At 38.6% G+C, this 136,603-nt stretch overlaps 6 protein-coding genes across 10 annotated transcripts; 3 read left to right on the plus strand and 3 right to left on the minus strand.

Moving 5' to 3' along the window:
- Nucleotides 1-314: 314 nt before the first annotated feature.
- Nucleotides 315-18,205, minus strand: cwc22 (CWC22 spliceosome associated protein homolog). Its single transcript, XM_044131943.1, has 20 exons — nt 18,138-18,205; nt 16,903-16,959; nt 16,616-16,821; nt 16,052-16,419; nt 14,865-15,119; nt 14,535-14,663; nt 14,196-14,364; nt 13,026-13,079; nt 12,777-12,912; nt 11,522-11,728; nt 11,371-11,433; nt 11,189-11,284; nt 10,556-10,637; nt 9,195-9,255; nt 4,425-4,502; nt 3,230-3,382; nt 2,999-3,126; nt 2,588-2,689; nt 2,286-2,455; nt 315-988 (listed from the first exon to the last, which is right to left on the minus strand). Exons 2-20 carry the CDS (start codon nt 16,955-16,957, stop codon nt 516-518), a joined length of 2,985 nt encoding a protein of 994 aa, XP_043987878.1. The 5' UTR covers nt 16,958-16,959; nt 18,138-18,205; the 3' UTR covers nt 315-515.
- Nucleotides 18,206-19,605: 1,400 nt separating this feature from the next.
- Nucleotides 19,606-60,223, minus strand: itprid2 (ITPR interacting domain containing 2). 2 transcript variants are annotated; one of them, XM_044131332.1, is made up of 22 exons: nt 60,068-60,223; nt 49,021-49,138; nt 48,497-48,643; nt 47,302-47,344; nt 46,022-46,071; nt 45,656-45,706; nt 41,098-41,137; nt 40,886-40,981; nt 39,817-39,964; nt 39,621-39,681; nt 32,380-32,487; nt 31,693-32,074; nt 28,586-28,793; nt 28,095-28,146; nt 27,459-27,541; nt 23,164-24,729; nt 22,913-22,972; nt 22,651-22,775; nt 22,435-22,549; nt 22,254-22,319; nt 21,832-22,152; nt 19,606-21,715 (listed from the first exon to the last, which is right to left on the minus strand). In XM_044131332.1, the coding sequence occupies exons 2-22, from the start codon at nt 49,085-49,087 to the stop codon at nt 21,608-21,610; spliced, it is 3,897 nt and encodes a 1,298-aa protein (XP_043987267.1). In that variant the 5' UTR covers nt 49,088-49,138; nt 60,068-60,223; the 3' UTR covers nt 19,606-21,607. The 2 variants fall into 2 exon arrangements, with proteins under 2 accessions (XP_043987267.1, XP_043987266.1); XM_044131331.1 differs by having other exon boundaries at nt 32,371-32,487.
- Nucleotides 60,224-64,786: 4,563 nt separating this feature from the next.
- On the plus strand, nt 64,787-69,909 carry neurod1 (neuronal differentiation 1). The gene is made up of 4 exons (XM_044132102.1): nt 64,787-64,889; nt 66,279-66,550; nt 67,678-67,907; nt 68,828-69,909. The coding sequence occupies exons 2-4, from the start codon at nt 66,291-66,293 to the stop codon at nt 69,385-69,387; spliced, it is 1,050 nt and encodes a 349-aa protein (XP_043988037.1). The 5' UTR covers nt 64,787-64,889; nt 66,279-66,290; the 3' UTR covers nt 69,388-69,909.
- A 2,624-nt stretch (nt 69,910-72,533) lies between these two features.
- Nucleotides 72,534-101,756, plus strand: cerkl (ceramide kinase-like). 4 transcript variants are annotated; one of them, XM_044131413.1, is made up of 14 exons: nt 72,534-72,803; nt 75,050-75,159; nt 79,872-80,102; nt 88,396-88,527; nt 89,286-89,349; nt 91,878-92,008; nt 92,082-92,159; nt 95,834-96,011; nt 96,207-96,272; nt 97,259-97,296; nt 97,408-97,513; nt 97,594-97,690; nt 99,926-100,122; nt 101,349-101,756. In XM_044131413.1, the coding sequence occupies exons 1-14, from the start codon at nt 72,646-72,648 to the stop codon at nt 101,425-101,427; spliced, it is 1,665 nt and encodes a 554-aa protein (XP_043987348.1). In that variant the 5' UTR covers nt 72,534-72,645; the 3' UTR covers nt 101,428-101,756. The 4 variants fall into 4 exon arrangements, with proteins under 4 accessions (XP_043987348.1, XP_043987350.1, XP_043987349.1 ...); XM_044131415.1 differs by having other exon boundaries at nt 97,411-97,513; XM_044131414.1 differs by having other exon boundaries at nt 92,085-92,159.
- Nucleotides 101,757-102,417: 661 nt separating this feature from the next.
- Nucleotides 102,418-132,780, minus strand: itga4 (integrin alpha 4). Its single transcript, XM_044131412.1, has 29 exons — nt 132,456-132,780; nt 130,125-130,317; nt 127,806-127,921; nt 127,187-127,287; nt 125,766-125,898; nt 125,333-125,400; nt 124,799-124,931; nt 122,293-122,378; nt 122,070-122,135; nt 121,856-121,996; nt 121,613-121,721; nt 112,259-112,353; nt 111,523-111,613; nt 111,400-111,445; nt 111,159-111,313; nt 110,839-110,993; nt 110,566-110,718; nt 109,843-109,919; nt 108,995-109,133; nt 108,609-108,710; nt 107,148-107,224; nt 106,916-107,005; nt 106,703-106,790; nt 105,531-105,638; nt 105,246-105,371; nt 104,346-104,471; nt 103,807-103,902; nt 103,543-103,662; nt 102,418-103,403 (listed from the first exon to the last, which is right to left on the minus strand). The coding sequence occupies exons 2-29, from the start codon at nt 130,289-130,291 to the stop codon at nt 103,305-103,307; spliced, it is 3,063 nt and encodes a 1,020-aa protein (XP_043987347.1). The 5' UTR covers nt 130,292-130,317; nt 132,456-132,780; the 3' UTR covers nt 102,418-103,304.
- On the plus strand, nt 118,033-120,764 carry LOC122839633 (uncharacterized protein K02A2.6-like). Its single transcript, XM_044131417.1, has 2 exons — nt 118,033-119,636; nt 119,728-120,764. The coding sequence occupies exon 1, from the start codon at nt 118,147-118,149 to the stop codon at nt 119,077-119,079; it is 933 nt and encodes a 310-aa protein (XP_043987352.1). The 5' UTR covers nt 118,033-118,146; the 3' UTR covers nt 119,080-119,636; nt 119,728-120,764.
- Nucleotides 132,781-136,603: the final 3,823 nt, after the last annotated feature.

The following is a 136,603-nucleotide window of genomic DNA, read 5'->3' on the forward strand; positions in this document are numbered from 1 at the left end:
TTTTACACGGCTTGAAAATTGACATATTTCCATCTTACTGCGGTTAATGTGAGGAATGGCCATTTTGAAACGCACAGTCTGCCTCACAAGTTGTTACTGGGGGTCGTGAGTCAGAGTTGTTCCCAGGTTCCCAATGAGAAATTCAAATCTGAGAATATTCCAGTTGACTTTTCAGACTGGGAAGTTGGAATTTCCCAGTTCTGAGTGCAACTGGGACGCAGCATCAGTCCCGTCAGCCCTAGACTGAACGGATCAATCCTAACGGTGAGAACAAATGTATCTCCAATTAAGAGTCAAAGAAATTTGAAACAAAATTAATCAAAAACATCTACAGCAACTTTAATGTATTTTTTCCTGATTTAATAAACATCAAAAATCAACAATAGAAAACAGGCTGAGGGGGAAACAGAATGATGGGTCAGAGTTTATGACAGTATAAAGTCAGCAGGAGGTAAAGAAGGATGACAGGAGAGGAGGGAAGCTTCCCCTCATCTGTCAGTCATCAGTCCATCACTTCATCTCCTCCTCCTCTCCTCCCTCTCTCTGTTCCTGTCTCTGTTTTCTTTATTCCTATCTCTATCCCTCTCTCTGTCTCCCTCCCTCTCTCTCTTGTCTTCATACTCCCTCTCTCTCCCTCGCCCACTGTCTCTGTCTCTCCCTCTGTCCCCTTCTCTTCCTCTGTGTCTTTCACCGTCATCATCTCTTTGTCTGTCCGCTTTTCGTCTCTGGCCCTCCTCCTCCTGCCGCTCCTCTTCCTCCGACCTGTCTTCACGCCTTCGTCCCCGGGCGTCCCCGCGTGCGCGCTCGTCCAATTCACGCTCGCGCTCCCTCCTGTCCTTCTTCGCCTGCTTCTCGACGTCGTCGTCGCTCCTGCCTCCTTTTTGCCTCTTGTCCACTTTCTCCTCTTTATTCTTCTTGTCCTTTCCTTTCTTCTTCTTCTCTTCCACGCGTCCCTTTCTCCTCTTCTTCTTGCGTTTGCTGTCAAAATCTGGAAGACAAAACGAGGAGAGGAATTATAACAGATTCTACCCAAGAATAAAAAGTTTAATGTGTAAATTATCATTTGGTAAGAAACAGGCAAATGATGTAATGTTATTCTAAGAACAGACTCCAATTAAATTTGTTGCTCCACACATGCATAACAACTGCAGCTTTACTGCTACTGAACAACGTCTATGGCTACATATTGGACCTGACCAGCAGGATTTTATGTCTGCAGGTTCTCAACCCATCCTCTTTCCATAGAATCAGCTCTAAAAGTTTCTCTGTAGTCTGTTTAACCCAGAGGGTTTTTTTTAATGCGTTTTGCAGTCATGCAGGGAAGAGAAACTAATGACTCAGAAAACAAGTTCTTGGCTCCACTGTCTTTTACAGCAGAAATGAAGCAGGGAAATATAAGAGCTGAAGACTACAGACGATGCACCAGCCTGAAGAACAATAATTGTCAAAAAAAAAAAAAAAGTTTAGAAAGTTAGATCAATAAAGAAAAATGTTACTTTAGTCAAATATCTGTACAAAGATAACAAATGAACTGTTTAAATGCAATGTTTTCACTAACAGAAGAGGAAGAATCTACAGAAACCAGTAAGATCTTCACATCTGCATTAAATGCTAAATTCTATTAATAAACTTTTTATTTGTTGATGAAATTGTAGCTCCAGGCTCATTTTTGAATAATGTGAATACGTAAAACTCTGGTAGAGACTTCATATTTTACCAATCCAATTTTCTTTCATTTAGAGAGCCTTGAAAAACAACTTATACCTCCTGAAAACATTAACTTTTGCACACTTCTTTTTACTTGAGTGGGATTTTATGAGTCAGTGACACATAACTGTGCAGGAGAAATACAAGAGGAGTAAAAGTATTTAAATTTTGGTTTAAATTTGTGTTGCTTCCCGTCAAATACATCCACTATCATATTTTGCCATGCAGGTATGTTAAGATTAAGTAGGAATGTTGCACTTTTCCATTTTCCAGAAACAGATCCAACAGTGCTCCATTAAAACAAAGCTTACTTGTAAAATAAATTTGGTTAAGACTCACTTTGTGTTAAGACTGTCAAATAAATCTATTGTAGTAAAAATACTTTACGTTTGTGGTCCTGACATAACAAATATGCAGCATTTTATGAGGTATGAATTACTTTTCAGGCTCTGAGGAGTCGTCTTTATACTTTATGTAACCGCTGATTTTTACCAAACCGTAGGAACCGTTAAATGCGGGTTTGGAGGGGCGATGCCGGCAGAAATCAACATCTGGAAACAAACTCCAGCCTGACGTACCTGAGCTGCTGCTGCTGGATGAGGAGTCAGAATCTGATTCGCTGGAGGAATCGGAGGAGGAAGAGTCTGACGAGGACGACGACGAGGACGAGGAGTCAGACGATTCGACTTCCTGGTTTTGAGTCATGATCATCTTTGGTGCGTTCTTCAGGTGTTCTCTCAACTCGTCGCTGAGAAAGAAAGTTTGCACAAGATTTAGTCGCTGACGGCAAAAATTATGCGAAACGATTAACGATCCCACGCACAGATAAAGCGACGCGTCAGACATGAGAACCTGGCCTCGGCGGGTTTATGTAACTTACGTCAAGCCTCCCAGTCCAATGGAGGTGAAGAAGTTGATGGCAAAGCGAGTGTTTCTGGGGTTATCACGAGGAAAAAGACCCTCAAAGAAGGTTTGCAGGGTTCTGCAAAACAAACATTAGAACATAAGCTATAAATTCTTATAATATATTTTATGGAGCAGAAAAATTAAAACAGTCATAAATTGCAAAGGTATTCATGCTGTATCTTATTACTCTCAGGTTTCTGAAACTGACCAACATCCGCCCTTAAAAGCTGAACTATTTATTAAAACAATGAGGCATATATTGTCAGTTTAATCTGTTTATCTCTACAATTGGACAGAAACTATGTTCTGTCCAGAAACTATGTTCTGTCCAATTGAACTATTAAGACCTGTGCGTGAGTGAGTTTGTGCATGTGTGTGTTCGTACGGGTCTTTGAGCCGCTGGTTGAGTTTTGGGAGGCCCATGTAGGCGCAGAGCTCCTGAAACAGGATTTTCACAAAAATCCTGCTAGATGACGTTGTGGTCTCCTCACTCATTCGGATACACTCCAACACCTGATCAGCATTCATTTAAAGCAAAAAGAAAATGTCACTGCTGGTTCACTCAGACCAAGATGGACCTTCTGATGTGTGATGAAACCGGACTGTGTGTCCTTACACTCCACGGCACGGAGTCTGTGTAGAGCAGGTGAGCGAACAGTCGGGCTACGTTCCTCAGTTTGTTGGTCTCCAGTCGGTGGATTGTGTCGTACTGCTCAGCAAATATGGCCTCGAAGCTCTCCATGTACTCCTTCTTCAGCAGACAGAACCTCTGAAAATATACGGACAATACACAAACACACACAGCTTAATAAATTTCAAGGCTCTAATTTTTTTTAATGCAAACATAATTGAGTTACATGCGTCTTAACCAGAAATAATTACACAACAGTTTCCCAAAGAAAGTGTGAAGTTAGCATGTTAGCTATCAATGCTAATGTCAATAGTATAGCTAAGAATGGCCTACAAGCTGCTAGTTTAGCAGACTGTGTAAACTAGCGTGCTATTCATAGCATGTTAGCCAACAGCTGCAAATTACGTAGCTTAGGTAAATATATTACCAAAATTGTTCTCCCTTTTTTTTTTGTTCTTGGAAGAAAATAGCAGGAAGAATAAGGAAAAATAAAAATAACCTAATTTTATCATGACAGAACACTTTTCCAATGTTCCAAGTTATTAGTAGAACCGATATTGGCACATGATATGTTATAAGAATACCAGCTAACGGTGCATACTTTTAATTGTCTAACTACTTTTAGCATATAATAGACTTGCATTCATTTTCACAATACATCATAGTTAGTCGTTTTCCTTAAGCTACTTCATTCAAAACTGTGCATGTCAATGGATTTAACCTTCTAGGCTCTTTCAACTGTTCTCTTATGTGCCAAAGAATATGCAGACCGTTCACCTTCAGAAGAAAGTGTCTGCTTTCACTTCGGCTTCTTACACCTCTGTTTTAACCTTCAGATTTATCGCCTGTAATTTATTAATTACACGATTAATTTAATTCCTGTACTCCATCACTTTAACGCATTTTTTCACTAATATTCTTCAAGTGCTTCTGCTTTAGCTCGGCTCATAGCGCTTATTGCTTTTTGTTATAATCCGCACATATTGGTAAACAGTATTTTAACCAGATTTACAAAATAAATGCAAATTATTCCAGCTTATTGTATTATACAAGCATAATTTCTCCATAAAATGAACTTAATGAAACAACCAAAAAATGGCTAGAGTTTCGATCAAACTACTCAACACCTTTAACCACTTTAAGTGTATTAATATCAGAGTGTGGTGATCGTGCATCTCACCCCTGCAAGCAGACCGAAGAACTTCTCGTAGGTCCTCTGCTGTGCACAGCAGTCCAGGATCATGTTACACAACTCTTTCTGTTCACACAAACACAAAAAACATCGTCGATACGAGAAAATATGTTTGCGTTACGCCTGCACAGTCAAAATAGAGTTTCACTTCAAAATGAACAAGTACTGTAAAAGTCTGATCACAGCAAATTCAACAAGAACAATTGCTGAAGTCAGTTTTACTTTAGATGAAAGAATCAGGAGGTTTTCATTGGATTTCAAGAAACATACAAGTTTATCTCATAAAACATTTTATGATTTTAAGAATCGTGCAGGGAATACGTTTCATTTTTTAAAGAAACTAAGAATGAAATTCAGCAACAATGCTTGATCTTTGCCTAATAATTTACATCCTGGTTAAGTGCTCTGACATCCGTTGAGTTTCATAAATTTTTCTCCCCATCTCAATGTTGGTTCCCCAAATTATTACGGCTTGCTCCGAAAGCCGTGCGATCCAAAAAGAATGTAAAAAAATAACTCGACTCAAAATGTTCTTGATTTATTTTGACAGACCAAAACAAAGTAGTTAACTGTGAAGAACTTTTTACTTTACCCTTAACGGTCCATAATAGTTAGTGAATGAAATTATAAAAACTTTTAGAAAGTACTGTAAGTGCTCAAACTCCAGTCCTCAAAGCCGATGATATCCTACAACGTTTAGATGCGTCCCTTGCCCTACATACTTGTATAAATGGCTGAAATGCCTCACCAGCATGCAGTCAAGCTCTACAGAGCTCTGCTAATGAGCTAATATTGGAGCCAGGTGTGCTGAAGCAGAAAGACATCTGAAAGTTGCGGGACATTGGCCCTTGAGGACTGGAGTTCGAGGCCCCTGGCTTAAGGTGCAGGAACTGCAGAAACATGGTTTCCGTAGACAATCTGCTTTATAAATTGCCATTAACTGATCAAACAGATGTGGTTTTATTGCTTTACTGCTGAAATGTTCTGGAACGAAGGTCGACCGATTTGTCTTGGTTTTATATATATATATATGTAAGCTAGATTCTGATCTTTAGCTTCTTAAATCTTCTAAAGTCAAAGCAAAGAAAGAGAGAGAGAGAGAGAGAATTTATGCAGCAATGTCAACTAGACAAAGCAGTTATGCCGTAATTTTCACAAGCGTATTAACCAGCTGGCTGGCGGTGATATGATTCCGTGATAATAGCCTTGTCATCGGCAACATCTGTCCCACGCATAGTTATGTCGGCCAAAGGTTGACTCCCCACTTCTGAGCGCTGCTGCAAGGATAGCTGCATGAGTTTAGTCCTGTGAATCTAAAGCAGGTAGTTAAATGTGTAATTAAAACTCTGCTGAGAGCTGGCAAAACGCCGCCTGACTGGAGCAAGTCCTACGCGTCACACCAGGATTCATCAGCTGCCTATTTGTGCCGAGTGGCTTAAAGGAGACGCGTTGATTTTTCTTGACTTTGATGTGACAGCTTCAATGGCAGCGTGGTCCTGGCGCAGTAAACACTTGAGCGGGCACGGCGGCGTGAGGCATCAGGAGCGGGTAGTGGCGTGTCGGTGGACAAGCGTCTTCGAAAGTGTGTGTCGCAGCTGTTGTGAGTGATTCAGCCTTGATGATGAGTGACAAGGCCGACAGCTCCAGATAAACACACGCCGTTTATGTCTGAATGTTTGTGCGGAAAGTCACTGCAGAGCACAGCAGGTGTTTGCTCTTGTTCAAACACATTCTGCATAAAACAAAGTTTGAGATAGTAAAGATGCACTTGAGGGGGCGGCTGTCGGAGAAGAGGATGAAAAACCACACAGCATGATGTTCATTCCTCTCTGCTCTCAGCAAACAATCAATCTAGGGTTTGGAACATGCAGAATTAACCAATTCAAGACAGGATTTGAACGTAAAAGTGCTAAATATACAGCATGTCATTTATCCTGTTGATTATTGTGTAAGGTGAACACAATTTCTGCTCTGAAATGTTCACCTTGGCCACAAAGACTTTGTCCAGCTGTCCCAGAGGAGAGACCATTCCTGCCTTCAAGTTGAGGCGCACTGATAACACCGAGTTACAAAAGAATATTTCCTGGAAGTTCTCTATGACTTTTCAGCTGAATTAGGACTATTTCCACAGCTGAATCCAAAAATAACTTCCATTTTTCTCAATTGGGTCAGATTTGTATTCTAATTTGATTTAGAGAAATCCAATCTTCTGACTAAGTTGATGACATTGTTGTCACATTGTCAGTTCATTTTCATTAATATTTGTCACACAAAAAAGGCTTAGGAGAAAAAAATTTTTTTTTTACATTAATTAAATGATGCAAACTTGGATGGGTAATAAACACTGATAAGGGTAAATTAAAATAAATGAATTAGTTTATTTGGTAGGGACAGACATACAGCGACATAGACATACTGAAAGAAAACAGCAGTCCCATGTTTACGTCACAGTGCAATAGCAAAAGCTAATTCGCAGCACTTGTCCCTAGATGGGTACGTGTGAATTGAACGTTACGTCTTCGTTGTGTAAAATTCTCCGTCTCTTTTCTCCTTCACAGTCCGACATCAATTAAAGCTGAGACAGCTGTTTAGTTTTTGACAGTTTTTGAGAAAGATCTGCAATAAACTCCCAATTGCTAGCAAAATTAGTTGATTTTGCATGAATTTTCATGCAAAATCAAGAAATCAGACCCTAAATTACATAATGTAGCAGTAGATAGATAAAAACTGCATTGATTTAACTGATAATATAATATTTAATCACACTTAGTGTTTAGTTTAGAATCCAGAGGGCCACATAAAAAGCTATGGCGGCTCGAATTTGGCCCACGGACGTCGAGTTTGACACATGTGCTTTAAAATAAATCCAACTGTCTAGAAAAAAAAGATAGCGTTTATGTCTAAAGCCCAGTAAGCAATCAAATTTATCCTCACAATTATACAGACAGACACACACAGCTGACCGGCAACTATAAACATCTGAACACAATCATTATCATTACACTAATGTGACCCGAGGACCACACACAGATGAAGCTGCAGACACAAAGGATGGCAAGTCATGTGACTGAGGAGTCAGTTAAAATGTTAATCCTTTTTTTGGGGGAGTTTTAACAACTGGTCACAAAAGGAGGTCAAACTATAAGCTGAAGAAGCTCCATAAAATACAGTTGTGTAGCATAGAGAGGCATTTAGCTGTGATAAAAATATATGTGATAAATTTGTCTGCGTATATGTCGATCAGAAGGATGGCAGATTTCACACTGCATTGAGTGAAAATAATGTAAGGTGGATTTTTAATAAAACTTGAATCATTTTTTTTATGCTAAAACTAAAAAAGTATTTAGAATGTGATAAAAGAATATTCAAAATAACCTGTAACCAATTACAGAACATGGCTTTGGAGTTGAGTACTTAAAAGACTGAAGCCTCAGACAGTAAGATGTCAAACAGCGAAGTGGCATCATTCATCCTCCAAGTCTGCTGAGGTGAAGAGAATGTCAAGTAATAAAGGGAAGCAAGGAGACAGAGAGTGACATCATAATGTTGCTATGATATTTAGCAGCTCTCTGAGCAACTGTTTTGACAGGAGGGTGAAAGAAACGATCAAATAAAGCCCAGTCCCGTTTCTTCAGTTAAACTAATGCTGATTGGTTGACAGCTAAAGCAGAGAGAAACCAATTTAGCTTCATTTCTAGGATGTCAAACCCCTGTACAAAACCTCTTGACACAAATAATAGGCATAATTACCAACAATTAAGCAGGATAGACGAAGGGCAACCAGCTCTGATTACCACAAGCCAGTGTGTCTTGCTAGATTTAGATTGATCCCCGCTCCAACTTTGGCAATGTTACATCCTTCAGCATGTCATGAAGTTCAACGCAAACCTGGTAATAAGTCATCTATTTGATTTAGCTGAGCCTCTTGAGGGCATGAATTGGCCCTTGAGACAAATGCTTGGGTGCAACAAAAAGAACGGAGCATGTGCGCGTCGGCAATGTCACAATGCCTTTTAGTGAACATAAAAACACGAAACCCTTTTGGGAATATCTTTGCTGCCTGTCAGGTTCAACATTAATAAAAGAAAAAGGAGGAAGACAATTGATATAGATTTTACACTCGAGCGGAGAGCGAGGCCAAAAACATCCCCATCTTTGAACCCATACTCGAAAGTTTCTTTTTCTCACTCTTACTTTTATTTTCATGAGGGCGGTCCCTGGCTTACAGTGATTGGTTCCTAGGTTACAGTGTTTTACAGCGTGTTTATACAGGGGAGGGGAAAAACAAAATACCCAGCGGCAAAACACACAGTCCATCAACCATCTGTTCTAGACATTGAAGTGTCCCTCTCAGTATGCAGCTGATTCCTCAAGCGTGGGTCCCATGACCCAAAGGTTAACGACTCTTACTTCCTCTAGTTAGTCAGCCAGTGGTCACTCTGGCTCCAGGCTGCTTCTAATTTGACACACTTCACTGAAAGGCACACACATTTTAAGAGCGGACATACGTAGATTCTCACAGTCCTAAGTATTTATATTTGTAATTAACATAAAAACCTAGCAGTGCCCGATCAAAGGATGAGCTGCATGCCGCAACTATCAGTTTTCTATTTGTATAACGATTTTAAGAACAAACTACCAATGACTAAGGACTGCTTTGTGTTTGTCTTTCACATAAATCCAGAGAAGATTTTGAAAGGTGTGTGAGGCGGGTATTATTACTGATCAGTCCAAGCCTTTCTCTGTTCATAAACTTACTGTTTGTGTGTCAGGAAAGTCCATCTTGATCAGTTTGTGAGCGCATTCCTCAAAGTCCAAGCTGCAAAAATAACAAACATATAAACCAAACTGCAAATGTGTCAATAAAGAACCTCCATAGCTATTTCATCTTTATCTCATTATAACCTGTCACATCTTCTTTGGGGAAACCATGGCAACTGGAACAGATATACATCAATAAATATCCCCACCTCTGTGAGGACAGTTATTAAGGAGATGACATTCACTGTGACCAAAACACCAATCATTACAGAAGCGTGTCTGGAAGCAAGAACACTCCTAAAATCTCTATTTTCAGTCATCTTTTATTAAAACCGTCTCTCACAAAAACAGCCTCACTCTCTCTCAGCCTTAAATAACCGTCCAACTCAATCAAATATAGCAGGAGCTGTGAGTAACTGCCAACACCCAGAGACAAAACTGAGTCATCAACTGTGCCAATGTGCGTCTCTGAGGCAGAGTTAGGTGTGTGTGTGTGTGTGTGTGTGTGTAGTCGTTTAGCTATTCTGTTCAGGACATTCTCTGGCGTATTTATCAACGTTCTGAAGACAGGTGGGACTTATGGAGGCCAAAGCCTAATGCAGTGGACCCCCCCCTGTTTTTGTAGGGTTAGGTTTAAATGCAGTTACTAAACTGAATGGACGTCGATACAAAGGGCTGGGCGATTTTAACTAAAAATGAAATCATTGATGTTTTTCATACCAGATCACATTTTCTATCAGAAATGAGTGGCTTCTATTTCAATCAACCCTTCTGTGAGTTGTATAACTTTGTATTAGGGCTTGGCTATGATAACTTTTGTTTAATTATGAGAATATAGTCATAATATTACCAAAAAATTAACATCTTAAAATTATGATGAAAACAAAAAAGTAATTTTACTGTAAAAAAAGAAAAAAAAAAGAAGCTTTGATAGTTAATTTTTTGTGTTGGGTGTTCTCATAAAATTATAACCTCATCCTCCTAATATCTTTCTTAGATATGATTTATTCTGGTAGTATTTATTGATTTATTCTCGTATTATTTTGACTTTGTTCTCATATGACTATTCTCGTTTTATCATGACTGCAATATTTGTGTAATATTATGACTTTATTCTCGTAAAAAAAAAAAAAAAAGAAGAAGTTTGCCTTATCTTTATATTCTGTCGTTGAATTGACATGAATTCAAGTAAATAGAATCTGTAAAAAAACTTTGGGCATGATATATATATATATATATATATATATATATATCCAGATTTTACAAATCTAACATTTTCAAAGACCAAAAATTTGACTAATTGATAAAATATATCTAACGCCCAGCTGTTAAAGAAATATGAAGTTGTGTGTGTGTACCTGGACTGAATAGCGAGGTAAATGGTTCTTCTGAAAGCGACAAGGTTGACTTCTGTCTTGTCAAAGATGGTGACCTTCTCATCTGGGAGAGAGGGAAAGAGCAGTTTGACTAGCTGGTAAATGTTTCTTACCCAATGCTTATCAGAATATTGCAAAGATCATAAAAATAAAACTAATTCACACACTTATGTTATAAACATCCCAAATGTAATCAAATTTACATTTCTGATCAGCTAATAACTCGTCATTGGTTGAGATCAAAAAGCTTCTTATGATAAGGACCAGAGGGAGTTTTTTTCCCCCCCAATAAACCAGATAAAATTATTTTTTTAGAGCAACAGTCACAAAAAGCTACAAAGTCTTTTTTTTCCTGATTGGATACAAAAACCACTGAATCTTACTTTTTTATTTTATTTTATACACAAACGTTGAAGCCATGTCATCATTAAAATTTATTTTAAAACCCATTTTACTTTTAATGTGGAGTTTAAAACTGCAGATGCTTAAATCCTAAACCCAAAAATATAACAATGACTAGTACAAAATAATTTAAAACACTTATCTATATCATGTCAACATTGTTAGAATAACCTTTAATTAAAACAGGCAGCGACTTCTCTTCGTTAATCTTACCTTCTCCCGCTTCCTCGTTCTCATCTTCCTCCTCCTCTTCATCGTCGCTGCCATCTCCCTCCTCTCCTGAGTCGCTGCTGCCTTCATCCAGGATATCTGACAGAAGGCCACAGCCGATTGGTCAAACTGTGGCAGAGGCCACCGTGAACTGGACTGCGCCTCAAAGTGAAGGACGTTCTCACCTCTCTTGATGGTTTTGTATTTCTCCTCGTTCTCTAGGAAGTCTGGGTCCAACTTGAACACGTCTACATGAACACACAAACACCGATAATGTTTTTACACACACACACACATCTAGACGAAGCTACGCCTGCCTCTTTCTCTTCATCTTACTGAGGATATCCTCTGGGTTGTACTCGTCATCCAGCGGCAGCATGTGGGTGAACTGGTCGTCCTCGTCCACCAGGTCCAGGCCTTCAGGGATGACGGGATGATCTTTGAAACCATCCTTCCTGATGGCAAACATCACCTCGATCATGTACTGGACCCTTTTGTCAATGGACGATTCATGGAGGACATTCCTGAGACGCTCGAATATGGCTGCAAAAAAGAAAGAAATACATTTTTTGTTTAAACATTCAGCAGGTTTTAAGATGAAAACTCTGTAATTGAAAGCAGAAATGCTCAATAGATGGACAGATAACAGGAATCCTAAACATTTTTCCATGAAAAAGTTCCATATTTTTCCCAGACTTCCAAGTCGTTTAAGTTCACATTAAAACGTAAGATAATCAAGTGCCTATAAATTTAGGGGAAATATTCCTACAACTTACTGGCCTTAAACAATTAATCTGCAAAAACATGAAGCTAGGAGGAAGGAGGATCAAAAGGAGAGAAAGAAAGGAAATGGATAAGGAAGGATGGAGGCAAGCCTGAAAGAACACAACAAAGAGGGATTTTTAAAGAAAAGAAGGACACAAAGAAGGAATTATTGAAAGAAGGACGGAGAAAAAAAGGACGACACAAATATGGAAGATGAAAAGGATACAAGAATGGAAAAAACAAGGCACAAAAATATAGACAGCAGGGAAAAGACAGGAGAAATGAAAAAAGGAAGGAAGGAAAGATATAAGAAGTAAAAGGTATGGATGAATGAACATTTGAAAAAAACAAAGAAATGGGAGGACACAGCTTTCAGAGAACAGGAGAGATAAAGAAAAAAGAGTTTAGAAACAGAAACATTTCCCAATCTGCTTTTAGCCATTGATGACAGATTTTAGATCTGAAAAGTGATGAAAAAAAAATAATTCCTGACTTTTCCAGGCCTTGCCATAATGGGAAAACAAATGGACTGAGGATATAAGGATGGATGGACAAATGGACCAATTATTGAATGGATGTTGAACAAAAGAATAGATGGGAGATAATAAAACAGAAGGACGGATGGATCAATTATTAATGGATGGATAGACGGAGTCTGGAAATGCAAATATTTCCAGACTATTTTCTTTTTACTTATCCAGACCTGGAACACGCCTGAATCAGGCTGCATGTTATTCTGCACTGCGTTGGAACCCTGGTATATCTAAACCTGTGTTGACCCATTTATGCAGATGATACAATGTCAATAGCTGCTGATGGAGTGTACCATTGATTCCACGGGGTGAGACCTCGGTCAGTTTGAGTCCACAATCCTTGAGGAAAGAGATGGCCACCTCCACGCTGTCGTCAGTCGGACGCTCCAGCAGCAGAGTGAGCATCTCCAAACACAAAACCTCGTGGGCCTGAGGGAGGAGCGGAGTGAGATGCAACACAAACTCTCACACACAAACAAACGACCTCATTGGGACGTCGGGCGTCGACTCTAACTGCACGGGAAGGAGAAATCGGGACCTACCACGTTCTGGTTGATGAGATGAGCCACGAACTTTGAGGCCGTCAGGCACTGTTGCTGTAAGAAGACGCTTTAATGAACAAGTTTTCCCAAAACCAATAGACATTGAAAAGCATTAAGTTAGACGGTGAGAGCGAAAAGCGTTCCTCTGCTGAATTATCTCCTTTAAAAAGCGAACAGATTGTACAAACTTCGACAGCAGCACATGAAAACACATCCTAGGTTATGTTTAAAGCTTCCTCCTCTCATTTAGCTCCAGATCCTTCTCTGATCAGTAATTTGGACTCGCATCGCCTCCACCTGTTCATGTTGGAAAACTTCCACCTCTGGGAACAAAGGTGAATCCGTCACATTCAAATTGCTCATTCATTCGAAAAACACTTCTATGAAAGGACACGCTTGCTATTTTTAGGACTCTGAATGAATTCACATTTAAACTAGACTAGAATTGACTAGAACATTACCGAGAAGGGTCACAAGTAGGACTGTAAATGACAATGATTTTAATTAACGATTAATCGATCAACTGCATTAAAAAATTGGCACATTCTGCAGGTTTTTCATTTAATCAATTAAGCCTTTTTTGCACAATATTACAAATATGTTAAAAATGTCAATGCCTGAAATGCAATAAGATAGCATCCCTATAGTGCATGCTTGACCATTAGTAGGTAAAGGAAAAAAATACTATCTACTAATCAGTTAATAATTTTTTTAATTAATACTGTAAGACAGTAAAAGGTACTTAATATGAGATTGTTTTTCTCAGATTTTGAACCAGGTGAAGCTAATACAGCCAATCGGTTCTGGTTAGAACAGATTTGAAGACAAAGGGCATTTTTTTCCATCTTCAATACGAAAAAATATATATATACTGTATATATAGTGCAGTTTTGGTTTAATATCTGCAAAGAAAGATATTAAACTAAATTACTATTTTTAGAGTCTGTATACCCCAGGTAACTAAATCGATTAATCACAATTAATTCAATTAATCCTTTCAGTCCTACATGGATCACAAGTAGGAGAAGCCACTGAACATCATCACGACATTAAGCATGCCATTTAAAAACCCAAAATTTCCAAAGAAGTTTATTACTTCACCACAGAAGATAAAAAAAATGCCAGAAATGTAATTGGTTGTTAGTCCTTGAAGCCTGACTGACGGGGTACCTTGAGGTTGCGGCGGTAGCTCCTCCTGAAGCTTAAGATGAGGCGTTTAAGGATCAGCTCGCCAATCTGTGGGAACTTTGAGTTGATGATGGCCACGACGGAAGCGTACACATGAGTGAAGATGGGAGAAGCTGCTTGGGCCTGCAGCACTGACCGAGCCAGAAGGCCCCTAGCAGACAGACGGAGGACCAGTCGAAAAGTTACAAATGGGCAGCATACAAACGACAAACCTCTTTCTGCTTGTTATTACAATATCAGCTGTCCTACATCTAGGAAATATTTTGAAAATTGAAAAATAAACCAGAATTTGCATTAGTGTACGGTTAAATAATTGCTTACCTTCCCCTGACAATGTTTTCCTGCAGCAGCTCCTGGATGATGTTCACAATGTTGGACACGTTGACTTTGTTGATCAGACCGTTGATGGACTTCTTCAGAGCCTCCCAGCTCATCCTCTGATAGGCCAGGCTGTGAAAAAGGGCGAGGCATCAGTGATTATGCAATGTCAACGGGTAGAGATAATTGATGTCAGTAGCATTGTGCCGTTCAACGTGATTCAACAAACTTTGAAACAAAAGTACCAGAAGACAAACAGTAAAAGAGGTTTGTAGTTTTTTTTTAAGACTAATCAATGATCAGGAGGTGAAAGAGGAATAAACCCAATCTTACCTGCTCTTGTCTGTGATTTGCTGTTGCATCATGCGCAGTTTGGCCGGCGGGATGTAAGCGCCGCCGGTCCTCGTCAGGATCGGGTCCAGCTCCTCCTTTTTCTTTTTGACCGGCGGCTCTTCGCCGGCAGCTGGCTCCTTGTCTGCTGGAGGGGAGCCAGAGCGGCCCCGCCTCCGGCGCTCTGAATCTTCATCTCTGTTGGCTCGCCGATCAAAACGTCTGTCCCTGTCGTCGCGCCGGTCGTCGTAGCGATCTCTGTACACAGAAGAAAGGAGAAGTTTTTAGGTTATTTATAAAGGCAGAGACGCAAACCGGACCCATACCCGAGGCTTTTGAAATGTTCTTTTTGCAAATTTCAGAGGAACATAGCACACTACTGGAGCATGTTTCTCACCAGAAATGGTAAGCTTCACTTAGACTGACTGGTTTTCTGGAAGAGAACGAGTTTTAGGAAGTTTAGCTGTCTTTATCTGTTGCCAAAACACATTTCAATGTTTGACTCAATCATCTGGTTGTTGATCTGAGATGAAGTTGAAAATGTTAGAAGTGGTCATCCTCCTCCTTTCTAGCTGCTGAGCCACTGGCATTGAAGCAAATGCTCAGCATGATGCTGCCATCACCGAGACACGTGGTACAGTGCACTTAGGTTTCAAAGTCTCACCTTGATCTTCAGGTTAAGGTTTGACCTTTATACATTCCCAGGTTAATATTAAAACTACCAAAAAACAGGACAGCTACAACAGAGACATCAAAGCCTAAAAAATTACCTTCATTACAATGACGTGTGTCCGTAAACCTTTGACTAGGACTGGTAAAATATATGCTACAAGCATCAACAAATTACAGATTCTGGTTTTAAATTATTTACAATAAGACATATTTGCCAGTTTATTTACTTAGATCAGATTTAAATGTCACATAGTGTCAATATTGTAATAAGTTAATTACACACATAATTTAAGATTTTAAGCATGTCATCATGACACAATCTCATAAAAATTAGACTTTCTGTTTGGCCAAAGAGCCATATGTTTGACTTAAACCACATATAAAAACTTTTTTGATGAATAATCAACTTTGGCAAAATCCTATTAACAAAACATAAAACTACTTATCTCTGTTACAAGATAATGTGGAAATGTTTTTGAGATTAAGTCTGACTGGTACTCTGTGTCTCTGTGCCTTACCGAGGGTAGCGTCTCCTATCGAAGCGGTCTCTGTTCCGGTCTCTTTCTCTGGATCTTGAACGATCCCGTCCTCTTGACCTGGATCTGTCTCGCCCCTTAGATCTGGATCTTTCCCGTCCTCTTGATCTAGACCGTGATCTTCCACGTTCTCTGGATCTGGACTTGGACCTGGACCTTCTTCGTTCCCTGGATCTGGATCTATCCTCTCGGCTGGATCTGGATCCCGACCTTTCACGTCCCTTTGACTTCAATCCGTCTCTCTCTCTGGATTTGGATCGGTTGTTTTCTTTGGACTCAGATCCGTCTTCTTCCATGGACCGTTTACTCTCTCTAGATGAGGATCTGTCACTCTCTTTGGACCTGGCTCTCTGGAAGAACAGCAGAAGAGTAAATCGACATTTAAGTATCATTTCTTCTAACCTCCAACCTACAAATCAGGACAACAGGACGAAATTAAATTATCCTGGGAACATCAGACAAACAGAATATCAAGCTGCCTTAGAAGAAAATGTGTCTTTGAACTTTAGTTTTCTAGCTCAAACTCAAAGGTGAAAGTCATCTTACTGGTAACTGTGCCACACTGCTCCTAATCTTCACCAGAGCACTTTGATGTTCATCATCATCACTGCTGCTGCCGTCTGAGCTGCTTGCGGAGGAGTTCTTGGATTTGTTACTGCCTTCTGGAGAGGATTCCTTCTTAGAGCTTCTCTCCCTTGCATTAGTTGGCTGAGGCCCCTGTGCTCCTGGACTAGACTCATCATCTGAAGATCCTACAGACACAGAGAAAGAGCAACACATTTTTTAAATATAGAAACTACTAGAAATAAAGGAGACTACGAAGTAGATGTTACCATTTCTCTCTGTTTGTTTAGGACTGGAGTTTTCACTTCTGACTGGAGAATCCATCCCTCTAGAAATAATAATAAAACAAAGGAACAAATTAAGTAAACACAAAGATTCTGATGAGAACAGCACCTTCTGAAAATCAGTGACTTCATGTTTTGGTTTACAGCAACACCTGTCATAATAAGCAATTACCAGTACTCAAATAATCACGTGATGAATTAAAAGGAGCTCAAAAGTTTCCATTTTGATGATAAATAATTTTTAAAGGGCAATTTTGAGACATCATAATACATTTTTGTTGATAGTTTCGTTTTTTTTTTATATTATTTCCGTTTTATTTAATTTTTTGTTGCCCTTTGTATTGGATATTTAAAATATCTTCTGGTTCCACTGCTAAGTGTTCTTTGCGAAATTAAAGTGTATTGGCTTCTGAGAGGGAAAATAATTCACGCTATTATGCCATTATCGATTTATTACTTGACAGTTTAGAAGTTTTGGAATAATTTAAGGGGAAAACAGCCCACTTCTTTGCAGAACTGGACACTTGACAGGTACAGCCCATAAGCTCCATTTTTAGATCTTTTTGTTGTTTTTGAGCGACTCAGAACTGGTTTGATCTGTATAATTTCCCTCCTAAGTAATCAAGGTACACGGCAGCCAAAGATCTAACTAATAGCTGGACACTCAAAAACAGTGGAGTTAATCTGCTTAGACACACGGAAACATTCAGGTGACAGTGAAAAACACTGATCACTGACATTTGTTATATTTAATTTATCATATCACGTAGTTTGGTTTCGCATTTATTTTTTATCTTATTAAAATTACCATTTAAGAAATACATTAAACTACTCATAATTCCAGCATTTTATTTATTAATTTTTTTGCCATGCTAAGAGAATTTGCCTAAGCTGAAGAACAAGGCCAGAAAGGAGACCGGAAATTCCCTAAATACGCTTATACACATATGTAATTTGTGAACTAGGGTTACTGTTAGTGACCTACTTAAACAACAACAACATCAGTGACTAAATAAATAATCACGGAAGACGGGAATTGTTTAATCCACATGTGTATTTGTGTGAGCTAATGCTAGCTTCTACGCTAATTCTACCTTATTTGTAAAACAAGCTAAAGTAGCGCTAGCATAAACGTCCGCGGCTGAAACTTGTTTATCCTCTGTCTCTAGTTAAGCACTAATATTTTACTTAAAGTTTAAAGCCTCTAAATGATGTCTTACCGTTGCCGTTTTGATACTTATTTAAATCACTGTCGTTTTGTGGCGGAAAACGTTGCGCTGTGAACAGCAACCTTTTCCGGGTTAAAAAGTGCTTCCGGATTTCACAATAAAGGTTTCCAAGAATCATGAAATATTCTTGGAAATGCGGCGAGGTGTCCTTGAAATATTGAGTCACTTAAAGCAAATTGTGGAAAAGGAATTAAAAAGAAAGAAATGTGAAAAAATATAAATTTAAGAGTTGATGTGTTAAAAAACTATAAATGTCAGACAACGATAAACTGAGTAATGAGTGTAAAATGAGATAATTGTCTCAAAGGAAAAATTTAGTATTTGTTTTATTAAAATACGTCATTTTGAGAAATCCATACTCCTTAGTAATAAATTTGAAAAAAATCACAGCAATCAAATCTCATATGCATGGACTATTGCAGTTGAGGGAGCAATTAACCAAATGGGGTTTTTTTTGTCGTTATTGGTTTTTTTTACAGTGGAAGGAAGCTGGAGTACCCAAGGATTCATATTGGAGAACATACAGAGATCCCTGGAGAGATTGAAATCTCAGTCTTCGGTATTTTTACCTTATAAGTTAAAATACTTAATTATAATGTTCAATTGAAAATAGGTAGAAAACCTTAAAAATCATTCACACATTACGATCTTTACAGATGAACTATTGCCTCAACTTTCTACTGGGAACATAAAATTTTAAACTGGCTATTACAAGATGTTGCAGCTTTTAATATCACTCAGTTTTCAGAAAATCAGTTTAGATTTGATAAAGTTTTAGATCAAATATGTTTTATTGCATAAAGCCTTTACAGAGCTGAGCCTACATTCCACAGTTTTAGCATAAAATCTTTTTTCTGCCAGTGCATCCTATTTCTCACAGGGTGACATTCACATTTGTAACTTTCATAAGGCAATATGGCCTCAAAAGCATGAACGTGTGACCATTTCTATACATATATCAAATTAAGTTTTTCAAAACGTGTACACTGGATCATAGCCTTTAACATGCTGTTGTGTACCCAACAAAAGGACAATTGTTGTTCCTATTAAAACATTTGATAAGTCCTAAAATTCATCAATTATTTATTACATGTGATTAACCGGTTTGAATTCTTCTTAGATTTTAACAAGTTGCTTGATAAAATTTAATTTGGTTAAATACTTCTGCTCATTTTAACAGTTAAAGTCGTTTCAAGATTTCTGCTTCACTTCTGTTTTTCAGTTAATTGGAGTAATTTAAGCAAATTACAGCAACCACAATGCAGTTTTGGACAAAGATGCACATTTTCTAGTTTTACTTGCTATAATTTACAGGGTCTATTTAAGACTCATTTTCTGCATAAATAAAACACCACACTATAGATGTAAGTTGACATGTCCTACAAATAGTTTTGTTAATAAAAACTTATTAAATTTATTAACACAGTAAAGTAAAATGTAAAATGAAAGCACTCACATGTTTGTACTGAAAATAAATACATCTTTATTATTATCTCTACAGTGACCCCTCCCTACATCAGACTTAGGACACAATACAAAATGCACATTATTATCATCATCATCATTAGTAGAATTGGACAGAAATTCATAACCACCAACATTCAGACAGTAAAGTGTGATTAAGAGTGGATTCTTGATCTAAATGTAATAAACAGTGTTTCTCCAGCAGATTTGTGATTGTGAACATGACTGCAGGCAGAAAAAGTTGGAGCGTTCACATTCCTGGAAGAACATGCGTTAAGGTCCCATGATGATAACACCTGAGCCAGCTTAATATGCTGTAGAACCATTGTAAATGTGACTGAGAACTCAGTTTTGAAATAGTAAGCTAGTTTTAAGCTTCGGTTTAAAGTTTACACAAATTCTACAAACTCAGCTCTCAGCAAATAAATGTGATCTTGCGCACAGATTTGTACAGCTATTGTCCAAATAAGATGTGGGGGAAAAAATTTAAATAAAATTAGAGGCCTCACAGCTGACAGTTCCCTCAGCCAATCACATTAAATTTACACATGTACAGACCGACTTTCTTAATTTACTGACTGATCAAAAACCCATGAGGCCTCTGAAATGTTTGCAATGATCCAACAAAAACTTAAAAAATTAAACAAAGAAAAACCTCAAAACATATTCAACGTGTTCACATTATTGCACGCATTTTTCATCCAACTGAACCAACATGCTAACGCAGCAAAAGCTGAAGAAGGCTCTTCCATCCGAGCAGTCGACACAGTCATCCTCATCACTTCAACCTACCAAAACCTCTGACCTTTAACTCTCAGCACCTCCTGGCAACGCACGCAGACCACTTTCTTCCTCCCGCAAACCATGGGCTTCAAACTGTCAAACTGAGCATCTTTCAGGAAATGTAATGCAGGTTAATGTTGATTTTTCTTTTTTGATGGTCCAGAAAAAACGTCGGAATCAAAATGGAATGTTTATTTTCTGTTCATCAGTTCATAGATGTATCCCATTTCATCTTGTGAGCATAAACTGGCTGAAGCAACAGTGTGTTGTATAAGATGACTTAAAGGCAGCGACTGATGAGGGTGATGGTGATGAGGATGATTATGCATCAAATTTCTCAATAAAACTGTTTTTCCTAAGGTGAAATGTGCATGAATGAGTGGGGGGGGGATACAAAAACGCTCACAGAGAGTATGAACAAAAGGCTGAACAAAAATACAAAAAGAAAGACTAAACAAAGCAAACTTTCACAAAAAATGTCCATTAAGACAATTTAAGAAGATGTGAAGAGATGTTAGAGATGGTAAAGACTCAATTCATGGCGAATGAAATCACAGCTCGTGTTCTCCTTTAGGTTATTCAACATCTGTCTGAATAATTTCTGCCTCTACCTCGACAGAAATTTCAGTAAGATCCGATTTATTTTCCAACTGCTGTTTTATTTGGTGGTAAATAAACATAAATATGACTGTAGAGACTGGATATGGAATCTAAGGCGCTAATGATTAATCCTGAAAAAAACAAAAAGGTTGAGAAAAAAAACATGTTAAAGTTAAATTTATATTAAACTGTTTGGCTAGAGGCACAGATATAGGATACAGATCTTTAAAATGGATGCAACTGAAAGCAAACGGGAAGTATTGTGTTGCTATTATTGTAGAAGATGCTGTTCGTAGTGGTGATTCTAGATGCAGTACTCATGGTAATAGTGGCAGTAGTGGTAGCTGAATTGTCAGGGAAGTTGACGACAGCTTTTTTTATACATAAAGAAAAAGAGGTGAGAAGTTGAGAAATTTTCACTGATGCTCCAAGAAAGTGGAAGCCTCCCCCATCTGCAGCAGGGTTTTTCATAGATGGCTCATCAGTGTTACCAACATACAGTGTCACAAGCACATAGTGTTGCACAGTGTTACTCGGGTGTACAGTGTAAAAGACAGGCAGTGGTTTTTGTTCAGGTCCTGGTTAGTAAGGCTGGCGGGTGGCGTTCCGCAGGGCTACATGGGCTGTTGCTGGGCAGAAAAGGTTGAGCCCTGTGGAGACGCAGCAGCTAGCAGCTCGTTGTAGATCTCCCGTCGGACCTCCTGGGCCACGCTCTCTCGGATCTTGAAGAAAAAAAAAGATGCAGAAATGGTGAAACGGTGGAACTGCCATCCAAGAAAAACTCCAATCGTTCCAAGTTATTACTTTTAGAAAACAGGTAACAAAAGTGCGCTCTTACCTCTCTAATAAGGTGTTGAAAGTTGTCGGGTCTAAATTTTTCGGCCTCTCCTTCCCTCTCCGGCGTCTCGTGTTCTTCTCCTTTTTCACTCTCTACCTCTTCACCGTCTCTCTGACCCTCCTCGGTGTGTGTGTTAGGTCGAGCAGGCGGGGCAGGGGTTATTTTGATTGATGCACGATACACTCCTCGACTCTGCTTGCCATCATCTCCCTCCCTTCTGACCGGACTGGGCGAGCGGGTGGAGGGGACGCTGGAGGGGGCGTGGCCACCGTAGCACAGCTCTGATTGGAGGAAGAGCTGCTCTCTGAGGAGGTCGGATACCTGGACAGACAGGAAATTAGAAAGAAAAGGCAGAATAGTCAGTCAAGCACAAAATGTTTTCGTCTTCATATCAGGGATTGAGAGTTATTTTGTGTGCTAACCGGGTCCATGGCTCTCAGTGCAGAGGCGGTGGAAAGGCTGTCAATGCTGCCCTCTCTATGAAGACCCTGAGAAAAACAAGATATCCATGTGATGATCGTGGATGAGAATAAACAAACCAACTCAGGCCCAGTTTAGAATGTGTGACATATATTTATTAAACGCCTGTACACATGTTCTTACTCTGAGGTTTGAGTGCGGTGTCAGCTCCATCAGTCTGTCCTCCAGCTGCTGCTCCAGCTCCTGGAGTTCCTCTCTGACCTGTGACCTCAGGGACTGAAGCTGCTCTGCCTCCATCCTGCAAAACAAGCAAAAGAAAAACAAAGCAACAAAAACAACACACAGTCATGAACAGAAGGAAAGAACCAGGTTACTTCCGTGTTTGTTTCTGAGCGTCACCTGTCAGCGGGACTCAGGTGCTTGTAAACAACAGCCTGCTGCCGCATGATCGACAGCTCGAGGTCCATCATCTGATTGCGGAACGCGTTTAGACTGCGCCTCTTCTGCTGGAACTCTGCCACAGACTGAAAGCAAAGATTCACCGTTTAAAGTTTTCTTATTGCTTTCATGTAATTGACAATTCTTGCCTTGAATGAGCTAATTCACAGAAAGATATTTATTTTCCTTTTTATTTTTTTAAGAAAAAGAGACAAAAATATACCTGCTGGCTGGTTGCACCTGCTCTGAGCTCACCAAACAAATCAGGAGAACTGATCCGGCTCTGGAGGATGAAATAAAGTTAATGAGAAAAAAGCAACAAGCTAATATGATATGTTAAAGCAAGAGGAGAGAAAGCTACAATTGGTAAATGAATGACCCATGGCTGTAATGTGACACTAGTGTACCTTTAAAATTAGGAACAGGAACTAACTTATTCTTTAGACAAGCAGTCAATGACTGAGGAGGACCAACCTGACCGAGACTCTGAACCGTTCCCCTGATCTCGTGCAGAACCTTCCTCAGCTGCATCTCGGTGCTGGACAGGCATCGTCCTGAACCTGGGGCTGCAGAAGGAGGGAGCCCGGGGGGAAGGTGTGTGTAGCCATGTGTACCGTAGTAAGGGGAACCAAACTGGTGCGCTGGAGGAGCAGCAGGGAAAGGTAGTGGATGATGGAATGAGTATTCTGGTAGATGCATCTGAGGAGTTCCAGGATGTAAGCAACCCAGATCAAAGTGCGGAGCTGAGGAGGAATAAGGCTGATGCAAGTTGATGAGGCTGCCATGTGGTGGGACTGGGGGAGTTGCTGGCTGGTGCAGACTGGTTAGACTAGAATAGTGATGCACTGGAGGACTGTGATGATTAAAACCATACGGAGGACTGGTGTAGTGGTAAGGAGGATAAGGGTAAGTAGCAGGACTGGGGAAAAAGTTGGGTTCTGAGCCCAGCATTGGAGCATTGTGTCTTGGGAACATCATGCGCCCAGAACCAGCACTTTGCTGGCTTTGGTTGGTGTTCAGCTGGAAGGGGTTGAGCTCATGATTGCTGGATGACAGATCGGGAACACTCTGGGTGGTCCAAGAATGGCCCTGGTCCGGGGAGCCATTAGGGGGAGGACTGGAGCTTTGCAAAGAATAAGACGATCGCATCAGATGGTGAGGGATGGGTTTAGGAGGAATGGCGTGCGGTGGGATTTCTTTAGAGCCAGGGTTTATGATCAAAGTGGACACACAGTTGCTTTGCTCCTCTTCCTCTTTCTCCTCATATTCCTTTTGCTCTCCATCCTCCTGAACATATTTAATGGAGTACCTGGGTGGAGTACAGAATGCTTGGCCTTGACCGAACTGGATCCTGACAGAGGACACGACTTTAGAAGGTGAGAGGAGGGACAAAGGTAAGGAGGACGATCTTTGCATGGGGATCAAACCACGTCTACCTACTGTTCCTCTGGGGGGTTGGGACGGATTGTCGATCTGGATGCTCTTGTGCTGGCCCAACATCCTGAGCTGATTCTGTTTGGCTCTATTCAGTGCTCTGAGAACCGGAGACGTTGGTGTGGAGAAAACAGAATCAGTCTTTTCCTCGGCTCTCTCTGTGGCTCTTTCTGCACTGATCAGAGTCAGGGGCTCAGTGTGCTGTGGTTCTTCTTCTGAAGTAAGCCGATTCTCAGTGTTTTCCACCACTGGTTGTGCTTCTTGCTCATAAGCAGGCGTACTCTGGGTTTGATCTGGTTGTGGTTCTGTGTCAGGATCAGTTCTGTCCTTAATATCCAGTTGCTCCCCTTCCCCTGCAAGTCTGCTCATGGGAAGTTGGTGAACTGAGTACCGTGGAACCTGCTCCAAACTCTCTTCATGCACCGCCTCTTCCATGGAAGTACCACTCTGTTCAGCCTTGAAAGGAGTGGAGGACCCTGGCTCCTCCTCTCTGCCACCCAGAAGCTCAAACGCAGGATGGTCAAGTGGTTGAGGTGTGGCTACGTCTTGTGATGGGTGTGAGGTCACAGTGGTCTCACTGTCGCAGCTGTCACAACTCTCCTGCACCTAGTTAGGAATACATAAAATTCATATTTTAGACATCTGCTCAAAGAGGTACTTCAATCCCAGTACAATACCGTTCAACAGTATGTCAACATAACAGAATTTTTTTTTTTTGTATTGCTAGACTGAAGTTTTACCCTCACATTTCTACAATTTGACATAGAAAAAAGTAGCTATTTGTCTTTGTTTATGTTCATTATTCTTGACTGCAAAGAGAAACTCTACTGATTTTGTGTTCAAGAATGTCTTTTAATCAATCTGTTCCTGTGTGTCGACAGTAATTACTGAGTTACTAGTCTCTGGTCAAGGCCCAGTCTATCTCATAAATCATTCACCCGCCTCTAGAAAAAGACCAGGTTAAACCCTCTGTCCTTAGTAACTATAAATCCATAAATACATTTATTTATTTATAAATAAATAGCAATTTATTTATAAGATTTTAGAGAAGAGTGAGGCAAAGCAGGCAAATTCTTTAAATAGAAATATCCTTTTTGATCGATTTTGTTTTGGTTTTTATACAGCTTACTGAAGCTAAAACATCTCTTCTCAGCAACTCAAGTGATACTGATTCAAATGTCCTGTCGCATGACTTGATCAGATCATCTTCTATAGTCTCAGGCATCGGTGTGCCAGGATCCAGTTTAGAGTTGTTCATGAGTGTCTGACTTATTAGTTTCTGGAGCCATTTCCAATTTAAATATGTTCAAGTCTGCTCCATCAAAGCATTCCTATCATGGGGTTCGTGCTTTTTTTGGTGTAGAGACTCAGTCACTTGGACATTTTAGCACCCTTTAAAGACATTTCTTATTACTACAAAGGAAATGTTGTTTAAAAATTATGTTGCATTTATTACATTAGGTCATTAAACTATGATAATTGCATGGTTCAGAATTTAAGACCTACAGATTGGGTTCCACTGTGCCAAAGTTAGGGCAAAATTATGTGTTTATTTAATTAAGGTTTGACAGAGAGAGGAGGGAGAAGATACGAAGCAAAGGTCCTGAGGTCAAGAGTCGAACACTCGATGGCTGCATTGAGGACTTCTAGCCTCTACATGTGGGACCCCTGCTTTATTTTTATGCCCCAAGACTTGATTTTTGCACATTTTTATGCTCCTGCCAGAGCAAAACACAACATACTGTCAAACTTCTGACTAAGTTGTCCAGGGCCAACTGGCTGCGCCACAAAGCAAGACAAAAAAAACAAAACAACAAATAAAACAAAAGCTTTCCACCACAATAGGTCCAGTACTTTGAAACTCTATAGCAGGGTGATGCAAGTACAGAATAATAGAGATCATGAAGTGAGTTAATGCCAGTCGTTTAAATATTTTGAAACTGTATTGATTGTTTCATCGACAAGTTAACACTTTTTTTCAATAAGCAATTTTAGCTTGCATAATGAATAGCAAATGATGTCGTGTGAAGGTTCAAATGATACAAGACTTTTTTTACTTGCATTTTACCACAAACTGGATGGACTGCAGCTGTCAGCCGTCAGCTTTGCTCTCAACATGTCAAGACAAGCATTCAGGCACATATGCAGCAAAGAATTAAAAGCTTACTGCTTTCTGAGTGAAACTGGATTAACAAGCATCAACTTGGGGCTCACAGTAGTGTTGCAGATTTTGAACAAAATCTTCACACTCATATGACTTGATGAAATGTTGCAGGGAGTTTTTTTCCCCTTATACATACAGAAATGCATATTAAAAAATCCTCGAACCTTGTTTGTATGTACAGTTCCTTGCCAATAAATTCACACGCTTTGAACCCTGTCATATTTTCTCACCTTATAACGACTCAGTGGATTTCACACCAACAAAAAGTAGCATATAACTGAAGTTCTTCCACCTGAACTGTGGATCTCTGCAGCTCCTCCAGTGTTAACATTAATCTCTTAGCTGCTTCTCTGATTATTGCTCCCCTGGCCTGACGCGGAAAGGCATGTCTAGATAGATTCGCAGCCATGCCAAACTATTTTTATTTTCAGTCACTCAGATATTGTTTACAACCTGCTTTAAACTTCTTTAAATTTTTTCTCCGTCTGCCCTGTTCCTCGATCCTGAGGCCTTCACACAACAGCGGAGCTCAAACTGAAAAAACTACAATAAGATAAACTCATTTAGAAGCACCAGAAAAAAGAGGGCTAAAAAAAACGCACACCATCCTTCCTGAAAATTGAAAAATATACCTTTAAATATTATTAAAAACCATTAATTATTTTACATCCAATTCAAAACTACATGTGACGTGTTGATCTACAGATTAAATCTCCAATCAAATGAAAAAAAAAAGAGGTAATTGTGTCTGAATTTTTGCAAAATGCAAAAATATGCCTTTGTTTGGCACTGCATTTGATTGTATGTATTAACTTTAAGCTGATTAGACTAGCTACCCCACTTGTTCAGCATATAAGCAATCTCTTACTGCAGCTCTATGATATAGAGCACAAGTGTCAAACTCCAGTCCTGGAGGGCCGGTGCCCTGCAACTTTTAGCTGTGCCTCTGCTGCACCACACCTGAATAGAATAATTAAGTCATTAGCAAGGATCTGGAGAACTGATTTACACAAGCAGGAGGTAATTAAACCATTTCATTCCAGAGTTTTGTACCGGTGGCACATCTAAAAACTGCAGGACACACTGGCCCTTGAGGACTGGAGTTTGACACCCCTGATATAGAGGTACAGAGTGAAGTGAAGAATAAAGTCCAAATAAAAGTTAAACCAACCTTAAGGTAGCTGCTGGAATCACCAGAAGGCTCCTCAGCAAAGCCACTGCTGTCAGACTGTTGACTAACGGTCCTTGACATGTCTAAGAAAAAAAGGGAAAACATATTATTTCTGTTGTACTCTAACCTGCAGGTGGCAGGGTAGAGCTATGAATAATGAAAGCGGTGCAGAGACACTAAAACACAGGACAATCTGTCCTTGAAAGCATCTGAAGGAAACAGGAAACAGGAAAACATTCATAATATTGCAGTTTATTGGAAAAATGCTAATTCATCAAGCTTTATACGTAGGTTCTCAAGGCCAGAATTTGCTACATTCACAAACATGGCATTTTAAATAACAGATTTATATTGTTGGGCTTTTAAGATATGGTTATCTTCTTTTGACAGTCAATTTTAGATTAAAACTAATAAAAAACAGGTTAAAAGGGAATGTTTTATATTAATCAATTCAGGCAAAAACTAGTGCTAACGTATGTTTTAAATATAAGGCTCCAAGTAACAAGCATTAAAAATATTAAACATTCAAAATACCAATTATTCTAAACGTTTTATACAAAAAGAAAAGTATCATAGCGAGAAAAAAAAAGAGACAAACTAATTATGGAAGCCCAAAATGAATGTACTAGAACCAACCTGTGATTCTGGATGTTCTGCATGGCAGGGCTTCATCGTCATTAGTCTGAATCTAAACAGGCAAGGGACATTTGAAAGCAAGATAAACAATAAAGAACGTTTTAATTACTGATCAAATACAGACATACACTGACTCAACATGCTTGCACATATTGTGTCATTCTTCTCTGATCAGAAACAGATTTAATCAGCTGATTTTTCTTCTACAACTGGACAGTAATTATCTCAGTCCCAGTGCAGATCTAAAGCCCCCGCTTTCACTTTAGCTCAGTTGTTGTTGTGTAAGCAGGCAATTTTGCCTTTATTTGCATTCATTTGCCTGGGAGAGCAGCTTCGGAAGGCTGAGTTGAGTTACCACAGGGAAAGCTGATGAAAATAAGATGGTCTGGTAAAAGGCCTAAGTGATGTCATTGGGCCACCTGTGCGTGGGAAGAGGTTATCCTATGAATGATAAAAAAAAACAGTATAAGGAAGGCAGGAAATCCCCATACCTCTTCCATGTCGAAAGAGTCTGCGTTCTCTGTGCGAAGCTGGGCGAGTAAAGGTGGGGTGAGCATGGAGAGAGCTTTCTCAGGGGTGGAGGTGAGGTCAGTCTCATCTTTGGCCACCTGATCACCTTCCTCCTCTGTTTTCTGATGGGTTGTGTGAAGGTCAGCTGAATCTGGCTGGTGTTCTGGCCCAGTGCTGCTCTGTTCAGGACTGATAGGTGGATGAATGTTAGCAGAAACAACAGCAGTGGTGCCCTGAGCTACTTTTATGCTCAATTTAAGTGTCACTTTAAAAACATTGCTCACAAAATGTTAGGGATATCTGGCTTTCAGGTACAAGCCAGCCCCTTGTTGCTTTGCGCAGAAAATCTGGACTCGGCTATTGAGAAACAATCCTGGAGCCGTAGACTCTGTTGAAGTGGTATCTATTCAATGTGCCAGCTTGACACTATGAAGCTTACCAAAAATTGCCTGCGCTGTGAACAATCATCCTCTGCTGCAACAAGAGACATGCCGAGCTGAAGTAGACAGCTGTTAATATTAAATGAATGTTTGGAAGTAACTGACTGAACAGCTTCGTTCACTTCCTCCGCTGCCATCGCTAAAACTACAGGCAGATTACAATTCTAAAACCGCTCAAAAAAACCAAACCCATCGTTCATAACTTCTCTTGTTCATTGATTGGCTTGTTTGAAATTCTACTGGAGAAATCCACTTCAGTGGGAGAAAGCCCAGAGGGAGCAGTGAAGCGAGATCAGAATCAAGCAGAATTATGTATTAAGACAACATCCAGGGTAGCTTTTGAGTGAAAACTGTGGGAAACATAAAAAGTACACACTACAATATGTCATGATAGAAGAGTAATCATAGAGGTAACATCATTAAAGTTTCCATAATGTGTTATGTGGCCAACTTTAGTTCTGGAGAACGTGCGGGCCACTCCATTCGAGGTACCCCAGTCTCCAGCAGCGGTTCCCTCATTATGTAACCTTGATGACCTGAAGCATTCTTGCCCATTAAGATAAAATTAGGCCTGGGTTATTCATGCAGGGACACATTGACTGGTTAAATGATTTTATTGAGGTAGTATTGGCTTATCACTGTTCCTGTCACAAAGTGTAGGTGTTAAGACAGAAAAAGCCCCAGACACCTGTACAAGGGTATTTTCCATTTAGCCATAAATGGAAAATCAGCTGTGACTCAGTGGTGTAAATCAGGGGTGCCCAAAGTCGGTCCTCAAGGGCCAGCATCCTGCATGTTTTAGTTCTCTCCCTGCTGGTAAAAACAACCTTTTCAGCATGTCAATGTTCTTCTTAAGCCTTCTAACGAGCCATCATTTGATCCAGGTGCGTTAAAATAATAGCATGGCCCTCGAGGACCGACTTTGGACGCCACTGGTGTAGATAAATATGACTAGCTGGGTCAGACTGCCAGTTTTACAGCTGGCAGATAAACCAGCCATTAAACTGGCTGGTTTATCTGCCTCACTCCCGTACAACAACAAGGAAACTACAGCAGAGAGTAAGATGTAAGTGCATATTGTTCAGAATAATGTTCAGACAATATATATTGATAATAAGGTGCATAAGTTGAGTATTTAAATGGGACACCCACCACCTAGGCAATGCAATGGATTATGCTATGCATCAGTGATGGTGTAAGAAATAACTACATATTAGCCACATTAAGGCACTGTGGTCCTCTTGTTTGACATCGATCTAAAGTATAAGACTAAGATCTGAAATGTTCAAAGAACATTTTCCAGCCTGGAATTGAACCTCTATCACCTGCTCTAATGTTCCCAATAAATATCTGGAGAGGAATCAGTCGACTGCCCACACTGAAACACCATCACCGCCACCAAAGGCTTGTCTGGTGACAAGACTGGTTGATGAATAGTGTCTCCAGCATTATTGGCGGCCATCATTTCAGCTCAAAGTCAATAGGCTTTCAGAGAAAAGCACTAGGATCCTCTGGTTCCTTGTCCAGCGTAAATGCTGGCCATGCAGGATTTTGCTGCCTGCTGGTTTGGTTAGGTGCCCCTGCAGGGCGCGTGGACCACATTGATGTACGGTTTCAAATGGTTTGATGCGACACTTGAGTGCCTCTCACCTCCTTCGAAGGTGACATTCATCATCTGGCTAAACAAGGCACTGTTATCAATAAAGCAGTCATCGGTGTGGGATGTGAACTTCTATGCCTTTCTGTGACTCTTCTAGTCTCCCTGAATCTGTTGACACTGAGCTCAGTGACCTCTTCCGTCTGAGAACATCCTGTTTGACGCCACACAAAGGTGAGGTGCTATTGATGCATTGTCAGGTGTCGTCTTGGTCTTATGATGTGAAAATGTGAACAACAATAATGAGGAGGACTCTTTAAATCTCGATTCCATTTGAATCCGGAAATTTAGTCGATTCATAAATCAAGCACATGCTGTGAATTTTGCCTTAAAGCTCATTGTTAGGGAACAGCAAGTTGTGCAAGAAGTGTTGAATCCCTGAACAGCTGGAAACATTTAGAAAAGGTCACATTAAGTTCACCTGTGAAGGTTATAGATCATTCCTAGATTTCAGCCAAAAGCCAAATATTCCAAGATTTTATGAATACTGTATCTTCTTCTAAAATTAAAAAAATTAAAATAGCATCGGAAAATAGATGGATTCTTGATTGTAGACATAAAGCAATTCATCTACTTTGGGGTATTCTCCTGTCCTTCCAGGGTACCTTAAGTCTTAAATTGAATATCACATTGATCAGCCAATCCTATTTTGATTCTTGATCAGTAGTCGTTTTTGTCACAGGTGTGACGTATTCTAGCTGGTCTAACGCAGATTATCACTGGAGACGGAGCTGTCAAAGTCATTTCTGTCAGGAGGACATCAACTCTCCGAGGATTATCTTTTTCAGAAAGATCAAATGATAAAAAGAAGTGTGTTTGGGAATTTTAAAAAAGTACAGTGATTTCCAGACTGTTGACCACGACTGACTTTACTTTGAGCATGTACTAAATCTTCACACTTCGAGGCATCTTTTAAAATTTCAACAGAATTTAAAAGGCATTTTTTCCCCCCTCATTCTCTTTTATAGAATATATAGGAAGCATGGCCTACCTGCTCTCCATGAGCCGATCAGCCTCGCCGCCTCCATTGGTCTCCTCCGTCACAGTAGCTAAGGGGAAATTATCTTTCCTGCGCATGTGTTTCTGGCTGACCATCTCCACCTGCTGGTCAGAGGAGCTGGTGCGGTCGTGATCCGTACCGCTACTAGTGTGGTCGTTGACGCGTGCAGGATCGGGGGAAGCCGTGTGTCCGTTCAGCTGTGCGCGCTTGTTTGGCGAGACCCCCTCTGGAGACTCTGCGGTTGATCCGAGCAAGTTCTGTTTGCTCATTTTCTTTATGAGTTTGGCCATGTTCCTAGCCGAGTTAGTCCTCTTCAGAGTAGATGGATCTTTGCCGGCACTTTCTTGTTGCTTTCCTTTTTCTCCTTCTCCACCTGAGAGAGATACATCACAATGGCATTAATAATAAGAAGAATAAAAATAATAATGTCAGCTTTGTTTTATAATTTATTTTGTCAAGTGAAAAGTACGTAGCTCTATTTAACTGACAGTCGCAATGCGTTATTTTCCCCTTAAATTATGAACTTATTCTTTGTACCCTTTATTATTTATATACAAGTCAAACTTTTATCAAAAAAAAGTGCACTGTGAATGCCAAATATTGAATAGACAGTTATTTGGCAGTATGGTGTTTTTTTGGACAAGTGAAGAAAAACCAAAGTGATGTTACATGGCTCACTTTGGTCCTTGCTGGTGAATTTGTTCACAGGTTGTCCAGAAACCTGACTGTAGAGCTGGAAGAACTCATTGGCAACCGTCGTCAAGACCTCAATCTGACGGAAACGACCTGAAACAGAGCAAAACAAAGCAAGATTATACCGATTGCTTATTGATTATACCTTTAAAGACAAGGTAGAATCAGAACAAAAGAAATTAAGCTGAAAATGTAAAAAAAAAAAAAAAAAAAAGCAGATGCCAATGGCTACTGATTTGGTTAATCTGGCCAACTCTTAGGTCTAGAGTTAAACTGCAGCAGAACATGGTGGTTTGTTTCCTTTAGGACGTGGGTACATGTTGACATACGTGTCACTTCCACATGTGCCTGCTGCTTTCTCACGGTGCCAATTCTCCATGATACCACATAAGAAATATGTTCCACTGCTTAACTTGTGAACCCAGCAGCAATGTACAAATGACCTGGGAGCTTGTTTTACACTGGCCGACTAGAATAAAGAGGTCTAAAGCTTGCAAAAACATTCTTCTCACCACAAAAGCCCCTGCAGCAGCCGGGACTGAGCACAAGGAGCATTTTTAAATGACTTCAGACTGATGGTAGAAACCACTAATCAAACTCTCTGCAGCCTCAGCATGAAAACGTTTCCACTCCTTGCTGTTAAAGTTTTGGAAAGAGCATTACAGCCTTGGTTTTGTCTTACTTACAGACCAACGAGAGGTGCAACTAAGCATATTTTGCTGTTGTGGCCCATGCGCCTCAAGGTTGTGCATGTGAGCCACATTTCAGCTCAGGATATTAGTAAGGATGGTTGATGTGAGTTATTGATGCTGTAGGCTATAAACTACAGAAGCCTGTGCAGAAAGTCAGAGACCAGCGGTTTTAGGAAACTGCAAAGCAACAACTGAGACGAAAAGTTAAAAACAACTTTACTGCTGCTCAGTTATTTGGTGCAGATCCAAAACAAGCATGTGCATTTGATTTTTGGTCGATGAGATGATGGAAGAAGAGATATTTTCATAACTTTGGGATTTATAGGATTATCGAAACCTCAGTAGCAAACATTGGATTACCTATAGAAGTGGGCGATATGGAGTGAAGGTTTTATCACAATATTTCATGGTTTTATTGTAATAGGAATACTACTTTTTTTTTTAGGTAATTGAAAGAAACCTACTCACTAGTAATATGCTAATATGCAACATTAAATATTGACCAATTCAATAATAAAACTCCTAGCTGCTATCCTAGCCATAAGTCCGGTCTTGTGTATTATTTCACGAGACCGGAACAAAGAGTCAAATGAGTAATTCAAGATTACATCATGATACCTCCTGGAGGCAGATTATTATATATTGTAAACGTATGCCTTCCTATTGGTCTATTTTTACACATTCCACAAGTGAGAGTTTTGAGATTCGGTGACAACAGCAGATGTGCAAAAGGCTCAGGGTGGAATTAAAGACAGACGTCAGAGCCGCTTCCCTCTCCTTCCTCCTCCCAGGGTTGTGCAAGTTGCACCGTCAGTGTCAGCTCTAACAGGATAATGACTTGCATGCTTTCCTGCCTTCCTTCCCCCTCCTCCGCTTCACAGCCAATACTTGTCAGTCGGTTATGAAACACGGACTTCTGTCTTCTGTCGCCCTCTGAAACGTTGCGACACTTCGGTGTCGTCACCTGGAAGGAAGGAGTGCTCTTGCACATTCTGACTTCAAAGTCCAAATCAAAAACATTCCTTATTGTCGGCGTGTAGCTTTTACCCGATACTGCAATTGTAATGCCCTGATGCCTTAAAGTTTGAAGTGTGACATGCCTTTGTGTTGAGCCCCCTTTAGCCAATACTTTGTAGGGGAAAAAAAAGGCACTCAGACAAATGCTGAGGTCCATTATTTTAAAATGATGAACACACATGTGCTGAAAATGCCAATAAAAAGTAAGTGAGGACAAAAAAAAAAAAAAGAATGCTTTATCTAACTCTCTACACCATATCCCAGTCACAGCTTGTTTGGAGAAAGTGAACCTCGATCTAAAGTAAACTCCAGGACCTTCCATAATAAATAAACAACTTTTTGTAATATAGGTAAAACATATCAATATTGTAACATATCAATATTTTAGATGTAGCTATGTGAAATAAAATGTTTTATTTTTTAGGGTTTCTAATTTTTTTTGTTGATTTTGTCAGGTATTTTTAGATTCTCTAGGGATGTTGTTAGACTTTACTTTTTTTTAAAAAAAGACTTTGCAGATGTTTTAGATTTTGCAGTTTTGTGTAGTTGGATTTATATAGGTATATATATTGCAGGATATATTTCATTTTTTATGTATTTATTCAATACAAAATGGCATATTTTATTTCTCATTGTGACATTGAAAACTAAATGCTTTTGTTTGAATAATTTTCTACAAATGGCAACATCCCAGGCAAGAAAATGTATTCGTGCTTTTTTAGCACGTTTCATGCTTTTCTCTCGCTTAAAAACTAAAAATCAAATGGAGGTTCTTTAAAAATGACCACAAATGTCCTGCAGCAGATATTTATCAAAAAAATTTTAAGTTGTCTTTGCACAAAAGGTTTGTTAGCTCCATCTAACCCTCGAAATCTGATTATTTTCCAACACTACAAGACTCACAGACAACCCAAATGAACTCACCAAGTGACCTGGTAATCCACTTAACTTCAGCAGAATGGTCTTTTTACATTAATTACAGTTCCAGTAGGGAGTTAAAGGTTTAAAAAAAAACAACAAAAAAACTAATATATATATATAAAAAAACAAAAAAATTCTCTTGAGAGGAGATCAAGTTGTTAAAATTTTTTATATTTTATGAGAAGTTGATAGACCAACCTGGGAATAAAAGGAGCCTGGACTTCAAAAACTGGGACACAAATAAGATCCAATATCTTTTGCTACATATGACAGCCTGACTGGAATATATTTTCACCAGACTCGACGATTAATATTCCTACTTTGAATCCGTTTCTCTGGTACTCAAAAAGCCTGTTATTGACATGTCACAGTAATATCGCTCACATGAACAGCTGGTTTTGTGTGATAATAGTAATATAGCGCGTTTCCTTCTGACTGCTGACTCTGCATTAATGCTCATTCTGGGGAATTTTTCACAGGAAATGAGGGATAAGCCACAAAGACACGTACTCCGTCTTTTTTCTCTCTTCATCCTGGGGGGATTTTTTTTTTCAAATGGTGAGAACAGGGCTTACATAACAAACAACAACACACACGTCTGTGTGTGCGTTTGGGATCCAGGGAACCGATGGAAGAGTAAGAGAATGCTTCCAGAAACTACACACAGATCTCAGAGAAGCAGTTCGGTGCACAAACAGTAAATTAAAACACCAAGCTGCACTTATTACATGCAGGAGACACTACATGTGAACAGGAGGGGCAACGTAGAGGTGCACCGATAAATTGGCCCCAATTTCCTTAGATGTGGGTGATCGGCGGTTACTTGCATGAAAAAATCTACCACTCTTTTCTACTTCCACAAAGGTCAGAAAAAAAACAGTCACTGTCCCTTTTCTGCTCTGTCGTGAGAGATCCTGATTGACAGACTTTCCCACCAGGTCACATCTGCTGTTAACAATTGTCACTCCGTTGTTGTCAACCTAGCAACTTTTACAACAACTACAACAAAAAAATAGTTATCTGTCAAAATCAAAATCAGCAAGTCGGGCTTTTTAACGATCGGTACATCCTTCATCCAAACTACTGTCATTAAAGGGGACAAGACACAGTGCAGCATCCTCAGCAACAACAATGCTGAAAACTACAGAAAATGCTCCATATTAATTTCTTATAATGGCTGCACATTTCGAGAAGAATACAAAGAGATCACAGAAAAATCCCTGAACTTGAGGCTAAATCTTTTTGAACTTTCTGCAGAAGCCAGCTGTACTGCAATACCAACATTAGTTTGTCCATAAACAAGTTGAGACGGTATCATGTACGTACCTCTATGTCAAAGTGTGGGAACTTGTGTTGATTAGCCAGAGGCAATAAAACTGTAGTTTGCTCTGTAAAAATAAATAGGATCCAAAACATGAGCCTCAGCGATTTCTCTGCACTCTGCTTTGTTTGGATCATAAACCATAAAATATGTGAATGTCTGGGAATGCGTGGGCATATCCTGTGCTTGCACCAAAGAAGATGCAGACACGTCTGTATCCTTGCAGTCAAACAAAGAGTGCCTGTGTCATAAACTTGTAGAAATAAGTAGAAATCATCAGAGCCCTGAATGCCTAAGGTCAGTGCGTGAGAGCCGGACATCAGTATGTAGTCTGATAACATGATAATGTTCTAAATATAAAGCTTTCTTGAACAATAACTTATCAGTTTCCAAACACACCGCAGTGCTATTTCTGGCTGAATAGACGAGTCCAATGGCTCAGGGCAACGAAATGAAAAAAACAAAACAAAACAAAGCAAAGCGTCATTTCATTTTCATTCAGCACTGCATATCTGAAATGCAATCATGCCATAGATTGCATCTCCACTGAAGCAGGTCTCAAAATACAGCTTTCTGCACATTAAAAAAAATTCTAGTTGCTATTTTTAATGTAACTAAATATACACTGAGGGATCTACGCAGAGTTTTCATTTCCCATCAAACAAGCAGTCAAATGTTTGTGAGCATCTTCCTCTTCCGCTCCGTCCTGAACAGGTCTTTAAAAAACGGTGCAGTCATTCAATAACTTAATTCTGGGACTTATGACTGGCTCCATTCACTCTTCTGTCATTTGCTACATTAAGTAAACATGCTTTGTTATTTGTCAGCCATGACAATCAGAGAACTTGATGAAAAATAACCATACAAAAATTGCCAAACCCATTCTGCTCTACCAGTTTGTTTGCTCGACAGTGAGGATTGAGTGACCTTTGACCAACTGGACAAATGTGTACCCTGGAAGGTCTGTTTATAAGTGATACCACAGGCCACTGATAAAAAGAGAAAGCTTTCTGAGCCAGCTTAACAACCTATCATCACACTGATAAGTCAGATTCATGTTCCTAAGACGTCTAAGGTTGTTGAGTGATTTAGCACCAGTGTGTCAAAAGATCATCGAATAAATGTGTCAGAGTGGTTCTATCAGACAAGACGGTGCTGCATCAGCTCCTAACAGCTGACCAGTTGCTTTGCAAGCTAATAAAATATCTACCTTTTCAAGCAAATTTGCATGAGCCAACAACAACAAAAAGAAATTCTGAGGTCAAACAGGAAAAAATAATAGATTAATATGCAGGACTTTATAATGCTGTATGGCAAATGGCTGTGAGTTAAAAGCTGAAGACTAATAAGAGCAAGCCAGACCACAGCCATTTTTGGCAGATTGTGTTGCTCTTCACAGATGCACCTCACAGCTGGAGAGGTTGAGCTGGGATTTGTTTTCACAGCTGGAAATACTCCAGTGAGATGCATAGTTCACGTGCTCGGTGGGCAGGACATTACGCTCAAAGTCAGAGACGGTGGTGTCGATTCTCAACCATCCAGGACAGGAAAATCCTATGGGCTCCAATAAAAGGCAACTGGACTTTTTATCTTTTTCCTTGAAAATAAGAAAACAAGTTCAACTGCCAGGCTTGTAATCCTTTAAAAAAATAACTTTGTCTGCTGGACAAATGTCTTCCCCATTAATATTTCAGTAGTAAAAACTCTCCTTTAATGTTCCAATTTTCTGAGGAACCTTTTCGAAATGCTCAAATAAATTACAATTTTGATGTCATTCTATTTTATTAAGATGCACCTGTATATTTATTCATTTTCGTTCATTATGGGATACAGCTTTCTTTTACAACATGTGCTGCTGAAAGGTTAGGAGCAAGCTTAAGTCCAGCTGCTTCCTTTTTCACATCTGGGCACCTTTATTTTAGGATGCTAAAAGTTATAGACAGCAAAGCATCCAAATATTAAATATCAGAGAGACGATGCATAAAACTCATTTGACCAAAATCTTCTCTCTTTAGAAGCCTTGATAGCATTAGCTCAAGCAAGGCTACACCTGAGTTTTTTTGTGGGCCCAATTCAATACCCATGCTGAGGCACTAGGCTGGATAAGCAACAACATATTTCCAAAGAAGATCATTCTGGCTATGGCTAAAGCAACACTTGGCTGGAGATTTTAAAGAGTCTGGCAAAAATATACCAAAAACAAATTAGCTCATGTTTTCTCTCACAATGTTTACCATTTTCTTTATATGTAATTAACTTCTTCAGCTCACATTTGAACTTAAACGGAAACCAATTCAGCACAAATCCAGAAAGATATGATCCACAAAATGGCTTCTTTGTTTAGGTTTCACAAAAAAACGACAGTGGGTGAGTACAAAGCAGGCTTCTGGGTCATCATTTCCAATCATCTCTGGGCATCCTGTCCAGCCAGATGGTTCACAAACAGAGTTAAAAAAATACCAGCAAAAACTCTGTCAATGAGGTGCAAACAGAGCAGAAAAATCACGGATATATTTTGCAAAACATCCGTGTTCATGTTCAAAGGGCTTCAAAGAAAACATGCAGGACTTATGAAAAAATTCGCAGCTACAAAAACAAAAGAAAAAAAAAATCCCACTTTTTACTGCACTCATAACAATAAGGTGCTAAATTTCATGATGTTCTTGCTTACCTGAAACTAACCAGAACCAAGAAATATAAACTGCTCCAACTATGTTCTAGTTACCAAAGCAATTCAAATCTCCCCAAACATGAAGACTGATACAGACTCTTGTTTTGACACAAGACAAATGTTCTTGCCAAGTGTTTTTTTTTTAAGGCACTAGACTGTAAAACTGTCGAGACGAAGAGGATCAGCTGTGTGGGTGTGTGTGTGTGTGTGTGTGCGCTCATTTGGGGAGCAAATACCTCCAGGTAGACTAAACTTTAAAAACAAAAAGAGGCCAGGATGTTAGGGGAGCAGGTCTGTGTGTGTGTGCGTGTGTGTTTGGGACAAACAGATCTTTGTTCTCTCTGGCAGTGTTGTCCAGGCAGTTGGCAGAACAGCTAAAAATGCTGAAGGACCCCCACAAAACCCCACAGTAGTATTGGGAACAAGACACGCACACACAGTCAATGCGCTTCACTTCCTCTGTCTACAGTTTCAGGATGCAGACCTCTGAAGAGCTCAGTACAAACACCCACTAACTGAGCCGTTCAGCTGCTAGAGATGTGCGCAGTAAGCCCATAAACACTGAAGGGGACAGAGGAGTGTGGAAGGTGTTGGGGGTACATACTGGTTAGAGCGTAGTTGGGGTTTTCCAGTTCCAAGCGCTGCAGCTGAGCTCCTAGGTAGACCTACGAGTGAGCCACAGAAAACAACATCAACGGTTAACATTAACAATGCAGAAAAGACTTAAACTGCTATATAGGTGCACGATTCCATGTATTTTCTTTTGACACTACATGCTCCTAAGTTTAAACCAGAACTACCTTGATGTCAATGCCTTTCGCTGAAGAGGTGCTGTTGAAGAACCGTGGGGGAATTTTCGAGGACGGGTCAGGCTCTTCTCGACCAAAACCCAGATTTAAAAGGATTTCCTCCGGGTCTTCCTCATACAGGTCCAGCAACTCTGAAACACTGATTAACAGTCCGACTGTTAGGAGCCCACCATGCACCACGCTCACATACCATTTCTAAAGAAGTGGAAACACGAAGGACATCAAATTAACATGTTTATTGGCTGGTGTATTTAAAGGAAAATTTCTAAAAATGATCAAAAGTGAGCATTTAAATCCATGTGGTGAAATACTTGCACATGCATTGCACATTTTTGTCAGATCACAACCTTTATTGTATTTTCTTAGGATTTAGTGTGATAGATCGACATGAAGTAGAGAATCTTTTGAAGCGGAAAGGAAAAACAGTTTTTAAGAATATACCATGTATTTCTATGTAGTACCCCTGCGTCAGTGCTTTGTAAAAACATCTTTTGCTGCATCTTAAGCTGCTAAATCCTTTGCAGTATATCTCCAACAGTTTTGCACGTCTAGAGATTTACGTCGAAAGCAAATCGAGTTTATTCGGAGTCAAAAAAACGGTGCTGAATAACATTAAGAACAGCACTTTGGAGAACAATTTACAAACTGCTTTAAAATTCTTGAACTGAATTCCTTTGAAATCCTAGTTATCTGCTACGTTGTGTGTCACCTGAAATATCAATATAAACACATAAATGTTTGTGGTTGTGAAGTAATGAGATGTAAAAAAGTTAATTGCCCAAAATATATTGCGAAATCTCTAGGATTCATAAGAATCGACCCAATTTGCAGCTTAAAATTTAGAGAAACTTTTTGTTTGGGATGGACTCATCCATTTGTTATAAATCAGGACTAAATTTTGTATTCAACCTCATTTAACGTGTCTGAGTCAATGAGAGCCATTTATGCTAAGTAACAACAAGAGCACACTGCGTCTCTATTTTCTTCCACTTGAAACCACTTGTCTCCATCTTGGAAAAACCTCAGTGATCTTGATTTAAGAGTAATGGGATGAACTGACCTGGATACAGTGCTGCTTTTTCCTGAGCCTGTGGAGTTCATACTTCTCCCCCTCTCTTTGTACTGATTCCTCTTCTGATCCGCCACGAAATCAAAACTACATAGAAACACAGAGCAACAACGACTTACAAAGAGCTGTTAGAGTAAGAGGAGAGGCTGACGATCTAAATCTCATGTACTGAATGATGAGGGTGAATAATAAAAACAACTCACCGAGCTTCAGGTTTATTATTTTTGGCCTGAAGATGATTGGCTGCAGAAACAAAAATGTAAGAGAATCAGGAGTCAATAGAAATGATTTGCTGCAGTGAGGGAAGTGGTTTAGATATCTTAGCGTTATTGGAATAAATCTTGGTAAATTTGAGTTGAACTTTGAAAACCTGTTTTATGTAGAAAACCTGAGTTAAAGTTTGACCCGTCAGTGTATTTTGGATTTTGAATGAGAGGGTCGAATGCAACGCTCATCAAAAAAATGCTACTATAGCAGCTTTCCCTTTGAAATCAAAATGAGATTGTAAACACAAGTGGTTGTGGTCGGTTCTTGGAGATGAAATGCAGTGTAGTTAAATTGAGTTTTAAGCATGCAAGGTTCCCAATACATCAGGAGAGAATGTCATTTTGTGATTGCTGCACTGCTTTTCCTTAAAACCCGATCTTATTTGAACAATTCTCCACAGATTTAACAGGAATTGGACAAGTGTAATGCGACGCCAAAATTTTTTTTGAAATTGAAACCTTCTCAAATAATTATTCTCCATAGCTACAGAATGCACCAAAGCTAAAACACTGCCCTTATAAGCCAGCTGACAGGCAGTGCAGCTGCTTAGCTCTGCCCCAATTTGAAAACAGAACTAGTGAGAGTTGTTTGTACAGCAGGAGAAAAACCAGTTCTCGGGTCGGGAGGATCTGTCACCATTAGCCGTCTGCACTGTCATATGTTACCATGCTGTATCTTACAAAGCAACATCAAATTTAATATGGAGTGCATTCTTCCTTCCCTACTGTGACACCGAGTTATAAAAAAAACTGTTTCCCATGCTTACCCACCATTTACTGTATTGTCTATGAGAACTTAAAGCCAAACTGCAGTACGAGTGATATTTTCGTTTCCACAGAACCTGTTGAGACCTGCAGCCTCGCCACCATCTCCGAGTGTCTCTCCATTTCTCTTTCTGTTGAAATAGCTCATGTTTTCTTCTCTGGCAGACGGCTGGATTAAGGGAGCAAATGATAACAAAGTACAGCTGCATCTGGAAACTTGCTAATTCACTTCCATCTCGTCTACCCCGAACCATTTAATTTACTAATTCACTGCCATCCCTTTCAGTTGCTAAGACTTTAATCTGTTCCAACCCCGTCCTTATATCGCTTGATGTCATTATGGTCAATTAGGATCTGTTCGTACATGACATCAATAAAGACTTTTTACTTCAGACTGGACATTAGCTGCCTCAACAGAGTTCAGTCTGAGCACAATCACAGCACTTGCAGCCAGGACTTACTAACCTGAAGCGCAGAGAGAATCGTGCACTAACAGAACATAAATCAGAGACATATTAAGATGAAAGTGGGCATGGTTACGTAGCAGTTGTTGGCTGGATGTTTTTTGTTCAGCTTGTTTGGACCAACTGGCTGTTAAGACATAACTTGGTATTGACAAAAACTGAAAATATTTCATTTCAGTCGCAAGCTGGTCTCCATGTTGGTTTAGGTTTCAATTGCATCTGCTTTAAAATCTTTGCAATACAGTTTGATAGCAATAATTTCAAAGAGCTTTGTCAAAATCCTTTTTTTGGCAGTATAAAATAGATACATCATTTCTATTTTGTACTGCCAAACATTCATTTTATTTGCACTGGTCTCTTGTACGTGTTTTTTCTTTACTCTTCACTTCTTTAAACTTTGTTCCTTCAGCTTTAATCCATCACATATTTCGACATCCTTCTTTGGACTTTGATGGCCTTTTCCCCCAAAAAATATTCACTCATTTTCTTTTGGCATTTTAGAGGAATGTATTTTTGCCTTAATATGTAGCTCAACTCTGAACAATGGATCAAGTCAAGTGTATAAAAATGCATCCAAAACAAGGAAAATGTGTAATGTTGCATCTACACATAACGCATCACTTGGCAAAGAGACAATTTCATATTAAAGCTCCAGGCACTTTTTTTTTTTTTTTGCTAGTGTCGCCATTGGACCTAAAATTGTATTTTAGCACCAGAGAGGTAATTTTCAAAGAACAATGAACTAAAAATTGGCATTAGACCATCCACATGTGCGTGATGCATCTACAAGGTTACTCATCAGTTCTTAGCTGGATAAGTTTTGATGTTCTCCAAGACATGGCCTTCAGATGCTAGCAAAATGTTGTAAATCATGTGTAGCTCTGCCATCCCTTAATTTGTCCTCACGCCGACCTTCTTATTTAGTCAAGTAAAAACAAGGCCTGAACAGAAAATAAACAAAAGCCAAAATCCAAGGAACGTGTTCAAAGTCTATAGAAAACATGGGTCGTTACCAGTATTCTATTTTTTGTGTGTATTTTATAGATAAAAAAAAAAGAAAAACTCTTAAAAAAAACACATATCATACTACTGTGATGTTGTGAAGTCTTTTTAATGAGATAGTAGAGTGACATTTGGAAGGTGCAGTAAAACTGTGCTTTCCCCTCCAGGAACTATTTTCTGCATTCTGCTGGTCAGTTTTCTGAAAGCCGACTCCTAGACTTTTCCCTCGCTTACAAGACTGACAATTTTAGCTGTTTTAAAACATCTATAATACCAGTAGTCATAGTTTGGTTGGTTGGAAACCTCACACTTTGATCTTTTTCCCCGTCAGTAAATGCACCACACAACGACCTGCATGGTCACAGTAAGAATAGCACTAGATGGTTTCACAGAGTAAAAGGAAAAGAAAAAGGCAAACTTCAACTTGAGCTACTTTTGAGGATCACATTACTGTTGAGTAATAGCCCCAAATCTCCATTTATTTTTGTTTTCCTACATGGTTCGAATCTTTTCGTCACACTTCACTTCTGTTTGACATTCAAATTAAAACAAAACCACTGAAAAAGTATTAAAAATAAAATGCAATTAGAGAAATCATTTGACATAGGAAGACTTTTCTTTGGTGATTTGGGCTGCAAAAGAGCGAGAGAGAGAGCAGGGTTTCTTGCAGGAAGCAAGAAGTTAAGTTCAGGGTCTCCAGGATTTCTGCAATCCACACAGAGACCGCCTTTTTTTTTGTCTATGTAATATAGCACCAGTCACATAGTCACATTAATGGTGAACATAAAATCAAAGACAATCAAAAACATCAACTCCACAATCATTTTGTCTATGTTTTTGTTCTCTCTCTCACACAGTGTAACATCGCCTCTGCTACTAAGCTACACACATAATTAATGATGGGTCATTAATATTGCTTATATGCTCACATTCTGACATGTCAAAGTTTCAAGTGACAAATAAGAACCAGCAACTCGAAACTTAGAAAAGCTGGATTTGAAATCCACAAATAAAATCTGATTGGTTCATCTTTACTCAAGAAGTACCACCAATCTCTTACTCACCCATATCTAATCTGTAGTAGTCCTAATATAGAAACGCATTGGAGAGGATTGAATATAAAGATTACACAAATACCACTAAATTAAACAAAATAAAACACTATTTCCACAGATTCTGCATTTAGTACAGTCAACAACACCTAAACACCCTCAGGCTGCATTTATTGCTCTAAAATAGATTCAATTGATCGTTTTTAACTCGTATGAGACCAGATAAACAGTTGTTGAACAATAAAAATGGGTTCTCAGAACTGATGTTTCAGATTAAATCTACATAAACTCAAACCAGCCAGTAATTAGCCATCTTTCAGGGCCAGAATCTCCTAGCTGGCCAACAAAACCCACACTCAGCATCAAAGTCCGGTCATTACAGCCTATTGTGCTTTAGCCCTTTTTAGCACCAGAGCCTCACCATATGTATTCACAGCAGATTACAAGAATGACGAAGGTACACACACTTTCAGAGGAGGGCCAGCCATGCATGTGGCGTCTTCTAACCACTGTTGACTTTTCCTTCATGAAGAAACAGGACTGAGGAATTGAGTGCTGTCCCACAAGATGTTCTGTTTATTCTGCTAACGCCGTTTTGTTTGGGAGAGATCTGACCCTCATTTAAACACCTTCAAAGGGCCGACGTGTGTAAAGTTGAGTGTGTAATTGCTTTTGCCACAATGTTTACATGCTGCAACTAATAAAGTGGAAATTTGCATTTATCAAAAGAAGGAGATCCCAAGAAGCCAATAAAAATACTGTCAAAGCTCTGAAACAATTCAATGTTAAAAATTGTTCTAACTCTGCTTTCAAATTATTTTAACAACAGTTTATGACTATGTTTAAAGTTACATCTGGAATTATATTGTGTGACTTTTTGGACCCACTGCAGTCCTGAGGGACAATGCTAATGAAATCCAAAAGTTCTTGGGAAACATCTGAAGTGGAGTTTTGTTTTTTTAAATCTGAAAACTGAACCAAAAAAAAAATAAAAAATAAAAAATCACACAAAGTGAAGCAACCATTTAACCCTCACTGCAGATTAAGAAACGGCGATTATGATTTTAAGCAGTTACAAAACAGCTACACCTGCCATTTGGCATAAGAAGTAATTTTTAAAATTCTATTTTAAATACAGAATTGGAGGAAATTGTTAACAATATGCAGAAATTTCTAATCTGATTTTCATTGTTAGTTTTTCTCTGAACTGACCTTCAGCTCCCAATGAAAGGTCATCTTCAAAGCTGCAGCCAATCTTCCCTCCTGTTCACAGACGGACACACATAACCGCAGAATAAATACGATGTGGTGAAGTTGTGGAATAGCTTCATTGCTACACAAGCACTCAACTTAAAGGGGCCATCTACTTTTCTTTTCTGCTCTCTACAGGGGTAGTTTGGGTAGTTATGAGAAGTCAGTGTATTACTAAAGTAATGGTGATGAGGATAACCAGATTTTAGAGCAGGAAGAAGTTTTGAAGTTTACATGATTAAATGTTGAAAGAGTTAAAACTGTGTCAGGAGGGTATTTTTTGGGTTTCTTATGCTATCATGAACCAAAAGAGAAAACATGGATTACCTTTGCTGGGAGAAGAACTTTGTTCATCTAGAGAGGCTCCAAGAGGAGTTCTGGGCATAAAAGAAAGGACAGAGTTATGTATAAATCTAAATTAAAACCTGGGATCTAACCAGAACACTCATCAGAGTCCATTAATCCACAGGATGCAGGATAAATAGCTACTTGGCAAATGAGCTGCAATGCTAAGATCAGTGGATGCAAGGCAGCCTCACTACACCTGAGCTTAGCGCCTGTCATGCTATGTTTAACTAATCCATGTAAAGCGTTTATCAAACAGTATCTAGGCAATCAAGTTTTACTGTCTGCCATAAATGACCTCAGGTGCCTGTCAGGAGGAGAAAATATCCAAGACTTGGGTTAAATTTAAATGTGACGCTTTTAAAGACTGCATTTTTGGTCATCTGCCAGCAAAACTAATTTACCCGGGTCAACTGGTTAACAGATTTAGTTACTTCAAGCAGCTGGTTGCTGAGAGCACTGAGCTCTTGCACGAACTGCACCTCTTATCAATAGGGCAAACTTTATGTCACCATTAAACACACACACACAAAAAGGGTTGTGTAACAACACACAGCTGCAGAATATGGAAATTTGTCCCACTCTCCATGTTTAGCCATGTTAGCTTTGGGCTCCTAGAGCTAATGCCACAGTAACCAGACTGCTGCAGACAGGGATGTTGTGTCATGTCTGTGAGAGCGCTGTGGAGGGCTCTGAGTGGCAGTGCCTGAAATCATGTGAGTGCATGATAACAATGTTGACTCAGCAGGAGGAACCCCTCCTCTGTTTACTCTCCCTTTCTTTTTCTGCCTCTCTTTCCGTCTTCTGTCGGGTTCTTCCTTTCTCCCTCTGCCTCATAGCTCTTCCCTGAAGATCATGTGCTTTATCTCTGGGCGTTGGTCTCCTCCTTACGTGCATTTTTTTTTTTTCCTGAGGTTCTGCATGTTGTATGCCTAGGCGTTGGCTTTTTTGTCGATCCAACGTCAGCAGCTAATAAACCGCACATGGGTTTTTAGACACCGTGAGAAAAAACAAATAGTCTAACGAATAACAAAAACACTTAGGAGAAATGCCACTCAACCAGTTAGTTGCGACGTTAAAGGTCATCCAGCACAAGTCATGCAAGTCATTGCCAAATTATTAACTAACTTCTACAATAATCAGCTTGCAATTTTTTTTTACTTTATAAAGTTAAAAGTGTGTGTGACACTTTAAACAACCTACACCAGAAAAATTATAATAATTATAATAAAAAGGATCTTCTAAGTGAATGAATACTGTACCTGCAGTCAATCAGCCAGTTTGCAATCTTGCTAGGAACTTGTCCTGGCAGAAAGACATGTTAGCACGTTAGCAATAACCCAGCAGATGTTTTGCAGGGATTACAACCCTCTATAAATATAATACTCCAATTCCAGAATGCAATGTTTTAGTCCTGAAACCGTAAATGATGGCAGTGGTCACAGGTTGTAATTCCTCCATTACACACAGCATAATTCATACAGATAAGACTTTTTCTGTTTAGTTATTTGCACTGAGAAAAATAATTTCCTACACTTTTTGTCTATGTGAATTGGAATAATATTACTGCAAACGTCCAACACACCTTAGGAAGGTCCGACATTCAAGCCGCAAGCATTGGAGTTACTGGCAGGAGGTTACATCACCGTTCAATAGCCGGCTGGTTTCAGGGTTATTAACCTCAAGATATCGATCTTTTCTGCAGTTCTCTAAAGCAGCTTTAACATTTATTTTTGCCTGTTTACCATTTATGTGAGACTCTTCTCTATAAACAATTCCTGATTTTTGAACATCAACACCCATTTACTTTAATTGTTTATTCTCTTACAACCTTCTCCACATTTTAAAAGTAGGTACTACACACTGGCCGGTATCATCTTCATTAACCAGGTAAACAGGACGTAACACAGATTACTGTTAAATATTAGCAGACTGATGGGTTTAAACAAAGAACTAATGAAAATGCATATTTTACTAGCTTTTAAAGGAAATGTTTGGTGTGCCAAGAAGATGCAACTCCTAGCACCTCGCATGTTGCTCAATTTTAATTAAAACTCTGTATTTTAAAAAAAGTATTGCTATATTATGCTTATGCTAAAAACTAGTTATAATAAGATGACGGTGCCGTATTTAGCTATCAACCTTCTTATCTTACTGCTGGCTATGTTAAAGTTTTCCCGTTCACTTCAATTCAGAGTGAATCAATACAGCAGAAACTTTATGCATTTGAAGATACTGATACGATTATTTCCAGCACAACACACCTACAGTTTAGAACAATTTATTTTGGCTTTTAGCTATTAAAGAAAATACTAAGACAAACAGGATAATATGACATTATCAGATATGAGAATAACTCTTTCACTAACATTTTAATTGGATGTGGTTTAATATTTCTTTCCCAAACATTTGATTGTTGCACATCTTAGCATTGCTGACACTTGAGCTCAGTCTAACCTGGTTCTTGGCTCTGTGCAGCCCCATTACTTTGGATCTGCTGGGCGTCAAAGCGGTCTGGTTTCGACCCTTGCCCAAAGGAGTCCCTGCTTCTGGCCCAGGCTTGACGGCGCTCATTGGCGATTGTGGCGTGCCCCACAGTGGGATCTGAGGATCAATCGAAGAAAAGTGAAGAGCCTGCCTGAATGCTACGATGTTGTCTGTCAGGTTTGGCAGCTAGTCAACCGAAAACAGAGTGCGTTTAAGCTTGCAGAGCCTCTGAGTTTGGATAAGCGATGACTCCTCACTGTCATAATAGCTTTTTAACTGTCGTTTCTGTTTGTCAGGTTGATAATAAACAACAGAGACATGACAAAGTGCTCGGACGTCCATCTAATATGTGCTGAACAACATTAAGTGTGAAGATATTTGTTAACCTGCACATCTGTTAAATATACAGCCAAGTATTTCGAGTACAGCTATCTTTTCCAGTTCTTCGTCAACTTATTTCAGCAGTTTAAGTTTGGCAAAGCGGACAGACGTACCTGGAGCAGCGGTGGGTTGTCTGTCAAGAACGCCGACGTCCATTTTGGTGTGTGTTGTTTTTGTCATTCAGTCAGAGGACTGATGACTCTGCAGCAACATCTGCAACAGGTGGCATAGCTGTGGAAAATAAAAGTACTTGCTGGTTACTTTACTAGAGGAAGAAAACAAAACTGAAATTACGAGAGAAGCACCAAGAAGTCATCTGCTGACCAGAATCAGGCAGTTTACTGCCTGATTCTGCAGTAAACTGCCTGATGCAATTTCAGGTGAAATTGCATGTTCACCAGAACATGCAATGTTTGAAAATACAATCTTTTCTGATCAGTGAACCAACAATTAACAGGTTATGCTGACAACAGCACTCTTACCGTCTTCATCCCTCAGATGTTATCAAGTAGCTGCTGAAATTAATTCAAGAGAACCACAAAGCTGTAAGAAGTTAAAAGGAATTTTCTACACAAACATGCAGCTCTTTACTGCAGCCAGCATGACTTAAAGGACTGAACTTGAACAGAGTTCAGTCTGCCTTAAGCAGATAACAAAAAAAAAACAACTAAATATCTTAAGATGCTCCGCTTTATTGTTTAAAGCTTTCATCTGTCGGGTAAGGAATGTTGTTGATTTGGAAATGCTGCCAACATTTCTGACATCTCTGTGTTAAAGGTCAACATTCTCCAGTGAATATAGTGACTAAGGTTCGTAGTGATACATGCAAACCATGCCACATGTGTTAATTGGAAATATAAATGGATAAAAACAGCTCAAAATGTGCACTCCAAGTTATTTTTGCCTTTAAGATGATGGAAAACTGTTTTACAGTGACTGCTTTCTCCCTTTCACACAGTGTGACGTCACCTCTGCTTTACACTCAGAATTGGCAAAATGACCCACCGGGAGATCGATTGAGATTACAGACACAACCACACACAGCAGCAACAGCGGCTCAGGCCATCCTGTACAGAACATCCAAATCTGAAACGTGAGGCCAAACCGAGCGCACTGGGCAACTCCACCAGCATCGAGCAGAACAAACTGTGACAAGCATTTCGCTTTAAGGCCACCAGACACATTTCCCATATGACTTTATAACCTCGTTTAACAATCCAACACCTTCATAAATACAGCATGTGATTAATTTTGCAAGCTGATGCTACATTGACAGTAAAAACAGAGAAGTCAGGGTCTCTTTGTGGTTGAGATTTTGAAACCAGATGAGGATGCAACGTCTCCTTACAGCTTGCAGCTGCATCTCTGTCTTACAAATAAAAAGTAATAAAAACAGTTGGCAATCAAATCCCTACACAGTCACCTAAATCAAACGAGAAGACAACGCAAACGGCTCGCATTAATTCTACCTAAATGTTACAACTAATTTATTTAGACAACAGAATTTGTTGCTCATCAGCCACATGTAGGGACAGCCAGAGGAGGTGACATGAGGAAACAAAGTAACTTAAAATACACCTAGCCAAAAATGTCTTATGTTGAATCCTCTCTAGCAAACTTCATAAATACTGATCAGCTGACAGCTTGGACTGGGATCTTTTACAACGTTTTTGCCTGGTTGGTCCGCTACGTCCCACCTTGAAGGAAAAGCAGGACTTTCATCCTATGTTGCTTTAGAGATAACAATTACATCTTATGCCAAAAAATATGCTTAAGCTGCCAATAAAGGACATCCAAATTTATAGTCAGATGAGTTTAGAAATCACTATAAAAGTTATAAACAAAAAAAAAACTACAATTGTGATACAATTTCAGATATTTAACAAAGTGTGTTTAAGTTATGAGTTACTCACTTAAAGTTAGTTTTTAAAACGCAATGACCTATGATGCTTGTGAATGAATTGTGGAAAATGTGTTGCGAGCAATAAAGGCCAGAAAGAGTGGGAGAAAAAAAATATATTAACTCATTAACAGCTGATGTTTATGAACTATATAATCATTTGCAACACAAACAGGCAAGTCTTTCATAGCCACACTGACACTAAATAGCTAGTACACAAACTTCGGACTGAAGCGAATGGTAATGTTTTTAAAATCAAGAATTGAGACTCATTAAATTAGAAGTGCCTGTGCTTTGTATCAGCACCATTGTGGAAAAACAAATGCAGTATTCCACAGAAACTGAAAAGTGACACTCAAATGCCAGTGGAGAAGTAATTCATTAGAAACTTTATTTTACGGGCAGCAGTTCACAAGAAATCTGACTGTATACCTACAGCTCAGCAGTGCTTTGGAGGAAGTAAAGCCACACCAAAAGATGGGAAAAGCACCTTCTGAAAGGAATGAGCATAATAACCAACGGTTAAAAATTTGGCACAATGTCGAGGCTCTTCTACTATGAGGATGTTGTGACTGTCATTGTCAAAGGAAGCAGCATCAAAGGAAGAGTTTACATAAAAGAAAAAAAAAATTATGGCACTTTCTTGATTTGCATATCATTTGTCAACTTCACACACTGTCTTACTAAAAGTGGGCTAAAGCAAAACTAGGAGCTATACTAAAACCATCATCAGCTATACCTGCCTTGCAGGGTGCAGGGAGCCAATGCCCAGCTCTAGAAATCATTGGGTGAGAGGTGGGGGAAAACTCGACACAGACCATATGTCCATTGCAGAGCAATATAGAAACATGCAGGACAAACAACCATCCACACAAACACCTTTGGACAATTTAGAGAGACCAGCTGACCCAACAGTCATGCAACACAGCAACACTGCAGCCAACTGCTTCAATGGGCTGCAAAGCTTGCTTGCAGATCACCCTGAACACACAGTGGCCTTCGTGCAAACAGAGTGGTTGCAGTATCGTGCTGTTGCCATGTTTTATCTTTACCAAGAACAGAGAAGCTGGTCAGAGTCGATGGAAGGACAGATACAGTTGAAATAACCGAGCTTGGAGTAGAAGCTCCTCTTCCAGTAAAACAACAACCATAAAAATCCATCCGCAGCTACAACAAAATGGTTTGGGTCAAAGCATAAATCCAGTTTTGAGAAGATTTTCCACAAGGCTCATTCATAAACTGTAAAGAAAACTGCAATGCTCACTAGGAAGGACATGAGAAAAATCACACAGGATGGGATGATAATTAATGTGCTTCTTTTTAATTGCATAATAAATCATTGTGCCATCGGCTAATATTTCCATGCCATTTCTAACTTATACAAGTTTTTGCAAAAAGCATGTAGCTTAGGCTCATTTCTTTCTGCAGACACAATGCATGGGAATGTTTATGAACATCCAGACATAAAAATCCAAATTCAAAAACATTTTGTTGATCCCAAAGGGAAATTAAATATTGCCGCAACTGATATGAATTAACCACAAGAGAAAATAAAAAGGACATAAGATGGAGCCTCAAGGCTCATCTTACTATACAATAAGGTTTTATGAATGTTAATTTCTGGAAATTACAAGCAGTATATTTTGCTTGCAACAAAATGTATTGCTTGCATAAACTGGAACATGAGGCTAATTCTAGGTTTTCATTTTGTAACCAAACCCCGTCGATGACAGGTAACAACTACAGCGTTAAAACTTATAGGACAGATTAGTTCCTACTTCATAAGGTCTATATTTGTTCAAAATGCAATAGTTACTGTATTTTGATCAATGACCAACAATGCCAATGCTCTGCAGCTCAGCCTTTTCACAGCACAGAAAAGAAAAAAGAAAATTATGTGTGAATGTTCTGCCAATGTGCTCATGTAACCCAGCGGACATGAGACAGGAACTCAATCAGCCCGCCATCAACCACGGCGGGTGAAGGGAAATGTGATGGAGTGAAAGAACGAAAGAAGAGAAAGGAGATGAAGAAGGATAGAGCCAGAGGAGGGTGCAGCCAAATCTGAATGAGAACGTGTGAAACAGGAAGCAAGTGTTTAGAGAAAAGAACAGGATAACTTCCTGTCCGAGAAAAAAAAAAGAAAAAAAAAGAGGGATGCATTTATTTTTAGAGCTCTGCTGAAAATGCAAAACAAGCTAGATAGAGGAGGAAAAAAAACAACAGTCTGACAGGCTGCGTGATGAAATCTGATGAATCATGTTTAATAATAGTTTTATGGCCATTTACCTCCACATCATCAGCAGCAGCTTTCACACGAAAGAACTAAATTAAACACATGTTGACTTCAAGATCACAAAGAAGAAGTAAAGCACAGGAAAAATGACAAAAACCCTATTAAAACAACGAGGTGTTGACGACCAAAAGTCAAGCATAGTGGTGAAATGGAGAGCAGTCTCCTTCCTCACATTTTATAAAATTTAGACATAAGCTAAATTATCTAAGCTAAATTATCTTTAATTCACCATTTTGCTGAGTAACACTGAAAGTCTGCTGGACCTGTAATCAATGAATTCCTCAAGAAAACATATCTAAATATCAAAAGGTTACAATTGTCTATTTTTAGCCAAAAATATTTTTTATACAGCCCAATTTTTGTTGTCTTGCACAAACAGAGAATCCAGGAACTAGACAGCAAATTTACAAGAAATTCTGTACAGCCGCCTTTCCACTAAGACATATTTCAAGTTGCTTGGCAAAGTACCAAACAATTTGCCTAAAGATTTTTGACAAAAATTTTAAGAACAGCCAAAGAAAAAAAAAAAGAAAACAAAACAAAACTGAAATAAACTGTAGCGTTTAACAACTTAAGGGATTTCGTTGAATTCATGTCTGGGATTAGAATAAGCACTCGCATGAATTTACTGGTGTAAATTTCCTGCACCAAAGAATCCACACCCAAATGCTTGCAGAACCTGGTGACCAGTTCTGCAGCTTCTGAGAATTTTCGCTCGTTGAAACGATTCGGCTTCCGGGAAATTCGCATGAACTGCGTAATTAGGCACTCCTATAATATTTTCATTGGATTGAGGTCTGGACTTCGACTTGACCTTTCCAAAACAATGACTTTATTTCCTCTCTTTTTTTGTGTGTGAACATCTTAGTGCATGTCCCATTTTTCTCTTAAGACGATGTTCCTGCCGTAAACATTTCAAACTGCAATTTTCTAAAATGATTTTAGCAAGACGTCCTTCTAGTCATTTGTAATAAATGTGGCACTGTCACAGCCATGCTCGATATTCTTTAGCATCTTGCTTTGTTTTTTTGCAGAATTTCCCTTTTGCAAAAATAAATGACTATTCTGCGTAAAAATAATTAACCAAACAACATATCAAAAACAACCTTTAAAACAATCAAGGCTTTCTTTTAGCTAACAACAACCACCAACATATCCTTACGGCTGTAAATTTGAACATGGACACCCATTCCATTGCGTAGTAGTAAATCTGTGGCATCTTGAATCAACACTGATCCCTCCTGCTTGTGCTCATTATACAGATTGAGCAAATATAGTTTTGTGGACAGAAAGCTCTCTGAAAATGGCTTTGATAGATTTCTAACCTTATAGCGACTTAACCCTCAGAAATCTCGTTTGCAGAACAAAAACCCGTATTTTTGCTCCGTTTCACTGGAAGATCAGACTGATTTGATGCCACTTGAAGCTGATAGTCATCTCTTTGGCAGTCGCCTGCCTCCATTTTTATCTGCATTCACTGCCTACGCAGAAATTTTTATAGTGTTGTTATAAAAAAGGAAACATCAATACATAAATATCCAAGAAAGAAATATATATATATATATATATATATATATATATATATATATATATATATAATAGTTTTAATCATCCCATAAAAATCGTTAAGTGGATTGATATTTTGACACAGATGAGAATGATTGGTTTATGAACATTACTACAGCTTAAGCAAATATCTTACATAACTTCATTATTAATAAAAAGAGAGATAATAAATGATCATAAATGTATATGTAGCCCTGAGATGTTACTCATGAAAATATGAGACTGTTCTTAAGTAACTCTAAATCTGTGTTACACACTTGTTCAATAAACTATTTGAAATGTGAGGATTTTCTGGCCTTTCTCTGTTTTAGTTCACTGTAAACTGTGCGTCACTGTGAGAAGAGGATGGCCCCATTAATGGCACGACTATCCAGCCAAGATGTTAAGTCAGCCCGTCGTCTCTGACAGAAGCCAGGCTCAAGCGTTCAGCTCTGCCCAAATGTTATACCATCAATGCAGTCCAGCTCAATGTTACAGCAGAGGACCGGAGGACGCACAAAGACTCAGCTTCCATTAAGAATTGATGGTAATGTTACTACAGTATATATATATATATATATATATATATATATATATATATATATATATATATATATATATATATATATATATATATATATATATATATATATATATATGAGATGTGTGTGTACACCATTTGTCAACTGCAATGTTTTATGGTTTGACCTGTTTGTCTGTCTATCTGTATGTTCCAAACATTGAAAACTTAAAATAAAATGTATTAAAAAATAAATAAGTAAAATAATTGATGGTAATATTTATATGGATGCATAGTGACTGAAATTATTAAACAGAAGTTCAAATGCAACTGCTTAACAATAAAAATTCATACTAGACATGACTAATAACCCAGATGGCAAAAAAGAAAAATAAGTTTTTCTATTTCATTCTTAAGATCATTGTCACTCAGTATCATAGACGTATTGAGTAGCTTAAAAAAAAAACAACATTTATTTAGTCGATGAGGAAAATAGATTAGATGAATGCACGGTTGCATTTACAGTCTTGATCAAGTGAGCAAGAGGTCACGATCATCTGATTTAAAGCAAATATTTACTATTCCGATGACTTTGTTGATTTTTCAGGCATGCATTAGTACTGCCAGTACAACTGCTTTGGAAAAATAATTTCCTCATTAAACAAAACGACTGTTTCTTATAAATCAGCTGATTGAAAACATTTACGGTTGGATTTATTCATGCTAAAAAACAACAACAACAACAACAACAAAAACAAATTTATTTTACTTAAATCCATTTCTAAAATCCATCATAGTTTAAATATTTATTTTTCCATTTTGGGTTCTTCTTTTTTAAATTTCTTTAGTTTTGTACATTTTTCCTACTATTGAAGCCTGACACTGACAGCAAGTCAGTCCAACAAATTTTATTTTGAATAAAGTTTGAATGTGAATAAAGTCGGCTACATTTATGTCCCTCAACAGGTCACATAAAAACAAAGGTATGTCGTTTTCATCTTTTTTCACCATCCAGCCAACATTAGCAACATTTCAGAAGAAATTACAGAAAACATTTTCTAACTCAGGTTAGTCGTGACTTTAATATTCCTTCAGTTATCTTAATTGAACTAAACAAGTTGCTCCTTTCAAGGCAAGTTGGCTAAAATTTAATCATCCGTCTTGTAAACATATCTACTATAATTACAAACACCAGTTTTCTTGTTCTGGTCTGTTTATACTCTATTGCCTAAAAAAAAATGTTCCCAAAAAAATAATAAGCAGGAATTTTAAATCCAGCTTTGAAAATCAGCAGGTAAAAAAAAATACAAACGCACTCAGAAGAGTTCCATGTCTGACCATCTTGGGCTGAAAGTCCAGTCCTGTACATAAAATATTTCACCAGGTGGCCAAATAGCTATTTGCTAAATTAATCCTAACACAAGTTCAACATCCCCATCATGTCAACTACTAAAAGGTTTCAGCATACAGAGATGAATAAACCTTCACCAGTGCAGAAAGACTGTTAAGAGTCTAACATTAAATAACATTGTAATGGAGGTGACATTTCATAGCAGTCGAATTTATATACTCAGACATTTCAATTACACTACTAAGTGTTACTGATAACACTGACTGGAGAGAGATCTTTTTGGCCTGTGGACAAGTTTTATACACCTATGAAATGTATATTAGTCGTGAAAACATTTTATTGGTTAATAACGATGTCGTACCGCTTCGGTTTTTCACTGAGCTGAACGTCCTGTGAGCATCAGCTGCATCTCACATCACTGCTTCAGAAATGTGTATGCTTACTGATCTGATAATAGAGTGGTGTCTGATCTGATAATAGAGTGGTGTCTATACTGACTTTCGGTTGCACTTTGAAAGTGAAAACTAAGCTCAAATGCCACCAATTTGTGTAACATTTAAATAATTAGTAAAAATAAATTAAATAGGAGCAGCATCTCGTCAAAAAGTTTAATATATTTTAATTGTTAAAAATAACATTTTGTTTTCCTTTCACATCCAAATTGACTATATTAAAATTTACTTTAAATGTACAATGACATTTGGTTAAAATGCACTTCATCTATCCATAATTAATAACATTAAAATAGAAATGTTAAAAAAACCCAAAAAAAAAACAAAACAAAAAAACGCAAACAGTATTGAGCTTACTTCTTCCGTATGTTTATCTCAGACAGTTTTACTGTTAGTCGATTCCCATAAAAACTGTTCCAGCTGCTGTAACCTTCAGAAACGTTGCTAAACAAATACAGCTCCATCGATAAGCCATCATGTGAAAGCTGTCTCCAATACGCAGACAATACAAATATAAGTTTAACAAACATTCAGGTACAGATCCATGTTAGCAGTGGAAAAGAAAGTTACTTCAGTAAAAAAAATAAACACCCAGCAGTACATTGCCACAACTGCAACTATGCACTGGCTCATTTCCTTAAGTTCTTTACTTTAAAGCAGGTATTTTGTCAGAGGTTTTCCATGGTCTGCTTTTTTCCTGTGCGGCAGCAAAAGAAAAGTTGTCCCAAATTATTTCCTTCACCCAGTTTGTGGATCATACAGCTGTGGCTATTAGGAGACACTAATCAAACAACCTCACTGTAACATTTATGAGCAATCAATCAATCAAATTTTATTTGTATAGCACATTTCAGCAGCAAGGCATTTCAAAGTGCTTTACATAAAATCAAACACAAAAACACAATGCAACATGGAATCAACAATCAAAACACAACATCAAGTCAGATTCCGCCAATAAATTTGTAATTGATTACGTTTCAAATACAACTCTAAACACGTGGGTTTTTAGTTGAGATTTAAAGGAAGTGTGTTCCAGATTTGTGGTGCGTAGATGCTAAATGCCGCTTCTCCTCGTTTGGTTCTGGGGATGCAGAGCAGCAAAGTAATTACAATGATTTTTTTGAAGTAATTAGAACTACTTGTCAGAGCACACATACAAATAGCTCCAATTGTCTTTGGAGATGCTTCCTGTATGTTAACTTTGTGATTCCAAGCATTCGGTTTAACGGAAGCTCCCAGCTGAAAAATCTGCTTTAAAAAAATAGTGCGGATGTGCAGAATAGCACATCTAGGAAGGCGACTAAGATGCAGTTTTAAACACTGTTGATTAGTATTGATCAACAGCGGACCAATGTGGACAAATCCGGTCACCTGACGGAAGCCCATATTCACCATTCACTATTTTGCTGGCCAGGAATTGATTGAGGAACCGGTCTCAAGGTATGTGTTCAATTATTTCTGTTTGTAAAGAAAAAAATAATAATCCTACTCACACCTATCATTACAGGTAAACGGAGACGGCCCCCGAGGTGTGTCATTTGTCACCTTTTATAGTCTGAAGAATATCTAAGAAGTCATAAAGGTTAAATTGTGAAATTATGCTTTTTCCCTAGAGTTAAGATTTGGTTTATAAATAAATAAATAAACCAAAAGATATACATGTTTTCTCGTTAACCCAACACAAAATTGCTGCCATGTCCATGACTTGTGTCTAGTTATTGTTGATGAAAATCATTCTCAAGAGTGTGGACTCCAATCTGGATCCAGGACAGAAACAACGACAATCTTGTTTGAGAGAGACCTGAGTAAAGTGCCGCACAAAGCAGTTGGGTTTTGGAAACAGAAGACTTGTAAGTTTTCTCCACCATGCTTAGTTGGAATGACAAAGAAAACTACAAGCCAAGTTATCAACAAATAATATCAAAACAGAGATGAAGCAGGCTAATGTTAGCCTAGCTTCACACATGGCCCAAGGTTTGAAAAGTACAGGGATATTTACTTTCAATGAGAATGTTGTGTAGGGGGTCGCATCTCAAGTCAAAAAAGTCCTTTAAAAATAAAGATAAGCAAACTTAAGAGCACAAATGTATCAGAAATATTTGAGTTTATTAGGTTGAACTACATTATATTTAAAAAAAAAAAGAAAAAAGGATGGTTTCTTCTTTTCATGGGTGATACTTAAAAATAGACTCCTTTTTTTAGGAACTTAAAAAACAAAACAAAAGTCTTGTTAAATTTGGATTATTTTTCAATTCAACTGTTAAATTAATTCATCAGTCACATTTTTAGATATACTAAAGTTCAAGAATGTGTTTATGTTTTAAGCCTGGAAAGGAATATGGAGTTTGAAAATGTAAAAATAAAACTTGTCTTACAAATTCACCAGCCTTTTCAGCTAGTAATCTACATTTGTGCAGTGAAAATCTTTTCACAAAATAAAGATTGAGCTCTGAGCTGAGCTCTTACATTTAAAAACAAACATTTGACTGAAAACATAGAAATGTAGTAATTTCTTAAGAGTAGTCCGTAATAAATAACAACACGTCAAGAGTTTCATTTAATTCACCTGAGATGATTTAACTCTGGAAATATGAACTTTTTTCTCACATTTTCTTTAAAAATCCTTGACAATATTTCTCTATGGTTATATTTCTGGGTACTGCACAAATGTTATCTGTTAAATTTATCCACTTAGCCTCTTCAAACTGTCTATATCTATTAAAACTTTGCTACGCAGCAGAGTTTATACTTAAGAGGAAGAGTCCCATGTGTCAGCATGCATTCTAAAGTTGAGCCATCCAGCCTGTTAGTCAGCACTTCGCATGTAACTATAAACACAGAAACACCACAACTAGCTGAAATAAAGTCTCTTTACAACGATTAATCTTTCTTAAAGTTCACATTTTAACGACATGCACAGCCTCTGTGAATATTAAACAAACTTTTCTCCCAACTGTGTCAGCCCAACCTGCTGTTTCAGCTGTTCAGCCCTGGCTCGAAGGACTCGCTGACAGCAGCCGCAGTTTAAAACTCTCCACACATACACAAACACAAACACCCGGCGTGGAGCCATGTAGACAAGCTCCGGTTACTCACCGTCACGTTTCTCCACAGTTCAATCGAGTCTGAGCCCAAACTGTCAAAAGTGTCCAAACTTTTCTAAAAAACACTCCAACATTCCTGCTTCCGCTTCCTGAAACCAGCTGCAGCAACAGAAGCAGCGGCAACATGCAGAGAGGTGGAGGAGGAGGAGAAGAAGAAGGAGGGAGAGAGGAGGTGTGTCCTTTGGGCGCTGCAGCGGGGAAACACTGACCCCTGCTGGATTACTGCTGCTACTACAACATTAAGGTCCGTAAAGAGTGATTTTAATAAGACCTTCATGTTTTGTGTAAACGTCTTAAATTTCGCTCGCCAAATTGAAGTTGTGTTCTTTAAATAAGTCATGTCTGAACGTTTGTGCTAAGCGCAAATATAATAATCTATCACCTTTATAGTGGGTTCCATGAAAGGCTATTGTTAAAGGCATTCCAGATTTGTGATTTTAATGCAATGAATCATCCAGAAAAGCAGAAAAGGGAAAGATAATTTCAATGTTGACAACATTGAAGCATAATTTCTATTTTAGTTCATTTTGAAGACCTGAGAGGATACACAACCACAAATAATCGGGGTGCCCAAAGTCAGTCCTGGAGGGCCGGCATCCTGCAAGTTTTAGTTCTCTCCCTGGTTTAACGCACCTGGATCAAATGATGGCTCGTTAGAAGACCTAAGAAGAACACTGATATATTGAAAAGGTTGTTAGTACTACCAGGGAGAGAACTAAAACGTGCAGGATACTGGCCCTCGAGGATCGACTTTGGGCACCACTGAAAAGGAATGACTGACATCAAGGTCTAAAATGAATGAATAAATAATAGTGGAGGGCATTTTGGAGGTTCCTGATGACCTATTAATGTATTTTGAACATCAAGAGCAACAAACGACAGTAATAACCCACAATTAAAAGACGGCACAACTCATTGTGTGACAAGAACTTGTATGCTGGATTAAGATTGTTTTTTTCCCCCAACACATTTATAAAGGGTTTTTTTTAGTGTTAGTCTGATCTCCCAGACCTCAAATATTAACAGAATAGTATTTTTTGATATGTCAATGATGAATTACAAAAACACATTTTTCAGCCGGACTACTGTGTCAATTTAAGTACACTTGACCGCCCCCTGCTGGCACAGGTTGGGTGATCTAAGCTTTCGTAATGTTGAAACCAAAGTGGAGCTGGTTTTATTTAGAATTGCACCAAATAGGTGTAAGAAATATCGTTACTTCCTGAAGCTCTGTTTAAAATCTGAGCAAAACTACCTCTACTCTGCGAAAATATTTAGATGTGCTCACTGTGGTGTAAAAATATATTTTTTTTAATTACAGAAAAGGACAAGCAATATGAGTTGTAACCATTGTGTTTTTGCTTATGAGAGACTTTTACTGTAATACTTTTGAATCCTTTTTTGTTGTCTGTGCAGTGACGAAAATTCAAATCCAAAGGTACACATGCAAACAATTACAACTTATAACCGATATAAAAAAAAAAATCAAAGTTTCTGAGAGGAAGTGCTCAAACTACTAGTACCTGCAGTAGTTGTGGTTTACCGCTAGGTGGAAACCAAACGCTGCTAAACGGCAAATTCTGTTGAACGTTGCTGCTACTTCTGTTGATGAACAGTTTTGCAACATACCATTTCAGAGGTTTTAACATTGTTTTCATTGAATTTTACATATACTATAGTTGTTGGGACCATAAGAATTAAGAGACACCGTGAAACAGCTTGATAACTCAACACAAACACAACATTAAAGATTTCGGTAAAGCATGCTAGAAAAAACTGGTTCTATTGTTTTTAAATTATGTTTATTATGGGGGAATTATACTGAAGAGTTTATTCTGGATTTCTTATTTTGGCATCAGGTGTGACTGGATACTCTACTGTTGGGTGTTTTCCTTATGAATAGGGTGATCTGACCTTCTCCTCTCACACACACACTCACCACTAGTCACCCTGCCAACAGTGTAGAGTAATAATTATTATTTAACACAAAGTGCTGAATGGTTTGTTTATTTTAGCTTTATAGAAGAAAAAAAAACCTTTTTCTTTTATTTATTTATTTTACATTTTACAGATTTATGCATTTAAGCCAAATAAAAATGATCCTGATTCATTTTTACTACTGATATCAGCAGTCTGCCTGATAGCACGAGATGTTGCACCTTGATAAATCCAAGACATTGATTTTAAGTTAACCATTAGCTGTCAGCAGGTCCACATTGATGCACAGATACAAAAGTCCTCCAAAGCTGCCTGGCTACCACTCAGCAGCCACTCTGTCATCACTATAACAACCACTGCACTGCAAAGCCGTTCGCTCCAAAGTCCACATCCTTCTTTCCGGAGAGTGAGAGCAGATGCAGCCTGTCTGATTTCCTAAAGGGGAGCAAGATAGTTAATGCTTGCCCTTTCTAGATAAACCCAGTCCTCTACACCTGCTGTGTCTTCATCAGTTCATGTTTTAAGTCATTCGCTGTAAACAGATTCTAAAATCCTGTAAGGCTAGCAGTTTCTTTCAAAATAAAACCTAAGAGGTCCTAGGTAGTGTTTTAGTTCCCAGAAACCACTGGTTCAAATGTTGTATGCTGCAGAGAAAAAACATGATACTGTGTCAGTCAGGAATCAACAGCAAGAACTGGAAACGGAATGGTTTCTTGATATGAGCTCTTTCTGTGACGTTTGCTATTGCTTTATTTTGTGTGTCATTAAAGTCAAAGGTCAGAGCTAAGAATGAAATTACAATTAATTTAACATTGTTAAAAATACTGAAAAAAATTCAGGCATGCTCTGCTTGAGCAAGCCTGTGTGATCAAAGCTAAACGCCTTACAGACTAAAGAAATTTGAATTAATTCTGTTGAGTACGAAAGGACAAGGCAACTAAACTAAAATAACTTAAAACAAGCAGTAAAATAAAATTATTTAAGTGTAGGTACTAAGAGAAAACCTGTACATCTATTACAAAACCAAATTTCCATTTACAACCTACTCAGCTGCTGCGGAAAGTTAGAAAAGAAGCAGTTTGAAACTCTCTTCAGCTATTTAACAGCTTAATTATTAGTTTAAGCTGCGGGTTGCTTAAAATCTGTTTATTAATTCACAGATTAATCACATAGAAACCAATTCCAAAGATTACTTGAATCAAGTATTTATTCATTTTTAATAATGGTGCTGCCAAGGGTTTTCCTTTGTACTAGCAAATAATAGACACTACAATAAAAAAAAGTGTTTTGTTTTTGCTTTGCAATTGTTTTCTCCTAATTTTGGGGTTTACCTATGTTAGTAAAGTCTTGCCACATTGTTGTTCATATTGTCATTAGGGTCTTTCCACATAACATTGTTTCTTGTTCTTGTTTTCTTTTAAAAGAGAGGATTTCAGCAAAAGCCAGGAAAGACATTTGAGAAACGAACAAACCAACACGTTCCTCAGTGCAGTCAATCACAAAAGACTCCTTCTGAAGCTGGTCACCAGCTTGGTCGCAAACTGCTGTGGGATGGCTTCCACTTTCTTAACCAGCTTTTATGGGAAGTTAGCTAATGTGATGTTGGTCACTCTGCATGGCATGAAGGTTCAAGGTGATCTTTCAAGCATTGGTGCTGAGGTCAAGACCCACACTGGCAGGTCATCCCATCCCCCTCACTTCACAATTCTGGAGGTAATCTCTGACAAAACCCACTCTGTGGTGGCAAGCCTTGGCATTTTGGAGAATTGCGTTTTGGTGCCAGAGATGGGAAGATTGCCCCAGGCTCCACATTTTTATTTTGATGTCTCTCTGCATTGAGGTTGACTCCAGTGAAAGCAGGCCTTGTTTATCCTGTGAGTCAGACGGCACCCCCACACCATCACACTGCCTTTGTTGACAGATGTTTGTCTTTGGCAAAGAGGATCTAACAGATTTTTCCAAATGCTCAATTCTGCTGTTCAATCCACGAATGCATTTTCCCTACAAATGTGGCAGAATAGGGATTCCAGTGATATAAGGTTTATTTACATAATGACATAATGACAACAGAAACAACTCAAGCAATCACATTCCTGTCTTATTGGCAGGTTCACATTGGTTTTGATCTTGTATGTGAATAATCAATAATATCTCTTATAACTCAGAAATAGAGACATCTTCTGTTTCTTCTGAAATAGAAGATGTCTCTGTGATATAATGTGATATAATGTCAGAATTTGAAAAGCACGCATCTGATTTGATTCAGTCAGCGTCCAGATCAACAGCAAGATCAATATGTTCATCATCCACAAGTAATGTTATCCTAAACACTTGGGTATTACTTTCCTAATTTTTCTCCCCCATAAGATATCAATAATCTTTATTACTACTGACTACAATGTCAGTCCTCATCACAAAGAATTCAAGTACTTAAGCTGCCATTGTTAATGACAATTACTTTGTTGATAACAGTGAGGATGAGGAGGATGTTGGCATCATCTTCAGGTATATTTTGGAGTGCGGTGTGTTTGAGCTGACAGATGGTCAAGTTTCATCACAAAGCGAGAGAAGCAGAGGAAGAGAGAGAGAGAGAGAGAGAGAGAGAGAGAGAGAGAGAGAGAGAGAGACTCGCGTTTTAATGACGTAAGCACCATATGGCGCGTGCCGGGAGGGTGGAACCTCGATATGCTAATTACTCACGGCCCCCCGCACGTGGGCTTGGGTGTGTGTGCGTGTCTGTGATGCTGAGTATAAAACCAGCAGCATCTCGCACGCTCTTCAGAAAGCTCCCATCAGATCACGCACAGTCACGCACGGACACAGACAGAGCGCGCGGGATGCCTGCGAACTGACGAGCGCCGTTCATTAAACAACAGGTAGGCTTTTGACGCAGTTATTATTAATATTATGGGCTACATCCTATGAATACAGTATGATATGTGTGAATTCTTATTAGGATAGTTTACACTAAAATTAAAGGAGTCACGGGGGCCTAAATCGCTACATTTAATTCATTAATAGGTTGCCTGGGAACTTCGTCTCAATCAGAAAGAGTTAATTAAAACAAACAATAAAACCAAATCTACAACAATTACTGCTAATTTCTAAATAGAAACATTACATTGTGTCCAATTAATTATTTTTTTTTCCTATTTGATAATTATTTACGCTCAACATTTTTTTATGCTTGCATTAAAAAAAAATCTAATTAAATATTCCAGTTAGATAATCTTTCTATTATCCTGCTTTTCTTCTTTACTGTTCTGCTTAAATGACTGAAGTCGAGCGAAATGTTCTCATGTCCACCTGTACTATATCCGCAACAAATTAACGGGACATGCCAGCAGAAGACAAGGGAAAAATATTTTTATTTCAAAAACACAAAAGAATTATTATTATTATTATTATTATTATTATTATTATTATTATTATTATTATTATTATTATTATTATTATTATTATTATTATTATTATTATAGGTATATTAGCTATATTTCAGTGACTTTGTATTTAAATTCAAAATTACTCAAAAGGCGGTCAATTTTAAGTGGAAGGGCATTTAAGCATTTATTTTTTTATTCATTTATTTCCTTTTTATTTACTATTTATGCACTCATTCGTTTGTTGAGTTGGTTAGTTAAACGCGGACAAACAATTGGTTATTTCGGAGTTAGGATTGTTCCTCTTTTACCTATTTATTTATTTGCTTTCTATCCGTTTTATCTTAAAACGGATAGAAAGCAATTGCACGCTGTGGAGTAAAAATCGCAAGGTCGTCCGAACTAAATATTTAAATTAGGTGAGTAGGCCTCTGCTAAATTTGTATAATTTCTATTTTTAAGTAGAATCGTATTTATCCGGTTTCTACTGTCGGACCTTTAAGGTGCGCGTATACTGATGCATGATTGCTAACTCTAAAGCTGGATTAAAATGTTCTTTCATTCGTTTTAAACCTTATTTTGATGGAAATAAAGTTAAAAACGTGAATCGTGCCTATTGTAAATGAACCACTTTTTCCAAATTGGAACTAAAATTTTCCGATGATGCGAAGGGAAAACGTCGTGTGTCCTGACTGATTTACAAAAAACAGTGACAAGCGCTTGGAAACACTTTAAACAACAACAACAACAACAACAACAACAGTAATAATAATAATAATAATAATAATAATAATAATAATAATAATAATAATAATAATAATAATAATAATAATAATAATAATAATAATAATATTAGTAAAATGGACTCCAACTTTTTGTTCGCAGAGTATCAGCATCATGACCAGGTCTGTTAGGGAGGAGCTCACGTCGGTGGAGTCAGACGAGCAGCGGGAGCTCTGCAGCCCTGCAGGCAGAGAGACGGAGAGAGCAGGAGCGGGAGCTGGAGAGGAGGAAGAGGAGGAGGACCTACTCCACCATCCAGAGGAGGACGAGGACGAAGACGACGAGGAGGATGAAGAGGACGAGGAGGATGGAGAGAACAAACCCAAGAGGCGAGGGCCGAAGAAGAAAAAGATGACCAAGGCTCGTCTTCAGAGGTATGGTTTGTCCTTCACGCAAATAGTAAAAACCTGCTTGTGGATATGGCATAAATAAACGAGTTAAAGAGACACCCTGAATATAGAAATAATATTTCTGACACAGAAACCAAATGTGTTATCAGATGACAGAAATGTAAAATCTAAATAAAGACCCCTCAGAATTACATGAAATCCATGCAACATGTATTTTATACAGATTTCCTTGAACTCTTAGTTCTACCAGTGTAGAATGGTATTTTCTGTCATTGGTGCAAATCATGATCATTTCATGTAATGTACAGTAATGCAAAACAGAGAAGAGACAGAGGCTCAAAAGAAACAAAGGTTTGTCTTAATTAATAGCGTAATTTTACAAAGTTTGTTCTTATATTTGGCCCCATGTCACCAACTGTATGAAATGTGCTGTTTAAAAATTAAATTGTACTTCCATCATTCCCAGCATGATCCTCAGAAAAAGGGCTTGAAAAGGGCATATCAATGTGTCGTAGTAATCCTGTTAAACTTCCTTCTCAAATTGATTTCCTTTGTTGTTGTCATCTCACACGCGCTTTGTGTGAGTCAACCTTTATGACTGCAATCATACATCTTTTCCTAAAAATCAACTTGTGAACACATTTAAAAAAAAAAACAGTAGCAAACAGTGCATGCAAACCAACATGTTAATCTTAACACTTATCTAATTACAATTTAGAACTTTGCAAAGATGACATTTAGGACACGGGTGGTTGTTGCGTGAGTTTTGCCCCAAACCTGCCCAACACTACTCACATAATTCCTGCGACAAAGCCCATTTTGCAAAACACTTTTTATTGCATGGCTTATTTTTATAAAATGCGTTAACATAATTACATTAGTATTGTTGTAAAACTATTCCGTCTCAAATGCTTTAAATGATGATTGGCTTGTTTAGTATTATAGATTTTCAACACATCCTAGTGAAATTAAATGTAGGTTATTCAAATATAAAAAAGAAAAGAAAACCAATCCTTTAAATTTTCTTACATTGTACACAACACATGGTCACTCCTTATTGAATAGACAGTACACAATTTATTATGCAATTTGTTGACCATCTATGGCAGCCAATATATATTTAATTGCTCTTTTTCTTTTTGTCTGTGCAGGTTTAAGATCAGACGAATGAAGGCCAACGCCCGGGAGAGAAATCGCATGCATGGGTTGAACGACGCTTTGGAGAGTCTCCGAAAAGTCGTCCCCTGTTACTCCAAGACCCAGAAACTATCCAAAATTGAGACCCTGCGCCTCGCCAAGAATTACATCTGGGCTCTCAGTGAGATCCTGCGGTCTGGCAAGGCCCCCGACCTCATGAGTTTCGTCCAGGCGCTTTGCAAAGGTGAAAAGTTTAGCATTGTGATCCTAAGCAACATTAGAACATACTTGATGAAATTATAGTGAAAAATTTTGATGAGGTAATGTAAATCGCAATTTGACAATTTCATTTTCACACTTGCAAGCTCTCGTGGGTCAACTAAAAGAGTCTGACAACGTGATGTGGCCATTTTTTTGTTTACTTGCTACTTAATGCGGCAAGTGAGTAATAAGTGACTGTATGTTCAAGATTACGAACATCTAAACCATATTCTCAAAGTGTTAAACACTCATAAGTGCTGTTACATTTCATTGCTAGGGACAAAACATGAAGCTCCTCTGACAGGAAAATATGTAAAATTGAGTTTGGGGAAATGAGGCAAGAACTATAGGCAATAATTAATGACTAATAGTTCATCTTTTTCTCATGTTTGCCTAGGCTAATACCAAATATATATATAAATTGTTAACTGCATTTAAATCTACACATTCTGGATTTGGAACCATAGAGGTGACCACATCCAGTGCAGACTACTTAAAAAAAAACTATGAAATAACAAATTCTACTATAGCTGCTAATGATTTTGATATTCTTACAGTGCCTACTAATTGCTCAAATCTTTTCAGTTTGTTTGTCATAAAGATTTTCCAAAATGGTGAGAAACAGAACAGGTTAAAGAGGAGGAGGCCTCCTTTGTAGCAGAGAGCTGCTTCCTTTCTAACTTCAAAATAAAAGTTTTAAACAAAGATTTATCTGAATCTGAGCACTCAGCTTAAAACCAGCGACTCAAAATAACAACTCAGACTAACTTCTCCGGACAAAATAATGAGCAACTGGATAGCACTTCATGAGACAGGTTTCACTTTAAAGGGAAATATCATGAGGTCTCGTTTCACTCCAAATCATCGATCGATACTGACCGTAAAACTTCTCTGTGTTCTCAGGTCTTTCTCAGCCGACCACCAACCTGGTGGCAGGCTGCCTTCAGCTGAACCCTCGGACCTTCCTCCCAGAGCAGACACCGGACATGCCCACGCACCTTCCCCCTGCCGGTGCCGCCGCATATCCCGGACACTTCTCTTACCAGAGCCCTGGACTGACAGCCGGTTTGCCCAGCCCCCCCTACGGTACCATGGACCCTTCCCATATTTTCCACCAGGTCAAAGGTCAGCCATACGGTTCCTTGGAACCCTTCTTCGATGGAGTCCTGGTGCCCGATGGCCCAGCGTTCGACCCACCTCTCAGCCCGCCCCTGAGCATCAACGGTAACTTCTCGTCTTTCAAGCACGAGCCCGTCGCTGGCTCCGACTACGACAAGAGCTTTTCCTTCAGCGTGCACTATGGAGGCGGAGGAGCTGGTAGCCATCCCGCCATCTATGGCAGCGGGGGGCCCAACCCACGGTGCGGCGAGCTGCAGGTGGAACAACTGATGGGGTTTGACGGACACTCACACCACGAACGGCTGATGAACGCCCAGTTAAACGCCATCTTTCATGACTCCTGAGGATGAAGGACCGTGAGACCGATGAAGACAGAAAGACCATGCTATGAGAAGACCACTATCTTTTCATCGCTGTCTTGTTTTTCATCTTTCTGTCCTCATCAAGGTCTTTAACTTCTCTTTATGATGGCAGTTCAACAATGCCGTAACCTTCTCTGTAGCGCTTCACCTGGCAGGAGACGCTCTTCGAATGTCTTGTCAGTGTCCATATTATCATTTAAAATTAATCAACAATCAATGAGCAATAATCTGGAGAAACTATGCAATTTTGTTAAAAATCTGAGCAGAGGTCAGATGACGATTCCAAATGTTGAAAGAATAAAGATTTTTCTATATTTTTGGGGTCAGTGAGTGAGGCGATGTTGGGCTGTTGTCGGGGTGAAGTGTTAATCTTGTTCATGTTCTTTTTAAGTTTTTGCTTTTTATATGGTTTCTGTAGCGTTATGTTATCATTTCATGTGACTTGTTCATATTTTATAAGATAGATGTTTATAAAGGCCTTTTATTAAAAGGAATTTCATGTCATTCACCTGTTAAGACTCAATTTATCTGCAACAACACCGCAACATCACAAAAACACTACGGTTTAGTCTATAAAACATATAAAACATAACACAGTTTTTTGCTAATCTCGTGCCTTGTAAAAATTTTGTAAGTCCTCTGAAAAGAGTTTGGATGAATTTCATGTTGACAGAAGTGAAAAGTCTACAAATTTCCTAGCAGAGAATACCATGTTAACAACACTATCCCACCATGTGAAGGACAAAACAAGGATTGGTGTGTATGTGTGTGTGAAGGGCACAGATGTTCGTTCTGCAGGCGAGATTTTAATTTATGAAAATGATCTTGTTTATGCATGAGAGGCCCCCTCCATGCACACACACTAATGTCCTACTGCTTGATAGTGTGTCGGTGTGTGTAAGTCAACAGGGACAATATGGTGGCCATATCCCACCATTTACTCTCCTTGTTGAAGTGGAACCGTATTGAGCAAAAGACTGCAGAAAGAAAAAACTTTTTGTCAAGTGATGAAGAAATAATTGTAGTGCAACTGTTATTTCAAAACCAAACAAAAATAGAACAAAATAAGATAAAATTGTAAGTAAGGAAATTTGTGTTTTTTTCTTTTTTTTTTTTGTTTTTTCTTTTTTTTTTTTTGGTTAAGCTGAATATGTAGCTAAATATTGGGAGAGTTGAACATGTGGTTTGCAGGCAAAAAAACAAACAAAAACAAAACAAAAAACTTGCAAAGCAGTATAAACTCCATTCGGCCTTTGAGACTGATATTGGATTAACCAGAGGCTACCTTGAGAATTTCAAAAGAGAAGATGCAAAGTTCTGCCTTCTGTCCTCACCTCAACCTCACTGAACATTTTTAGAAGCAGCTCGGACCTCGCTGTTGCGCCAAATTTGAACATTCAACACTTTGACTGACTTGCCATAAATGCTGGTTTGAGAAGATGGATGCCATCCTGCACTACTTGTCCAAGCTGGTACCCATCATGAGGAGGCTGGTGCCTGTTCTGGTTGTTTTCTATTCTGAATGAATAAACTGATAAATTCAATCATACAATCAAATAAAACACACCAAGCAAGAATTAATGGCAGAATAAGTTGTTTGACAAACTTTAAGTAGAAAGAGATTGGTTTTCCAGTGATATAAAAAATAGTGGACAGAGGCATCGTTAGAACAAAAGCTTGCTTAGGAAAGACAAGGAAGCACAAAAGCTGTAAGAAGCATCTTGAATGGCATCTATAATGTATATTTCACCTTTATTTGAGCATCCTAAAAATATCATGCAACAGTAGCAGCAGCATTAGGAGCATTATAGCTGCATTGTGAGCAGTCTTTGTAATTGGGGTTTTGTGTTTCAGTCTGTTGACTGATCATAACACTGATTAATGCAGATTTAAACTCAGCCATCTGCCAACAGCACACATGCTGAGTGAGTGTTTGAGCCGGAGCTCATAATATGGAATTAATACCACAATCCACCCCCCATCCTTTCTGATTGGCCGGCAGGTGTCTGTTAAATAACATCACAGAACACACATCACGACAACAATCCAGGTGTACCAAACTGCAGGATGCCCCAAGAGACATTCTTCACTGGCCTTTTGCAAAAAGTAATATATTTTGTCAGTGGATGTAAGTCGTTTAATAGTAACTTAAGAACGGGACATTTGGCTAATATCATGAATTAATTTATTTTTATTTACATGATTTCCAGTAGGAGTTGTACAGAAATGTATTTTGAAGGTTTTGGATTTTTCTGAAAATGTGTGACCTCGTTAGGAAGAAAATCCCATTTCCCAAAAATATCCCCACTGCTTCACTCAAATTTTCATTATTTTCAAATCACAAATAATATTCACCACAATATAACTTGTTCCAGTAGCTACACTATAAAAATTGCAATGAGTTTTGGTTATTTAAATATTTTTTGGTAGCTGGGTGCAAAGATGCCCTGCGACAGACTGGCGACCTGTCCCGTTCCGCCTCTCGCCTGGAACGTAGCTGGAGATTGGCACCAGCAACCCTCCCGACCCCATTAGGGAGAAGGGGAATAGAAAATGGATGGATGGATGGATGGATGGCTGGATGGATGGATGGAGGTGCAAAGATGCAAACATTTCTCATAGGGTGTTTTATACAGACCATGTGTCATGATTTAGTATTGCTTCATATGGGCTTTGACACCCAATGATTTAAAACATCTTTGGTTAGCTGTAAGGATGTTTGGATTATGCATAAATTGGGATTATTTTAGTTTGATCATAATCTGTCATATTCTATAACTCTAGATTAACCCAAACAAGGATCAGAAATCCATTCAGTGGAAAAGGAACAGTTTACAATTTTCAGAAAAAAACAATTGTCTGAAATATGTCACAGAGATCCCAGCTGTTTTGATTGAAATTATCATAGTTAAATACAATACTATTCATATAAGTGTCTGATTTAGATCTGAAATAGTTTTCATTTAACCAAATAATTTCTGTCTGGTGGAAAATGGGACAGGCGTTTCCCAAAATATTACAAAAACATGCGTGCGCGCCCCTGCGTGTGACCACGCATGCATGGTGATTACACACCAGTGGATCGGCCGCGCGTCCGATGAAGCCGCTACCTGTCTCCATAGCGACGAGACCCCGGAAATACACACCGTGATCAGCTTACTGCTTGTTTATCGGACAGAAACAAATTTATATCCGTGGTGTTTTCTTTCTTTTTTTGTTTCCTCGACTGAGCGTGTAAATATGTCGGAGCTTGAGGTTGAAGCGCATCGGGAGCCGAGAGACAGCAGCAAGAAGAAGAAAAAGAAAAAGAAAGAGAAGCGAAGGGTAAGTGAGGAGGAGGAGGAGAAGGGGGAGGAAGAGCGGGAAGAGGAGCAGGTGGAGAAAGAAGAAGAGAAGAGGTGAGTAGTAAATGAAGTTCCTCCACACCTTCATGTCAGAAAGTTAACATGAAATAAAATAGGAAAGGGAGGATTTATGCAGATAAGCCTTTTAGGGAATTCTTTCAAAATAAAAGGCCTATTTCAACGGAAGTGGTTGATGATTTAACTTGTACTTTTTCACACCATATTATGAACGTTGAAAAGGTTGAGATATTATATGTAGGATGGTTGGAAATTATTCTTTTATTTTTTTCCAAGTAGCTTTTTTTTACTTTCATGGAACAAATAGAATTTAACTAATAAATTTACTCTGAAATTTGTCATTCATTTTATATGGGTAGGTTTCAATCAGAATGTCTTTGTAAAAATTGTGCACATCTAACATTCATTCCATCCATCCATCCATCCATCCATCCATCCATCCATCCATCCATCCATCCATCCATCCATCCGTTTATGTTTGCAGGGTTGCATATGAGTGCATAGTACATGCATAAATTGCTTAAATTGAGACCATTTTAAAAAATGTACTTACTAAACAAAACTGGTTACATTCTTACTAATTTTAAATATTAGGGGTTAAGGAGTTAAAACACTCAACCTGCTAGCTTGTTGACCATAGCTTTAGCTCTTTTATGTTTGCTGTATTCAAACTGTAGGTCTTCCCCCAACACAGGGCATTCTCAATCAGGTCTTTTGGCAGTTCTTAACTTGTACTAAGTTAACGTTTATTATTAATATATCCTGGTAAAAATATGTTCTTCACTCTTACTCCCCCTGAATTTCTCCTTTAGAATGATAAGAGCAAAACTCATGGTCATAAACGAAGTGATTCCTCCAATACCACAAAAATATAAGTGGATTTAGAGAACATTTTCACAATGATCGTTACATGTTGTGGCTGTGTGCGCCTGTGAGTTATATCACCATTCAGTGACTCAGCACAGTGAGCAGTATTGACTCATTGCCTAATTGATTGATGACACTCTGTGTTCACACTGTATTTCACGCGCACTTTCAGTATCAGAAAACTCTCTGAGAAATCATTTGGTTGGGGGCTGTTTGCACTGTTCTGTTACTGAACAGCTTGATAAGTGCACAAGGATGAGATAGCTACTAGCTGGTGGTACAAACTAAGATCCCCACTGTTTTATTTATGCTTGCCTCAGGCTGCCCTACAAGAACATTGACAAACCTCTGATATTTCTTCAGACACAAAAATGTGTCCAGAAAAACCTTTTCTTAAATATGTTGTGATTCTATCTAGGTTAGACATACTTCTGACATTGTAGCATGAAAAATGGGAGTATACAGTGTTGCTGCAATCACTGAGCCACTAGAAAAGTTGTTCCTGTGTTCAGGGGTAGCATAAAGACGCTTTTGAGGATCTTTTATGGTTCATTAGCTCTTCTCTCCCAGATGCCATCCTATGTAGTCGGTAAGGGCCTTAATTTGGGTTGATGATCTACTTTTGTCTTCCTGAACAACTCATTGTGTCCTCTGGCAGAGTCAAGGGTTTTTTATTCGGTCCACTATGTGATTTTTTTGGCATTGATGGAGTGTTGCAAGACGTCTTGTTTGTCTAGCTCAACAATCCCTCCTACTTTAATGACAGGAAGCCTTTTTGCTTTTCTCATTTGGGGGTTTTGACTAGAAGATGATTACTGGCCACTGAGCAAAAAAGATTTAATGTCTTTCTAAAATAGTTTATTTATCCCAAAGGTAAATTAAATGCTTTTGTAACTCATATCAACCAACTATTTTCAAAAGAGTCATTGTAGATGGTGATACTGTGGTCTGCAATAGCAGCCAGTGTTGTAACCTATCCGAAGAAGCCTCTGACTGACGACACTGCGTCTGTAAGACAGCCTCTGTTTTCCCAGAATTCTGACTTCTCCTGTCATATAAAAAGAAAACTTGATAAACAGGAAGCGAGTTTTGTTTATCAAGAACCAGCTTGGACTACTCACTTCTCTGTCGTTGAAGTTGGTTTCTCTAAGGCACTCATCTCCAGTAAGGACACAATTCTGAGATTAAAGTCATTACTGTTTTTTTAATTTTTCAGTGACCCTACTTGTCTTCCGTACATGGCAGTGAGAAGGCCTGAGAAAAGATAACGTGAAAACTTCCTTCACCTGTTTCTTCTTTGTTAATTTTATTGGTTTAAGGATTGGTCTATTAGTAACTTTAGTGATGGACATGTATAAATAACATCTGATTGGCTGAAATAAGCTCAAACTCTGTGTGTGTTTTTCATCTGTCAGTGAGAGTGTGTTGATGCGAGGGATCTTCAAAGTGGGGAAAAAGAGCCATGATGTCCTGCTCACACGAACCAGGCTGACATGGACCCCCATCATACCAGAGAGTCCCACAGGTCAGTTACCATGGGAACAACTCTTATGCTGCTTAAATTGTAACACCAACTACATTTCCTATGAATGTGGCTGGTGTTGTGATGGGGACGGTCTGACTGCTTGACACAACCTGAAACTTATAGCTATTTGTATACATGCATTACATATTCACGTCATTCTTCCTACTTAAACTGTTTGTGTTCATTGTAAACATAATATATAATGCAGAAAACCCTTTGGTCTAAGAAGGCATTGCCTATATGTAGATGCTTCTGTGGGATGAATTTGTAGTACTCGCCATGGGATTAATGACAAGTCTGCTGCTATAAGAATATTACCACACATGAAGTGATTAGTGACCAGAAATTGTTATGATGATAGGAAAGTTGTTTGAAACAATAGTCAACGAAGTTCTTTAGGCACTTTGCCCTGCACTTTGTCTCACAAAGGAATATATTATCAAAGTTTTGTGCATGTCAATAATATATTTTACAAGTCAAATTAATTCTGATTTCTCCCAATACCAATACTTGATGAGTATTTGAAAATATTTTCAGTAAATATTGTACTGAAAGGGTTACAAAGTTACAAGTGCCCACAGCTTCCAGTTTCCTCACATTTCTGTAATGATTTTGCACCATTTTGCTCATATTTAGTGCTTTCCTGTTGTGTGGTAGATTTTTACTTGGAACCCATTCAGACCGAACTGGTTAGTGAAGCAGGATGAAGGTGTAAATTCAACGTGTTTGTGTGTGTGAAGCCAATCTGTTTTGTTGTATTTCATCCAAACTAATGTCATTAAGCCAGCACTGCGTGTGTGTGTGTGTGTGCGTGTGTGTGTGTGTGTGCATGTGTGTTGGCAGCACTAGAGAGCAGTTGGTTCGGCCCGTGGGGGGTTATTAGAGTCTCTCAGTGTGAGGAGATTAACGCACACATACACATAGGCAGTCTGTCAGCACGCTGTGTGTGTGTGTGTGTTTCTGTGTGTTGATGAGATATTTCTATATAAATGGATCATCTGCTCTTGTTTATTTCTAAACATAAATCCATCTTATCTATTTCTGTTAGGAAACTGAAACCGGAGCTGTCGGATAGAGAGATTAGTTTTGCATTATTGCAAGTGGACAAGAGAGTTTTAAGCCATGGATAGTTGAGTTGTTTTAACATTAAAATCTGACTTTTATGGTTAATTTCCAGTCCCCTGCAGTAACCTTGCTAGTATCCGCTGAAGTCAGCTTCCGGTCAGTTTACCAGACAAATGGAGAGATGGTTATGAATTACTGTACTATGGCAGATGCCTTCTTTTGGTTACTAAAATCTTTGTTATGAAATTATCAAACCTGCAGAAGCCTCCAAAGGAAAAATAGATAATTTAAGAACTTCATTTTCACTGCTGCTCATTTTAAGTCTTCCTCACTCAGTTGCAGCTGAGCAACAACAAACATTGTTATTGTCAACTCTTACGTAGGGTGTGTTTTAACTGGGAAAATATTGGGCTTTAGCATTTCCTATTGACTGATAACTAGTAAAAAATTGGTTATAATGAAAAATCAGAACAAAGGAATTTAGTTTTATATTGATTCTTTCTGTCTAGCACCTTGTATCAGTCCTTCTTTTGACCCTGAAGGAGATGATGCAGATTTGCTTAATTACTGGCTTCATAAGAGATAAAAAAAATAAAAATCTCTGAGTTGATATTCAAGAAAAGGTTTTAGTTTCCCAGGCTGTTTTGAAACAGCTTTTGAGATGTAGATCACATTTTAAAAGAAGCCCAATGTGTTACTGGATTAATCGCAGTGAATTTAATGTTATTTTGATCTTTTATGAGCAAAATAACCTCAGAATAGCTACAAGTATAGCTATACAACTTTGCAATTTGTTTACCAGAGTTTCTCTTCCTTTAATCGGTTATTACGAGAACAGATAGCATCAGATTTTACTGTTTCAGTGAAAAATCTTTTTTGTGTTTTCTAAAATCTTGCCATATTCTAACTTTTCTTTGGGGAGTGCATTGAGACTCAGAATGAGAAATCTAATTATATTTCAGGTTATTATTGGGTGCACTCTTATGACTATGAAATGTATAGAATCCAAATCATTGTTTGGATTTAAATAGGTGTTAGGTTATTGTATTTCCTGTTATCATCACCAAAACATTACTAACAGGTAACAACTTACAAAGGGGGTTTCAAATTCAACTTCCTATAGTAGATGGTATTTTGTAACCAACATTATAATAACAACACAAGTTATTGGATAACATGGTATGGATTTAAGGTGAAGTCCAAAGGAAATATATGATTATCCTCTGAACACATATGTTTGTGCGTGTATGCTTGTGGGTTTTTGTGTATGCGCGTGATCACACTATGATCCAAAACTCCCTACAGTTACCACATGGCCCGGTCACCATGAGACTGGACTGCCACTGTGTTGTGTGTGTGTGTGTGTGTGTGTGTGTGTTGGCACAGTGGGCTGTGAGGTCATGATGGGAAACTTTCCTCCATATGGAACCAACCAGCGCCTGTGTGTTTGCAGCCTCTCTATAGGCTCCGTCAGCACAGATCAGAATCATATTTTTGTGCAAAGATAAAGACACAGAGTCTTTCCTGCTGATTAGATTAGGTAATCTGAATGTGCCATTTATATATATTATACTTTTATTAAGTTTTAAAAATTTGGTGACTTAATGGAATGATTTTAGTTCACCAGATTCATTCACCTCTTGATTTCTGCCATCGGGTGTTTCCATCAAATACAGTTTGACAAATTGGTCCAGGTTGATCGAATGAGGCATGCAGAGAAATCTAGAGAAAAGGTAGAGTGCATAAAACCTAAAGGTGCTCTTACTTGTTGCAATTTTTGAGATAGAGATACCAAAACTTGTGTTTTGGTATCCCTCTATTTTAAATCCTATGAGCAGTTTTGTGTTTGCTTGCAGAAAATACAACAACAACAATAACAGATCATCTCAACACATGAACCATGACCTCAACATATGGAGGCTTGGTTCTCGGGGGAAACAGCGGTGGATGATTTGGGGTATTTGGTGTTTGATAACAGCAGGAGGGTTGTTCCCACAGAGGAGGTTAATCACCAATAACCATTTAGGACTGTTTCCTGATGAATTGGTCCACATTCAAATCTTTGTATTTTTTATGCTGTTGCCTGCTTTGTTGTTTCTAATGAACTGGTGCTTTAGTTAAGATCATCCGGTTATGACTATTGGCAGAGCTGCAGTCTGGTTTTTTTTTTTTTATTTGCATCGACTCTGAAAAGTAAATAAATATTGGCCTTAGCTTAAGAATTGCTCTCTTCTAAAACTCTAAAAGAAATTGTATGTGTCACAGTATGAATAGTTTTGACAAGTGAACATAAAGTAGGTCACTCTTTAATCTGGCTTTAATTCTGAATCAGATCATGTTGCTATCAATCGACAAATTTTGATATTTTAGATAATTAAAGTGGATTATTATTTCTCTTTAGTAGATGGGACTTTTTTGTCCATCTGCTGTGAAAGGTGTCATCACATGTCATCACATCACACATCCTAATACAAATAAATTCATGTTGAATTCCTAAAAAGAAAAAACTAATTTTTTTTAACACATTGAATGATCTGCCTCCTTTTGTGCTTACTATTTTTAATGGATATTTCCCAGGGGTGTAACAGTAAACATGCAGAATATTCTGTAGTGCAGCTTCAAAAAGTGACACCAAAACAGAAGAGAGAGGACTCTCATCAAGGCTGTTCATGCAGCTACAGGAGAGACCAAAAAGTTGGCAGAATTTACTGAGTTACTCACCTGTAACATCATCAAGATAAATGTAAAACATCAGTGGCACTGAAGGATAATCTGTTGAAGTCCAAATCCAGCTGCCCGCAGCATTAGCCAGTCAATTGAGATGCTTATACTGGTCTGCAGACAGATTCGACAAAACACTGGTACTGTCCTGCCGAGTCCAAACCGTTGTGCTTTTTCATTCCAAATGTATTTGAAGGCACCAAAATGTATTTGAATACATTACAGAATGGCTTGTCTGAATATCAAAACAACACCAAGTGGTTTAAACCTTTTTTATTCTGAAATGTCTGAACAGTCTTTTTTAAAAGTATCCTAAAGCAACATTTTCAGTTTTAGTCTTGTATAATCCATCCCGGAGTCTGTCATCGGCTATGTCAGCTTAAAGAAATCTAACCAAATAAAAAGTATGTATTGTGTGTGTTATGAATAAAATGTGAGAGTTATGTAATGCAGTGTGCGACATTAACTGTGCTGACAGCATCCTGAGAGAATTAGATGGTTTATCTGACGTGGACCAATCAGATTTCAGATTCCCATCCCGATTAAGCCGGATGATTGGAGGATGTGACTGTGCATTAGGCCAATCAATAGATTAGTGAATATAATATAAACATAATTAGCTGCAGTTTGACCCTTCTTGTTTAACCTTCATCCTTCAGGTGAAGGTTAAACTGAAGAGTATGAAAATATTTCCATTAATCTCTTGCAGTGTATTTGTAATTACTAGTCTTTTACAGTTTTTTTTAAATATAGAATTTATGATGCAGAATAAAATACTTCACCATTTAAATAAATGGGGATTAAATGTTTCATTAATGTCAAAGGTGATATAAATTTTATCCGGACCTGATGGAGATGTTAGAGATTTTGTCTTAATTAGCGTTTTGAGCTCACATGTTGTACCCTGTCCACATCGCTCGCTGCAGGGGAAGGGAGCGTGGTGGAGGCAGGTGTGGTGCTGCTGCAGGACGTTTTCGCCGTGAAGGTGAAGAGGAGGCGAATGGCGGGCCAGCAGTCGGGGGGAGCCGTGCTCGGCCTCGCTCTCTTCCACAGCAGGAGGAGAGGACGGAGGCTGGAGGAGGACACACTGCACCTCCACAACGCCTCCGCAGAACACACACACTCCTGGTATAACACTCTGAAAGAACTGCTCACAGGTAAATGTCATGTTTATAAACAAAACCAAACTGTGTGCATCGAAGCATGGTATCACTCTGATAGACTTGCTGACAGTCCAAGCTAAGAGTCGGGTTGTTTCTGTTACATAAGATGGAGCAATGGAAACATGACTCAGTTCATCGGTGATTGCCACATTGTAAGATGATTATGCAAATACTGCTGAGTTATGCAGCTGGGAATAAGACAGTCATATTAGACAGTAATGTATCAATAAATAGACTTTGTTTATGCTTATTTAGCCTTTATTTAAACGTTAAAAGATGCAGAAAACAAATGATTCAGTTCCTTTCTTAAATAGGAAAATAAACATTTTATTGCGTTAGCATCCCTTTAGTGTTTGATAATTTGTAGATAAATTGACTAATGGTTGCATTAACCAATTATTTCTTGGATAGTAAAAGTTACTTAACAGGAGATTTTGGTTTTTACAGAATTTGAACCAGGTGAAGCTAAAACTGTCATTGGAGGAGTTCTTGGTAGAACATATTTACCTTAAATATATTTATCGTAAATGCAAAATGTAAATGCTTTGTACAGTTTTGGCTTCAATTACTACTCTGATTATGTTGTTCTTAAAGACAATTATATATATTTTTGCATCCGCACATACCACTTAACAATTAATCTATTATTAAGTTAGGCGACAATTATTTCAATAATTGATTAATTACAATTAACCGTTTCACCCCCATCTGCACTAAGAGCAATAATAAAATACAGTAGATAACCAACTAGTGAGCACATTTTCAGTTTTTGGCTGTATTAGCTGTGTTTTTTGTTGCAATCGGTTCCATCAAGACTGTTCACATTCGTCTTAGTGAGGTGAGTCAGAGTTTCATCAGACAGGAGACCTAATCTCATAATCCAGAAGAACAAAGACGCACAGATTACAAATACACATTCAGCAGTAGTAACGATCATGCTGTCAGCGCTTGTTGTCTTCTGTTGTCTGCAGAAGAGATTAGCTAAAAAACTGGTCTACTTGAAAGGTTGCAGTACATGAGGTAAAAACTGATTTATTGGTGACTAGCACTGAATATCGCCTCTCTCCTTCAACTTGTATCGGTGTCTCAGTTAGTTCATGATGAACTGTAGACGATTGCTTGAAGTTAATAGGAATTTTGTAAATAATTATTGGCTAGGATTTTAACTTGTTCAAACCTTTTCTCAGAATGAAAGTTAGATCTGATTTGATTTCATCTTCCTCTAGTATTTTAGTCTCATTTTCATTCTTTGTTGAACATCGTTACCATTTTTGCCATAATTCTTATTATTTTAATTGCCTTTTTGTTAAATTTCAGACCATAGATGAAATATTAGCACCACAGCTTTGGTCACTGAAATCAACACTACTTTGGTCAGATGAGACAAAACAAAACTACACGCAGAAAGATAACACTGCACATCTCTTCTTTGTAAAACATAGTTTTGGCAGCATGATGATGTGGGGATGCTGTTCTTCGGCAGATCAAGAAATCCTGTATCTAGATGAGAAAAGCTGGTAGAAACCCTAGCTGAACGCTAGAAGCAGATAGATTTGAACTTTAACCTTTACTCTGCGCCTTACTTTTTATTTGAAGTTGTTTCAGTTGAGTAATTAAGCTCCGTACCTCCTGGGTGTTAAAAACTGTGGCATAAAGCTTTGGTGTTGTGAACTTTTAATGTAATGTTTCTAAATAGCAGACCTTAGTAACAGAGAGGAGTTCTCTGCTTTGTTTACGCAGAGGAATGTAGAAATTACACTTTAGATTTGCACCAAAACTTTCTGCATGTGCTCTAATTTAAAAGTCTGCATTAGTTTTGGTGTGAGTGCCGACTGAAGGGACTGTACAGAAAATTTTCCATTACACCCCTACTTAAGAGTGTACCAGCTAATCTATTAGTAAATCAGGCAGCTTCCTCAGCAGCAGCCATCTGCTTGTCAGGAGCTTTTTCAGTGAAGTCCTGGATGCTACCGCGCTCTGAGTTTCCCATGCGCTGATTTCCCAGGTGCACTGTAGTGGGCAGTGCCTGGCTGACTGTTAACTCACAATAGAAATGTTGAAGTGCTGTGTGTATGGATTTAAGTCGCATGAACATGCTTTACATTTCAGCTTTTTTCCGCTTCTGCATCTATGCTGAACCCAACAGAGACATTACAAGCAATCATTAAATGAGGAGGTCAAAGTTGACACTCGGGCTACCATCGCTCCCCCACCATGGCATCAGCCTGACACATTATCGCTGGTCACCTGTCTGACTGTGCGTCTGTCTGTCCATCAAACCAGATTACCCCTGAGGCCCCTGCAGCAAAGTCACAACTTCTTCAAGGCTGCGTTATGGGCCTCATACTTGCGTGCATGAATGGCTCGCAGGTCGAGTGTCAGCTCGAGTGGTCACACTGCAGATCAAACTGTGACGGCCTTTGTGACTTTAAACACCGCAGTGTAGGAGTCTATTTCTGTATGTGTGTGTGGACGTGAAAGGTAAACACAGTCAGTCACTCTGCTGCTCTGCGGACATTAAGCCTATTTTCCAGCCAGAGGTCAGTATGAAAAGCCTATTGTTGCTTGAATCTTGGTGTCGCAGAGTGGGCAGTCTCGCCGCCGCAAACACCGTCGCCACTTCTTAACCTCTAGGTCCGAACATTAAGTTGCACAATGGTGAGCAGAGAGCACCTTGTTTCTTGTTTCCCGAGCGTTATTCTGTCCCGTTTGCTGCGTGAGGCAGCTGCAGAATGCTGTGCAGAAACTGAATGGCAGTCAGAGCTACAAAAGGTAAGTATTTGTGCTGTATAGAGACTGTTTCAATGTGGAGCAATATATTTTAACACCATGCTAGCTATAAGTTATGCACTATGCAATTTTTTACTGACTTTTAATATTTTAGTGAACAGAATCTATTTTTCTGATATCACTTAAATGTTCTTCATATTATAATCCAGTGTGCAGTTTTTCTCTAAACCTAAACTTGCTTGTCATCTTTTATCATTACTGATCCTTAGCTTTGGTTTTATTTGGATTTTCTGCTCCGCCATGCACCTTTAAGAAGCTGCTCCAAAACTAAGCAAGGACGGTCTCACAGCTGTCTGCAATTTCTTCTGTTGCAATTTAATTTAGCTGCAGCGACAATGGAAGAAGAAAGGTGGCTCAAATCAAAATTTTATGTCAGTTTTACTCAGCTTTTAAAATCTTATAGTTTGCAGTACCCTGAACTAAATTACTCAAAGTGCAAATGTAGCACTAGGTATACAAGTGCATTGTGAAAGTGCATAGGGGAGTGTTTCGTTGTTGTTTTTTTGACTGTGTTGTTTGACAAGATCAAACTAAAGCTCCAGTCATCTGCATGTGTACTGGCCACTTTTTAAAATACCAGAAATCTGTTTTTTTTATTCACTGATGAACAAAGAATGAATTAAATAAGGTAATCATTTTATACTTTATAAAAGTAAAGTATAAAATTAGTTTTTCCTTTTTTTGTCTGGTGGGGTCCTGAAGTAACAGAAACCCCCTTAGGGGGGTTCAGGTTAGTACAATTTATCACTGATCATTTCCTTAAAATGTTTTTATCAGAACTTAAATCCACATTTAGTGTCTTTTCATCTGCCAAATGTTAAAATTTCCTTTGTTCTCCTATTTTAAATTCATTGTTTCATTGTTACTTAAATGATTTCAGAACATATTTAGAATGGATAAGTCCATATTAGACTATTTGTTTATGACAAGGTGTGTATTTTTGGGTGATGTTGTAAATTGTGTTCTTTCACAACTTGAACTACTTCAAGCACCTTGATATTTGGCGCCCCCTCTGGCAAGTTGGAAATTTCAAGATGGTGATTAATGGATGTTTTTTTTTTTTTTTTACTAGATTTTCATAAACTCATATGACTGATCATACAATTGAAATTGGGACATATTATTCTTTCTCAAAAAGTTTGACTTAACTGAAGGTGCATCCTTTTCATGGTTGATGAATGAGTCTAAAAATGCATCCTTTTCTTGTATCATGAGCAATTAACCAAATATTTATTTTTCAGGTTTCAATCAACAGCATACATAAGCAACATATATTGATTGTTGCATTTTTTGTGTTTTGTCTTTTTTTTTTTTTTCAAATAAGAAATCAGTCTAAGCATGTCTGTCTATCAAGATTACTTTATGGCCCTTTACAGCAAGCTCTGTGTTACATATTAACTGGTTTGCTTGTCCATCCCTGTGTCTCCATAGTGACTGGATGAGAGCAGACTGTTTACTTCCTCCCTCACCTACTTATTTTACTTTGCTCTCTCTTTATTGGTTTGTCAGGAAAAAATCTTTGTTTTACTGCCACTTGAAAGAACAGAAGAGAAATCCGAATGGGAACCTTTGATAACGGCGGCAAATCAGAGTGGAAAATATTAAAGAGATGCCTGGGTCACAGGGCTTTGTCCAGGCAAAGCCCTGTGACCCACTGACACACACGTACACTAAGTAAAAGAAGCATTTACTCATGGAGTCTTTAACATACGGATAGGAGGAGGTGGGGACTGAAACCTAAAACCTCTGTGATCAGTTGTGAACCTGCAATTTCTCCCAGTCATCCCTGTACGTGCATGTCAGGATGCCAGAATTAAGATTAATTTCTTCGTCCACAATATTTCGATTACAGCTCAAGCAAATACTTGTGAAACTGTTTACATCCAGCCTCGTAGAGTGTTTACGTTGTGTTAGTCGATGCATCAAAATGTATAATGATAAGTATGATCAAATTTCCAAAGATTGATGATGCAATAATCAAAGTAATTTTTGACATTTCAAAAATTTTAACTTTGAGATTGTGATTACATTCGTGATATTTTAAATTACAACCACACATTTAAATGCATTTGTAGTTACAATATTATGTAAATGACCAACACAAAGTAACACACAACTGTGAAAGGGAAAGCCATGGCTCTCTTTGCAATAAAAAATCTGAAATGTGTGCTGTGCATTTGAATTTTACCTACTTTAATCTGTACTACTAAATAAAATGCAGTTCGTCAAGTTTCTGTGGAAGTCACCTGACTGGTAAATAGAGTCTAAATAGTGGAAATACATTTGTTCTTTGGAGGCCACTCAGGTTTGCTGGACATAATTAGTTAACAGACAAACATCATGAAGACCTATGAAGACCTCAGACAGGTCAGAGATAACACTGAGACGTTTAAGGCAGGTTTGGATTATGAAACAATATCCCAAACTTTCAGCATTTCTCAGATGTTCGTTAATCCATCATCTGAAAATAGAAATAATATGGGACAACTCCAAACATATAAAGACATGGCCAAGAGTCCAAGATGTGACCAAGAGGCCTACAAGAGGCAACAAGTAATGAAGGGGAACAACAAGTAATGCCTGGATAAAGGGGACGTCTTAAATGTGTGAGTTATTCTGGCCAGGTGAGATTGAAATGGAAACTTTTGCCAGAAACGTAAAACTCTGTGTTGCAGAAAGCTAGCACTGGAAATACATTTCCTGCTATGCAAGAAAGTGTTTTCTTCATTCACGAGAAAAAAAACAAAGCTAGTCAAGAGTTGATGGGAGCATCCAAGGTTCTAAATATGTTTCAAACCTGGTAAAAAATAAAATAAAATAAACTATTAGAGGCAGCAAAAGACTTCAGATTGGGACAGAGGCTGCCCTTCCAGCACACCAGTGACCCTGAGCACCAGTGACCTCAGGTGGAGCCTCTGTTTTTGTCAACAGCATTCAGCAGTTGAGCTTCAAGTCCTGTGTCGGAAATTCAACACTGATCCTTGACAACACAGAGATTGTTTACCATGGCAACGGTTCGGAAAACCAAAGCAACATGCTACTGACTAAGCTCATCCAGTATTACTGTTTTCGTCTGTGGCTCCTGAATAATGGAGACTTAATAGCTATCCTTCATCAATTCCTTTTACTCATAAACCATAATGAAAAAAAAAAATCTCAACAGAAATAAAGCGCAGGGTGAAATACATACTGAAATGTGTCAGTCTTTTCCCTGGTTTAAATATTTCTAGTAAGAACAAAAATTGACACCAGATTTCAGCAACAACCCAAGTAATCCACACATACAAATAAACAAGGGAGAATTTGTCCACAACATTAAATTATGGGTTTTAATGTCATGAAGATTTTCAGGAATACCTTTAGACATTAGTTTTTTTGTTGTTGTTTTTTTACAGGAAAAGAAGTAATTCACTCAAGAATGATCTCTTTGAAAACTCGCTGCATAAAACTCCACCACTGAAGAAAAAGCATTGTTTAAAGCTTGCTGCAGAACGTCTGGACAACTCAGTGAAATGCTGTCAATTCAGAAGGTCCCAACGCTGAACTCTTTAGAATCAATTTCGCACACCTTGTTTCGAGGAACTCTGTCTATCACACCAAAATCATAATGCCAAAGTATGATATACATCGTACTGGCAGGCCTCAGTTAGCTGAAGAAAGAATGAATGGAGAAATGTTCCAAGACATTCTTAATAACAATTCGAAGATGAAGCAAGTTGGAATTTCCAAGCCATTCAGCTGTTAATGGTCTGACTATTCTCCAGCTGAAAGGCTATAAAAATAGGCAACAATTAGAGTGCATACAGAGGATCCACATAACCTTTAAGTTTCAAAGACAATTTGTTTTAAATGAATGGCTCATGATCACGTCTGAGAAATTCATGTGACTTGTCTCCTCCTGCAAGAGATGGCTGGAAGTTGTCTGTACCAGAAAAGGCTTTTCTACAATTTCATCAATTTCTGCAAATGTATTATAAATATTTTTTACCAGTGGCTTCATTTCCGGACTAATTTGCTTTGATATCCTTCAGCTGTGTGGATAATTTTGGATTGTTGCTGACGTCTGGTGTGAATTTTATCTCATCCCCATTAAAAGATTTACAGTGGAAAAACCCATGACACGTCCAATACTTATTTTACCTGCAAATAATTTGGTGGCTAACCCGTATCGGTAGAGATACAATAAAAAAATGTAACAAATATTGGACCGGATGTTTAAAAACAGTGGGTGTGGCTTCTTGCACTGTTGGGGCTCCGTTGTGATGAAGGTGTCAGGTGGCTCCTCGTAAGATCTCCGGAGAACCTGAACAGAACTATGGAGTGATGGTAGGAGGTGCACTTTGTGTGTGCAAGTGGGGTCATTAACAGGGCGAGGTCACGGCCTGTTGGGAGCAGATTATAGTCATGAGCTGGATAATGGAGCTGGTGTGTGTGTATTGATCTAAGTTAGTCTATGGGGATTCATAATGCGGTCTCTAAATCTGCCTAATGATGAGCTGTGTGGGGGGAGCCTTGGCGGTTGTGTGTATTTTGGAGACAATCCTGTAAAACTACACACATGCACACGCCGTCTTTAGACGTGCTCACATTCGAGAAATGGGAGCTGTAGTCTAAGCTCTAAGAGTTTCTATGTGATTAACTTGTCGTTAAAGAGTCGACTCTAGTTCTTTCTGGGTTGTTAGAACCAAATTCATTATTTATAACCAAAAGACGAATTCACAAAGCCGTGCTGTGTACTCCCTTTTTGCCAATGTTTTGCTTTATATCTGCACTCGATTCAAAAAGCAGATTGCTTCTGGAGGCTAAATCTATTTAAGCACATCCATCAAGACCAGCACATTGGAACAACATTTTTTAATCTCTAGTTGTTATTTTAGATTGCTAAAGACATGGGAATGATAAATCCCTGTAACTGATTCATTCGGAGATAGCAAGTGTTGAGTCATGTTAAAATAACTGTATGGCTTTTGTGCAATCATATTAAGAACTTGCAATTATATCAAAATATAAATGAATCCTGTTGATTTCACCAAATTAATGAAAGCCCAGGGATTTTTCAGCAAGTCCTCCTCACCCGGACTCCAAAAATGAGAAAAGGAATCTGGACAATTTATTTGATTAGAGAAATTATTTTTGAAAAATATGATGCACGCTTTAACAATTGAGTATACATTTAGGACATCCCTCACCTGTTTTTTTTTTTTTTTTTTTGTAAACTAATAAAGCAGCTTTTTAACCTGCTTTCAACAGGCTGTTTATTTTCCACACAATCTGCATATAGAAAACAGCTTTGGTCTTTCACAATTTGTAGCAATTCACCCTGATTGTAACTTACATAATTGTACATAAATATGAGAGGATTCTGTTAAAGCTGCAGTATCTTTTTCGCTTGCTGTAAACTCACAACTCCACCTCACCTCCAGAGTTTGCTCAAACACGTCGCAGGTGGCAGTGATGGAGGAGCTCATGGCGGGTGTATTCATGTGTGTGTGTGCAGGGTTCAGCTGCCGGCCCAGGTATGTGAAGGTGTTTATCAACCCAAGCAGCCACAAGAAGGAGGCCGTTCACATCTACAGAGACCATGTGGCTCCTCTTTTTAAGATGGCGGACATCCTCACTGACATCACAGGTTGGCTCATCCCGCTGGTTATCTCTTTCTACCACACTTAAGGACGTTCAAGTTTAGTAATTTATTTTATTGTGATAAGAATCAGTTCAATCGCTATTAACATTTGTTCTGTATTGGGATTAAACAACAACAATAATAAAAAATACACACACACATATATATATATATATATATATATATATATATATATATATATATATATATATATATATATATATATATATATATATATATATATATATATATATATATATATATATATATATATATATATATATATATATATATATGAAATCTCTGTGTGTGCGCTTAAGTGTCCAGGTCCAAAGGTCAGAGCTAATGGCAGTTTCTGGTCGCTAGGTAACCTGATCCTGGAGGCGGAGCTAAGTCCATCTGTTATGACAGAGGGACACAACTTCCTCTCATCTCCTTTCCCTGTTTCTTGCCCTATTCTCATTTTCTTTTCCTCTATCATCGTCTCTACGATTCCTCCTCTCCTGCTTTCTTCTCCCTCTCTTCTTTTCTCACAGCTACTCCTCTTTTCTTTCTTTCCCTTCTCTCAGCAGATGGCACGATATCCGTTGTCCCACTTTTTCTTTTGGCAGCTATCAAGCACACACAACCATGTACATCTGACCACACACATGCATGAACACTTTATCTTTGTCCATCTCGATGTCTCTCCATCTGCTCACCGCTCCTTTTTCTCCCTCTGTCTGTCCCTACGTGTCTTTCTGTCTGTCTGTCTGTCTCTGCAGTAACTGATAGGAAAGGTCATGCTCTCTCAGTGATGAAGGAATGCAAACTGGATGAATACGATGGGTCAGTTGTTTCTCTTTTATTTCTCACATCTCTTAATTTTTATGAAACAAAAACATGTTTTGGAATTTAACTTTTCTTTTTCATTCGAAATCTTGGTGGTTCATCCACAAGTTTGTGCGAAAGACTATGCAAAACATTTTGGTAACTACCCCAAATGTTACCAAATGTTATATTACCCCCTTTTTTTTCATGCCATAGATATTTATTGGTACCAGGTACATGAAAAGAAGGCAGTTTAACCCAGCTCTGGGTCAAATATGGATCGACCCGTGATCATTTAGCATGACATTACATTTCATTTCCATCCCCAAAATTAGGTTACTGTGGTTAAAACTGAGAAAGAGTGAGTTAAAAACTCACAACTCACTTCCAATGGAGGTGAGTTGAAACTTACATTTGCCTGATTACAAAGCAAAGAGTATTTGGTTCGAAGAGTTGAAATTTTTATGTTTTTTATGTTGAGCCACGTGAAACCAATGATTAAAATAAACACATCACTGTTCAGCCCTGAAATATTTTACATTTATTTTTAAGCTAATTCGATTAACAAAATTCATACTCAATATATGCATAACAGGATGTAAAATACTGTGTGTTTCTATTGCTTGTTTGGTTAAAGTGTGAATGTTGTGCACAGTTAGTTATATTCCTAAAAAAACTATTCTTATTTAACGAAGATGTTTAGGTTTTTTTAAAGGAATAGACCCATACATTAAAAAAACGTCATAACACGGTGTAAAAGTGCAATCAACTAAAAGATAAAAAGATATTTGTTTTTGTTACGGTTTCACTAAAAATTGCATCGTATTAATTATCCTTTTCATTAATTAGCCTAGAAATCTTTTAACAACCCTTCTTATAACTTCTGAGCCACTTTTTGCATGTTTCTCTGGTGACAATCTTTGAGGTTGAAAGTCTTTCTTGCCATTTCCCACTTTTTTTTTTTAACCTCCTTCACAAGTTCATATGGGGCACTCTAAACCGAGTTAAAACTCCTGGGTTATTTTAAGACATAACCCAGGAGTTGTTGTGTGTGGGATTTACCAAGTAACTACAGGTGACTTTACAATTTATACGATAAAGTTTGATGTACTTTTTTGACCTTGTAAAAGCTATCTGACGTGTCAAATCAGTTGAGGATGCAGCTTTGACGGAGCTGTTTGACATGTATGAGTTTGTGACACACTGAAGTGAACCGTGTAATCAAACAGAGGTTTACTGTCGGAGGCTGACACTAAAACACACTGACCCAGACTGATCTCTCTCTCTCACGCAAACACACAGGTTACATGAATCACATTGACCTTGTTCCACTGCCTAAGCTTTAAGAACCGTATATTCTTCAGGAACACTGTATCAGACCCTTGTGTTCCTGAAGAATATAAAACTTTTATGAAGCTCTCATCACTCTACCTGTGGTTGGGTGTATAAAGGTGTGTGTGTGTGTGTGTGTGTGTGTGTGTCTGTAAGCAGCTTTTGTGCTCAGCACTCATAAAGCTTAATGTGCTTAGAGAAGATTAGCTCAGCGTTGCTAAGCTAGCAACGCTGCGTTTGTGCATGTGTGTGTGTGTGAGGCTGCACTGGTGAGGATTTGGTTGAAACCTACATTTGCCAATTAGGCTGACTGTCACCGCGGCGACCAGAGTTTCAGGTAATCCCATCCCCAGGAAGAGGGGGAAGGAGGCGGAGTCAGTTTATCTCCTATTTACTGCAAACACGAGTCGTGAAGATGGAGCATCTCACTTCATAGTGCTATTACCACACTACTAAGGTTAACTCTTCTCTAGCTTCACACATCTTTTATATTAAATTTGTCATTTTATATTTATAAAAGACAAATATAAACCAACCAAGGGGCCTTGATCACAATGTTGAATCATTCATTTTTGTACAAAATATAAGAGGTAAAAAAGTTGACTCAGCTATTTACTGAATTAATGTATTGTGTTCCAAATTATTATGCAAATTGGATTTAAGTGTCATAAAGATAAAATTTTTTGTTGTGCTATTATATTTCTAGATGGTATTGTGAGTCAGGGCTCTTTAAATCAATATAATTAATTTCAGAGAGCTGGTTGATTAGTTTGTCTGTTGAGCTCAATTAAAAGAAATCTACTTAAGAAGGATGTTCCACATTATTAAGCAGGCCACAGGTGTCAATATGGGAAATAGAAAAGCTTTATTATTATTTTTGAAATAATTACTGTTCTCATGGGGAGCTTTGTTCAGTAAAATTTGATTTATACTGTAATAGTTCATGATTTGAAAATTATCATCATTTGAGTTGACCATTTAAGAAAATTTGAGAAAATATCACTTGCATAATAATTTGGAACACGGTGTAAGGCTTTATTTAAAACCCTTTCTATGTTATTGCAACTTTTTAAGATTTTTATTGGAGTTTAAGGACGTTTTAAGGGTTTACAAAATGCCTTCACCTTCACAAGAAGAGCTTAGAGCGCTTTCTTCAATCTCTTTATAAATTATCCACCTGTCCTGATGGAGATGCGTCTTCACCTGTCCGTCAGGGTGGTGTGTGTCGGCGGCGACGGATCAGTGGCGGAGCTGTGCCATGCTTTGGTTCTCCGAGCTCAGCTAGATGCAGATTCTCCAGAAAACCCAGTAAGAGCAACTCTGCCGCTGGGAATTATTCCTGCCGGTAAGACCTTTTCATGCAGCATAAACACAGCCGGACATGCGGGAAGCTTTAGGAGTTTTCATTTTTGTCTCAGCAGGTTCTACAGATGTGGTTTCCTGTTCAGTCCATGGAGTCAGAGATCCAGTCACAGCAGCTCTCCACGTTGTTTTAGGTACGGCTCCTTTGTTTCTAACTCAGACCAGGTCAGGCATTGTAGGCGGCGGGTCAGGGGATTGTTTTTTACAGCTCCTGCACACAGTTTGATGTGTGTTTTAATAGAACAGATCCCATAAAAATGTGTCTGGAAGGGTGAAAGTTGTTTACAAATCACCATCAAACACCAGTGCAATAAATTCACAATGAATATTGACTTGACTGTGTTTCCGGACTTCATTTAGCTTTGTTGTCAGGAGGTATGTTTGCTTTCTCTCCATTCTGCATCGCCAGTTTGAACATCTGTGCTAAATACACTCTATCTACTTTACATCTATATCCTCAGGTCGTTCGGATTGATTTCCGCCCGAAGTAAATCTGTTGTTAAATTCAATTTATCCAAAATGTCGAGGTGAAAACCAATCAGGAGCTCTTATTGTTTCTGAGCGTCGATGTGATTGGCTGTCGTTCCTTTTGAGTGGCGAAGGGACCAGAGTTTAAAAAAACAACAAACACGCAGACAGATGGTGGTACTGGACTCTGGAGGGAGGAAGCCGACAGATGTCCGACTGTCGGATCGGTTTCACTAAATCACAGGTTTTCCCTGCTGCTTGTGGTCCCGCCCCCCCACTGACCTCTCCTCACCTCTCTCCATTTCCTCTCAGGTAAACCTGTCGGCCAATCGGTTCGAAGCAAGGCATGTTGTTGTTTTTGTTTGACAGCTTCTGGTGAGATGGTTCATCATGCATAATTAATACTGGTAGCTGGTGTTTGTGTGTGCGTGTGTGTGCGTGTGTGTGTCTGTGTGTGCGAGAGAAAAAGAGCGAGAAATTGGGAGTATTGAGTGACACTAACAGGAGTAAAATCTGAACAACAAAGAGCAGTCAAAGTCAAGCAGAATGATTTTCCCACAAAGACGAACTAAATCAGGCTTTAATTGCAACAAATCTGATCTGGATTTACTCTTAATTTGCTGATATATCTCCCTCTCCTGCACTGTTTTTTTTTATTAATCTGTAAAACATTTTTTACAGGTCATCAAACTTGGTTTATTTCACTCTGAACCTTGTCTAATAACTCAAAAACTTATTCCCGGACAGCTTTTTCATCACTCGATGAAGCTCAGTTGTTTCCTGAGTTAACCTCTTTGTTGCCGTGACACTAAATGGCCGCCTGGTGGTAAGCAAAAAATGTTCTTTTCCACATTTTGTCACACTACAACCATAATCTTCGATGTATTTTATTCTGATTTTATATGACATTAAATATTGTATTATTGTAAAGTTAAAGGAAAATAATTTTAAAATGACAGTAGGCTGACAGGAAGGGTGGGGGGGGAAGACATGTGGCAAATGTCGCTCGGGTCCGGGAATCGAACCCACGACGGCCACGTCGAGGACTCAAGGCCTCCAAATGTGGGTCGTGCTATCCACTACGCCACCATAGTTATACAATCTTATTGTTGTAATTTTTAAACATTGTCAGACTACTTCATGTCCTGGACGCCCTTTTGGATTGGGGATTCACAGTGTTGTCTCAAAGTCGCAACGTTCTGAGTTCAAATCCCAGCTGAGGACTTCTTGTGTCAAGTTTCCACCTTCTTCTACACTTAACAACCTTGATGTCAAGTTCATTTTCTCCCGCTTAAAGTACTCTTAGCTCTGGGTGTGTGTCTGTGTGCATTGTTGTTGGCCTTGAGTGTGCTTTGGTAAGCCCCTGTGATAAAGTGGCAGCCAATACAGTTTGTCTGGCCTTTCACTGGAGATACGCGCCACGCCCCCTGTGACCCGAAACGAGACAAAGCAGCTTTGGAAAATGAATAGATTCATGTCAATCCTATTTTTCCATTTGAAAGTCTTGGGAACTCTTAAAGATACAGCATTTGTTTCCCATCTTCATTACTATTAATGTAATGTAATAAGATAATATTAGTACTTGTCATTTTCTGCATGACCGCCCGATCGCTTCTGCTCATAAAAATGTAAAATGCAGGCCTAAATATTATGAGGAGGGATGGAAATGTTTAAGGTTAAGAAAAAGAACATTCCAGATTTGATTTGTTTTTTTTTCCTTTGTTTACATTGCTTATGAATATTAGACGAGCCTTTAAAATGAGCTGTAGGTTTGATCTCGGTGACACACTGACCGTGTCAGCTTTAATCCCACTCAACACACGGAGCTCCGCTATCACACTGACAACAAGCCATATGGCGAGGAAATCAGATTCAGCCAGAGAGACAGACAGGCAGGCGGTAGGACAGACAGGTGAGTAGACTGCAGTTCAGTAGGTTACGGCAGGTATGTGGCCAGATGGCACGCTCCGTGTTTGTGTTTGGTACTGAGTGTGTGTGACAAATTGTGTACACCCATCTGGAAGCTAATCGAGCATTTTCTCAAAAGGACGTGTTTATGAGTTCATATTAAATGGGATTCTTCTCACTCCATTTGCATTATGGGTTTTTTTTTTCTTCTTCTTCTTTTTTTGCGTCCTGAGGTCGTCGGAGAGGAAATCATGAGCGAGGTTCTGTTTTAAAGCACTTTATTTGGGTCACTCCACCCATGAAACCATTCCAGGAACGAAGTGAGACCAGAAGGCGCACTTGTTTGAGGTCAATATTAGTAGCCATTGCTTCCTCGCAGCTATATTTAAACATGGCTCCTGCTATTGTTGTTCTTTTTGCTGTGACCTGGTGGCAACGTCAAAGGTGGTGCAAGTCAAATTTCAATCAGTTCTGGGACAACATTAAAGAATAAATATGACACTATTTTGTAAAACAATTTGGAGGACAAATCGCGTTTAAAAATCTGAAAAGCTTTGTGTGTTTGTAGTCAACGGTAAATAAAATCAGTTGCAACCAATGACCTTAAAATGCCATTTAATTATTTATTTAATGATTACAGATTCCATCTGTGTGGGATTTAATCTAAATATTAATCCAGCTGTTCTGTGAAGGCCCCAGAGGTTTAGCAAAGAGCATTACAATAAGCGTATTAATACATTGTTATTCAGCCAAACTCAGCCAAAAGGTCCATGCTGGAGGGACTGGAGAGAACCATCGCCACAGGGAAGCATGGTGGAGGCAGCATAGTGCTGTGTGGTTCCCATTCAGGAACAAAGGAACTGATGAGAGCAGGATGGATGGAGCTACACAGATGACAACTTTGGAAAAAAAAAAAAAACCCTTCTAAGGCGATGAAAGGCTTGAGACTGCAGGAGGTTCACAGCTACTGTGGAACGGTTGAGACCGAAGTATATTGCTGTGATAGACCAGAATTCAATTGAGAATCTGACTGAATTGTCTGCTAACAAAAATGGGCAACCACTTAAGTGTATGCATGTCCGAAGCTGGTGGGTACTTACCCCAAAAAATTTGCCGCTTCAATTTTCTTTCCTATTTTGTCTCTCACATAATGTCCACAATGAAAAAACTTAATCCAGTGGTTATAATCTGACAGTCGTTCAGCTGGTGTGTTTACTTTTGCAAGGTACTTTTCTGTTCAATTTCTCCACGTGAAAATTCGTAACTATGTTCTGCTGATTATTTATAAGTTTCAAGCGTTTTAGGTTAAAGGCTTTGTTCTGTGCTTATCAAATGTTATTTGAATTCGCTGAGAAGAAAAGGCAACAAAATGACGGATCAGTGATTTCTTGGAAAGCCTGCCTGTCTGAATGTCTCTCCTGTCTGTCCGCAGGTCACCTGCAGCAGGTGGACATGTGCAGCTTCTTGTCCAACGGTCAGCTGATGCGTTTCGGATTCTCTGCCATGTTTGGTTTTGGCGGCCGGAGCTTAGCGAGGGCAGAAAAGAAGAGGTGGATGCCATCGTCACGGCGACGAGAATATGCTGTGGTGAAGACCTTGGCCAGGCTTAGGTGACACATTTTCTTTTCTTTCAGTCATTTGAATGTTTTACTTCATAGGAGGAAAGGATGACAGTATCAGTGACGATACTACTTGAGCATTTTCATGGTCCTGGTTTACATCATAAATGAATAAAATGAAGTTAATTTTCGTTGTGGCAAGCTGAAGGGTCATGAAGTGTTTCTTTTTCTGTTTGTCTCCATCAGGCCAGAGGACTGCCAGCTGTCATTTTTACCTGCAAAAGGCTCAGGAAGCGGTTTGTTTGGACAACAGTAAGAAACATTCATCAATTTTCTTAATGGTTTTATGGGAAACGGAGAAATCCTAAAACATTAACATTACTGGACTAAATCATTTTTCTCTGTAGAAATATTTCAGAAATGTAGACGCTTTTTATCGTCGTCACTGATCATTCCAATGCTTAGTGTAGAACAGAAGCTCAAATTTGAGAGGTCTGTCGGTCAAATGTTCACTTATGAATTTTGAGTTTTACACAGCATTGTTTTTACACCACTTTCTTATTGAAATTACACAATGTATATGAAATATCTCAAAGCATTTGAAGTGAGAAAAAGTTTAAAAGAGATTAAAATATTTCAATCTGTTATTTATTTATTTATTTAATGTTTATTATTATTATTATTATTATTATTATTATTATTATTATTATTATTATTATTATTATTATTATTACATGTTATTTCTTTATTCCTATCAACTATAATTTGCTTAATGTGGCATTTTAGGTTTTCAGTAATAAAGGGAAACTAGATCACCACTAGAGGGAGATGTTTAACATTTCTGATGTGATGCGTTTGTGTCATACATAGTGCCTATAGTGAAACCAGTCAAACTCTGTTTCAACCATGACTTCATTTCACAGTTTATCTTCTTATTCACTGTTGCAAGAAAATATCTAATTAATAAAAAATAAAAAAATGTAAATCCGATTTTGATCAACCAGTTAAAACTGGATTAAATAGACTAAATGGATAAAAGAAACACCTCCTTACTGTTAAAGAGTTAATTTATACAAAATATAGAATATTAAAATGTGTCTCTGGTTAGTGAGGGGTGTTTATGATCTGAACAGTAAAGGTTAAACATCTACTTGCATTCCTTGTATTTGTGAAGTTTATGTTCAAATGGCTTCATAACTGGTTTAATTGTTGTTTCTCATCCTTTCTTTTCTTTGTATATTTATAAATGTCTGTGAAGACTCCTTTTTTAAATACACCTTCCCTCGTCCATTTTCTAGAGACCAGGGCGAAGATACAGAACTGGACACAGAGTCAGGTGAGGATAGCAATTTGCAAATGTGAACTGAGACCTGAGCGGGTTTAATTTCCTACCTCTGCTAACAAACCCTGCTTTACTTTGGCTCTCTCTGATTGGTCTGTGTTGAAGCAGGGGAGTCTTGGGTGACCAATCAGGGTTTGTACCTCAGCCTCAGCATCATGTCTATCCCCTGTCTGAGCCCACATGCGCCTCAGGGATTGGCTCCAAACACCAGGTACACCTTTAACTCTCAGTTTCTAATATCTAACTGCTTTTGCTTCCGATAACTCTCTCTAAACTTCCTGTTTGTGACAGTTTAGACAATGGCAGCGCCTCACTGATCGCAGTAGGTAATGCTTCCAGGTCAGAGTTCATCAAGCACCTCAAGAGGTACAGCAGCTCTAGCGGACAGGTGAGAGGAACAACGAAGAAGCGTCAACTATCAGAGCAACATATAAGGATTAATTCTACATTGTTCCTGGGCATTTCTACATTATAATTCGAATGTGTCTTTTTTAAAATACTGTTTTGAATCTTAGATTTAGGCTGTTAACGTCTGAAGAAAAACAATATCAGTAAGAAAGTCTTAATGCCTAATCTACATACTCAAAAGCATAATACCAATTAAATGTTTTTTGTGTGTTTAGATTCTGAGGTTAGTGACAAGCAAACAGTTGTCAATCACATTTCATGCCACACCAACTCCATCACAAATCAGAAAGAGCTTAAATACTAAACATATTAACCACTACTTTTGAATTTAAGAATGTGATGCTCTAATTTCATAGTAATAATACTAAAATAATATTACTTTGATCTCATAGTACACTATGCAGGTTCTTTGTCTGCACTGATGAAGATTTACTTTGCTCGGCTCACGGGATGCATGCAGTTGCTACGTCAGCAGGTCAACAAAACCTGCTTCAAGATGAATCCAGCTAAAAATGGTTTCACCACCCGAGGACATTTAAAGACTCTGAATATAGCGTTGAACTTTGATCCTCAGATCGCCAGTAAATATGGTAAAAGATACAGTGACAAAATGGCAACGTACTCTCTCCTGACACAGCAGGACGTTGTCATTTATACAACCATCATCCCAATACACATGTCCTATGCGCTAAATACGTCCACATCATAAATCACCCACACATACATAACATGACTCGATGTTTCACAAATACAGTTCAGTTTTTCACATTGCTACTCACTTACCTTACTTTGGAAGACTAGAAACTGTGTGTTTAATTTATAAGAACCAGCAAACCCATAGTGATAATGTAGTTACTAAATAGCTGTGGAATCATTGACTCAATCTGTGTAACAGGTAGGGACTGGTATTGATCTTTAATGATGGTGAAATCACAATTTCTGTTTATGAATCCTCTACCATGTATAATGATTTGTATTACTAATATGCCTTCTGGTCTTTCTTTTTCTAAAATCAGACATCTGCATTTCATCCATTTTTTTTTCTATTTTACAGCCTAATGACGAGAAGTGTTGTTGTTTAAACCAGCAGTATTGAACACCAACAGGATGTAGTCAGGAGCACCCTTGATGGGTTTTTCATCAGCTCGTGACCTTGTCTTCTTAAAGCTCCACCTCTTGCTGAGGAAAACAAAATAGTTATCATGCAGATTAGCCTGATTTAGCATGGCTTGCTGTGGCTTGAGAGACTAAACGTTAACCCACTTTCTAAATATACTGACAGTGGGACGGTGGCTGTCCAGCAAAGGGAAAAGCACATTGAACTGAGTGACCTACATTCGGTTAGCTACCATGCAAATAGAGAACACACCAAGATCAGCGGCGTAAGCTTCTGACTGACTTGGAAGATTTGACAATCGAAACTCAATACCATCGGTTAAAGTTTGTGTGTTTCAGCTGTAAGAGGTCAAACGTTTTTATGCTTAAGCGGGACCTTCTCACTATTGGGAGCTCCATCCATCCTGCTCTCTTCTCACTATTTCCTCTTCAGGTTCCCAGAGTGGTATAATAAAAAATAAAAATTATATATATATATATATATATATATATATATATATATATATATATATATATATATATATATATATATATATATATATATATATATATAGAGAGAGAGAGAGAGAGAGAGAGAGAGAGATGTGAGTAATTGTAAATTATTTTAAAGCCACAAGTATTCCGAATAATTGATAATTGTGACAAACAAAATGGAGCCATCGGTCTAGTTGAGAGACAACTAGACCGATGTCTATGACTATGATCGATTGTCATAGATTACAATTTTTCGATGTTAAATTGAATTTAAAGCGAAAGTAAAAAAAAAAAACAAAAAAAAACCTTTAAACAAACAAACAAACAAAAAAGGCAAAGAAGCGACTGTTTGCTAATATGACACTTCCTAGTGTTTATTTGCAAATCAAACGGAAAAGACAGAGAGAAATCCTCCCAAGAAACACTTGCAAGCATATGGATCGTCACATTGCTAGTCTCTGCTGCCCCCTATTGGCGCATTGTGTTATCACAAGGGGAGACAGTAAATAGGAAAGGAACCCGATGCACCAAAACAAGCTGCTTAACAGATTTACAAAGATTCACAGTCTTCTCCGGCTTAGCTTTGACACACATACGTCTACAGTGACGTTCTGATTGTCTACAGTTTAGCTTCCCCTTCGTGGAGACACACTCCGTGTCGGCGGTGAAGATTCGACCCCGATCACGGATTGGCTGGTCTGAGGAGGAGAGCGAAGACGAGGGAGACTCTAAAAATACACCCATCATCCAATCAGAGGGAGCCGCTCTACCCTGGAACATCGATGGAGAGCTGGTGGAGATCGCCAATGAAGTGCTCATCAGGTGGGATTAGCTGTGTTTCAGGACTAAAAGCCAAATCACTACTGATTCCATGGGTTTATTTGAGAAACACTGTTATGTCAAATAAGGTCAGTTCACCCAAAACACCGTCTTTTTCTTCGTGGAAGTATAGAAAGGATCTTTAAAAGCATCTGCTTCAGCATATAATTTTCACTCACACCTTAAAACAATCAGCCATGACTATAGCTGGCCAGTTTTAAGTAATTCTGAAAGTAAAGCAGCTCACTGTTGGCACCCTTGATACAGATTCGAAAAAAGACAAAAACAAAATATGTTTTTTTTATAGCAGAATAAATTTGGGCAACATTTATATAGTTTTACTGTTCATTTCCTCATATAATTTCTGTAAATCTGCTTTATGAAGTCGGTATGGTGTATTAAGTCTCCCTTCCAACATCTATAAAGAGGTCCCACAAGGTGCTGAGTTGGGTTCTTTGATAACCATGCGCCTGTGTTTTTGTGCTGAGAAGACACGGTCAGACATACAGTTTCTCTTTCTATATTGCCTTTTGGAGTTTTTGTGCATGCACACTCTTTTCCAAAGTTTTTTGTCCTCAAGCTCCCATATTAGTACTCTTCATCCGTTTAAGGTAAACTAAAAAATAAAAAAATCCTGTCGTAAATATGAGCAGCTTTCCACTCAGTTATGCTCTGTGGTGCTTGCAGAAACACTAAGATACACACACTATCTCGGGTTGTTGTTGCCACTGGGCTGGTACTGGGTTCTTTTAAGTCTCATTGTTGCTGTTATGTTATTTGTCTCTGGGTTTCTCAGTTCTCTCTGTCTTTTTTCCCTCTTTCTGTAGGTGTAGAAGCAGACTTCTTGGGCGTATTTAGATCCTATTCCTACCTTCCTCAACTCTCTTCCTTTCTTTTTTCTCTTCTCCACTGCTTTTCCATCTTGTCTATTTTGATTCAAATAAAACCACAACAGTTTCTAATAATATGTTTTTCTTATTAAGTAAAGACCAGAGAAAACTGTAATGCTCCATTTGTTAAAGTAAATTTGTTAGGTTTCTTCCTATTTCTGTTCAGCTACACGCTGTTACAAAATTAACTAAACAAATAAATGCAATCAACCTTTGAACAGCATTTAATGCAGTCATTTTACAAACTGAAAACGCCTTCAAAAAACTATCTTCAGAAGGTTGCTTGACTGAATTATCCCTCTTTTTGCAGAATGCATCGTAATCGCTGTTTGTGTTTAGGGTCCATCCGAGACTCATCACTCTGTATGGGGAGGAGGTACCTGAGGCAGAGTTGACCGTCACCTGCAGCTGCATCTGAGAGCGACAGGAAGAGCTACTCCGTATCTTGGCCCAACTTCTGTCACCATGGTAACCAGTCCCACAGATGCTCCCTAGATATTGGTTTTTACTGTCAATGTTACTGTGATTTAAAGTGAAAAAGAAATGGTTTGTCAGCTAATTGTCTGACTAAGAGACTTACAGAAATAGTCCCATATCATCATACATCCTCCACCGTACCTAAAAGTGGGCATTTACAGCAGCAGCTTATCTCCGTAGTTAATACGTGACTTATTATAAAAGTGGCTAATAACCATTATTTTGCATTCAAATTAATGTTTACAGGTCTCATTTGTTTTATCAACTCCATTCTGTGTTAGTGTTGCTTTCTACACGACACAGACAGTGTTTGCGTTGAAATTACTCACATTTTTACCTTATTTTTACTGATCCAAAAGTTTTATAAGTGAATCTTTCTCTAGATTTTTGTTTTGTTTTTGTTTCCACATTATTTTGTGGTTATAAAAGAAAAAAAAAAAACAAATTTTTAAATTAAAAAAAAAAAATCTTTTATTTTAATAGGGGAATATTGATGAAAGCAGTGAGACGCTCCAGTGCAGAACAAATGTTCATAAAAAATAAAAATGCATTAAGACATTCAAACACTTGCGTGATGTGTATTTCTATGACATGTCAAAAATGTGGGATGAAGTTGTTTCAACAGTTTGCATTCACAGAATACAGGAAGGTAAAACAATTATCTGAAAACATTTTATTTCTCTAAAAGCTTCTTTCAAGTGAATGTCATTTATTTCTTTGGCGTTGTCGGGTGGAGTTTCATTTTAATCATTTTCACCGTTTTCATTATGCATTTTAATTTCATTTCAGCACATGGTAACTTGTAAAATACTATATAAATTAAGTTAAATTAATAAAATATTTTGTCATATGGCTAACGCATAATTGTTTCTAATAAAGGCTTCATAAGACATTGCGCCCCTGTGATCTTCTTAGCACCATCTTACAAAAATACCTGCATCTGTTTCATTGTTGCCACCTGTGAGTTTATCCTCACAGGTAGCAAAAGACATATTTTCTTAAATGCTGATTTTTTTTTTTTTCCCCAACACATCTGAGAGACAGGATGGTTAGTTTACTTGGTTAGTTGTCGGCACTGCCAAGATAACTTGTTTTCCAGGTGAACAATGAAAATATGTGGATGTACTTCATTTGTTATCTAGATGTGCCTCAAAACTCTGCCAAAGGAGCTGATGAAAGCATACCAGTGACAAAAGGGAAAACGGCAAAATAGAAAAAAGAAGAATTAGAAGCAGCATTGTATCCCATTTCCCAGCATTTTTTTTTCTTTTTTTTACCTGTGTCCCTCTTTCAGAACACAAAATTTGTTTTGCTACCCTTTTCCTGCACTCTCCTGCAGCCCGCTGCAGTCCAGTGTCAACTGCAGCTGTTGGATGACGCAACGCAACCAGTGAGTCTTGTGGTCCGTCTCTGCTGACCAGCAGGTAAACAAAATGAAGGAACTTAATTCCAAAGGTATGAACCAATCAGGAGCAAGGTTTCAAATCCCCTGAGATCATCAGAAAGTCACCTGGTTTGGTTCTTCTTCAGTGTTCGTCCACAACACAGGAATCTGTTTTAGTTACCCATCCATCCGTCCATCCATCCATCCATCCATCCATCCATCCATCCATCCATCCATCCATCCATCCATCCAGTGCTGCGGTCTTCCTCAAGGCCAGTCTCTCCTTTGTGAAGGCATGTTTGGTTTATCAGTTCAGGTGCATTCAGGATGCTTTCATCCTCATCCGTCATTGCTGCAAAGTTCCTGCACAGCTTGGTTGTGAACTCTGCCCGCTGCTGATGTCCCGACGTCACAGCGAGAGGCAGCAGATGAGTTTAAGTAGAGCTCTCCCTCTTGTTGAGTTTGGGAACATAGTCCCAGCTGTCTCTATTTAACTCCTCCTGCTTCTTGAAGTTCCTCTTAAAGAAGCCACACTGTAAATCAGACAAACAAATTTTTACTTTGTCACACAGAATTTTAAGAGATTTTATGCTTTTAAAATAGTGGCAAACAGTGTAAATATGTGTTTCCTCATTAAAAATCAATACTCGGTGTTTAAAATGAGCTGGTTACCTTCCACAAACACCAGATGAGAGCGGTCAAGATGATCAGTCCTAAAACTAAACTGACGGCGATGATGAAAATCTTCACAGCCATTGAGGGTTTCTGGGTAAAAACGGCTTCCACCACCACCTGGAAATTATTAACACTTTTTAACAACCAGACCTGTTGTAATGCCCTAAACGGGGAAAAATGCAGCGCCTTAACAAAACCTTGTTTATATAGACACACAGTATTCAGCGTTAGACTTGGGTTTCGCGTTTTCAGGTATTTTACCAGTGCAGGTTGATCCTTGATTAGGACAGTGTGAGCATCTTCTCTGGGCGACAACACGGTCGCTGTGCTCTCCAACATCATAACGTGATGACGGCCCTGAGACAGAAAACAGAGTTTATTTGTAACAAGGAGAGCGGCCTGCTTAAATGTCAGCAGAAACTGATTAAACCAAAGCAGTTTAGTCCGATTTTTGCAGATACGCAGCGAAAACATTAAATCTTACCTCATATTTCGGGTCCAGTTTCTAGTGCAAATATCTTATATCTTTGTCTACTCGAAATAATTCAAACCTAATTTACATGTAACATGTTTAAAGTTAATAATTCCTTATTTTTAATGATAAAATTAAGGTAGATTATTCCACTTATAACTAGTCCTTTGAAGGCACAATTGGGTTAAAAATCCCTAAATTAATGAATGTCAGTTTAACAACATGTTGGTCTGGCGTCGGAATAAGCAAATGGTCTGCAATTACTTAAAAAACCAAAACTAAAAAAGAAACATTCATCTTATACAGTAAGATCATCTGAACTGGTTACCGGTGCTTGCAGCAGGACAGCAGGATTCAGGCTGATCTCCAGCTGGATGGTAGCATCTCTGCCCGCATCCAGGTTACCAAGACGACACACCAGCTGCTCACACAGATTATCGACACGGCCACAGAACTACACAAACACACATATGTAAAATAGTTTAACTAATGAAAGTCAGTTTGTCATCTGGATAGGGGAGCAGTAATTCACGACTACGTCTCGCCTCACTGGCGACCTGCTGCTCAGAAATAAAAAAAATCTGATCTTTTCCTGACCAGTGAATGCACCATACCTACCCTGTGCTTTGTTGAGCGAACAACAAACACCTTTCACTGTTTATGCTGATGCTGGGGGAAGACTCAATGTTCTCATTATTAGTGAAACGTTTAAAATACATGTCAGGGGAGGCACAAAAGGTTAAGAGGAACCTGTATTTTGCAACATGTCTGTGGTTCATTCAGGCTACAAGAGAGAAAAATACAGAAATATGTCAGTAAAACTTTCATTGACAAAAATGTAGAAATATTCTGTTTTGTTTAACAATTTTTTCTTTTTTTTTTTTTTGTGTAACCTGATGGTCACAAATGATTTTCAGTTTTTAACATAGGAAAAGTAGTTTAAAGTCTGATTTGAAAAAGTTATAAAATGTAATGTAATCACATATTATAGCTGCTAAAAAGATATTTGAATCACCTGAAATCAGCAGATAAACAGCTCAAGTCCAGAGATATCAAATTCTGATTGATGCATTACTAATGCTACTTTATTTACGACCTGACATTTTCTCTGGTGCCCCTGTGACTTTAGCATTTAAACATTCATGCAACCTTGGCTCCCTCTGTTTGTCTGATGAACTGCTGCGTATATACCGAATCGCATATTTCTGAGAAGAAAAGATCGTCTTGCCATTGTTCGGGTGGCGGTGGGAGAGAAGAAGAAAATGATCTGTTTGATGAATGAAGCCTGGGGAACGTTGCAGTCCTCAGTGACTGAAATCGTTTTGTCACTTATTGAGCACGAACCATGTGATGACTACAGAAAGAGACAAAAAAATCACGTTATTATGAAAGCTCCTTTCCAAAATGTCGTCAACATGCAGGGTCTAGTGCTACCGCTACGTGCAGCTAGTAGTCATTTTGCTTTCCTCGGGATTAGGAGTGATAGAAACTTGGACTCTGTTGATGTTTTTACCTTCCAGTCGATGAACTGAAGCAGTCTGTGTGGGTACGGTGCCAGGATTTTTGGCAGTGCAATCTGAACCACTGTGTTTAACGCCTTGCTGGGTCCAGAGTTTAACACCTGCAGAAAAACAAAATCAGGGTTGTTGGGGGGTTTTTCAGCAGCTTTACAGATTGGCAGCTTTTTGTTTACAGTTGGTATGAGATGACATACCAAAGAGGATTATGGTTTAATAATGACTTGATCTGAAGATGTGGCTCTGTATGCACATGCAACACACTGGTGTAACCAAACTGTCCCACCTTGCTATATTTGCTGTGTGCGTGTTATATTTGTAAATAACCAAACAGGTGTGAAAAAGGGTTTATATTGAGTAGCAAAACATTGTCGGAAAATTTCCAACACCTAATGACAAATATTTTTGTCCTTAGGTGCTGTGTCTTCACAGTAAAGACACGAATAAATCGAATTTTAGATGAATAAGTTCATTCAGGGCTGGCAGTATTAGGAAAACACATCACATTTCCCCAGTATTGTGAAAAGAAGAACAAACGCAAACACTTCAGTTATTTTGGAGCATAATTGAGAAAGTTCTCGAAGAATCAGCAGCAATTATATGCAAGAAGTCTGTCTCATGATGAAAATATCATCAAAATATTAATTTGAGTAATTTAGTGTAAAAAGCCAGACTCATACTCTATATACCGCACACTCATTACACAGTTATGTATTTCAAGCATTTATTTTTGAAGAATATGTCAAAGGGAATGAAAACCATAAGCTAATTTCTCAGACAATTTTGATATTATTTGTGATGAAAAAAATAAAAATCAGAAAAGAAATTTGCCAGTCCAGTACTTTTTCTCCTAAAATCACTTCTATCTTGCCCCTGGTTTAATAACGGCTTTACGCAGAAAATGCACCAGCTTGGATAAAGTCAAGTTGACGTTCTATAAACTCATAAAGAACAATATTACCTTTTCGCTTTAAAAATCTGTTTTTAATGGTCAAATGTAACATCTGATTTTTGGAGAAGTTGAATTTTCTGTTGCCATGAGCTGTAAGCCACAATCATCAAAGCTAAGTGAAATAAATACAAAGTGAATTACTAAAATAGGAGGAACATTTTTGATGCTATTTCACCTGTAGCTACTGAACACACTTAAAGAAACATCTGAACCGACCTTAAATGTGTAGTTGAATTTTTCAGGGTAGCAATCAGCTGGAATCAAGTCTTCATCGCCGAACACAAAAGACTTCGGAGTCACAAAACTGTAAACACAAAGAAGGACATTCAGCTGGCTATGAAGCATCTCTAATGTTTTCCTACCTACAATTTTATATATTTTCATCTCACTCCTTTTATGTCAGCTGTGATGTGTCTAAGTTTGACTGACCCGTGGATGTTGACACCAACTCCATGTTTCAGAGGAAGAACAAGCGTCATGCTGTTATCTTGGAGAAATTCATCCATCTCGTAATTGTCACTGCAAATGGGAAAAAAAAAAAAAAAACACATTTCTTTTAATGGATTTTATCTGTAATAACCTGAAGACATCTCTTCTGTAGGATCACTGCTTTAAAACTAAGCTTCAGTGATGACATCATGGGCGACGGTGAGGTCATTACCTGCTGGTGTTGATGTTAATGTGAATGTCCCCCGGCGTGCTGTTCTGACTGACATCCAACAGAAAACTGATATTCATCTGCAAAAAAAAAAGAAAAAAAAAAGGGTGTAACACTTTATTTGACGGGTTGTGAATAAGACTGTCGTGACACCGTCATAAACATGACATGACAACCTGTCATGAACATGAGTAAGTCTTCATGAATATTTATGACTGTTGTCATAAAGTGTCGTTCGGTAAATCATGACACTTTTAATACAAAGTTGACATTATTCAAAATGTCTTTGTTGGGACAACTTGACATTAACCAAGAAATCATAATCTGACATAAAAGTGTTACTGATTAAACTTTAGCTTTAATAACATAAAGCTACATAATTTTTAAAGTTTAATGATTGGAGGAGTCTCTTGGTTCCACCTTTGGACTGCTGGATGTTCTCAGACAGGAGGCTAAGGAGCAATAACAACTCCATAAGTTCATAATCATAGTTACCAGACAGTGAACAATCAATGTGGTGGGGAATAAAAGCATAACCGGTGACCTTTTTGCTTTTGACGTTAACATTTATACTTTTAAAAAGTGATTTTTATAATTTGGTGATCTTCCAGCTACCTTCTAGACCACATATGTCAGAGTCAAGGCCCGCGGGCCACATCCGGCCCGCGAGAAGATTTTCTACGGCCCCTGGGATGATCTTGATTTATTATTAGAACCGGCCCGCAGCAAGCCGGCACCCCGTCTGAAAAAATGCGAGATGCACCCCGTTCGATCCTCACAACGCGCACCCCGTTCGATCCTCACAACGCACCCCTCCGTTCGATCCTCACAACGCGCACTTCGTCCGCAGGAAATTTACGAAGGCTTGGGCCGGTCCGCTGCACTAGACCAAATGCGTCATTTAAAAAAAATCTCAATGAACATTCGATCAGTCCGGCCCTCGGCTTGTAGCTAAATTTTTTATTTGGCCCTCCGTCCATTTGACTTTGACACCCCTGTTCTAGACCCAGAATCCAGCATCTTGTGAGAATATTCATACTACTTGAAGTTTACCAGATTTGGCTGCATTATAACCACAAACCATGAGGTATATTGGGAGTTATTGGCACCAGCTTAGCATATAATATTGCACCATTGTGAATTGGAAGGAAATGTTACATTGATAACAAAAAAAAAACTATTTTACAAATAAACATCTGGAAAGAGTGGTGTGTATTTGTAGTTGCACTCCATGAGTGAAAGCTTTGATTACATTTCATTCCAATCTGCCCAGAGCTTCTTCTTCCACATGTGACTAACAGGGATTCCTTGTGGTTTTCTGACATGTTTGTGGCCAAAGTGTCAAAAACTCAAAGGGGTATGAATACTTTTGCAAGGGGGTCCATCGTAGGAGAGCAGCTGTTGTGAAATTGATAAACCAAGGTGTTGCTATGGCAACAGCAGGATGAGTAACAGCGCGATTACCTGAGAGAGGGCTGGGAGGACGAGGCTGGTGATTCTGCAGTCCACCCTCACGTCTGTAGTGTTCACCTCCTCGGTGACATCACAACTGATCACGTTGCCCTGCTGCTCAGATGAAAAGAGTAGATTTTAGAGGGTATCTGGGTCTAAGAAGTTATCTCTAGGGTTAAAGCTACGATCTTCGGTTTTTCATTTGGTGTGAAGCATACTAAAGTGGGGATTTACAAAATGTAATGAGCCTGGTTCCAGATCAGCAATTGCTTTTGCTTTCTTCCACATCAGAGGTTAAATCTTCCAAAGTGGAAACATCAAAAATTAGCCAGAACTCAGACCTTAATTACTCAAACCAAACGATGGGTTCTCCCTCTCTCTGTATGACGTAAACTCACATTCTGCAGCACTTTGATGTAGTGGATGTTGTTTGGGAATCTCAATGTCACTCGAGGCAGGAAGGCATCGTCTCCAGAGTTCATCAGGGAGGTTTTCAGGACGATTTGTCCCGAACCGAGCGCGAAGAACTTCTGCTGTCTGCAGACAAGAAACAAGATCAACAACAAATATCAATGTTAGAGTTCAACTTATAAATAACGTGCAGTTCCTGTATGATGACTTAATTCTTCAAAACGTTATCTATTTCATCATCTGTATTAAATCAGCTTGTGGTGAATCCCCTAAGTGAATGTGGAAGGTCTCGTTATCTTGAATCTCATTTCCACTGTGCTGCTTCCTCCCTCCATCTCTTAATCTGCTGATAAACGCCACCATTCTTGTTGATGGTAATCCCTGTTTCACAATGCAGAATATCTGTACGTTTAATTAGCTCAGCGTTGGAGAAGTGAGTGCAGTTGAGAAATATCACCTCATCTCCATCCAGATATAACTTGAGATAATGGACGGGGAGAATAAAAAGTATTTAAATATGCAGATTAAAATGCTGGTAGCTTTTAGAGTTCAGTGCAGTGAACTCTAAAGACAGAACAAGTTTGTTCTCTGTTTGCCTGCAGCTAATTATCATCATGTGTTCACAGGGGAAAAACGTTCATGTTTTTTTTATTATTACAGAGGAAGAGATCATCTTTTGAAAACTTACTTGAAGCACAGCTACCTATAGTGACTTGTGAGGCGTTTTCAACTGCGCTGTCACTTTTGGTTTTAGTTTCCTCCTCTACCTCTTTCTTTTTGAGTTACACAGAATACTTGTTGTGCCTGTTTCATGTGTGTGTGCTCATGTTCTTACTGCGGCAGCACTAGTTCACTTGACAGCTGCATGTTGGTCGAACAGTTCACCATAGAGCAGGAGCGAGCAAACCGAGTCTGACGGAGAGAAAGAAAGAGAGAAGCATACTGTTTATGACACCAGTAACAATGAATGAAAGCAGAAGTCACTAATGATCTTACAAACAGCTCCTGTAACCACTGACTTCTGACCCTGAAGTTACAGATGATTAATAATAATGATCTCATGACTCACTCCAGCTGTGCATTCCTCTTTCTTAAGTGTTTTTCTGCTCTGTTTTTGTGAAACACAGGAGCCGGATGTTAGCTAATGTGCTGCAGGCGCTGCAGCTGTAAACACATCTGGATTAGCAGCAGGGTTCGCTATTAGGTAGCTGACTTTAAAGCAGCTATTTTCTTCCCTTTAAATCAATTTATCTAGTGAACTGGGTTATTCAAAGTAGTATTTAGTATTTAGATTTTAATATTGCTATTGCTATTGCTATATATTTTATTTCTTAGTAGAGAAAAGAAATACTAATCTAGAAGAGGCTTTTATTTTGAAGGGCACAAAACAAAGTCCATGTTAATACCTTGTTGATCACTAATTTTACCACAAAGAACCTAAATTTGAAAAAATACACTTGCAATATTCCAACTTATATAAAATTAAATCTATTATGAAGAAACATTTTGTTATTTCGCAAATGAAACATTTAACTTACTGTGTGACACAGATTGATACCTGGTTGGTGATGGTGTTATGATGTCCTGCGCTGTGCTGCAGAATGGGTTTTATGTTTGCTAATTTTCTGGATGGGGTTTTGTGGCTCCTCTTTTCACTGAGGCCATAGGAAACTTCAAACTGAACTGGAGTATAGATGTCTTTAACGTCTTTCTGTAGATGAGGAAAAAAACCATGCAGGGGTGAAATAAAACCACTAAACATCTTCACTGCTGATCAAGGCAGGAATCAGCATGTTTTACTGTTTTGTGCTTTTGAGTCTGAGAGTTTTACCCTTTGGTAAGCCACATGTGTTGCACAGCTGGGATGGCCGTGTCGTGCCTTCATGTGACCCCTCGTGCTGTTCGATGATCCGTTACCGTGGAAATAGAAACGATGAGGGAACGATGGTTTATGGAGGAGGTCGGAGGTCAAATTATACTGAAGCTCTGGGGAAAAAAGAGGAAAAAATCTTTCATGTAAGTAAGTCAAAGTTATGTACTTTTACAGATTTAATTCTTAGACATTGAAACTAATAGTTTTGTATTTTTGTTATATATATATATAGGCTATATATTTAATATCACACAATTTTCTTTATTTCTGTAAAGTACCTATTGCCCCTCTGTGGTGTTTAAATGTGACACTGAAGCAGATCGTGACGTTGAAGCAGACAGTCTGAGTCTTGTGATCTTGGCATTGCGCCCCCCTCTGGTCAATATGCTCAGGCAGAATCAGAGAAACTTTCACTTGAACCACTGGACGGGTCCTATGGGGGTAGAACCAAAAAAAAAAAAAACTTTTTCACACCACAATCAAAAAATCAGAAAACATAAAGTCTTTTTATTAGTTTACCTGAGAACCACAGCTGAGTCTGAAAGGAATGCTCCCACTGCCACGTCTGTAGAGACACAGTTTATCCACATTACGCGTTGATCCAGTGAGAACAGGACAATGTGAACACATGGGATCCTTTACCATTGTAGCCGTTATTATCGATGTCAATCCCAGAGTTCAGCGACTGTCCAAACATCTTCAGGTCATGGCCCAGGGACGACCCTGTAATCCTCTGAGGTCACAGAGTGGAAATCAAGTCTAAGTATTACTTCATACATATAATACACAACAAAACTTAAAATAACTTTTTTATGCATGAGTGACCAAGAAAGAAACTGAAAAACTCTCAGAGTATCATATACGACAAACCTTGTTAGGTCTTATTGATTTAAATAAACTAAAGTGTGTTTCTAAATAATTAGAGTAATCTCAATATTTCACTAGTAAGCACTAGGCCTGACACAATAACAAAGTTTAGTGGGTGATAAATTGTCCTAGAAATTATTGCGATAAACAATAATATTGTCATTTTGAGACCATTTTCAAGCACAATATTGATAATGCAAGTTCACCCTCTAGAAGACTAAAACATTTTCATTTTATGCAGAACACACTGGAAGACATTTTAAATTTCTAAAAGAAAATAAAGTGGAAATAAAAACACACACACAACCAAAACCAGATACAAAACAGATTATGGTGTAAAATAAATTGCCTCAGAATGACAATTATGTAGCTCATTTCAATTTATCAAGGAATCAGCTGATTAATTGCTCATTGCGACAAAAGCTACCCAGAACTGCTTGCACAATGAGCTTCGCAACTCTGTCAGCAACACCGTTATGCAAGCGCCTCTGGCTCTGTGTTGATGTTGTACCTGTGATGGTTTTGGTGAAATACCCTCCTTCCTGCCATTGTAGATGTAGACGGCGCCTTTGAGGTCGTCTTCCTGTGGAGCGCCAACAGCCACATCTACAACCACACACAGACGCTGCTTTTACTGCTTCTGTGAGGACTTCTTCTTTCAGTCTTTTTCATGCCTTTTTTTTACTGTCACACAGAAGACAATGTACCAGTATGTTGCTCTTTATTTAAAAATGTTCTCCCTTGCAGTGCATATTTTTATGTTGGGGAACTTTACCAACAGATTACCTCTTAAAATAGTCATAATATATGGCTTTTAAAAACTATATAAAGCACTCTGTGATATTTCCTGTGTACTTTATTTTTCAACGTCATTACAGCTTAAGTTAAGCTTGTTGCAGACAAACATGAAGTGCAACTATTTGAAAAAAATATTCTCATCTTTTTACCTGTATTAATTTTCCTGTTAGATAAAATTACAGCTGCTGGTCTCTTAGAGTAAGTTTCTATTTCCTTCCACTTTGTGATTATGCACTTATTATTGTTAGTGTACTACATGAAATCCCGTTGAAATACTTTGAAGTTTGTGGTCGCGGCATGACAAAATGTCACAAACTTGAAATGGTGTGAATATTTGTCTAAAACACTGTATGTGAACATGGCAAGAAAAACAATCTTATCATTTAATATTTAACCTCAGTTCTTTGAAAGAAGCCTTTAACGTTTCTTTTTTCCAAAAGCACACTGAAACCGAAATGCAAACATTCACTTAGCAAATATTCAATCACCAGAATAAACACTGGCTTGACTTGCTGAATCTCATTAATTTCTTGAAAACACCAACATAGCTCTAATCCTAACTACAACTCAAATGAATTTCAGCCTAATTTTAACCCCACTCAAAGTGCTTGGCTCCTCGCAGGCCCCACATGTTGGTGGGTACATGTGTACGTCTCCACAATATGAGAAACACAAGCACTCACACGTAGCTTTTTATCTCGCAGCGGCAGATTACAGGGCATGTTCATTTACAGAGCAGCAACAGTTTGTCATTACAGTTTAATGAACTTAATAACACACTCCACCCCTCACACACACCCAGACGCACACGCACACACAGATGGTGAGGGGGGCTGTGTTGTATATGTGTGTGTAGGAGCAATGTGTTAAAGGCAGGATGGTGCTCTGTTATCAGAAAGTGACAACAGGCACTGAGGGGGCTGGCTGCGGCCCTTGGGTTGTTTAGCCCAGCATGCCACTGAACAACGGTGGTGGTATTTGATAAAGGGGCAGAGAGGCAGGAGATCTAAGCAGAAAGGAGAAAATCAGCTCTTAGCTCTTCCTAGTTACAACTGCTGAGGTGCCCTGGAGCAAAACAAATCCACCCACAGCTTCTTCACTTGAGCTTTTAAGTAGACGTACAAAGGGAGTAGGGCTACAACTAGCCATTATTTTAGTCATTAATTATTCTGACAATTAATCAAATAATCAGATAAAAGAAAAGGCACACTCTGCAGATTTTTCATTTAACCGCTTAAGCTTATTTTATGCAACAATTAAATGTACAAAATTGCAAATAAACAGATAATTCAACTGCATTTATTGCCTAAAATGCGATGACATAGCAAAGGATGCATCTGCAGCTAAATGAATACTTAAATAATAGGACCCAGATAGGTCCCAGTATAACCCAGGTTAGCCCAGTATTGGGCCCAGTATCAGCCTAAACTGGTGATTATTTTTTTTAATTAGCCAATTAATAATTGGATAGTAAAAGGTGTTAGAGAATTTTCGGAATTATCATTTTGTTTTTACTTTAGGTGAAATTCAGTCTAATTAAAGTGTTCTCTTTCCTTATGTGTATTTTCTGACGTGGAGGTCAGGATGTCTGTTTATCTTCATGTGAGCAGTTGGGTAGTTTTCTAGTTGATTAGGTTACATGTTGATTAGGCTACACGTTTACAACCTCTGTTCTTTTTACGACCTCTGCCCCTTTGACTGTTTTGACTGTTTTTCTTTGACAATAAAACAGGAGCTCGCGTAAAAGGAAATCAGAACTCTCTTTGTAAGCAGCTTGGAGAAGCTGTTTCGGAGACTTCTCCTTTTGCTAAAGCTTTTTCATAAAATTCATATTACGTGTCTGTAGTTCTTTTATTTAGGTATATAGGAAAAATACCCATCATTTTTTGGTGCCGAAACCCGGGATCTCTCCTCCCCCGCTGCCAGGCAGAGGAAGACGCGCTGAATCCGTGCACGACCAGAAGTCAACTGGACCTGGAAAGAAGGACCCAGGAAGCAAATTCTTCGCTGGGCCAGCGACGCATGTCCGACTTTGTCTGTCAACGGCGGAGAGACGAGATCCGACTGGACAACCAGACAACTACAGAAACGTAGGTGAATTTTAAAGCAAAAGAAGTTATACAGGTTTGAGTCCTTGTCAAATTTTAGTTTGACTAAATGAAGGTTTGAGTCCTTGTCAAATATCATTTTGACTAAATGAAGGTTTGAGTCCTTGTCAACTTTTAGTTTGACTAAATGAAGGTTTGAGTCCTTGTCAAATATCATTTTGACTAAATGAAGGTTTGAGTCCTTGTCAAATACCAGCTTGACTAAAGAAGGGTTAGAGTCCCAGTTGACTGAGTTTCAACTAAAGGCAAAAGGTACGGCTTTTAGAGCCTCCTTATTTACAGGACACTCTTTAAGGGTAAGTCCTCGCGTAGATAGGAAGTTTGTAATACTGTTTTGTTATTGCTGTGTTGATATTGGTGTTTTTGTCTGCTGCTTTGTTGATGTGTGTGTGTATGAAGGAGTGAATGGTGTTTCTCTCTCTGGGAGTAAAACTCTCTGCCTTCGGAATTAGGATCCAAAGTGAAAAACCGCTTGGAAGCTAGGCTCCAAGTAGAAGCCTGTTTTTCAGGAGGCACTGAGCGCTGATTTACAGCACTTTCTCTGAGGAAGCACAAAATACCAAAAATTTTCAAGCTAAAATTGCAAGTGATTTAAATAATGGGAAACAAAAATTCTTGTAATTCCTCACTCGCTGAGGGTCTCAACGGAGATGAGAAATACATGCTGTCCAGATTTCCTGGTAGCATTGTATACATAAAAAAATGGAAAAATAAATATAAAATAGATGGGAAGCTGAAAATTGAGAAATGGCAAACAATTGTTGGAATTCTGGAGAATAGTGTAGCAAGAAAAAAGGGGATGAAAAAGGCTAAAAAGGAGGATGAACTAAGATGTGCTAAACTATGGTTAAAAGCAGCCATAGACCGTAAAGAACAAATTAAAAAGGTTAAAGATAAAAAGCTTGTAGAATCAAATAACTTATTTGTAAGGTCAGAAGAAAATGAAATGGTGTTAACCAGACGGAATACTTCGGCGGGACAGAGAGAGCAGGTACGGCCGACTGCTCCTCCCCCGACCGCTGCAGCAGCTCTGTCTGCTTCTGTCTCAGTATCAACAGCCTCGACAAATACTTTGTTTGTAAAACCAGAAGATAATGAGCCCATATTAGCTGCAGTGCAGGCCCCTCCCTTGCGTGCGCGAGCCACACTGCCCTCAGTTTCTCCAACTCTCATTCCTGCAAAATCCCCACCAGCTGATCTAACTACAGATCCACTGTCAGTTCATACTCCAACTAAACTTTACCCACCCCTGCCTGTCTCCCCACCACCGTTATATGAGGAGGAAGGTGCAGGTCCCAGCGATCAGGGACATTCATATAACCTGAGGCAGAACAGGAAGCCAAAAGTTTCGTACAGCCTTGAAGGGACGGAACAATATCCAATGATCCAGGTCCCAAACCCAAATCCTAGAGATGGCCAGCACACATTTATGTTTTCAGACCCTGGACCTTGAAAGAGGCCAGAAAGGCGGTAGAAGGAATAACTCCTGTATCAGAAGATCCCGATAAATGGATAGAAGACATGACGGGATTAATCCATTCATATAGATTAAATGGAGTGGAAGCAGGAGAAGCAGCCATGTCCTCATTAGGAAAGGATTGGGCAAAAGTGAGGGGAAGTTATACAGGGAAAGTAATTAATAATAATATTTTAATTCCAATCCCATACCCTCCAGGAGCGAACCCCGCTCTCTCTGATGATTTTAAAGCACAATGGGATCCGTTGTGTGAGAGAGTTAGAACAAATTTTCGTAAAAGGGCAAATTATAGTCATCTGTCAGGAATTAAACAAAAATCTGGAGAAGATGTGGGACGACTTTCGTCTACGATTTGAGAAGGAGTTCAAAGTTCACAGTGGGATCACTTATGATGAAGGACCAGAAAGCGTATATCAACAACAATTAAAAACGCTTTAATGTCTAGTTTCCGCCCTGAAATTGAGGGCTGGATTAAAAAACACTTGGTTGAATATGATGTTGCCTCAGTCCACAGCTGATGACGTGGGCACGTCATGCAGAAAAAGTAGTAAAAAACCAAAAACAGGATCAGATGTTTTCATCTGGAGGATTTTGGAGAAGTAGATACCTCTGTCTTGTTCCGTGGCTCCTCAAGAGGCCGAGAGAGAAATAAGCGGCAGAGGAGGTCACTATGAGAAACCACTCCGAAGTTATACCCCAAAAACTACAACATCCAGATGGATGTTGGCATTGTATCCTGGCCACTGGGCAAGACATTGCCCAGAAAACAAAATAAATCATCGAAGGGGTGGCAGATGGGAGAAAAAACAAAAGCCTAACTCTTCAACATGACTAGACACTGCCACACCCAAACAAAACATACCACCAGATAAAATTGATGAAATGGTGGATATATGTGCAGCTTGGGATATGTTAAATGCATTAAAAGAAAAACCCTACATTACACTGATTGTTTGTGGGGAAAAAGTTGAATTTCTATGTGACACTGGTGCATGTAAAACAGTTCTAAAAACTAAAATAGAAGGGATAAACCCTACAAATGAGTCCATTTGGGTGAAATCTGCCAATGGACAAATACATAGAGAACATATGTCAAAAAATACATCTTTTAAAGATCCTGAAACAGGAATTAAAGTAAAAGCTTCTGTTGTGATGTCGTTTCAATGTCCAATAAATCTGTTAGGTAGAGACCTAATGACAAAATTAGGGATAGCAGTAGTCCCTGTACAAGATGGCATGAGAGCTGTCAGACTAAAACATTCTGATCTGTATACAGTTCAAAAAGATGAAAAAATCTACTGTTCATATGATCTAAAGCCAGTTGACAATCCTCATGTTCCAGGAAAGCTTCTCAGAGAAGCTCGAGGACAACTGGACTTACCTGAAACAGAAATGAACTACAATCAATTGCATGTAACAATGAACATCCTAAATGATCCACAGGATGATTATGTGCAAAAGTTTTTAGAAACAAATCCTGTGACACTTGCTGTGACTGAAATATTCACAGACCGTCGGTCTTATGCAGCTGTGACTGTGCTCCTTCCGACAAGTCAAACAGAGCTGTATAAGTTGCCTGCAAACCCACACATCTCGCTTTTTAAACCACATAATATTACATGGGCAGATGTGGGTAACAGAACCAAAATGGCTTCTGAAGCCACTGATTACAAAGAAAGTGAAGATGGCTGGAGCTACAGCCCCAGCTGTGACGTCTGGAAACAATCACTTTGTGAAGTTGTTACAGGCACAGCTCAAGTTCATGCATTTGAGTGACACATGAACATATTCTGAACTTTCTCAGCACAGACTGAAGGAGAACAACAAATGATAGACAAAGCAGTGATAAAAGACATGCAGGATAACGAAAGTTGAAAAAGGATGTGGATAACTAAGGGTGCGAAAATTAATGATGAGAACATTTTTGAAGTCAATAAGAAACCAGTCCTTCCTAAATCTTTATTTAAAGCGGCAGCAATTGTGACACACGGGCGCTGCCATGTGTCAACAGGGGGGATGGAAACCATAATAAAACAGCATTTCACAACATATGGTTTAAATTCATACTTAAAAAATTTTTGTACTGCATGTCCAGTTTGTGTGAAATATAATTCTCAGGGAAACATAAGGCCAAAACGAGGCAGGTTCCCGAAACCATCTTATCCATTTCAAACTATGCATATGGATTTTATTGAACTTTCACAAAGTGGGCCATACAAATATTGTCTGGTGATGATTGACGCTTTTTCTAAATGGGTGGAAATAGTTCCAGCAAAGCATGCAGATGCTTTAACAGTAGCTAAGGCTATTTGTAAAACTATTATTCCAACACATGGCATTCCACAAACTGTTTATAGTGACAATGGACCACATTTTGTAAACCAAGTGATACAAAATATGGCTACACACTTGGGAATGACATTAAAGAATCACTGTGCCTACCACCCACAGAGCGCGGGGCTGGTGGAACGAGCCAATGGAACTGTAAAAAGCAGATTACGAAAATGCATGGCAGATACTGGCCGAGCCTGGCCAGAATGCTTAGATTTGGTGAAGCTTTATATGAGGATCACCCCAACAGCTGATGGTTTAACACCGTTTGAAATAATTCATGGGAGAGCTTATAGATTGCCTCTATTTGCTCCAGACTTACAAAAAGCTGACGAACAACAGACATTAGCAGACTATATGATTAGGACCTTTAAACTGAAGGAAGTGTCCAGTGCAAATTTACTGCCTTCTGATTCTCTTCCTGTACAGGAGGCCACTCCAATCGAGCAAGGTGATTGGGTCTACATAAAGGTCATCAAACGAAAGAACTGGGCGAGTCCACGGTGGGAAGGACCGTTCCAGGTGCTGATGACCACACCAACAGCTGTAAAGATTGCTGAAAGACCCACATGGATTCATCTCAGTCACTGTAAGGTACAGAGAGTGTTAGACCCCTAAATCAGAGTGACGGGGAAGTCTGATTTACAAAGGGGTTCTGTCGTTTAGGACAGTTCGTCTCAAGGTCAGCAGAAGAATTCAACAGATCCTCACTCTGCTAGGCTGGGGGTCCTGACATCCCTGTATTCTGAGCAGTAATGGAAACTCCATATGCCAGATGGATTTTCTACTGTATTGTGACTGCTGTATGTTTGATGTTTGGAGAAGGAAACGAGCCTGAGCTTCATCCGCATGACTACAGTACGAATCTGTGGTGGAAGCTGATGAATAGAACCGCTTATGAGGGACATGCTGTGAACTGCTACGTGTGTGCGCAGATGCCGGTTTCCATACATAACTCAGGTCTACGACCAGGTAACATTACTGACGACAAACAGATGTGTCTCTACGTTCTAAGCACCAGACCACGGCGTATCCCACCCCTAAGAGGAGACAGACCACGTGAGGAGGACTATTCAGTTGACCTCCGGATGGGAGAGGCTGTGCAAAGCCTCTTTCAATCTTTAAATTGTTCACTTGCAGATGATGTACTTCCTTTTTCGTCATCTCAACAAACTGTATGGAAAATACCAGAGATCATTTCGTTAGCAGGAGCTAAACCAGGATCTCTAGGGAACTGTGTTTATAATAATGGACATGTTGTTCTAGGGACGGTGCCCTGGAATTTGTGTAACAGAGTTTACACCTACTGCGAACCGACACAGGATTTCATCACCTGCACAGCATGCAGGGGTCAAGAGACGACTCCACGCTGCAAAGTCTGGAAGGACAACCCAGACTGTGACAACTTGCTTCAGGAGAGGAGTTTCAACATCACGCATAAGACAAAGAGGAGACAGGAGACAACACTGTGTGCTGTGGTTCCTTTGATCAACCCGATTGCATTCATCAGGAAAGCACAGAATGATCTACACACCCTCTCCAAACGAACAGTTACGTCAGAGGTCAAAAAATGGGGACCACGTTGAGATAAACAGGTACGGATTACTGCGACTAATCAACATCACATACCAGCTGGCCAATGGCACCATGAAAGAACTGGCTGAACTGAGAAACATGGTTATGCAAAATCGTGTTGTCTTGGACTTCCTCACTGCCCCTCAAGGAGGGGTCTGTAAAATCATTGGCCCAACGTGCTGTACTTATGTGCCTGACGAAACAGGAACTGGAGGAACTATTTCTGATGCTCTATATGAGCTGGAAGATTTAAAACAGTATGTGGAGAGTGGAACAAGTGGTTCACCCTCTTTCGATTTGTTTTCATGGCTTACTTCTGGACCATGGTGGACCTTGCTGTTAAAACTCATGACGCCTGTTCTAGTTGTGTTAGTTTTGTTCTGTCTTTTTACGGGTTGCATTTTTCCTTGCCTACGTAAAATGGTGTCCAAAACAATTGACACAACTGTTATCAATTATCAACTGACAAAGGCATCTTATGAGTCGACTGAAGATGACTTGTTCCAAGTTTCAGATGATTTTCTGAAAAATGATGAATTTCTGTAATCAATAAACAGATGATTTCATTTGCTGAATGACTCCTACACCGAAAATGTGAAAACAAGTGGTGTTTTGGATGAAAGAAAAACTGCATTTGATTTTTGCTGTTTCTTTTATTTTTCATTTATTACTTTATATTTCATTTATTCATTGTATTTTCTGTTTAGGTTAGAAAAAAAAAAAAAAAAAAAATCTTGCATTTATTGGTCTTTTTCTTCTTTTTCTTTTTTCTTTTCTATGCTTTTGCATAACGTTTATACATGTCGTAAAATGATAAAAAGGGGGGAATGTTAGAGAATTTTCGGAATTATCATTTTGTTTTTACTTTAGGTGAAATTCAGTCTAATTAAAGTGTTCTCTTTCCTTATGTGTATTTTCTGACGTGGAGGTCAGGATGTCTGTTTATCTTCATGTGAGCAGTTGAGTAGTTTTCTAGTTGATTAGGTTACATGTTGATTAGGCTACACGTTTACAACCTCTGTTCTTTTTACGACCTCTGCCCCTTTGACTGTTTTGACTGTTTTTCTTTGACAATAAAACAGGAGCTCGCGTAAAAGGAAATCAGAACTCTCTTTGTAAGCAGCTTGGAGAAGCTGTTTCGGAGACTTCTCCTTTTGCTAAAGCTTTTTCATAAAATTCATATTACGTGTCTGTAGTTCTTTTATTTAGGTATATAGGAAAAATACCCATCAAAAGGTATAATAGAAAAATGTTGCAGAATTTGAACCAGGTGAAGATAAAACTATTGAGAGTTGAGATGGGTTTTTTTCCCATCTATAAATGGGCCAAATCTAAAATTACTGCTCTGAAAGTGTTTTTATCCCCAGAAAATGTCATATTGTAGAGTTAGCATACTCCGGTTACAGATAAATCGATTACTAAATTAGCTGACGATTAGTTCAATAATCGATACAATATGATAATGCTATGATATAATTAATTGTTTCAGCCTGAAAATGGAAGTAACATAATTAGAGTCAATAGTATTCTTTGTCACTGTCACAATCTCTATAGGCTGTGCAGGTGTGGTTCTTACCTGGATAGCCATCATCATCCAGGTCTCCAAGGTCAGCAATGGTCTGTCCAAACCGTGCCGCATAAGCATCGCTGCCAGTCAGCTTAAACTCCGCCTCCTTCAGCTGCGCCTTTGTGAGAATTCAGCATATTCAGGGTTGATTCCTTAATAGTTTGCATCTCACATTGCATACTGCTCAATATTTTAACCTAATTTTGAAAGAAACTAGAAATATTACTTGGATGGATGGATGAATGTTCCTACCTCCCCCTCATTAATGTACACATGAACTCTTCCCTCTTCCCTGGAGGTCCCCGTTGCCATGGGAGCACCAACCAGCAGGTCCGACAAACCATCAGCATTCAGATCCACCACACAGACACTGGAGCCGAAATAAGACCCCAGCTGCAAAGAGACCCATTGTTTAGACAAAAATGTGGTGCATTGTTCCAACTCATGACGAAAAGAAAAGGCTCACTTCATTTCCAGCAACTTCTGAAACCACCTTCAGCATATTGCTGTTCTCTGTTGAGAAGATGAAGGCCTGAAATGTGCAAACACAAACTGACTTCAACCGTCGATGCAGGCGATAACTTCAGGAAACTCAACCAGTTACACAAACAAAGCAGATATTTGATTAGATTGCATTAGGGTTGAGTACGTGAAGTAAATTTGTACATAAATAAGTGTCGTGATCCTACCTTGCCCTTCTGATTGTACTGTGGAGCTCCACCCACCACCTCTATGGAAGAGGGACTCTGGAAGTGACCGGCTCCAACAGCGTAACCTGAAGCATCAGGACGCACTATTAACGAACCAATTTCTACTACAGTTTATGGCGAAGAACTGAACACCATATTTGCACTCATAGGCAACTGAGGATAAGACATATTAAATGAAATTAACATCAACAATAGCAGAAGTAGTTACTCTGATTCAACACCTGGCTGACATTTAAGTCAAACATTTCATTTTAATAGGCACTTCAGTCGCACCACCATCCCCAGCATAAAAATCATATCTTAGGTTTTGTTGTTGAAAGGAAGTAAATGTATTTGTGCAACGCTGCGACTGCTGCTGACATCAGCTTCCCCACCGCCACTCACACAAACCACTTCCTGTTTGGGGAGAAAATGGTTTCATCAGCTTCCACAGTTTGATTAGTTGAGGTTGATGTTGGGAGCCACAAGGTTAGACCCCAATACCCATACTGACTTTACTGAACATTTACTAGATAATCAAATAATTGTAGGATGTATTATTATATATTTCCCCTTGTATTTAAATCTACTCTAAACCTGTAAGAGGGTGGGTGTATAATAGTTGGGTTGTCTTCTGTTTGTGAATAAATAATGTTGTGTAGGTTTGTTTGATCAGAATAAAAGACCTGCATGTGACATTTAGCATGATGTATCTTTGGTTTAAATGTATTAAAATGTATAATTTAAATGTATTCAATCATCTCACAAAATAGAGATGATAAAAAGAAAGTACACCCTCTGCCAATTCTAAGTTTTTATTGTGTAAAGCACAGATGTCAAACTCAAGGCCCGGGGGCGAAATCTGGCCCGACGTAGCTTTTTATGTGGCCCTTTAGACTCAAAATTACATCAATAAGCCCTTCCAGTTTTTCACAAATCTGTGAAATTCAAACAAAATCAACAAATTTCCGATTTTTTTTTCTGATTTTACTGCAACTTTTCTCAAAATTGGTCAAAACCATTGAATCTGTAACTGATACGGCGAGTAATAAAGTCACATTTAACATCATACATTACAGCAAATATTGTCAAAATTCCTTATGAACATTTCTAAATATCCCCCACAAAATCTCTAATTATGATTGTAAAAAAGAACACTGAATTATTATTATTATTAAGTATTACAGAGGAGCATCTACTTATTGATATTTTTACAATATAATTAGTTTTATCAATATATTTTGGCACAACCGGCCCTTTAAGAACATTCAGATTTTTGATATGGCCCAAAAAGAAAATGAGTTTGACAGCCCTGGTATAAAGGATCTGGCCTCACCAGATCAAAACAAATACCTAAATCTAAACTAAACACACAGCACAGATTCAGGACACAATTTTTTTTTTGATAATTGTTTCCAAAAAAAACAACAAATTGGATAATTACTAAATATGTAAGACCCTCAAACTTAAAACGATTTACATTCTATCTAAAACTGCATGTTTACAATAATGAAGCACCAAAACTGTAATGTGACATACAGTCATAATCAGTAAATTACTAAATGATGAGGTTCGTTCCTCAGATTAGAAATACCTTTTGAAAATAACCTTTAACCAAAGTGAACAGGTTTATGTGTGTGGGAAACAAGATCAGTGGATAAACGTGTTAAAACTCATTTCCTTCTGATCTTATGTGTTTTCTCTGAACATCACACCTTTTCGACTGATTTCCTGCTCAGCATACTTTGTGAGAGATGATAGATACATCTAGCATCCACCTTGAAATCAGGAAAAATTCAAACATAAACGGCCACCTAAGCTAATCTTCCAGACACGTGCATTTAACATGGTCTTAGGTGTACCTTGCAAATGTAAATATTTTGAGCACGATGATAAAAACATAAGGAACGTCTGTGTGAGAGTGGTGTGGAGACTGAACCCTCCCTACATTCACTGTATCTGAAATGTGTGTTTGAAAAGCCAAATGAAACGTGGTGTAGCTAACTGAAACAGAGATAAGACACAGGCGGACAAAATCCTCTTTCAGCTCAGCATGTCCTCTCACTTTAGCAGTATTTATAACTCATAATTAATCCCGAAGTAACAGTAAACGTAGATGGCTTTTAAACACAAGAACTATGCTTGCTAAAATACATTTGTGCATATTTACGCCACAGAACTGGAGTTTTATAAAATATAGCTGACAATATACAGGTTTGTTCTGGTTCCTGAAGAAGATGTTTGGACCAAAAATAATGGAGATAGAATTTATAGAACTGAAGAAAGCATACAGAAAAGACGCCAAAGACTTTGAAAAACATACAAAAGGTATTTGAATGTGTTTACAGCAGGGTGTTACTGCTCAAAATGTAAAGATATGAAGAGATCCAGCTTGCTTGAACTGTATAACAGAAAAAAAGGATGGTTAAATCTAAATGTAACTAAATAAAACACAGCTGTAGTTTAAGGTTTATACTGATTGTGCAGGATAAGGATCAGTGGTTACCCAGATAGCTCCCATAGCTGACAGCTCCTGTCTCGTCATCCTGATACACTGACATGGAATTGCTGGAGGTGTTGTAGACCACAACTGAGCCCATCCAGTAAGAAGATCCTGGTGCTCCGACGATGATCAGATCCTAAGAAAGAACAAACCTGTGTTGAATTGTTCAAACTGAAAACTCAAGGTTCACAGTAAACTTTATAATCTGGATTACAGTAGATTGTTATGGTCTATTATTAGCTATAAATTTATAAACAAGGTTTTATAAAACCAGTTGAGAAACGTTTCCTCTTTATTTCAAACAATTGAAACTACAATGACAAACTTTGTTTCGATCAGCTTCTTATTTTTAAAGCTATGACCCATTATGAATAGAGACAGACTAAGAATTAAACCAGTAACTGGAATTGGACAATCTTTAGATTTCAACCCCCCATTACTCCACCTCAAATAAAAACAGGAGCAGCCAGATCCAGTTAACAACAACTAAAGATTTCAAAAAGATTTCAGAAACTATGTTGCTTGTCTGTTACTGACCTGTGTCAAGAAATTGGAAATGCCCGCCTGACATGACCCGTAATCCTCACCGAACTTCCTCTGGTGGTCTGCGAGTGATGGACAGAAGCGGTCAGAGGTGAAGGTGAGCGAATTATATTGAAATGTTTTCCTGGACAGCTGCTGCTTTCACATACCCACACTCTCACACACACACACGTACATCTGTATCTCTTGGTATGGCTCTGATTGCTTGATCTTGAACTATAACATCAAGTCACTGGGGCGCTTAAAAAAAACACCCAATTCAGGCAGAAAAGGAAGTGCCAGGTCCACAGCTGAGTTTCATCCTCAGACTTTGTCTCGAAGAGGAAGCAAGGTCAAGAACCCTTACAACGCCATGACACCCTAATCATGTAGCTGTGGATAAAACACTTGTGTGCGTGCGTGTGTGTGTGTGTGTGTGTGTGTGTACCTTTGTAGCAAGGGATAAAGTGCCCGTAGGATGTCAGGTCACTCTCATAGCGAAAACAGGCGCCATTAGGAAGCTTGTTGTTCTGGCCGTCTTTCCTTGAGTAATACACGTTCTTCCAGCGATGAGCACATGCCTGAACACGCACGTATACACACATATAACACTTGAAACTCACAAACAACTTCTGACAAGGAACTATTACTGAGTCACTTAGACGGTCCTAGCCTGTTCTTGCGTTGTTTCTCTGAGATATTGCGACAGAAAATGCTAACCTAAGCAATAAATCTGAACCAGCCACGGCCATATGGGACGCCGCCATGGTCACAGAAATCTTGAACCCTATCATCATCCACATTGCCAGCAGCTTAGTGTTATTTCAGTCCAGTTGTATACTTATTAATTTTATTAATTTTGCAATAGAAATGATCACATGGCTGAAAACTGTCCTTGATCTGTCAACCAATGAATGCCTTCCTGGTTTTAAATTTAGCTGTTTGTTGTGCAGTTGCTCCATGCTATGGTTAATAACTTCACCAAGATGCAACTGCTCTTGTCAAAGCCTCAGAAGTACTGAATCAGAAGGAAACTATTCTGAAAAGACATTCCTACTGACCACTTGAACAACTATAGATTATTGGAGGGTGTTTATGTCATTGGAAATGTTTTTGGAAGTGTTCTCCATTGGGCGTTGCTGCTATTTGAGCGTTCCTGTGCTAACAGGAAGCAAATTTAGCAGGACAGCTGCTGGCCAACATTGTCTATATCTAATCTACGTGTTGGAAAATGCCATTGGTCAACTCCTGGCGTGCAGAAAAACTAGGAAAACAAGAAGTGCAGCAGATATAGAAGGTGCCAAGTCTTACAGCTGCTGCTTTCACATACAGTCCAGGCATTTTACAGTGTTAAGATCTCAGACATAAACAGAAGACACAATCATCAATCAATAAATCAAGAGCAGAAATCACATTTAGAGATGTCCTGAGAAGCTGGTAACTGAAGTCATTCCTATTTTCAGACTTTTTGCCCTCCTGGTCAAAAATGAGCAAAAATGACCATTGAACGCTTCATGTCTAAGAGCTAATTATACCTTTTGGTGTGGAAGTTGTTACTAAAGGAGATAGTTTCATTATCTGTGTAAAAGCACAGATAGGTAAGAAGCTATTTAAAAGGAAGCTATTTTCTACCATATGTTGAAAAGTTCATCCAGGCTGTAAAAAGGTGAGAGAGAGAAAGACTGCCAGTGATAGCTGGAAGATCAGTGGTGCACATAAAGAAAGGTCTTAATATCTTTTTTTTTTACTTTCAGCCTCTCTCTGTCGTGGAACATACTGGGAATAACATTTTTTTTATTTCATCTTCATGAACAGAAAAAAAAAATTTAAAACTGTCACACTATGCTAAAAGAATGAACTGTGCATTACCAGGACACGTCCACCATTTTCTCCGGGTTGTCTGGACAAACTAACACCCAGCCACTGGTGATCACTCTCCGGTTCACACGTCTTCCCACAATTTAAAATGTCTGCACACACATTCAAAAGTTCACTGTCACTTCCACAAGGTGAATGTTGTTTTCAGGCAGAACATGCAGATTTTTATTGGCTCTTTTTTTGTTGTTAATAAGTCAGTGTCAATGTATTTGTACACTTGAATGTATTGTTTACTCATGACCTGCATCTTTGAGGTGCCCTATAAAAGCTATAAAACCATTTTATTGTTCCAGTTTGATAGTCATTCACACATCTCTTACCTTTGTGAATAGATTTAAAGGGGACTTAAAATGTGAATTCAGAGCTTTGCAAAAGTATTTGTCAAATTTTGTCAGGGTCCAACTGCAAAGTTCAATGGGAAAAGTCAAGGGAAGATTATAGCTTTATGATTATATCTTGATAATAACAATGTGAATCTGAGAATAAGAAGTGTTTTGATTATCAGCCAATTACTCTGCCATCCCAAATAACATTCAGGGAATGTGCACGTATCACTAGCAAATGTCTTTTCCTTGATGTTCGTAAAAACACAGCATAAACAAACTCTGACCAGCAGAAAGACGGTCGCATCTGCGCTTCTCATCCATAATGTTGCAGCGAAAAACGGCTCCTGGAGACTGAGTCGGCTGATGAGAGGAGTTAGCCACCGGAGCTCCGACCAGCAGCCTGAGTTAAACAGAGAAAATGAAGACAGGGTTAGTGTTTTTTTTTTCTGTCTGAATGGTGAGCTGTGTGTGAGGCTTCAAAGAGCTTCTCTTCATTTCCAAAAACAGACTAATTAATGTGCATGCAGACAGCAGCAGCACATACAGAGGTCTTCGCATGGATGGACATCTAAAGAATTGCATTAACTAAAGACGTTTCACCAAACAAATATCTATATGTGTGGGAACAGCAGCATGTTTGCTACAATACACTCCTGATCAAAATCTTAAGACCAGTCAAAAAATTGCAAGAATTTGCATTTTGCACTATTGGATCTTAAGAAGGTTCTAAGTAGAGCTTCACAATGTTAAAAGGACAAATCAGTGCAAGAGACAAGAACATTTGAGCAGGGAATTGTCTGAAAACTGCATTTATACTCAAACATAATTTTTTCAGCTGATCAAAAGTTTAAGACCATAGCTCAAAAAAACCCGAAAACCCCCCAAAACAGAAATCAAAATGTCAAAAAAAAGGACTCAGTAATGAGTAGCTCCACCATTCTTGTTGATGACTTCAAACAATCGTTTAGGCATGCTGGATGCCAGTGTTTTCAGGAGGCTAGTGGGAACGTTGCTCCAAGTGTTGAAGATGGCTTCACGAAGGGCATCCATTGTCTGGAACTGATGTCCATTTTTGTAAACTTCCCTTGCCATCCATCCCCAAATGTTCTCAATTGGGTTTAGATCCGGGGAACATGCAGGATGGTCCAAAAGAGTGATGTTATTCTCTTGGAAGAACTCCTTTGTCAGGCGGGCATTGTGAACTGCAGCATTGTCCTGTTGAAAAACCCAATCATTACCACACAGACGAGGGCCCTCAGTCATGAGGGATGCCCGCTGCAACATCTCCACATAGCCAGCTGCTGTTTGACGCCCCTGCACAACCTGAAGCTCCATTGTTCCATTGAAGGAAAACGCACCCCAAATCATGATGGCGCCCCCACCACTGTGCCGTGTAGAAAACATCTCAGGTGGGATCTCCCTGTCATGCCAGTAACGTTGGAAGCCATCAGGACCATCAAGGTTAAATTTTTTCTCATCAGAGAAGACAACTTTCTTCCACCTTTCAATGTCCCATGTTTGGTGCATCCTTGCAAAGTCCAAACGGGCAATTCTGTGGTGTTGAAGAAGACGTGGCCTTTGAAGACGTTTTTTGTTTCTGAAGCCCTTCTCTCGCAGATGCCGTCTGATGGTTATTGGGCTGCAGTCAGCACCAGTAATGGCCTTAATCTGGGTAGAGGATCGTCCCGTGTCTTGACGGACAGCCAATCGGATCCTGCGGCTCAGAGCTGGTGAAATTTTTTTGGGTCTACCACTTGACTTTTTTGTTCCATAACCCTCAGGATCATTTAAAAAATGCAAAATGACTGTCTTACTGCGTCCAACCTCAGCAGCGATGGCACGTTGTGAGAGGCCTTGCTTATGCAGCTCAACAATCCTACCACGTTCAAAGTCAGTGAGCTTTTTTGCTTTTGCCATCAGGAGGTCTTGACAGTGTAAAGACTTCACAGAAAATGACATGGAATCCAGATGTTTGCACAGCTTTTGGCTTTTAAAGACTATGGTCTTAAACTTTTGATCAGCTGAAAAAAATCATGTTTGAGTATAAATGCAGTTTTCAGACAATTCCCTGCTCAAATGTTCTTGTCTCTTGCACTGATTTGTCCTTTTAACATTGTGAAGCTCTACTTAGAACCTTCTTAAGATTCAGTGTTGCAAAATGCTAATTCTTGCAAATTTTTGACTGGTCTTAAGATTTTGATCAGGAGTGTATATGATTCATAAATACTGTTTGTAATGATATTTAGAGACAAAACAAAAATCAGTTTGACAATTACAAACAATATATTCTAAAAGCAGCTTTTAGAAGCAGTTTAGTGCATTTCAAACCTAAATGGACAGAGAAAGCACAAAAGATTAAATAAAAATACAATAGATAAATGCCTAATTTATCTGGGCTGCAAAGAAACAATATTTGAATAAAAATATGTTAGGCTTGGGTGACCAGGAAAAATGTCCAACATATACCGTTTGATCGATAGAGTTGATAGCAGACTAAAGTAGGATAATCTACAGATTAATGGAGTTTCGTCGAAGGAGCGATTATGGTTCAACAGAAGATAAATGGCAGTTCAATAACGTAAAAACAGAGATTAGATTCAGACCATTTTTCAGAGTTGTGGCGATGCAGCAGCACAGAGTATCCAAACATCGAGGAGTGAGGGCCGTTGAACACCATGCTGTGCTCCTGATCCAGATTATAACCTGCCACAGGACAGACCAGAACCAGAACCAGAACCTGGACTGGAACCAGGCAGAAGACGATACCCATAATGTCCACTGATGGGTGCAGACGACCTGCAGGACAGAAAAAGAAGATAGGATCTTTCAGAATCTCGAAAACAGCAAAACCTGTAGATAGTGTGTTAATTCACCCCTTCATAAGTTTTTACCTTAATTTTATACCCAAGCTTTGCTTTCACATAAAACATAGTGAGTTTGTTTTATTTCTTGTTGCTCATTTTCACAAATAATGATGATAGTATTAAAAAAACTATTTCTTTCTGCATCATACTTACACTTAGACTGATTCTGCTCCCTGTTGGGCCAGTTGATTTATTTTCTATGAAACCTCATGACTACTGACAAGCACAAATAACACAGAGAAACCTCCTACTAGGAACGTCTCTATTTAGTGACAAAATAATAAACTTTCTCAATGAAATATCCATCAGATGAAAGCTCCATCTAAAAATAAATAAAAACATCAGGTACAAGGTAGCATAAAACTTAGGAATTTAGTTTCCATCCCTCCATTTTCTAACAATTTCCAATTTCTCCATTTTCTAAATTGTCCTTAGTGGGGTCAGGAGGGTTGCTGGTTCCTCTCCAGCTATGTTCCTGGCGAGAGGCTGGGTTCACCCTGGACAGGTCGCCAGTCTGTCGCAGACAACCGTGTACACACACGCTCACACCTAGGGATGATTTAGAAAGACCAATTAAACAATTAACCTGACAGTCATGTTTTCGGACTGTGGGAGAAAGCTAGTGTACCCAAAGAGAACCCACGCATGCAGAGAGAAAGACCCCGGGCCGGGAATCGAACCCAGGACCTTCTACCAACAGCTCTACCAACTTTGGTTTGATTGTAAAATTATAAAGGTTTTCATTTTAAAATAAGATCAGATTTAAACTGCAAAGAGCGACAAATATTCCTCAGTTTAGGATAAGCGTCACTAAAGCAAATGACAGGGTTTCCCCCAGCGTATTATCAGCCTGGCAGGACACCAAACTTTACTAAAATAAGCAGTGGTAGTAAATACAGAGCAAGCTAGGTTTATAGGTGACACAATGAAAAGAGCACAATTGGTGTGCTACAGTTGCACCCTGTGGACTACTGGTGGACTGCCCTAACGCCCCCACTACCAGGCTTGACAGGGTTTCTGGTTGGAAATCCTGCAGAAAACCATTTTATTTATCAAACAAGCTGAAATAGTTTGAATAGTTAGCCACGTGTGAATTGTCAGTCAAGTATAAGCGGTTCAATATAATGATCTATTCTATATACAGACTAAGATGTTGAAAAAAAAAATACTTCAAAGATCCAAATTAGTTGCTAGAAATGTGGCATGTCAGGATGTCAGCTACCCCCAATGTCTTAACGTGCAACCACATTTTGGCTGAGACCATCTGATGTCAAGAGGAACCCCAAACAGAAGTAGGAAGTAAAAGAGAGAGGCTGGAATGAGCTTTGGTTAACTCCCACCTCTTAAACCGGCTGCTGTGAACAGGGCTGTTCCAACAAAAAACCCTGAGGCTGACACACTTCATCCCTGCTCTATTTGGATCACCTCACCTTACAGACGCACTTTTTACACAAAATTCAAGAAAATCTTCTCAAGTTCTTGAAAGGAAAATGCCCTTTTTTTTCTGTGATGCTCAAAGACTCATTTTTTAATAAGCAGAAAAATCTAAATGTTAATGAAACAAGCTGCTAAACAAAAACAGCATCCTGTTTCCCCTGTTACATTTAAGGGTGGTTCCACATTTAAAAAAAGTGAGCTTAAAGTCATATTTTGCGAAATATTACACTGTCACAATACTTAAGGCTTCTTAGATTCTTTACTGCTTAAAACTGTTGTAGCCTAATTAAATCACGAATGCATGGAAATTTGCCGATGCTTTCCTCTTTGTTTTAAGTAAAGTAAGCATTTTAAAGTTGATAACTTGCCGCAAGCTTATTTTTAACGTGTTTGCTCCCTCAATATACATAAACTCCAATATATTGGGGTGTGTTTTATCATCTTCACGTAATCTTTATTTTATTTCAAATTCCACATGGGATTATTTAAAAAATAGCTAAATAAAAATACCAAACAATTCCTGCTTGGATTCCTACATATAAGCATTATGAAATTAAATCATTAATTAAGGACATTAACGAACTCTGACACTTAATAATTGTCTGTCTTGAACACCTCATGGAGGTTACATACCCCTCGGACAGCTGAGAGCCTCTCAGGTCAAAAAGCTTCTATCCAAAATGAGTTTCAAAAAACAGACCAACTGGTTCTTCAATGGGACTCCGGTAAACTCCTCTCAATCGCGCCAGAGACTTGTTGCTGAAACTCCCCGTTGCTCCTCGCGACAGAGCACGAGCTTCAGAGATTTTACAGAAAAAGAAAAAAAAAGAAACTAAAGAAAAAAGCCTAAACTTCAATGAAAGCAAAGAGCCCTGAAAGACTCGAGTTTCAGCTGAGTTTCAATGAGACTGAGAGCTGTCTGAGACCCTTCCTCTGTCTCCATGTGTCTAACGGTGTTTCCTCCAGCATCCGCCCAAAGTGAGCGCGAGGACAGCGCGCGGCTGTGCGCGTGTGTTTGTGAGAGCGCGCGGGTCTAAAGATGCTTCCTCTGCGGTTATTATCAGGGTGTTAATAGAGTGAACTTTAATCCCATTTCACCGTCTGAACACACAAAGACTCAACGACAGGAGGACAGATTTATAAACAACGAATACAGTAACACTGCATCGGGTTTCCTTCTGAACTCCGTAAAGAAAAAAAAGAAAAAACATTTAAAAATAAGACTGTTCCTTTTAGTTCTAGTTTCGAGAAGTAGTTTTTCGGTCGTGGGAAAGCTCATTAACATGTTCAGTCTGGCAGAAAGTTTCAACCACTAAAGCAGCTGAGCTAATTTTGTGTACTTTGGTGCTTTTACTACTGATAATGGGACCAGAGCCGGTCCAAGGCGCAAGCAAACTAAGCTAACCAATCCATCATCAGGCTCTATAGGGCAACACGTTTTTATAATTTTTAATTTGAAGTTTTTATTATCATCCCGATGAGACAGAAAGAAGCCCTTTCAAAAGCACACTGACATGTATAGTCATGATTATAAACAAAATAAAGTCCTGATAATATGTTTTTCTATAAAATCTTCCTTCTGACTGGGATTTCACCTGTTTAATTAAAATAATTCTTAGCTTTTACATTTTTATTAGTTTAAATAACAACTTGTACCGTCACCTTCCTAAAATAATGGTCTACGTAATTTTTTGACATAAGTGATTTTAGCAACAAAAAAACCTCACACTTTTGGCAGAAAATGACTTCAGCTGTTATTTTAGGAAGGTGATAATACTAGCTTTTTCTAAAATGTCTAAAGTGGTTGCACTTAAAAAAAAATAGAAGTATAATGGTTTGATGTTTAACCACAGTGCTGTCCCAATCATCATGTGGTCTGTGATTCTGCCCATCTGAGGTGAGTCTTGTGACAAATGTATTGTAGCAGTAACATTTGACAACAGTAACAATCTTTGTCCAAAAGGTTATGCCACCATAGTTACAACCAGAATCCCCAAAATAAACCAAATTAGTTTCCCCAAAATAAATGTGAAACGTTGACACGATATGGACTTGATCCGCTATCATCAGTTAATATTTAGCAAAATCAAGAGCTGCTGTGATTTTTATACTTTTAAATGCATGTTCAAGGACCCTCATATAAAATGTATTGTGCTGTCTTCACAGTTACACTTGCTTAGTCTTTAAAGAATTAAGCACGAATGTTTTGTTTATTTTGTTTTCACCAATCGAGGCAGATCAATATCACATTAGAACTGTTATTTGAAAAATTAGTGACCTGTTGATTATCACTCCAAAACTTCAGATTTAGAACTTAATATGAGATTATTTTATTGCATAAAAGAGTACATTTTGGTTAATGTGGGCTATGCAGATACAACTCATTGATGTGTTGGGTTAAAAACATCTATTTTTTTCTTGTGTTTTGGAATAAACATTTGACAAAGCACGGAGCAGGGACCTTAATGTCAGCAGAGTCTTATGCACAGCACCCATCAGCCTCATAAAAGGAAATACAACCACAGGAAAAAATTAGATCACAAGTAAAAAACAAAAGAAAAAAAAGGATCAGCAGCTATACTAAGCATAAGATAAATTACGTTTTTCTGGGAAAATGTTAACTCTGATTCCCAAACTAAGTGAGAAGAATGTGAACTCTGCATTGCACCAGATTTCATCACTTTGAATTATTATTTTTGGACCACAACGTTGTGGGGACAGACTGTTGCAAATACCACTGAAAGCGAGGAATGTCGCCAACAGGAAGTTGAGAAATTATATGAGTAAAAAAAGAAGTCAACATGAACACAAATGTTGTTTTTGTCACATGTTTTTTCCATCAGCTTGATGTTTTAACATAGAGCCAGTAGGTGACATGAGACCTTAAAGTTCTGCACAAAACCCACAAGATTATAAAGCTGCATTCAAGCAGCAGCTTCTTTTTAAAACCTCTGCTAATAAACATTAAATTATTAGTCTCAATTAATCTTAAAATGTCTGTAAACTATTTGTAATTTTGTCCTCTGTTAAAAGAGCTACGGACATCATCCCAACAAAAGCTGCTCAGTGGGTCCTAAGGACTAAGTTATGAAAAAAAAAAAATCTACTACAGAAGAAGTCTTAAGTGTGATTGAAACTATTTGCACTGAGACGTACTGTACTCTGTAAACTATTGTTTTATTTACAGTAGCCTGACATGATGAAGAGCAAAGGTTCACTGTTTATATGAAGTTCAGAGGGATGAATATTTGTCCTGGAAAAGTCTCAGAAGAACTCCAAAGTTCATTCCAATTCAACAATCAGTCACTGTTAAATAAAACCACAGAGACATGCAAGGAGGACGGGGATTTTTTTTCTTCTGTGCTTTAAAATAAAGCGTCTTGCAAAGCTATTCATATCCATATGACCTTTGTAGATTTTCTCATTTAATAGACCTACACAGAAAAAAAACAATGTAGAAGTGTAAAAAAAAAACAACATACATCATGTTTAGCATATTTTTTATATATAAACTTCTGAACTGTGCCGTGCATTTTATGTGTTTGTGTTTTCATTCTTTCCTGAGTTGTTTGTTTATATCTGCTTACGTCTTGCCATATAGGTTCATTAATTTGTATTAACTGTTATTTTATTCTTGCATTTTGTTCTTTGTGCATTTGAGTTTAGTTCCTTGGTTATTGTTCATGTCCTCCTCTCTGTTTATTTGTTGCCTTCCCTCAGTCTGCCTGTATTGCCTTCTCTCTCAGCTGCACCCTGTTTCCCAGTCAGCCATTTCTTACTAGTCAAGAACCCAAGCTCCCTATAAGCTCCTCACTTTTTGTCATTCACTGCTGGCTTCTTACAAAGCACACAATTTTACAGAATGTGACATGTTTAAGGGATGTGAACACTTTTGCATTCTCTTATACATCTCCACGTATTTCTAACTTCTTAAGCAAGAACAGAAATTCATATTTTCAATGTTAAGAAAGAAGCTCAGGGGAAAACATGAGCATCACTTTTCATTCTGAGCTCTCTAGCAATAATCAGCCTTATTTCACCCAATCGGGTAAAAAATAGCCACAAACTGAAGGACACTGTTTGGGCGAATGTAGGACAGGAACTCTGCTCCACACACACATTCACATTTTCCCAGTTTGTTTATTGGAACTTCCTGCTAATGACCCAGCAGTTATTTTGCTGGAATCTGGCCCGCTACTGTTCCCAGCTTTCCACCCACTCCATGTCTCCATAAGTTCAAAAAATGGGGCTAAAAATAGAGCCACGCTTCCCTCTCTGAGTTCACCACAGTTTGATCGGAGCAACTGGATACAAGCATGACTTGTTGTAAACAACTAGTTGCTGGTAATGCTGATTTGTTTTGAAATGTGTTTGTGAAATGATCAGATGCAACAAGTCAGATTTTGTCCGATTTTGTGCTGAAGGAAATTTTAAAATCTGACTGATCTCTGTATATTTACCATGACAACATGCACTTTACTGTGAAAAACAACTGAGCTGTGATGGAATTCCTGTGAAGTTGCTAGGTGACCATACTTGGAAGATCTTTTACCCATAATTGGATCTGTTTTTTTTCTGGAAAAGAAAAAAAAAAGACACTTATCATCTGATAGTAATATTTTCCACCGACATGAGTCCAGGCGAGGGAAGAGGTCCTGCTATGCAGTGCAAATGGAACCTTGTGGATTGATCCATTCTGCTTGGTCATATCCTGATGTTTTGTGTAGAACTGTGGCCTGACAGACAATCCTCCAGCCTATAGGGATCCTCTTATCACGGGT

This window comes from Gambusia affinis, linkage group LG11, assembly GCF_019740435.1.
Source record: "Gambusia affinis linkage group LG11, SWU_Gaff_1.0, whole genome shotgun sequence".
Lineage (NCBI taxonomy): Eukaryota > Metazoa > Chordata > Actinopteri > Cyprinodontiformes > Poeciliidae > Gambusia > Gambusia affinis.

What these genes read in the sequence shown, in the direction of transcription:
- itprid2 (XM_044131331.1), bottom strand. Translation starts at nt 49,087, where the DNA reads ATGACAAAAACAACACACACCAAAATGGACGTCGGCGTTCTTGACAGA. An exon ending in TGCACAGAGCCAAGAACCAG is followed by an intron (nt 47,345 to 48,496) that starts GTTAGACTGAGC and finishes TCTTTCTGCCAG; the next exon opens with GACAAGTTCCTAGCAAGATT. An exon ending in AACTGGCTGATTGACTGCAG is followed by an intron (nt 46,072 to 47,301) that starts GTACAGTATTCA and finishes TTTTATGCCCAG; the next exon opens with AACTCCTCTTGGAGCCTCTC.
- cwc22 (XM_044131943.1), bottom strand. Translation starts at nt 16,957, where the DNA reads ATGGATTCTCCAGTCAGAAGTGAAAACTCCAGTCCTAAACAAACAGAG. An exon ending in CAAATCACAGACAAGAGCAG is followed by an intron (nt 14,664 to 14,864) that starts GTAAGATTGGGT and finishes CCTTTTTCACAG; the next exon opens with CCTGGCCTATCAGAGGATGA. An exon ending in ACTTTCCTGACACACAAACA is followed by an intron (nt 4,503 to 9,194) that starts GTAAGTTTATGA and finishes TTGTGTGAACAG; the next exon opens with AAAGAGTTGTGTAACATGAT.
- itga4 (XM_044131412.1), bottom strand. Translation starts at nt 130,291, where the DNA reads ATGGGTATCGTCTTCTGCCTGGTTCCAGTCCAGGTTCTGGTTCTGGTT. An exon ending in CGCCACAACTCTGAAAAATG is followed by an intron (nt 127,922 to 130,124) that starts GTCTGAATCTAA and finishes TGTTTAACTCAG; the next exon opens with GCTGCTGGTCGGAGCTCCGG. An exon ending in TCAAGGATCAACCTGCACTG is followed by an intron (nt 103,663 to 103,806) that starts GTAAAATACCTG and finishes AATAATTTCCAG; the next exon opens with GTGGTGGTGGAAGCCGTTTT.
- LOC122839633 (XM_044131417.1), top strand. Translation starts at nt 118,147, where the DNA reads ATGGAAACCATAATAAAACAGCATTTCACAACATATGGTTTAAATTCA.
- neurod1 (XM_044132102.1), top strand. Translation starts at nt 66,291, where the DNA reads ATGACCAGGTCTGTTAGGGAGGAGCTCACGTCGGTGGAGTCAGACGAG. An exon ending in ACCAAGGCTCGTCTTCAGAG is followed by an intron (nt 66,551 to 67,677) that starts GTATGGTTTGTC and finishes TTGTCTGTGCAG; the next exon opens with GTTTAAGATCAGACGAATGA. An exon ending in CGTCCAGGCGCTTTGCAAAG is followed by an intron (nt 67,908 to 68,827) that starts GTGAAAAGTTTA and finishes CTGTGTTCTCAG; the next exon opens with GTCTTTCTCAGCCGACCACC.
- cerkl (XM_044131413.1), top strand. Translation starts at nt 72,646, where the DNA reads ATGTCGGAGCTTGAGGTTGAAGCGCATCGGGAGCCGAGAGACAGCAGC. An exon ending in AGCTCTCCACGTTGTTTTAG is followed by an intron (nt 92,160 to 95,833) that starts GTACGGCTCCTT and finishes GTCTGTCCGCAG; the next exon opens with GTCACCTGCAGCAGGTGGAC. An exon ending in AAGACCTTGGCCAGGCTTAG is followed by an intron (nt 96,012 to 96,206) that starts GTGACACATTTT and finishes TGTCTCCATCAG; the next exon opens with GCCAGAGGACTGCCAGCTGT.